Source organism: Pezoporus flaviventris, unplaced genomic scaffold (assembly GCF_033815535.1).
Source record: "Pezoporus flaviventris isolate CSIRO_AGI_PZ_B2104156 unplaced genomic scaffold, CSIRO_AGI_Pfla_v1 ptg000025l, whole genome shotgun sequence".
In the NCBI taxonomy this organism is placed as follows: Eukaryota; Metazoa; Chordata; class Aves; order Psittaciformes; family Psittacidae; genus Pezoporus; species Pezoporus flaviventris.
Genome location: NW_026892573.1, coordinates 15133594 through 15277772, shown reverse-complemented (window position 1 = coordinate 15277772; position 144179 = coordinate 15133594). Strand labels below are relative to the sequence as shown.

At 43.1% G+C, this 144179-nt stretch overlaps 3 protein-coding genes and 2 non-coding genes across 6 annotated transcripts; 4 read left to right on the top strand and 1 right to left on the bottom strand.

Annotated features, from left to right (window-relative positions):
* Nucleotides 1-53838: 53838 nt before the first annotated feature.
* On the bottom strand, nucleotides 53839-95721 carry USP12 (ubiquitin specific peptidase 12). The gene is made up of 9 exons (XM_061457603.1): nucleotides 95512-95721; nucleotides 81036-81116; nucleotides 74625-74838; nucleotides 69758-69984; nucleotides 64410-64486; nucleotides 64135-64218; nucleotides 61767-61964; nucleotides 59922-60000; nucleotides 53839-56690 (listed from the first exon to the last, which is right to left on the bottom strand). Exons 1-9 carry the CDS (start codon nucleotides 95557-95559, stop codon nucleotides 56589-56591), a joined length of 1110 nt encoding a protein of 369 aa, XP_061313587.1. The 5' UTR covers nucleotides 95560-95721; the 3' UTR covers nucleotides 53839-56588.
* Nucleotides 95722-111220: 15499 nt separating this feature from the next.
* RPL21 (ribosomal protein L21) lies at nucleotides 111221-116092 on the top strand. 2 transcript variants are annotated; one of them, XM_061457597.1, is made up of 6 exons: nucleotides 111221-111283; nucleotides 112391-112469; nucleotides 113034-113095; nucleotides 114229-114341; nucleotides 114972-115122; nucleotides 115955-116092. In XM_061457597.1, exons 2-6 carry the CDS (start codon nucleotides 112403-112405, stop codon nucleotides 116042-116044), a joined length of 483 nt encoding a protein of 160 aa, XP_061313581.1. In that variant the 5' UTR covers nucleotides 111221-111283; nucleotides 112391-112402; the 3' UTR covers nucleotides 116045-116092. The 2 variants fall into 2 exon arrangements, with proteins under 2 accessions (XP_061313581.1, XP_061313580.1); XM_061457596.1 differs by having other exon boundaries at nucleotides 111244-111317.
* Nucleotides 113932-114006, top strand: LOC133271787 (small nucleolar RNA SNORD102). Its single transcript, XR_009744256.1, has one exon. It is a non-coding gene; the product is annotated as a small nucleolar RNA SNORD102 (small nucleolar RNA).
* Nucleotides 114401-114533, top strand: LOC133271796 (small nucleolar RNA SNORA27). The gene has a single exon (XR_009744266.1). It is a non-coding gene; the product is annotated as a small nucleolar RNA SNORA27 (small nucleolar RNA).
* A 5333-nt stretch (nucleotides 116093-121425) lies between the features above and the next one.
* Nucleotides 121426-122937, top strand: RASL11A (RAS like family 11 member A). The gene is made up of 4 exons (XM_061457595.1): nucleotides 121426-121587; nucleotides 121677-121733; nucleotides 121806-121885; nucleotides 122047-122937. Exons 1-4 carry the CDS (start codon nucleotides 121467-121469, stop codon nucleotides 122497-122499), a joined length of 711 nt encoding a protein of 236 aa, XP_061313579.1. The 5' UTR covers nucleotides 121426-121466; the 3' UTR covers nucleotides 122500-122937.
* The last annotated feature ends 21242 nt before the right edge of the window (nucleotides 122938-144179 follow it).

The window sequence follows — 144179 nt, the reverse complement described above, 5'->3', positions numbered from 1 at the left end:
GTCTGTCTCCTTAATTGTACCATTAACTTATGATGCTTTATTTTTCCAGGTATCTTATTTCTGAGAATGCCAAAATAATCCTCTTTTTACAGAAAAAAAAAAAAAAGCCCCAAACAATCTCAACCTTAAAGTTTCTTTTTGACATTTGTTTTTTATTTCCATGCAGATCAGTTCTGTGAAGATTCTTAGAATTTACTCCTGTAAGTAAATGAAACAAACCACATCATTTTATTTGCAGTTTGTTATATCTGATTCTTGCATTTGGGAGTCTAGAAATACCTGCTTCTGGAGGATGGCACAGTTCCTGCAAGAACTGAAATGCATCAGTAGTACATCATCAGTACACCCTGGGCTTCTCAATTGCCCTGGCATTTTGGCTACCAGTTACAGAGGGCGTTGAACTCCCTTTTGCTAACTCTCGTGTGCAGGTTTAGCAAAACACTTGGGATTACTTCAGAGAAGGCTGAGCAGAATTTGGTGTGCAGAGAATTTTCTGAGCATGGAGCAGTTATGCACGATGATCCAACCCATTTGCATCTCTTTAATTTGTGCCCTACACAATACTGCTTGCTATCAGTGCTGTCTTGTCTGGACACTTTTGCTCTCCATTTAAGGTCATCCTTATCCTAATGTTGCATTTTAGTCCACTTCCCCTTTGAAAAAGTAATAGAGCAAAGTATATGAGAGAACTTCTAAGAGAGCTTTTGCTACATCTAGTGGCAGAGTCTTTGAAGTGCCTCAAAAAAAAAAAAGCAGTTTAGCAAAAAGCCAATCTCTGTTTAAAACTCTCTTTATAACGAAGCCTGATGTGCTTCCATATTGCTGTCTGTTTACCTTTGTTACTAATTGAAAAGCTCTAGTATTATTGCCTGGAATGTTTTTTTCTCAATTCTGGCTGCCATCTGAGACAGTACTGGTCTGGACTAGCTGAGAATTTGATTCAGACTGAATTATTACTGAGAGAAAAGATAGATTGGGGTGCGGAGTGCAACCCCAGCTGTCATCCTTCCCAGTGCAGTGCATGTATCATCCAGAAGTAGGAAGAATTCACCCAAATTGCAATGGTGTGTCCCTTGAGAGGGAAATCAGGAAGAACATAAGCATGTCTGCATGCTTACAGTGAGGATGTTTGTTCAGGAGGTAGGTGCCTGGATTCCTGTTGTCTCCTTCCTCTTTGTAAGGCAAAGTGAGGAGCACACAGGTGGGGGACTGAGAACCATCTCGGACTTGCTGGGGGAGTGAAGATATAGGGTCAAATCCCTTGAGGTTGGGATGTGCATTGGTCCTAGCCAGATGATTGCAGGGGAGAAGCTGTAATAACGGCAGCTACTCTTTATCAGCATCAGAGTTGTGTCTTTTGAGGGACCATCCAACTTGCTCATAGCCAGCAGAAAAGCTTTGCTAATTCCAGTGGGAACTGGATGTATCCTTGACAGAAAAATACATCCTCCTGATACCCATCTGGATGGGGGTGACCAGGCTTGGTTTTTTCTGCCCACATAACAATGAGACCTGTGAACAAGGAAGCTGGGATCATGATGGAAATATTGACAGAATAATGCAAACCAGAGCTGATTGCAAACCTACTAAAAAGATCAGCACTGATGTTTGAAGAGCTGTTGATCCAGATTTTAGAATCTGGATCAAAATTACATGGCTTTTGAGGTGGAGCGGTTGTATAAAGAAGTGACATCAAACCTTATTAACCTGCTTTTTCTGGAGAAGGAATAGTGCCTTACATTGGGCACCAGGTCTTTATGGTGGGAAAGGAGGACCTTAATTTGGGTGGCCCAGTTGCAGTTCCAATGCAGCATCTTCTTTGGGCTTTGCAGGCTGGAGCACCTCACCCTTGTCAGGGGAAAAGCCAGGGGAGACAGAAAGGCCCAAAGGAAGGCAAGGAAGGAGGGATAGTTTTGCAAATGGAGGATAAGGCAGCACTGAACATGGAGTTGGAGGTGGAGACAGTTTTCCCTTTGGGCACCATGGTCTGGGTGTCCCAGTGGTGAATGGTCCCCATACGCGGCAGAGAAGTGGTTGCTCTTTGCTGGAAAGAGGCTCCCTTCATAGCTATGGAAAGAAACAGGCACATTTAGAGTGCAGCATCCTGCAGAAGGGCAAAAAATAGGTCACTGCCCCTGAAGGGAGCCCTGAGTGGCAACTCAGCCACTGTCAGTGATTGAAGACTGGCGAGAAGACTTCCACCCCTCTGTGTTGCAGTGAAGGGATGCTCCTGTTCTGTGAGCAGTATCCAGCTGCAAAAGCCAAGTTTAAAGACATGATGGTGAACCTGGCAGTGGATATTGCAGTGTAAGTTTGAAAGGTGTACACAGAATGACAGAAGGAAAACCTAAGACCTCAGAGGACAGTTTAGCCTGAAGTATCAGAAACAAGCTAAGACAGAAAGAAATATACGGGATGCACACCATCCACACCTTTGGACTTCTACAGTAGCGTATGCAAGGACGTTTGAAAATGCTCAAGGAGGATGAGTTGTGCATTAGCTGGGAGATGGTACAGATGAGGAGACATTTCCATCTCAGGGTGTTACTTCTCTTGTGAAATATCAGGGAAATAAGAAACAATTTCAACTTTAACAGTTCATGCTTGAACTATTGTTTCAGATAAAAATAACCCTTGATGGAAGGAATATCCATCCTTGTTATTTACCACAGGAGCAGAAAAAGATGTGTAACTTTCTTGAGCTACAGGGTATGATTTGAGTTGATAAGGTTTCTAGTATCACAAATTATTTGTATGTGACAAGCTTGATCTGTTCCCATAATATATGGTGAGAATCACTTCATGGCTCTCCGAGCTATTCGATCAGCCCCATGCTGGGCAGCCTTTCTGATGCCTGGAGTTCTCTGCAGTGCAGAGATTGACCAGAGATAACAAGCTGTCAAAATACTCTGAGGAGCATTTCAATTTATTTTAGAAGCAAACATAAAGGAGCTCAGTAGCTTTCACAAGGAAAAAAATGGTTGAAAGGAAAACAAACAAAACGAGGAGTTTAAAAGCATGCTTTTTCCCCATTTATTTTGAGCCTGCTTCTTTCAGGTACATAAAAATTGGCACAGGCTGCTTTTTTTTAAATGATGGTTTGTGCTTCATTTCTATGCATGAAATGCAAGGAGCAGCCGTGTCTCCTTTGGAAACAGGACCTACTTTTGCTTCCTAAAAAATATCACTCTATTTCATGTCTCTCTGCCCTCTGCTATGGCTGATGGCCACAAGTGGAACAAGACAACTCTTTTCTCAAGTCTCTGATTAGCACAGAAGGTTAAACATGTCTGGCTTACAAAGGCTTCCCAGCTTCTTCCCCGAGTGGCTTCCCCACCCTCTTGCAATTATCACTGTCTGTTCATCACTGCTGGCCAGGCAGGAGCTCCAGCCTGGAGCAGCAGGCAGCACTTCTCACCACGGCGTGCTCCAAACCTCAAAGCAAGCCTGGACAACCTGGAGGTGAAAACACAGCTGGCAGAGCAGGAAGAAAAGAGAAATTTCAGGGCAAGGATAAACCCTTTCATTCGTTTGCTCCTGCACTCACAAGTAGCACATTCTTGGCTGGCTGGGCACCAGGGCTCTTGTTCTAGCCAAGGGATTTACCAGGTATTCAGGGCACGATTATGAAACCCCTTGTTCTTGCTCAAAACTTTGTTCATTTGTTTCAGTGGCCATTTGAATATAATTCAGAACTTTATCAGAAGGGCATAGGCATAAGAAAAATGGAAATAATAGTTTGTGGAGTGAGATAGAGCTGTGTGGCAGGAGATAGAGCTACTCAGGTTTCCTTTCTAAAGATTAGGAAATTACCAGTAAAAAAATAAGAGAATTGGAAGTTATGCACTTTTCAGTTACATTATGTCCTGTAAAAGGTAAAACACTGCTTTTTCTTAAGGTGCAGAGAAGGGATAATATCTATTCATTGCATTTCTGTCTTCAGTGCTTTTTGCTAGGTATAAATTCTTCTGTTATTTAAGACATAATAGAGAATATGAACATAATCTATTTTTAAATTAAAGTACACACTTAGGTAGTTTTTAAATTCCCTTTGACCATTAAGCTGCCTTCAACCTCTGATATCTAACAGGACCACCTCAGACCCAATACATCCAATCCACTTCTGGTCCAGCTGTACCATCCTAGGGAGAGACTGAGATCTGTTCAGACAGTCTGAATTACGGCATTTCTTAACTTCTGAGCTTACGGCATTGCTTAACACTGAGCATTACAACCTTAGCTGTCATTCCAGCATAAACTTTCTTACATGCAGCATGAGGTATTTTTCATGAATCTGACCCTTCCCCAAAGACATCTGTAAGACTAACCACTATATAGAGTAATAAACCACACACAGGGACTACTCAGTGGAAGTCCAGGAGGAGCTGGGCTCAGATCCAGAACAGGCATTTCCCAAGGTCCATGTGCTCTTTGCATCCACAAGGCAGAGCACCACTTTGTGTCTCAGCCAGCTGCATTTTTACTTACTGGGTTTGTGTGTAGCAGTGGAGCCACATGGCCCATCTGCCCATCTTCCGGGCAGTGTCATCATCCGGAGACACTGTCCTGGATGCAGAGTATGAATGAACATTATTGATAGTTGTAAGGAAATTAGAAGGAACTGGTATCTCTAGGGAACAGGTTAGAAAGAAATCTCTCTCTGCTCCTGTTTAAACTGCATAACCCATATGGTTAATTTGCCTTTTTTAATAAGAAGGAATTTCTTTCGGAATTAGATTTGCCAATGTTTTCGCCTTACTAACAACGTTACTTATCTCAGAGCTCAGGTTATTATTAGCAATTTTATATTCTGCAGTTGGTAGCTTTCTTGACTGTTGTTATTATTATTAGCATTTTTATTTCAAAATCCTTCAATATAGTCTGAGACGCAGGGAGAGGCGTCTGGCATTCCCTTTTACCCCTTGAGGGAGGTTCTGGATTGCTCATTCACTCTTTAATTGCTATTTTATGGCTGTATATTTCTAGATGGCTTCTTATAGACCTATTCCCATATCAAGAAGTCATTCTTATAGACAATCCAGACACAGTGAACTGGCACAAGCCAGGTCTGCTTGAAGGTTTATTACTGTGATTAGGAGATGGAGAAATAGCACAGGCGTTTATATATATGCAAAACTTTAATAGTTAAATGGGCTTTTCCCAGAGCAGTAGCACTAAGAAAGGCCGGTTTCCCTGAGGAAGCTCCTTCGCAGCTACCTTAGATGCCCTCCAAGCTCCCAAGTCGAGTGTCCACATTGCAGCTTTCTTTACATCCTGCCCAGGCAGCAGTGGCAGCGGCGGCAGGCACTGGGGACGCTGTGTAACTTTTCTGCAGATGCCCTCCTGCGGGATGCTGCCTTGGCTGGTGGACGCTGCTCTCCAGAGGGAAAAGGATTACACTGGCATTTGCCTCCCTGCATGCATCAGCATGTCTTTCCAGTTCACAGTCACTGGCCATCACACAGACTGTGAGATTTACACTTCTGAGGTCTCTGTATCACTATCAAGTTTGATTCAAATAAGCTGAAGGTATTGAATGGCTGTATGGAGGTCACGACCCACTCCATTGTCTCAGCTCTGGGTTCCCCCACCAGCAAAGAGCAACAAAGAGGCACCAGATTTCCACCCTATGTCTTAGCCAGCTTCCTTGCCAAGTACCAGAACTGCTTGATCCAGTGATCGTCTTTCAGAGGGCTGCAATTCAATAAAGTGACTCCTGGATGAAATGCAGGCATTTCCACCAAGCTCTTCCTCCCTGTAATTTGACTTTTTCTCCAGCCTGATTGCATGCCTGGGAACAAAGAGGAATTTGTCAGCATGAAGGAATGTCTTACAGAGTTAGTGCTCGGATCACAAAAAGGGCCAGTTAATGGAATAAAGGTCTGCCGTGCCAGTTTGTTACTAATTGTTTCTCAAGGTACCAGTCTGAATCAACACCTAAAGTTTTCAGACGGCATTCCACGTCTTTTAAATCCATCTGTTCTCTGTGCTCCAGGAATTGTTTCTGTGGTTTGAGATTCCATTTTTCCCACAACAGCAGATTTGTTTCCTTCTGGTGTGGGGCTTCTCCCTTCCAAGCTTCCTTTCTGACAGGGAAACAAATATCAGAAGGAATGCTGATGGTTTGTCTTCAATGTCCAGACCACTGACAATGAGCCAAACACTCTCCACCCATTTCCTGTTGCTTTTCAGTTCCTTTAATTTTTACCCCTTCTCCTGGATTGGCCTTTGCTGGTCCCACTAGCTCCAAAGAGTCAATGAGCAATGAAGCTGTGTGGCAGCCCTGAAGCATTTCAGCAAGACTGTGAAGCAGTTTCAGGACTGAAACAGCAGCAGCTGCTTCAGATCAGGAGCTGTGTTAGCTGAGGAAGAGGAGGGATTATTTTGTGCCTTCAGAGGAGCTCCAGCAGTTTGATTTTCCAGTCTAAGACTGTTTAGAGCTGATACAACAACTAAAGCCCACCTTCACAGCAGCTTTATCCATCAACACAGTGTCCAGGCTGTGATCCTGTAGAAATATTTCTTAGCCTCATAGAAATACCATCAGGGAAAATCTATGTCTGAGAGATGTATTTGGCATCAATGAACTGAACTGATTGTGTTGATATATGGAGCTTAAGCATTTGTCCAGAAGGGTGATTGTAGCTTTATTTGGTGGCTATATATAAAACCCCACTTACATGATATTTTGAATGCGTGGTTATCATGGTTTAACCCCAGCCAGCAACTAAGCACCACTTGCTCACTCCTCCACAGTGGGATGGAGGAGAGTATCAGAAGGGTAAAAGTGAGAAAATTCATGGGCTGAGATAAAGACATATGAAAGCAAAGCAAACCAAGGAATTCATTCACCATTTCCCATTTGGCAGCACCCTCTGGATATTGTGTTCATCCATCCCCAGGAGAGTAGGGCTCCATCATATGTAATGGTAACTTGGGAAACCATCACTCCTGACGTCCCTCCTTTACTTCTTCCCCAAGTAATTAATCCCTGAATTATCAGCACTGCTTCCAGCACAAATCCAAAACACAGCCCCATACCAGCTACTATGAAGAAAATTAACCCAGACCCAGCCAAAACCAGCACAATGGTTAAATATGAAGGGTGGAATGTTAAACGGAATTATTATTTTTTAAATTATATAGTGGAAAGTTTTTTTTTTTTCAATAACAAAACAAAAAGGTTACTTCATGACACAATGTATATTTTATGAAATGACAGCAAATGCTAGGAAAAAAGGTAGAGCTTGATATACCAACCACAGTAGTTAAGGAATGCTCAGAAATGAGTATGAAAGGTACAGGATCTAGAAGGTGTGATGGAGTCTAAAAGTGATTTGTTGAACCTCTGCCCTGGGTGATGCTCCCAGGTTCTCTGTCAGCTGCTTCCTGACAGGTACATTCAGGCAGACAGGATTTCCTGTCTCAGTCTTCTGCCTGGATTGAGCACCAAGAAGGATCCATCCCCTTGGCCCTTATGTAGCTGCCCCTGCATGGGAATCAGTGCGAGAGGAGATGCAGGCTTCCGCATGCTCATGGTGGCACCATCCCTTTGCCTCCAAGTGTTTCCAAGGCATTTGTTCGCAACCAGCAGATATGGGGCAGGACTTACAGAGACCCACGCTCTTGGGGAAGGGGGGCTGGAGGGCTGGTGGGCCTCCACATGTCGGCTGAGACCCTGGAGATCACCTGATCCCTCACAGCAGCTCAGAGGACAGGTCACCTGGAGATACTTGCCCACATGAACCTCCTGGCTGACTCCCTGTACTGGCCTGGCTGGGATGTAGTTAATTTTTCTCCATGGCAGCCTCTGTGTGTTTTGCTGTGCTGTGTTTTGGATTCGTGAGTAAACCAATGCTGACAACACACCAGTGTTCTGGCTGTTGCTGAGCAGCTCTTGCACCACATGGAGCTCTTCTCTTTATCCCAGTCACCGCACCAGCAAGCAGGCTGAAGGTTGGCAGGAAGCTGGGAGGTGGCACAAGCAGAAGAGCTGAGCCAGACTGACCAAAGGGTGATGTCTTGCCATACAACATAGAGTGCTACAGGAAAAGCCCCAGGAATAGAGGAGGAAGGGGGGACATTCGTGGTCATGGCATATGTCTCTCCAAGTAACTTTTCTGTGTACTGAGGCCCCATCTTCCAGGAGGTGGCAAAACATTTGCTGCTGAAAAGGTAAAGTGAACCAATTCCTCTTTTCACTTTGCTTGAGGGTGCAGTTTTTGTTTCACCTCTTAAACTGCATTTATCTCGATCCACGAGTCTTCTTGCCTTCCTCCTGTCTTCTCCCCATCACACAGGAGAAGGAAGAGTGCGCAGATGTGTAGGTGCTCTGCTGCTGGCTGGAGTCAACCCTCCACAACCCCACTCCATCCTTGGTCACAATTTGAGTTAGAACGGTCAGGAATTGAGTTTCACAAAAGTAATGTGTGTTAATATCAGGCTCCAGCTGAATCCCTTCTTAGCAACATGGTATCAAGAGCCAAATTTGGGAAATAGGTAATCTCTGCTTCATTTTGCCTGAATTAGGAACTTTTTCTTGGCAGATCTCCTTGAGGGAAACAGAACAGAAGACACTGAAGTTGAACTGCTACAGGGTTTTGTTGGTCTTTTTTCTTCTTTCCTTTAGAGTTATGTTTTCAGAATAAAAGATTTGCTGCTGACCACCAGAGCTCTTCTCCTCATCTGAACTGGCCATTCCCAGCTGCTCCAATGCTGCAGGACACAGGGCACTAAGGAAGGCACCTGAGGTCCGCATGCTGCAGCAATGACAGGGTTTCCATCCACTGCACCACAATATGCCATTGCCCAGGCAGGGGACCAGCCATGCATGAACCTATATAGTACAAGCACCCTCGGATATTGTGTTCACGTCTAATGTCCACAGCTCAAGAAAATGCTGAGTAACCCATGTACTCAGAGAAAATGCCACAAGAAGTAAGCGATCACAGCAAGAAAACATAAACAGTTACTTCCTAAAGCTATGTGGAATGCATTAGATAGAAAGCAGAAGATGATCTAACATCTAAACAGACACCTAAAATCTGTCCAATGAATCATAACTCAGAGTGCCTATTTCTTGCCTTTGGCTATAAACAGTATCAGACAAATCCCTCAGAGATGGATGCCATATTGCAATTCCCTAAATTCAGGTGAGATCTCTGACCAACGGAATGAAGAGCATCACTCAAAGGGGTCCAGGCAGGTTATCAGCATCTGGATGACTTTCCTCATAACCTGTGTTCACCCTATGTTTGCTCACATTTTACTGAGCAGCTGTATGGTCTCTTGAGCTCCAGTAATCTGGCAGAGAATGGCTTTCTCTCTTCATTTTAACCCACTCAATTCATCACGAGCTTTGTTATCAGAGAAAATATGGAAATGCAGAAAGAGGTAGAAGAAAAAGAGCTCATCTAAAGACACAGGAAAGAGACGATGTAAAGTAGAAGCCAAAGGGGGAAAAGTAGAAAGGGCCTAGCCTAAAATCAAATGGGTGAGAAAAAGACATGTCTAGAAAGTTCAATTAATTCTGTCTAGAAAGAGAATAAATGAAAAATGAAACAAAGAGCGGAACTAGCATGAGAGAGAGAGAAGGATGATGAAAAGGAAGGTGCTGGGTAGAAAGAAGACCAGTAAATTAACTGAGATGCAGCAATAGATACTGCAGAGGAATCCTTTCAGCAGGCTCCATTAAAGTTTCATAGTGAAGGCTCAGTGGGATTTTCAATATTTTAAAAGTGTTTCTGAAGGCAGCCAAGGGGAGATGCACTGCTGACTCTTGAAGGACTAACACACTGGATTTTGTTATGTCTTCAAATAGCATGGGACAGTGTCTAACTCTTGGTTGCTTTAACAGAGCAATCATTTCTTGCTCTGCTCCCGCCTCTCATTTAAATATCAGTGTCTGGGGTGTTTTACATCCTCTGCTTTTCTCTCTGGTGATCACAGTCGAAGATAAGACTGGTGCAGGAGGGTTGAAGGCAGAAGCTGGGGATCATGGGGCTGCTGAAAGGCCGCTGGTTCACCACCCCACAGTGCCGGAGTAAGGCCCTCACAGCCTGCACAGAGAGACATGGTCAAGGCAAAGGGTTTCATGTGTGCAGATGGAAATGTTGGATGCCACCCCGGTGACTGGTATGTGATGGCTTCAACTGCCCTGGCATGGGACATGAAGTCCCCCAGCAGGGATAGTTTGTCCTTTCTTGAAGTCCTGTCTGATGAGGGGGAGTGAAAGCCCAAAGGGAAACTAACTCACAAGTGCAAAAGCCCATACAGGCAGGGCATCCCACTTTTGCCAGGTGTGGGTCTGAGAAAGGAGTATATGTATGCTTTGAAGCTGGGAAGAGGAGCAGCAGCAAGGCAGAAGGGCAGCTCACTGTGTTGAGAAGCATCCCGGCTCCAGAAACAAAGCCTAGCTCCTTGCTCCTGGTTTGGCAGCAGCTATCAAGCTCTTTCCCTCTTCTTGTTCTCAAAGTACCAGTCCAGCAAAATAACTACTCGAAAGCCACGAAATAACGTGACTCGGTCTTATGGCACACTCTTCTTTCTTATCTCAACTTTTAAGGGCTCGCAAGGTGCTGCGCGCACCCTCCGCGCGCAGCCCCCCGGCACGTTTCAGGACAGAGCACGCTTTCAGGGGTGGTAACAGTAAAAATCCCAAGTGAGAAAGGTGCCAGCACTCCCCTGGCCGGGAATTTCCGGTGCCGGCGATGTGGCTGGAGCAGAGCTCCGGCGGGTGGCAGCATCGCCCCGCGCTCCGGAGAGGCGGAGCTGGTGGCAGAGCTGGCTGCTGGCGTTAGTGCTCCCTCCGTTGTCAAGGGTTTCACTTTATAACACTTGCGTTTCTTCTGTGCCATCCTCAGCATCAGTAACTTTAAAGTTTTCTAGAAATAGCGTTGTATGTGTCATGGTCCTTGTCTGAACAGTACAAATCTTATCAGCCTCACATCACAGAGTCTGCTGCATTGCAAAGCATTCAGTGCAAGGATCAGACTCCAAAAGCTTTTATGTTGGCACATTATACATATTTACAGTAAAAGCATTCGGCCCAAGGTTAAGACATCTGCATACAATTACCTGAAAGGATGTTGTGGTGAGCTGGATGTTGGTTTCTTCTCCCAAGTAACAAGTGATAGGACAAGAAGAAACAACTTCAAGCTGCAACAGGGGAGGTTTAGGTCGGATATTAGGAAAAATTTTCTCACCAAAAGGATTGTCAGGCATTAGAACAAGCTATTCAGGGAAGTCGTGGAATCACCATCCTAGGGTGTATTTAAAAGAAATGCAGATGTGGTGCTCAGGTTTAGTGGCGGTCTTGGCAGTGCTGGGTTAACAGTTGGAATTGATGATCTTAAAGGTCTTTTCCAACTGAAACAATCCTATGAGTCTATGATTTAGGAACTCGCCTGCACACAAGGTGTGTAACACATCTGTCATCAACAGAGACCTTGTCGATGCAGTCCACTGAGCTCAGCTAGTGATTCAGAGGCCTAGCCTGGATCTCTGGGGTTGGCAGCATTACACTCCTGACTACAGCACTGCCTTTAAGGGGAGCTCAAAGGCTGGGTTTGCATGTAGGCAGGCTGCTAAATTTAATAGCTACTTGAGGACACGGTTATCTCATCTTTTCACATCCAAGCAGGGCAGAGATGTGACACAGCCAGTGCCACCAGGCTGGCATCAAGTCAAAGGTGGGCACTACCAAGCCAGTTTCTCAATATATTTAGGAAATAAGTGGTTATTTGATTTCAGCCCCAAACTCCACCTGCCTCCTGCCTGTAGCAGATATTGTTAGTGGCAGATGCCAAGGCAAGACTAAGGACAGACCTGTGATATATAAGACCTTCCTTACCCAGCCATTGCTGTATTTCCTGCTCAGGGGCTTTCCCTTTGCTTGTCTGTTTGTTATGCCCTTTAGCAGATTGCCATGCTCTCCTCCAGCACTCTTTCTCCTCTGAGGCTGTCCTCATGGGGCTGCGGCACATTTGGCTCATGGGCAACGCAAACAAAGGGGCATCTGGGTGATCCCCTGCTACAGAACTCGGCACAGACATGATGAAACCTTGGCCAAAGTCTGATAGCTTCAGTTCCCAAATGACTAATGCTGCTTAAAAGCAGAATCCAAGATAGAATAACACAAAATTATTTGTCTTCTGCCTCAACAGCAGGGCAGGGCTATCTTTTCTGTCTGATAAACTGAATGGTTTTGACCTGGATTATAACCTCTGGTCTGAATTGAGAGATAAGCACCATCATATCAGCCTTGTGCCAAGGCTCAGAAGCAACTCGTGGCAGCAGTGTTGCAATGTTTCACCAGGCCGATGGGCCTGATAAGGCTTCAGGACCTCAACTGATGAGCACTCCACTTGGTGTTTGGAGGGGCCCCGGGGCATGGGACACTATCAACTTTAATGAAGCCACATTGCCAATGGCAGGAATAAAGCTAATTCCAGTTTACAGCCACAACAGTGGATTTAATTATCAATTTACCAAGCTTTAAGTGAGCTGTAAGACTAATCTAAATTTAAACTGCACTACAGGGTCGCAGTCTCTTTACAAGCTTCCTCAGCAGACAACAGTGTCAAATTAGGGCTATATCAATAGATAAAGGGGAAAAAAGTAAAGCCCTTGATGGTCATAGATTTCCGAGCTGATATCTTTATACTCTGCTATAAAAGACTATCACCCTTCATTTAAAGAAAGTGAAAATTGTTGACATCTCTTTCAAATGCTAATCATTAGGAAGCAAATTGAACTAAATATAATTAGAATCAAATAATGTGCACCTTTTATTGAGGAGTAACAACACTCGATATCTTCTGTTATTTATACTTCCAGATAATCGTAGAATCACAGAAAGATTTGGGTTGGAAAGGACCTTAAGATCATCCAGTTCCAACCCCCCTGCCACAGGCAGGGACACCTCACACTAGACCAGGTTGGTCAAAGCCCTGTCCAACCTGGCCTTGGATACTGCCAGGGATGGGGCAGACACAGCTTCCTTGGGCAACCAGCTTTAGGCCCTGTTCCTGAGTCATTACTTTGGGACCAGGTGTCGGAGCCCCTCCAGCTGCTGCAAGACTGGGCCTCTGAGCATCGCTGATGCCATTGATGCCCAGTGCTGTGGCTGGGTGCTCAGTTCATAGCAGTGTTTGAGAAATGCAGAGCTTTGCTTGAGCCCAGATGATTTCAGGGCAGCGGGGGCTCTACTCGTGCTGCCTGCAGCCAGGGCAGCCTCACCCCTGGGTGCAGCGGTGGCAGACCTTTGTGCACCATAAAGGGGTGGACTTTGACAAAGCCCTACCCTTGGACTTAAGCGCCTACTCCTGCTGACCTGCTTCAGAGGACTTCTGAGGTCATGGTGCTGTGAAACGAGCCAGGCACAGGGCTCTGCTGGAGGGTCCGCTGGGCTTTGGGGGACAGCTCTGAGCAGCAAGAGCCCTGTAAGGACACCCAGCTCCTGGCTTGGAAAAGCCCAGTCCCTGGCTTGGGAAAGTCCATCTCCTGTCCTGCTGACCTGCCTTGCCTGATGTCCTTTCCCTCCCTGCTCCAGGCAGCCAGACCCAGGGACTTCCTGCATGAGTGACAACCCTGACAGGCAGCAAAAGGACAGAGCTGCCCACACCATGCCTGGAACCCCTGCACAGTTATCCTTGTGTTTTGCTCACATAGGTTTCTCTTTCCTGGTAGTTTCTTTACTGGACAGGAATGTCACAGTATGTCACACATCTAGCTATTGAATCACAGAATCAGACCGGTTTGGGTTGGAAGGGACCTTAAAGATCATCTCATTCCAACCCCCTGCCGTGGGCAGGGACAACTTCCACTAGACCAGGTTGCTCAAAACCCCACAGTACAAGCTGTATGTCTACCTGGACAGTCAGATGAGAGAGTTAGGTTCCTCTGGGAGGTTATTAAATCTGGTCCCTGGTGAACAGTCTTCAGGAGATGCCTGTCTATCTCCCCTGCTTGCTCAGAGAGCTCAGATGATCAGCTTAACGCTAAACACCTACATTTTGCAAGACTGAAGTTAGCCATCTAAGTGAGATGGACCCTCATGGAGAGGAAAGCACTACCTGGAGGCATCAGCTACACAGGTCCTAGAAAAAAACTATCTATAGCCCCATTTATACATACATTAGTATGAAAATATAACTAAGCCTAGGACACAGCATACCCAAACTAAACTATGTGTTTCTTCCCACCGTCACTTTATCCCAGACCACTGCTACCTGTTGTACTTTCTCTATAACTTCCCCACCTTTGCAGAGCTTAGGGACCTGCTCTCAGCCACCCTGGCTGCTGATCTCCAGGGTTGGCACAGGAAAGGGATGCTGGAACTGCCATGGACCTTTGCAAAGGGGCAAGCTTCGCTCACCACCAGTATTTGAAAGAACTGAGTTTGGAGGAAACTCTGTTTTCTTCCTCACAGTTACGTGGGAGCTGGAAAGGTAAGCACAGCCCTGGCTGGAGGAACGGCCTCTGGGTGAACCCAGTGTTCAGCATCGATTTGCAATGCTGAGAAGTGCTTCTTATCTTTTGGACTTTCAAACCATGGAGTTTAAAGAAATACAGGAGTGAAATCATAGCTGGTGGTTAAAGCACTAAATTTAGGCTTCACTGTAACTTAAACACCAGATTATGAACTCCAAAATATTTTTTACATAAACCTTCCCACTATAAACAGTGAGCTAAAGTACCCAATTTGTTCCATTGACTTCAGCCAAGTGCAGCATAATTCTCATTATGCATTAGTCTTAGGGGACAGCCTCAAACCTTGAATTAACCAAAAACATACAAGTAGAGTGAATGGCTAACTGATACCCTTTGTTAGGAGAAGCCACTTGACTTCAGTCAGCATTCAGATTCTTTGGGGTTTGTTAGTTTGGGGTTTAGGGGGTTGTTGGGGATTTTGTTTGGTTTTGGGAGGTTTTTTAGTCGGTTAGTTTTGGGCCTTCCAGAAAGACCCATAGAATTCCAGTCATGTGGGACCCACCACCCAAGGTGAAGTGCCTGGATGGAAATCTAGCTTTGAAGGGATTCAGTACTGGGTCGCAGGCAAACATCCTAGGTAAAGCAACGCGGATAAAGCCCTGCTGAGCCAGCTGGCCTTGGGGAAGGCAGACAGCATGGTTATCTGAACACCACTTATCTGAAGTCTCCTGGTGTTTTAAGGTGGGATTATGGTGTCCACCTCACACAGAGAGAGGGGACTCTGTGTGCCGCAACCAACCTAATGTGCATGACCCAGTGTCCACAGTTACAACCTGGGAAGGCAAGCAGCCCTCCTCTGGAGAGCAGAGTTGTTTAGAAATGAAAAGCCCATACAATTCAGGCTCATATTCAGGCATAAAGGGGAGAAGCACACAGAGGAACGAAAGACTGAATAATTTTGGGGAGCTGAGATACAGTGGTGAGGCTGTAACTCCAGTTACTACATTGGGATCTCTTACACAGTGTTGTTTGGCTACAGGTTCCCCTTACACACTGCTCACATCCTGCCCATGTCCAGCTCAGTCCCAGTCCTCGTTTGGAAACCAGAAGTGGACAAAATTCAGCCATCCCTGCCTAAAAATTCAGGAAAAATAAAATATATGTCCCTGATGGCTTGAGCTGGAGCTCCCCGTGTTTCCAAAGCAGCAGTGTACCTCCACTCACAGGCCTTGTGGTCTCTCGTGTTGTAACATAGAGTTGAACTGAAAAACCCAAAACCAAACACAAAAGAACACTGAAGAATTATTCCTAATTCCTTTGCACTTCACAAAGCAAAAATAAAAAAATCTAATAAAACCTTTTCACACAAGCAGCAGTGAAAGACGCACATAATATATTTACAATTGAATTTAGAAATCACCTCGTGAATGAAATGTGTGTCTGGGTTCTGTGAAAGTCAAGAAGGCAGAAAAGATAATGCCAGTGAGGGGAGAGCAGATTTATACAGTGTCTGCTGGTTGCCTTTCATTTTCTGAACAGCAGGAGGAGATTAATGATATTGTCACAACATTAATGATGCTGTAAAATCATAAGGACAAAGAGAGCCAGGATTTGATAAAAGTGAGATTTACAGCTGCATCAGTCAATTTAATTATCTTTTACTAGGCTTAAACTAAGCAGTAAGACTAATCTCCGTTTAACATGTTTTACAGGGTCTGCAGGCGCTTTACAATCCTCCTCCATTCAGAAGTGTCAAATTATGGCAATATTGATAAAAGAGCGGTGTAAATGGTTGTCTAGTCAATCCCCGAACCAGTTAATATCTTTCTTTACTACATTGTAAAAGCCTATTACTCTCAAGTTTTGGAGTGAAATTTGTGGACAGTTATCTGAGTTGATAATGTTTAGAAAACAAGTTTGGAGAAGATAAAGACCCACATCCACCTGCCTGTGCTCACTATAAAAGGCAGCGCTGCCTACCTCCATGCTGGCTCTGCTGCCTGCCTTCCCACCCTGCCAGACCCCAGACACTGCTGATTTCCCATTGTCTCTCCCTTGGGAATGCGCTCTTACACCTCACAGAGAAGACTCAATGTCAGGGCTTGGCATGTATTTTAGCATGGGGTGCTCTGCAGCCCACGATGATGGACCCCATGTTCCATGGGGAGCAATGGTTCACCCCAGTATCCCTTTTCAACCACCTCTGGGGTTGAGGGGGGGCAGAATGTTACCTATACTTCCCACAGCAGCAAACAAGCAGGGGGGTTAAGTAATTAGAAGCCAAATGATTATCTAAATTAAGGTTTCACGATCAACATCACCTGGAGATGAGCTGTGAGCAACATGAAGTGTTTCAAACAAGGTGTTTTGCTTCTTTTTAGATTTTTCAGACCCTTCCTTGGCTAATAGCTGCTCCTTCCCCACATCCTGTTTCTTGATGGTTTAGTACTGGATCTGTTGTAAAACAGAGTATTTGCTCTTATTACCTCCTTCAAACCCACATGTTGTGGTTAAATATGTTAATTTTCCATGTGCTGTGTTTAAAAGCCAAGTCCCTTGGGTACTTCAGGTCATTAGGCTTGATTTTTGTCTCTCCATCACTTTGTGGAGTTACTCATACTTCCACAAAAAGGGCTTAAAGCCCTTTTCTCTTCCCTGGAAAAGAAAAGAGCCATGCTTCTTTCTGACAATTACCCAGAAAGTTTACAGCAAAAAGCACTAGCAGAAGCCAATTCTTCTGACTTCTAGCTATGTTTGAAACACACTGCAGCCCTGCCTTACAGCTTGCTTTCTGTAGCTTGGTAACACATCTAATACCCTAAATCATGGCAGGTGTTTCTGACAGCACTGAGTGGCTCCTCTTGGACAACAGCTCCCAGCCTGAGAGTCAGTGCTCCTGGTGCGGGAGGTGAGGGTGGACATGCCTAGGAGAGAGATCTTCTTCTGTAGGACAAGTACTACCTCAAGCCCTGGCTTCAGGGACCTTCCTGGGGGTTGGACAGGTAGAAAATCAGGCCTGTTGAAATCAGACACATTGTGTATAACAGGCTTGGCTGACACCTCTGATGCAGCCCATGTTCCCAGCCACTGGAACCACTGGGCTCAGCTGGTGGGATGCTACTGGTAAACAGATCCCAGATCCCCAGCTCCTTGACCACAGAGGGAGTGAGATGGAGCTCAGCAACAGCTGGAGGAAGTCTTTGTGCAGCAAAGCTTTATAGAATTGGGAAGTTGGTAATACATGGTGGTTTCCATCAACCTGACCCCCCAAGACCAACAACCCCCTCAGAGCTCCTCTGTCCAGGGTCTTTTGGAATATGGGTTTTCAGTTAAAGTGATGGCTTACCCTAAATTGACAATGGTCTCAAACTTTACTGACTATTCCAAGGAATCTCCACTAAGCCTAGGGGGAGCGGTGTAGAAATAGGTAGGAGTTCTGTCCAAACAATGTCTTCAGGATTGAGCCTCTGCCAATAAGTCCTGCAATGTGCTTGTCCATGCAGGAAATGAGGAAAAAGTCAGTTCAGGATTCTTGTCCATCCAATCTTATCGGGGTGGTAAATCTGGTCTTTGATCATTCGTCAACAGCACACAAAGTCACAGGCAGCGGCCACCACCCTGCTCAGCGATGCAGTCATCAGGGCCTCATAAAACATTTATGAAACATGTCATAAACTGTCCCGATAAGGAGCAGGACATCGGGTTTCAGGAGTCAGCAGCTTCTTGGGGAAGACCTTCCCTCTAACTCCAAGGGTCCTTTGTTTGAATAGCAAACACAAGCCAGTGATTGCACCCTGCCATAAAAGCTGGGAGCAGGGAATTTTTACTAACCCTGCCGCCTGCTGAATGTGTGTGGCAGGTCTTCACCGTTTGCCTTTCCCACTTGCAGTCCTGGGGTAGGAGGGACAACAGGGGTGGAGGAGAGGAACTGAATAAAATTATGACTGAAGAATAAAACTTTAACTGAAGAAGGAAAGAGAAAGTTACCTCCAAACAGATGGTGGGTCTGCTTCTACAACTAGGAAGAAATGAAAGTCTGAGCTGAAAAACGTTTGGTCCTTTTATTTCTAGTCTGGATGAATTTATGAGATCCTCTGGGTTTGGTTCTGTGGTTAAGCATGGAATGGGAAATAATGAAAACCATCTCCTGTTCCCACCTTCCCCAGTTACCGCAGCCATGACTCCGGACATGTCACAGTCTCTGCCTCTTCCTTACTTTCTTTATAAGGAAATCAAATTGAGCTGCCTTGCCCACTCTCTGTGCATGTGTTTTCTCACACATTTATTTCCAGAACACTATGTCCCTAACAGAAATCAAGGTGCCTCCAGTGCCCACCCTGAAACACCAAAACCTTAGGAGTATGATTATGCTCCAGTGCTGTGCAGTGACTTCTCACTTCAGCAGCATGGAGCACATCTCAGAAACACAGTGTCCACATTAACACTATGATCTTGAGCCAGAAGTTAAGCAGTTGTACCATACAGAGGACCATGTTAATCACTTGTTGGGATAATTCTTGTTCTTTGGAGCAATTCTAGCCTAGGAGATGCAGCTGGAAAATGAAACTGCTGCTAGCATCAGATGTGTATGTGTTGCAGCCTTGTTTCTTATAAGTAGTTTAAATCATGCAAACTACACCACACAATAACAAGATTTATTTACAGCTCCATATTTATTTTATTGTGTAATCTCCAAGAGATAAGCAGCTATGATCTTCTAATTGGTATTATTCTATTATTTACTAATCAGACTAATTAGAAGCTTGGTGGTACTATCGCATCTTCTCTACCTGTTAGTTCAGCCCTGTTTCAGGTCACTAAAGTCACTAATAATAACAATTGTTCAGTACTAGCAAGAACTTGGTGTAGGAAGAATTCCAAAAAAGAGAGAGAGATACAAAGATACCTTAATTGGGTATGTGTTATCAGTTGCTTATAGTAATAAAGCACTAATTCAATCTTTGTATATAACCACAAAACAACTGTAATAAATTTCAGATTCGGTAATAAAGCGCTACAATATATCTGGATTGGGTGATAAAATAACAGTTACTTTTAGAGATACATCAAAAATACAAAATTCTCCTTATCCTAAGTATTTATTTGCATGCCACCTCTTGCATAAAAGTTCTAGGGGTACCAGAGAGCTGTCTGTGTTTTGCCGTCAACAAAGGTGACTGAATGAAATGACTAAATTTTGTTGGCTAGCCTGTGCCTCAGGCCATTTAGGTGACAGAAGAATCTCTGCTTGCTTCAGTCAGATGCAATTAATCAGTTGATTGATCAACCAGTGACACTTGGTAGCACATCTTAATTGTACGAACTTGCTCTGTCTCTGTCTCAGGTTATGTTATTCTACAGGAAAAAAAAAATAAGAAAGGTCTTTTAAATGCTAGCACATTATCTAACACCAGTCAGAGGGATACAGGCAATGCACTTACTCTGTCGGATGGTAGTTTACAGAAACAACCATGATGGCATTTTGCACATATTGGTGCAAAGTCAGTGCCCAGCATGCTGCATGGGTGGCCTTCAAGTGAAGCCTTAGTGCTCTGCAGGTGACCCTATGTGATGAAATTGCAGTTCCAGGGCTTGCTCTTAAATTTGAAAGTAGAGTTTGAATCAATTAAGTGACAAGAAGGACAAGAACCTCCAGCTCCAACCAGGGAATTCCACTAGAGGGCTACAGGATGTGGGACCCCAACGTTGTGTTAAATTATCAGCGTGAAAAATCCTGTGTACTTTAGCAATAAGACATGCACAAAGAACAAGATGTCTGGAAAACTTGATTTAAATAGGTACAAGTTCTGGACCACACATGCCTGCAACATATCTTTGGACCACAGGAGGAAGGGACATGCTGAGGCTGTGGTGCTGCATTGGAGGCACTGGCTGGAGCTCTGCATCCTGCACCAGGAACAAGAGCCATGTTCCTGAGACTGCACAGTGATGGCATGAGTGCTTTCTGTGCCATGATGAGGCAGTTTTGGAAAATGAAAGTGATGTGTGACTAAGCATTTATATAGGCCCTATAAATCAGAAGACTGGAGACTCTGCTATCTGTTCTGCATTTCTTTTTGGCTCTTCTCCTCCCTCCCTGTTCCAGTGAAACTGCTGCCAAAGTTAACCCTTATGCTTTCCTCTACTCCTTTGTTTAGACCAGTTCAATAAGGACATAGTTTCTGGCTTTCAGGAAGACCCCCAAAAGACAACACACAGAAAAGTGAATGGCTGTCAAGCGCCCTTGATGCACACTAACATTCTCTCATGAAGAAGCTCCATCTTCAAGATGTAAAGAGGGCTCCAGTGACAGCTGAGGAAAGGTTTTATACCCTTTGTGTCCCCACTGAACACGATACCTTTCCTTAGACATCAGAGAAGCCACATAGCAGAGAGCTGATGGAAGTGAGCTATGCTCTTGCATACATGAAACAGCTCTCAATTTCCCTAAATTGTTCTTCCTTGGGCACACGGTGCCTTCCTATCTTATTGACTGCAGTAAAATAAGCCTTTACTGAACATGTATATTTTACACCTTAAGGATGACTGCTTGTGATGTAGTTGGTAAAATGGAGTGGAACTACAAGTGAATTATGTTCATTATCCCTAATGAGTAAAATTTTCTTACTGCAAACTCCTGAGTAACGCTGAAAAAATGATAGATAAATGCAACTAAAGTGATTCAGCCCCCAAAATTTCAAAGGTTTTGGGGAATATGTACCCAGACAGCTGGCTGTAACTGATGAAAAGGCTTTTGTCAATAGTGCTCAGTTTTCTTTGTACCAGTTAGTTCCAAGTGATTTCATCCTGCACAGAACTGTTATTTCTTCAGAGCATTGGGATTTGAACTGGTGAGACAGCAGGGGAGGCTCAGAATTGTACTGCTGTTCACACGCACACAAAAATCAATAGAGCCCTTTTCTGGTCTCATGAAAAAGTCACCCCTTTCCATGATTTGAAGAGAGAAGGGTTACAGTAGATAACGTCCTGATTGCAGCACACAACTTTCTGCAAGGGCTCAGCCTCTTGGAACCAAGCAAGCCCCTCTGGTCAGCTCTGGCCCCACAGAAGTGTGAACCTGAGCAGACTGGATCAGATACTATGCACACCCTGTGCTCTATGGAAGCTGCTACAGGAGTTTGATTAGCTAGAGCAGAAAGCAAGTCCTTCTGGTCCAGCTGACAGGCCTGGCAGGAGCTGCTACTGGGATTGCTGTCTGTCACTACAAGCTCATGCTGCCCATAACTCTGTGCCTTATGTAGGTGGCACATGAGGCAGTGGACCAGAAAATCTGGCTGTATGGAGATGTGCCAAAATGTGCTGAAACTTTATTGGAGTGATGGTGGGAAATAAACACTCATTTCCTAACACCTTCTTGATAAATGCAAAAGAATAAATCTCTTTGCCTGAACAGTTCTGTTGCTAGTCAGAGTTGAGGGAACATGCTCTTCAGAAGAGCATGCTAGAGATTGGTATCTCTGCTTCCTTCTTTTGACCACATGGAGATGCCTTCTATGTATCATGGCTTGTGCTCTTTGTTATAACTGGTGCAGATTTTCACGAGATTCTGGTACTGTTAAGTATCTGTTTTCTTTATTTATGTCCTCTTGGGAATGAGTACCAAAAAAGGAGATTCCCTGAGGGACTGCATGGTCATGCACTTATTGTAGAGTCACAGACCCACAGGATGGTTTGGGTTGGAAAGGACCTTTAAAGATTATCTAGTCACAGGCACCTTACCCAGCAAGACTACTGGGTTTAAACTCCCAATTTCACTTTACAGATTATTTATTGTCTCACTTCCATGGGATTTGAAGCAGATGTCTACCCTGAGAGCCATCCACCAGAAACGATGTACAGAAGCCAGCAAGATTCTGGCTGATCAAAAACATTGGCAAAATGGTTCCGATACTTCTTTGTTTGAAATTATTTAGGAAAGCAGGTATAGGACAGTACCCAAATTCTTGAATGAATTCACAATTGAATGAACTTCAACAAGAAGTTCATTCAATCTTGCTGAAGTTTCCAAGAAAGCTTCCAGAGTCATGAAAAAGGAGTAAGAAAATAAATGGACTTAAAGAAGAGTAGGAGAAGCCTTTTCTGTACACATGCATCTTCAAGACTTAAGGCTGAGATTTCATGTGTTTGGCACAGTTCACTGAAGGCAGAGGCTGTCCTTGCACCGTCCCGTTTCACCCCACTGCTCTTCAATCCTGAATCAAGGTTCTTGCAGCCACAGTTTCCACTTGATCTCACTATAACCCAAGGAAAATTCACCTGGCTGCTTCCTCCTCACCCCGGTCCCTTGTGCTGCCTGCTCCCCCTTGGCTGTGGAAGCAGAAGCTGCTCTGTTTTCCCAAGAGGCCAAGAAGGACAATCGGGCAACCCTGCAAAGCTCGGTATCACTGAGCTCTGAACCACGGCCAGCTGGCTGGCTGTCAGCAAGCAATCCAAACATGGGCCAAGGCTGTGCTGGCTGCAATAAACCCTTCAGGACTGCAAAACAGGTCAGAGATCTCAAAGAATACAGCTCTGCTTTGATAATGATTAACAGGATGGTGACAAAAGTCCCTGAGGCTTTGGCTGGCTCTCTGTGTGTGCATGCACACATGCATATGCCAATGGGAAAGTTTATCTGTCCCAAGCCCAGAAAACCCTTTGCAGGGCAAAGCCTGTTTCCTGGTAGGCTATTCGCTGAACCCAGTCTATGGCACAGCGTTCCCGATTTTCTGCGTGTTGGCAGAGAATTCACTTTGTGATTAAAACCAAGAGCAAAAACAAGCATGAGGGTTCACATTAGCATTTCTCTGACTTCTGTAATGAGCAAATGTGCAAGACCAGATTCCAGTCTCTGGTTCACGGATTTGAATCTGAAATTGGAGACAAACTGGAGTTTTCTTGATTTTGGATCCCCTGACTGCCAGTAGAATCTGCAAATTGGACCTGAACTGATAAAATATAATCTTGAGTGTTGTGTTGCATGTCAGTGCATATCATAACACCAAGTAGTGATCTGTTAAATTGTTATTCCCAAAGCCAAATAATTTTCCAGTTACTTGTAGATCCCATGCAATTTTTTTCCTTGTTCTTAATTTCTGGTTGTTATGTTTTAGAATCATAAATTCTAGGAATTTTCCCATGTTTTACAAAGCTCACTATCATAACTTTTGGGAAATGGGTGTTTAAAGCAAATCTAACTATACTATGTGAGATCATTACTCTTGGCATATAAATGCTTGTGGGTCTGTGTGTATCTATGTGCACATAGTGGATGTGTAATGGTATGTAAATGTGTTCTGTTGTTAGATGGACAACAGGTATTAGAAAGAATAACACTCATTATGAGATCTGAATCATTAGAAGTACCTACTTTCACTCTCCCTGTGCTCCCTTATATTTAAAAAATGGTCCAGAATGTGAAACACTGTGGATGGATGATGGAGACAGAATCCCTTCGGACCCTTTTTGGTTTCCCTCTGGTGAAGGGGTCAGCAAATAGACCCATATGAACACAGCTTTTGTTCAAGACAAGCTCTCTTCTGGATGATCATAATCAGTTTGACTACTTCTTACAGTTAAAATTGCCCAAGCATGGTCCCAGACAAACTACACCAGAGACCTGCTGCCAGCTCTGGACAAGCACAAGGCTCCACTCTGCACTGCTGAGGCGCCTAAAGCAGGCAGGAGGCAGCAAGCCCTGCAATGGGCCAAGGAGCTCTGCAAGGATTGCCAAATCAGGTCCCTTGTAATCAATGGCCATTTCCTTCCTTTGTCAGGATCTTGACTGGCAATCTGATGTTTGCATGAGTTTCCTCTATCCCAAGCCAGTGTCAATAGAAAAGCAAATGGATAATAAATAAATGGAGACCACAGAAATCCTAGGTAAAAGCAGATAACATTCCTTGACCTTCCCGCTCATAAAGGTGCATTACTTCCTCCTCTACAATGAAGATTAGCTGTTATATAGTATTTACATTGGTTTATATGGCTACATCCTCAAAGCATTTATTCAGCTAGGTAAGGCTCTGCCAAAACCAAGGTGTGGGTTTTCAGAGGCAGTGGGAGCTGTGGCCTCCTGTTAGCATGGCCAGTTCAGGCTCCTGCTGTGCTCATGTGCTCATGAGGAAGGCTGGAAGACTGCAATGAAATAAATGCCCAGCTCTTAGACAGTGATTACTAGGCTGGATGAATTCAGCCCCATGAAAGACCATGCTACATTTAACTTAGGCAAAGCAAAGGCAGCTGAACCTAATTTCAGCATCAGAATATTATTGTGTCCATTGTTTAAGTCTTCCTTTGTATGCATATGAAAGAGGAAGACAACAGCTGAAGAAGCAGTCACTGGAATTAGGACTCCATCTTTCCAAGTGCTTACACCAGTTGACAAAAAGCAACACTTCCAGAAACAATGTTGTAACACTGGAAGGAAAAGCAGGACTTCCAAATGAACATAATGCAGCCTTTCCATTTGTTCTGCACTCACCTGTAGCAAAAATGTCAGGAAATTTCTTTATTCTGGAGAAATAAACACCATAACAGTTCCCCTTTTAAACGAGCATTCTACTAGGGAGTTGATATGGGTTTTTTTAACTCTGCTTACTGGTTTATCTCTGATGAGATAAACAGCTTAATTTGCTTTATGATATTACTTAGATTAATTAGCTGGTGTTTACATGGACTAAAGTATTCAGAGCACTATAAATGTTCATGATTTTTGTAGAAGTCATTGCATGCAACTCAGAGCACCTTTGAAGTGTTTGGTATGAAAGATTAAAATGTTCTGGACTCCATTCTTTCCTTTGCTGAGGCTCAGACAGATGTTTCCAACACTCTTCACCTACCTCTTAATATCATCCAAGAATCATATGGGAAAAATGCAGTGCTGCCTCGGACAGACTCAGTCCCGTGTTCACCCATCCCACATCTCTCCCCTGGCAATCCAGGAAGGTCTGAGAAGCTGAAGGCCCTATTGAATTGTTCCTTTCCGTTAATTGCTGATTTCTTCTTTGTGATTAACATATTTATTGATGATAACACCTGGCAGTGACGGCCCAAAATAAAAATGGCTTTGGGATTTTCCTGAAAGCAATGGTTTAAACCTTGCAGTACCTGATTATAGGGAGCTATGAGCACAGCTGCTTCCTTCCTTCCATAGCAGTGCTTGTGTTTTCCCTTGCTGCCTGTATTTTACATATTTCAGCCTCTTCATTTGCTTCTTAGCAACACATTTTCAAGGCAACAGTGCCTACACTTTTGTCATTAAGCCTGAATATTCATTGCATAAAGACGCAACCACACTGATTTCAATTTAGCTGATCTCTGTGTCATGGTAAGGGGAGCAGCCGAGGAGGAAGTAGCAGCATGCTGAGGTGACAGAAGAGAGCGAGGCTGGTGGCCAAGGACCAGAAACAGTGTCCCTGGCCTGTCTGAGTCCTGCCTGGCACATGTTACGGTGAACTGTTCCTCTGCCTTACTTAAAGTCAGTCTGCCGGGGCTCTGGGGCAGGGCTTGCCTGGCCACATGAGGGTCCAGCTCTGAGCCAGGGCTCCTGCGGCTCTTCCTGCAGTGCGTGGGGAGCAGCAGTCCTACCTGACATACAGCTGGGCTCTGCCCAAAGCACTCACATCTGCAACAGGGCAGAAAAATCACTCCCTAAGAAACCCCTTTTCAAATGCTTTGATAACCTAGAACTGTAATTTGCACTCTTCTTCCTTCTTACATACACTGACTACCTGCATGACAGGAAATAGAGAACTCTCCTGGCAAGATGGAGATGTGGACTGAAATGTGTTTGTGCAGGGGCTGGACTCACAGCTCTGCCATCCTCAAGGTGTGTGCTACCTGGGCAGGCAAAATCAGGGAAGATATTAGAGGAAAGTGCTCTGATGGCTCAGACCTTGGCTCATTAATCCCTGGTGTCACCAGCACATGGGGTCTGCAAAGCCACCCTGAACAACAGACGCCTTTTCTAGCTCTGGGAGAGAAAGTGCTGTGATTTGAGCATAAAAGTGCCAGGTTCTATATTTATGTGTTTCAGAAACAGCTATTATAGTCACTCCTCAAAAAAACATGCTAAAAAATCTAGGAGGACTCTGTGTTAGGATCCAGGCTGTCACATCATGCAAACAGTGAGACCAGACTCCACACACCTGGAGACTTTTCCTTGTGTAACCCAGACCCTGCTGGGAATTTAAGGCAGACACTTACACGATGCACTCACCTATAGCTGTGAGCACATGCTCTTTACACACACCTGGACATTGCAGAGTGACTTAGCCCTTTGACACAGGTTGACCTCAAGTGCTTGGTTCAAGGGAACCCTTTGTCACTCTAAGGATGTGTCCAACCCCTCCCACATTTAAAACACTTTTCTCTGGGAATTCAGCAGGAATTCCAGTGTTCAGTACAGAGATTTTGTGTTTCTTATGGGTTATTTCAGGCTGTGGCAGGATGCTGTGTCCTCGTAGGGATGAGAATTTGCTCATTCTCTGGTCCTGCAGATATTCCTTCCTTCCTTCCTTCCCCACTCTGGTCTTCGCTATGGCCTGTCTGCTCTGAATCCACTCTCTCATACACAAGGATGTGTTTTGTGTGCCCCTCAGTGTTGTGGGGTTCATACACCTCCAAAGATTTCCCTTGGGCTTAATGAATAGTACACATTGGCCTTACTTAACATTTACACAGCATTATGGACAGGTGACAGGGGATATTGCTTTATGACTAGAAAGATACGAAGAAAGCTGACAAAGGTGATCAAAGGTACAGAAAGGCTTCTGTGCATGGAAAAAACACGTAAAGATAGCATCTGAGCCCAAAACCCAGACAGGAAGATATGCTAGTGGGTTATAAATTACAAATGACATGGAGAAGATGAATGAGGAACCACCTGTCAGCATTTTTTATTAGAACAGCTCAGGCAACTCACACAAAACCAGCAGGCAACAATATCAAGGAAAACAAAATGCATTTTATTTTTATACAGTGTAGAATTTGTATTGTTGCACAGTGTTTAAATCTGTGATGCTGCCTTTGAGAATACATTACGGGTATCAGAGAAGTGTGCACAGGTTCACATATGTTTTGGACACCCTCAGGGAGGTGAAATCTACTGAGGTGTCATAAGTGCAAAGGCCCCAGAGGCCCCCAAGCTGTAGATTACTGCATGATGAATACATGTTTTTGAGGCATCTCATGTACTTGCTTGGTCCTTCTGCTTTTCCTTGAGCCACTTCTGTGGTTTTCTCCATTGGAGATGGGCATCAACGCAACCTTAACAAGCCTAAACAGCCTCTTTCTCTCTTCAGCCATCACCTGGGGACAGGGTGCTGGGCTGGCTTGGTATGGCCATGCCTATGTTCTCACCATCATCCTTATGCAATCACTGCAGTGACTGGCGGTGCTCTTCTAAACATTTTGAGAGCTGCTCAGGAGCTGGGTCTGGTAACTCCCATTGTACTCCAGCTGCTGGATTTGCACACAGCTAATCGCAGATAATCACACAGTTGAACATGGGACCGAGCTGCACCCTTGCAGCTGCTCCCCATTGAGGCACTGCTCCTTGAAGCCAGGGATGCTGAGGACTGGGAGGAGAAACGGAGCCCTCTCACATCCTCACCACAGGCAAAGGAAGGGTGAATTTCTGACCATGCAAGTTAGTTTTGCCTTTTCATCACCTGTTTCCTCATCCACATTTGGTTTCAAAACAGCCATACACAGCGACACACATGGCAGAGGTGGCATCCAGAAATAGGCAGATTTTAGGAGCAGATGATCAGTGTCTGGTGGGCAAGATAAAACTGCTCTAGTTCTTCCCAATTAAGTCAGCAGCACCAAGCTGAATGCTGTTTCCTTTCTTTCCCATTTCCCCTGAAAGCTAATACTCTGCAACAGCAGTAAAATGTCCACAACCGCATTATTATTTTGCCCTTGCAGCAATGTCTGAGCACAAAGCTCCCAGTCATTGAAGCCACTTGAGTTTGGCCTCTGGTACTGGCTCTTCAGTCCCCCTGTTTAATATAAATGATCAGATGTAATCACTGCAGTGCCCCAGCAGCCCCAACACAGCTCTCACCACAGCTGCCAGGCAAACCATGGCAAAGCAGTCCAGCAAAAAGAGGACGGATGCTCCCCTAAAAAAGGAGAGCTTGTGTGACAGCAGGGACCACGGAGGCTCACTGCCCCATGGAGAACAGGGCAGGAGGGATGAGAGACATGGGGAGAAGGATGAAAGGCATGGGGAGAAGGAGGTGAGACCTGCTGTGTGCCAAGCGGGTGACCAAAAGAGATGAGGCTGGAGCACAGATTGCCATGGCAACACAGTTTGGGGAGGCCTCAGTTTGGCTGCAGCTGGTCCCACTGGCGTTACATGGTGCCTCAGCTCGAATGCTGAGCACACCGGCTGGACTGCACAGGGCAAGGAAGTGCTAAGCTGGGCACAGCCCAGACCTTGTTATACTCTGAAGGAGTATAACAGCCTGTTAGCCTTTGACTGTGGCATGGGACACAGCCCAGGCCATAAAGCTATTCTTATGCATTCCCTTGGCACCATGTGAACACTCAGGAGCAGACATAGTGATGGAGCTGGGTTTGCTTCATTTAGGATTCAGCTGCTGTTTTCAATACCCAGCAGCCCACCCATGCTGGCCAACAGAGCCATCAGCATCATTACCTCACTGCAGGGTGAGACTTGCCATTTGGCAGTTCCTTTTGATCAATGTGCTGCTTTTGACCCTGGCTGAGGTGGGGTTCACCAGCAAAGAGGGAAAAGTGGTGGTAAGGTGGATTCGGAGCTGCTTCAGGAGCTGCACTCAACTCTGGGCCGACCACAGCCTGCCCACCTACAGACCTGCCTTGTGGCTGACTCCAGCATCGAAGGTGATAACACCTGATTCCAGCTCTGCTTTGGCCTGGAGGGTTCATCAGAGCTCTCACTTGTGCTGGTTCCTTGGTGTCTGAGAAGCCAAGCGCTCAGCTACAGCTGTTTGCTCAGTGCAGTTTCTGGGAAGGGTCCTTGTCCCCATCTGGCTGTGTACTTTGGTGACATTTGGACAGACAGAATTGTCTTTGAAAGCTCTGTCCCGCTGCCAGGTGAGGCTGAATTCAGCCAATGCTTAGCACTCAGCATGGAGAGACACTGCCAGCTCAACCTCTCTCTTTGCTCAAACCAAGCAAAGCCAAGAAGTAGTTACCAACAATTCACTTGCCATCTTGGAGGGTGTGTGAAGAGAAGCATAACATGGGTCTGCTCTCATTAGGTATCATTTTGTGAGGTCATTGATAGGACAAGGTGAAATGCTTTTAAACCAAAAGAGGGTAGATTCGGGCTGGATATAAGGAAGAAGTTGTTCCCTGTGAGGGTGATGAGACAATGGCACAGGTTGCCCAGAGAAGCTGTGGCTGCCCTGTCCCTGCAGTGTTCAAGGCCAGGCTGGACGGGGCTTGGAGCAACCTGGTCTAGTGGAAGGTGCCCCTGCCCATGGCAGGGGGCTGGAACTGGATGAGCTTTAAGGTCTCTTCCAACTCAAACCATGCTGTGATCCTCTGGCTCCAGGATCATGTGGATAACAAAGTAAAGGGCATCCTGATAAAACTGGCCCAGGTCAGCAAAACAGAAGTGCTCAGGAAGAAGGGACTAGGATGTTGCATGATCTGAAGTACAGAAACAGCCTGAAAGAAGGAAAATTAAATTAATGCAAAATAATATGCAAAGTTTTATATTCTTGAGGAAGAAAACTGAGAGTGATACGGCAAGAGTCTTCAGGTCATTACACAAGGTATAGTGACAATATTCTCTATCTCTACCAACAACAAGACTAAAGTAACCTGGCTTCTGTAAAATACATGGGACACAGGCACATTTCCCAGGCTCTAGAGCCCGCTGCCATGTCACAGCTCCTGTTTGTAATGGGATCCAAGTGCACATTCCCTTCATTTCCCAAGATGCTGGTTTTGGAAGGATGGCCAGGCGCATGGGACAGGGATGAAGATGTCACATACACCAGCAGCTCCTGTGGAGAAGGTACTGGCCTCACTGCAAGCACCCAGCCTGGTGTGCAGCAAGGCTCTGCTGCAGAGCAATCTGCTTTTGAAATGAAGACTTTATTTCTCAGGGCACTGGTAACTGCAGGGAAATTGTACAATCCGTATGTAGCCCATAATAGGCCAATTGGAGGCCTTTGAAAACCAGGCTAGACAAAATCCGGTCAGAAGGTATCCAGATATTCTATCTGATATCTGAACGAGAAAAAGCTGTAATCCTCACACATTTTCTTTTTCAGAAAGGAGCGTTCTATTTATCAACACACACAAAAAATATACCCAACCCCACTACTTTCAACTTGCCTTTGACTTCAGGAAATCATGATCATGCTGGGAACTTCTCTGTTAATTCTATCACTGCTTGGAAACCAAATACCCTGGGGCCTTAAAAATGCCATCATCAGACAGGCTAAATAGGTAAACAGATATTCACGAACCAGAAAGCTGGCAGGATGCATCGGGTAGAAAAGTCTTTGAAAGAGAGTCTCTATAATAAAAGACAATTATAACAACATGTGACCATAGCAACAGTGAAGTGAGATGCAGAATGGAAGAGGTAAATATTCCCTTTAGCAGATGGATGACTCTCCTGTCTTCCATTGAAATTATGCGCTGAAAGGCTAACATCAAAGATTTGTTCAGAGAATTGTTATCTCTGAACCCTGTGCACACACACAGCTCCCCTGGGCCTCAGAAAAGCCTTTTCTTCATTTTACAATGTGAATGCTCTTTCACGGGAATGCATTTGGATGCGATTGTAGAAAGCAAGCCTGGGAAATCTAAAGAACAGTAACAGTGAGGACCCCCCCTGCCTCCTCTCCTTTGGCAGCGATGCTGAGTCTCCTGCCATCCTCAAGGAGATCCCTGCCATTCACTCCTTCAAGCACCTGCAGCAGCTTGGCCCCTAAACCTCTGCTTACCATCTCCAAGCTGGTGTTAAAGAGTGAGGTTACAGACACAGGGAAAGGGAATTCTTTGAAAAATAAATAACACAGCTGCCTGTTTTGCTCTGTGCTGCATTTGTTCCTTTTGGAATGACAGAGGGCACAGGAGTTTCTTCCTTCTGAGAATGACTCTTGGTCCACCATGGCCACATAAGCAGAGAAAAAATGTCCCACTGGCAGAATGAGGTGCTGCAGGCCTTTGATTTCAGTATTTACTCTTCCTTTTCGATTCCCTGCATGAAGTATTTCCAGGTGACCCTGTGTGGGTCAATAAATCATATATTATCCCTGATGAAAAAAACCCAGCTATGTCAAAGGCGCCTTTCAGTCTGAGCCTGGCTGCAGTTTATCTCTTACCTTCAACTGGCAGTTTAGAAACATTACGACAATCAGATAACCAGAAATGAATAAGCACTTTGATGGTTCAATATCTCACTCCACAAGTGACAATAAAAAGCTCATAACTTTTCCAATGGCACATTTATATGTGCAGCAGGCAGGGGAGGCAGCATAGCAGAGGCTGCTGGCCCAGGGGAGGTGGCATGCATGGGGGTTACACATCTACTGCTTAAAGGAGAGCCCTCAAATGCAGTCCTCCATAAAGTGCTTAGCTTCAGCCCATACCTCAACAGCCTATTCTTTTATTCCCTTGGGACCTCATTAGGTTGCAGAAAAAATAGGACTCCCTTGTTGCTAACGTTCTGCAGGTATTAAAATAGGGGTGGTGTACAGGACAAGGCTCTAATCCACAATCTGTGAGCCCTTCCTCGTGTCCCAGGCTTGTCCCTCCAACTTCCCATGAGACCTACAGTTCTGTAAAAGGAAATGCATGGCTGTTTCTAATGGAATGGGAGGGGATGAGTTGTGGTAGGCTACCATCACCCTTGGTATAAGCAAGAGAGCAGGAGATCTGCAACAGCTCTGGCAGTGGTGGGTTTAATTTGCCTCTGTGTGCAGATGTGCTGCATACAGACAGCAAGGAGAGGTTGAAATCTCACTGCTCCCCAGGAACCATGTGTTGGGATTGCACAGGAAGTGGCTTTGGCCAAATTTCTCGCTGACAGAACTTCATCTACACCTGAGGACCCTTTTGGGCGCTTTATTGCTAATTCCTTGTTTACCCTCCTCTGAGATACTTGCACTGAAGGAAACACTGTGCATGTTCTGTGAGCAAACATATTGCTCTGCAAGGGTTTTCAAGGCTTCCAACCCTGTCCTGGCTCCAGCTGTAGCAGCTGAACCCAGGACAAACCCTTTCCAGGCTCAAGGGGTAGGAGGGGTTGGTAACTGGTTGAACAGCAATGGTCCCAGATTCTGCAGACCCAGATCTCCCCTTGCTAAGCAATGGCACTAGGGTGGACCCAAGGCCAAGCCACATTTCTCTCCAGGCTGATGGGCAGAGCTGACAAGCTGGGGTGTATGACACACGTGTGTGTCACACCAGCTGCTGTTACAACACGGGCTCTTAGTGATGACATTTGAAGTGTTCTTGGGGCTGTATGTTACTGCGTATTTCAAGTCCCCCATTTATCTGCAGGAGAATTTACTGAGTGTGACTGGGATAGAGCTAATTTTCTTCACCGTACCTGGTATGGGGCTGTGGTTTAGGTTTGTGCTGGAAACAGTGCTGATAATTCAGAGATGTTTTAGGTACTGCTGAGCAGTGCACACAGAGCCAAGGCCTTTTCTTCTCCTCACATCACCCCACCAGTGAGTGAGCTGGGGGTACACAAGGAGCTGGGCGGGGACACAGCCAGGACAGCTGATCCCAACTGACCAAAGGGATATCCCAGACTATATGGTGTCATGCTCAGGAAGAGAACTGGGGCGGGGGGGAGGTTGGCAGTGGTCTAACGATGCTGGGGGACTGGCTGAGCATCAGACATTTGGTGGTGGGCATCACTTTTCTTTTGCATCACTTGGTTGTGTTTTTTTTTTTTGGGGGGGGTGTTATTTTCTTCTTTGTTATTTGTTGTTTGTTGGTTGATTGATTGATTGATTGATTGATTGATTGATTGATTTTTAAACCACAACCCCAAAGCGTGCCTGGAGGGGTTCACCCGCGCTTTGGGGACTGGGACTGTACCAGAGCCGCTCCCAACAGCGAGGCAAGGAGGAGGGGCAGAGCAGGAGCCGCCCTGGCCCACCAGGTGGCGCTGTGGCACTGCAGCGCTCTCCCTTCCCGTGGCGGGGTAAGGGGGATCCATCCACCTCTTCCCCCTTCCTCCCCCCTCCAGAGATGTTGTATCTATCTGCTTCATCGCCTTATCTGCAGCTAAAGCTGAGCCCCCCCTGTTAAGGAGTGGGTACAGGACTTCTAGGGGACCCCCTGCTTTTCTTTTCCAGCTGGTTAGTGGGGTGGGATGTGGCTGTGGTCATCCACTGCTTGAATCAGAGCAGCCAAGGTGCTGTGGAAGGACTGGGGTGTCCAGGACATGATGGTTATAAGCAGTTTAGTGTCTCTGTTGGGGGGCAGGTTCTGTGCCATGGCTTGATGTGTCGGAACACACCAGGAAGGGGCACGCTGCAAGTGGAGACCAATGCCATGATGGAACCGAAGTCCATGTGAGCTGGGTGGCGCAAGGCCAGGGATAGTCAGGAGATGTCTGCAGAGGTCTCTGTATCCTTTGGGCTCACAGCCAGCATGTTGCAAGGCACCAGCATAGAGGTGTCCTGAAGCAGGGTGAAGGAATAGAGAGTGAAGTGTTGATGGAGAAAGTGAAGTGATTTTAGATGATGCTGGAGGGAAGGGGACATATGGGAAGAGGCAAGCCTGTAAGGCTGAGCAATGAAGTTGGGGAGAGTGAGGATGGGCTCAAACTTAAACCAGGGAGATTTAGGTTAGATATAAGTAAGAAATTCTTTCCTGTGAGGGTGGTGAGGCACTGGCACAGGGTGCCACAGAGAAGTTGTGGCTGCCCCATCCATGGCAGTGCTCAAGGCCAGGTTGGATGGGGCTTGGAGCAACCTGGTCTAGTAGAAGGTGTCCCTGCCCACGGCAGGGGATGGACCTGGGTGGCTTTAAGGTTCCTTCTAACCCAAACCATTCTGCGATTCTATAATGCTTGACTGGGAGGATGTGCACATAACTGGCCCAGTGGAACAAGGACACAGACACACGCATGCATACACCAGCTGATTTGACAATGAAGGTGAGGAAAGCCAACACCAGGTTTTGTGGAAAAGGAGAAGGGGGAGGAAGACAGGGAAGAGGAAGAAGGAAAATGTGACTAAAAGGGGAGGGCAGAAAATGTTTCCCAAAAGCCAGGGTTGGTACCAAAGTGAGGTGGGCATGGGAAAGCTTCAGGGAGAGCTGGGATGTTTGAAGTGGGGTTTCCTAGGGAATGGAGAGGAGGTGAGCGGCTGCTGTTTGTAGATCTGCCCCAAAACTGCTTTATGCTCCATGATGCTCCTTTGGCAAAGCAAAGTGCCAGGTGCCTGGTTTTGTGTGTAAGGGTTGAGACACTCTCCTATTACCCTGGGCATAGGTCCTCGTGCTGCCATCTAGGCTGCACCAGCACAAAACGAGACCAACACAACTTCAGTTGGGGGTACTGGTGAGGCCCATTTTTCATTCTTGGGAACTTGGAGCCTTTTCCTGACGATTGTAAGACCTTGTTGAAGAGAAGGCTCAGAGATGTTACAATCTGTCCTTCTGCCAGTGCCGAATTATTCTTGAAGCGCATTCTGATAGATTTATTTAGTTGTATTTTATATGGCAATTAAAACAAAATCATTGCTAATCCATTTTCCAGAAAGCTCTGTGGATAAACAGCTTAAGTTCTAATTTTGCAGCTCTCACAAGCATTCATCATCCTCATGGAGATGATTCGAGCTTAAGTTTCATCAAAGCAAGAACAAAAGCAGTAGGCCCAATAATTCTCAGTTTGGACTTTCAATATTGGCCATACACTGCTGTTGTTTAAGTTCAGTCTGGTGCAATAAGTCCAGCTAACATACAGTAATATCTGTAAAAACATTGAGTGTTACAAATGCAAGCAACAGGAGACTGAGCAATAAAAAAAATCAATCATACTCTGACTCTCAGCCTGGAGCTTCTTTGGGGAATCACCTATTAGCATAGAGATTGCCCTTTGCATAGTACATGATGTATCCGGGGCTTTGAAAAGCCTGAGAATAAATCGATTTAAACTTGAATAAGCTGAGTCTGATAATCAGAGTTTGAAGAGTGCTGTGAGAAGTGTGAGCCTGGGACAGAGCCTTCCTGGATGAGCAGACCCAAGCTGTCTTCCTTGATGACCAGAATCACGTATGGAAAGGATGAGGATTTTGTCAGCTGTGACAGCAGGGGACGTGCTTGAGCCCTCTGCTCCTGGAGCCACTCAGGTGTGCTGATTAAAGCGTGGGGTTATTCAAATGAGCAATAAAACAAGTGAGGCACTGGAATGGATTGCCCAGGGAAGCTGTGAATGCTCCATCCCTGGCGGTGTTCAAGGCCAGGTTGGACAGAGCCTTGGGTGATATGGTTTAGTGTGAGGTGTCCCTGCCCACGGCATGGGGGTTGGAACTGGACAATCTTAAGGTCCTTTCCAATCTAAACCGTTCTGTGATTCCCACTCACTGAGGAATGGAGAGGGGGTTCTCATGGGTGGTGGCGTTTCCCAGGTGCTGTCAGTGTTCTCAATGGTATCCTCTCTGTCATCACAGAGGGTTTGTAGGGCAGCAGTGTGTACAGCTCCCTCCCTCCTTCCCTCGCTCTCCAGAGCATGCACTGATTCCCCTCTGCTGAACCCCAGATGCCTCACACAAGCTTTCATCAGGGACATGGCAGCTGACTGCATGGCTTTTTGGCTAACAGGCTTCTGCAGAACCCACAGGGGATATCCATGAGCCAGTGCTTTTGCACCCCAATTGCTAACCCCACACCATCTCCACCAGCAGAGATGTTGCTGGTTGCAGAGGAATGTGGAGAATTGCCAGTGCTGGGTCCTGTTCCAGGTTTCAAGAAAGGAGTGTGCTGCACTGGTTACAGGCTGTTCTTCATCTGCTTATACCCTCCAAGCTAGCTTGACCCCTTCTGCCCTTGCAGTCTCCAGTCTGGCTGTCTCCTGTTGCCCTCCTCCTCCCCCCCATACTTTTTATCCTTGGATGAACTTATTTCTGTCTGGCATTTGAACAAAGACACTTCCTTCCCCTCCTTGCTTCTCTCTGCCAACGGGAGACGTATTAAAGCAGAGGGTTGAGAGGTTTTCTGGCCTCTTGTCCGTGTCACTCAGGAGCTGAAATAAACTAATTGCTGAGGAAGTCCTGCTCTAGCGCTGACCTGTGGATGAAGCCGGGGCCATTGTCCTCTAGACATGGCCTTGTTTGTAGAATGGGCAATGCACCAGCGACGCGCCAGGGCAGAGCAGCCTCAGCACCGGCATGGGACATCCACAGGGATGCTGAACTGGGAGGAGGCTGTGGGAAACACATGAGATCTGAGAAAGCAGAGGGTGATACATTTTGAAAGCATTGATGGTTTGTGGTGGTGTTTTGAGCCCAGAATGTCACTGTCATGTCCTGCAATGGACAGAACAGTCATCCGCAAAACACTTCCGCCTCATTTAGTTCTCGGAAACAGCTGAAACACCACGTCCTGTTACTAATAGCAAGCTCAAGGCAGGCCACCCACATGGGAAAACTCAGTTCAAATGGTGCCTACTTGGTAAACTTGTGAAGCCATCAAAATCACAGTCATGGCGTAAATGAGAGCCTGAGCTACACGTGGAGCAGTTTGAAGTGATAGCTGCAAGTCTGTTGGATAGGCTAATGCCATCATGCTCCCTTCGCCCCTGACATCCTGAGCAATGAGTCAGTAATAGCAGTGATTTCAATGCAAAAATTGAACAACCTTTTATTAAGTCATCCAAAAAAGCACATTTTCCAAGGCTGAATCACCCAACATGACTGTCCCTCTGACTAACGAGGTGCTCTTGCTACAGTCCCTGCCACAGCATCCCTGCTCTGCTGATCCTCTATTGCCTTGCTCATTACTGCTTTATCCTTTGCTGGCTTTCATGTGTAACAGCCACTGAAGCAAGGCTGAAGGAAAGATGTGTCTGCATTCATAACCAACCATGGTGAATTCTGTGGTGGCTCTTATCAGTTGGTTTAGATACATTTTCTGGATGGGACTGAGGAAGAAATAACAGAGAAAAAATAAACCTAGAGCAAGCCTATGTCTGGATACTTTTCCAAGCTAGAACGCAGCACTGTCAGTGACTTCCCCAAGGAGACAGAGCAGAGAAGCATTGCTCTATCTGCACCAGTGTGGTTTACTTATCTTCCTCCTGCTTATTCAAGAAGAGACATTCCCCACCTCAGGACAGTCCTTTTAGGGAATGCTGAACCTTTCCACACTGTACAAAAATTTCTTGAAATGAAGGTTTTATTTATGTCTAAAATCACCAGCTTTAACTCTGTGCTGACTTTTCCTGGATAGGTGTTAGTTCCAGGTGGAATTGTAACCGCTTGAGCCAAAATTGCTCCACTCCATTGCAAACATGGAATAAGGGGAATTATCGTGGTTCTCAGCACTGGTGGCTTCAGAGGAATGTTTGCATCTCCGAGGCTGCTGGTCCATGTGACTGGCACGTTCAGAGTGCTTGTGATGCTTTTGAACCCTGCACAGCTTTGGCCGGCTTCTAGACCTCAGTTTGCTCTTGTACTGCAGAGTGGCCTTTTTTTTCCCTGAGTCCACTATGGTCAGACACATTCCTCTGCACAGCTTCATCCCCTCACAGTCTCCACCCTGCATGGCTGGATGCAGTGCTGGAGTGCTGGAGAAAGCAGTGCTGGTGGGGTAAGATGGGCAGGGACACGAGGTACAGCGGTGCCTGATGGCTGTGGGACGCTGAGAAGGAATGAGGAGCAGTGGGCGGAACAGGGGCTGACAGGAGCTGTTGGCATAAGCAGCCCTCAGGGTAATGGCTGCTGGCTTCCCAGGAATCTGAATGTCCTTTTACCCAAGTGTGTTCTGTACATGCTGGTTCTGCATAGCGTATTTCCCCAGATGATCTCTTCAGTTATTTCCTGAGTGTGGTGGGCTGAGTGCCCACTACCAGGACCAGCATCTGAAGGGGTAAGATGTGCTTTCAACTAATTGCCTGTGTGCTCAGGTTTGCTCTTCATTTCCCAGCTCCTTGAGCAGTGGCCTCATCAGGAGGGCATAAGTACTTGCTGGAGCTTTCAAGGAAAGGATACAGAGAGAGAGCTGCCATTATTATCGTCCATAGAGAACAATCCATTTTAAATAACATCATTAAAGACCCTAATTACTAATTACACTTCATTAGTGGTGGATATGAGTTTTCTGAAGAAGCAGCATATGGAAAGTTATTGCTTATACTGAATCCACAGCATGGAGCATGACTATGAATATTATGTTAGCAGGTGAAATACATGACTGAAGGGTGTCAGAAGCTACTGAAAGTGTGGTCCTTTCTGAAAACAGACAATCTCCTTGTTCTTTTTCTCCACCTTTTCTCCCCTGCAGTGGAAGCATCAGTAGCAATGAAGGATACAGGCACTGGGGCTGCCTGAAGTGGCAGTAGATCTTGATTGGTGCAAAACAGATGGCTGGTTAGCAAGTGTGCTAAATAAGCCCAGCATCTCATAAATAAATCTCTGTCCTTCTCTCATTTAATAGCATTTCCCATGCAAGATAGAAGTGTGCATCTTCTGCTGTGCCATCACAGGTGCTCCCACTTGTTTGCTGAAGGTCACAGAGCTGCTGAAAGGCTGCATCTCACACTCTTCACAGGAGCCGTCTGTTTACCTGCAGGAAGGCTCCTGTGTGGATCTGCATTCCCCTACTGCTTGTACGTCCCTTACCTGCTCCCTATGGGCTGACTCGGTGGGGCAACTGGTAGCAGCAGCATGGGCAGAAGAATGGCTCTGGGTCCCAGGACCTGCAAGAGCTTAGTGTGGGGTTTTCCCTTGCCTGAGGGGATGAGGAAGGAGGTGATGTGGGACAGAGATGCTCCCTACCAAGAGCCCCTGGAAAGCCCAACTGCTGCCCACTGAAGGACATTCTCCATCCCACCCCCCTCACATATGTGGCCCACCATCTCCCCCACATTCCTCCCTCCCAGCTGCCTGCACAGATCTGAATCTGCCTGCACAGCTTTGAGCCAGCTCTGGCATTTCCAAAGATGCTGAGAAACCATTTCTTACTGAATACATGTGCTTATGAGAGCAGAACCATTACCTGGGTCCCCGAGAGCCAGGAGACACTGGCACAGTTGAAAGTCCACTGGGTTGTGAGTGATGTACTTCACACCTCCAAAGAATGTGGCTCTGGGCTTATTTCTGAACCCAGGAAGCTCAAAGGAGTGTTTTCTACAGAATCATATTGTTGAAACAGCTACACACACCCCCACCCTGGTCTTTGCTGATTCTCTCTTATTCTGCTGGTGAAAATCATTGCTGAAAATACAGTTTAAAAAACCCAAAACAGAGGAATAGAAGAAAAGCTACCCATGACATCAGCAAAACAGATACTAACAGACAGATATCAAAGGGGTGCCTTCAGTTACACACTTGAAACACTACTGACGTCAGTCAGAGGCACATTTTAGCCTCCTGTGCTTTGCATTTAGGAAGCTGAAGTACATTACATATAATTGGTTCCACCTACATACAATTTATGGAGGAGAAAAGCAACAAGATGCAGGTTTTCACCACGACTGTAGGCACAAGGCATATTCCTGACACCCCAGCAGCTTTCCTGCAGAGCAGCCTCTGCTCAGATGAGCAACCACAGAGCACTGCTGCTAAGGGCTGCCAAGACTCCCAGCCACTACCTCCTGTCCTTCCCCATCTGAACCACAAACACGGACTGACTTAGGTATGTGCACAGGAGGAACCATGGTCCCATACCACATACAGTGAATGATGAGGGGGACACAGCTCTTTAGCAGGGCCTGCAGTGACAGGACAAGGGGCAAGGGTTTTAAACTGAAAGAGATTTCAGTATAGACTGGACATAATGAAGGACTTTCTTATGATGACTGGTGAGGCACTGGCACAGGTTGCCCAGAGAAGCTGTGGATGCTCCATCTGCCTCCCCTGCCTGACCTTCCTGAAAAGCCTGTATCCTTCCATTTCAGCACTCCGGTCATAGGAGCCATGTCACTACATCTCCACGATGCCAGTAAGATCACAGCCCTGCAGGTGTGCTCACATCTCTAGCTCTTCTTGTTTATTCCCCATGCTGTATGTATAGAGGCATTGAAGTTGGCCCCCAATGAAACTGACTTAGTGGCTGGAGTGGCTGGAATTCCTTTGTGTTGCTCTTCAGGTGCTCTCCAGATGATCTATGATCCTTGTCCAAGCTCTGGGTATCTACTGCTGGCACTGGCATCAGACTTACAGGAGTGGGATGGTTTGAGGTTCCCCTCCCCCAGCAGCTTTAGTTTAAGGCCCTTTTCACCAGCTTGGCAAGCCTGACACAGTTGCCTCATTTTGTCTCTTCCCTCTTCCCACTTGCTGTTTTCCCCAAGCAGAAGAGCCCGCAGGGCCTCTTCAGCCTCCCAACAGCAAGAGCCTTCCTTGATAGGAGATGCAGGGCTGAGTGGGGGTACCCCACAGAGTACCTGGGCTGAGCTGACAGGCCCTCGTGTTTGCATGCTGTTTCTCCAAGTTAATCCACGATCCCCACCAAAAATAACCACGGAGGCTCATGACTGAGCCATCAGCTCTCATGGCACCCACGCCAGCAGAGCCAGCTTTTCCTTCCCCTCACACTCCCCTCCCAAGCAGCTGCACAGGGGTGAGCACTCCTCCACCCCTCACATGCTTCAGGGTGGCACAAGAAGAAGAGTAGGAGAACAAAGGGCAACCCTGAATTAGTCACTGAGTTGGGTGAACCCTTTGCTCTGTAGGGGTCTCATAGAACAGATAATCTTGGGTTTACGCAGATCTACATAGGAAAGTCTGTGTGTGATATACTGGGGGTCTGATTCCTGGTGCGCAACCAGAGCTCCTGACCTTTGGAAACCCTATCTTTTATCTTTCGATTGTATCTAAAGGGAAACTGGCCTATATCAGAGGCCAGCAGGCAGAAGAGGGACAAAGGAAGTTACATTTGTGCTCAATCTGACCTTCTAAACCAAAGTGCCCAATGTGAGCAGTGTAATATCTTCACCTCCTACAGACGTGGATTTAAAAGAACAGTTTTAAAAACCTTCCTGTAGGTCTTGCTGAATCTTTTACTTGGCTGTGCCTTAAAATAATTGTGCTGCTTTAGCTAACCCAAACCGGGTCTGGCTGTGTCTACAGGGAAATTCCAGCTGATCCTCTGTCCTGTCTGTCAGGGAACATGAACACCCTCATCCACATCAGAGACTGGCTACTGAGCCATGGGCAGCTGGGGCTCTGTAGAGCCATAGGGAGGTAGAATCATAGAATAGTTAGGGTTGCAAAGGACCTTAAGATCGTCTAGTTCCAACCCCTGCCATGGGCAGGGACACCTCACACTAAACCATGTCACCCAAGGCTCTGTCCAACCTGGTCTTGAACACTGCCAGGGATGGAGCATTCACAACTTCCTTGAGCAATCCATTCCAGTGCCTCACCACCCTCACAGTAAAGAACTTCTTCCTTATATCTAGCTTAATAGACGCCTAAGAGGGGGCCGTCATGAATCAGCTGCCCAGCACTGAGCTCCTCAGGGCTCCCACAGCTGCAGGCGGCACATCCTGCTCTCCCATACACACACTCATTGCCACACAGCTATGTCTGGGTGCCTCTCATTCTTCAATTACAATTCCCACATAACACACCTGAAGTAAGGACATTTCATGTTTAGTGGGAATAACTCACAGAAAAGTCTGGTAAGTGACCAAGGCACTTGCAGTGCTAACTTCCAGCATCTGTTCCTTCTTATCACTCTTCCCCCACTGGAATGAAATACACTGAGCAGGGACTCAGGCATAGACTGAGCAGGGAAAAGACACTCGGAGCCCTGCCCTCTGAGCATGGAACACCATTACTGGGAGAAACCCTCTCCTTGGTACTTCCCTGCAGTCACTGACTTCCTAAAAGTATGTCCCAGAAGAACAAGTTACATTGCTCAGATTTAAAGGGGGAAGAGTCTGGTTTAGTGATGGACTTGGCAGTGCTGCATTAATAGTTACACTCAGTGACCTCAAGGGTCTTTTCCAATCTAAACGATTCTATCAAGTATAAAAATGAATCGCCAAATAACAGGAAACTTTAAAATCTAAAACCAAGGCTTTCTGTCTGGGAGGATATTTCCAATGTTTGCGTATTTGTTCTCAGCTGGGATAGAGAGGAAATAAAGGTCAAATATCAGAATCTCCTGCAAGCTACTAACACTTATTTTGCCCAGCAAAACCACTACCACCACAACCAAAAGGCTGTTAAAGACAGGACCAACGTCCAACGTCTTCATCCTACCTACAAACGAGAAAGCGTTGTGTGCTTGTCTCAGGTTGAATTAACACCAGGCAATTAGCACATCCCTCCAGTGATGCTGCAGAGGCACCAGCTGGAGGGATAAATTACAGCTCGGGAGCTGATTTCCCAGACAAGCCATGGCAGGCACAGCACAGCCTGGGGCTGGAGCCCAGCCAGGCGAGGAAGCGGCGCTGCTGCCATCGGCTGTGGGGAAATAACAAGTGCAGTTTTCAGTAAGTGTTGATAAAGAAGAGAGCAATATGTTGTCATGTTCCAGCGTAATTGGAATGAGTCCTCCCGGCTTTGCCAGGGACTGTTCTGAGATGTGGAACAGCTTAAAGTGGATGGGGTTTTTTGCCATAACTTTAGGTGATTATAGCCTAGTGTAACTTTATTTATTCATCAAGGGGGATTCACCAGGGATGAATACCGGGTTTCGAATTATCACTGGAGAGAATGGTGCTGACAACTGCGCAGGTTTTTAGTACTTAATTAGCAGCATGCTGGGACCACACCTCCTCTCATTACTCCCCATTGCAGCTTCATGCCGCTTCGTGATGTATTGGTGCAGTGTTTATAAACCCCCTTCCCTAAGAGCTGTTTTCTGAGGTGGTGTGTGCTGCTGCCAGGCTGTTCACCTCCTTTGGCAAGGAAAAGGGAGGTGGGGATGATGGGGAGCCGTGCCAGGGAGACACTGCAGCTCTAGGCTAAGGCAAGAGCAGCGGTACCCCATGAGCAACCTCCACTTGGGAAGAGACTGGGAAAACTCTATCCCCAGCGCATCAAACTGCAGTGCTGTTCAGATGGATGCGACTCGCCCTCCATCAGGAGCACAGGGTCCATGCTGCATCTGCTCATTACTTGTCAACAGAAACCCAGGAATTCACAGTGCTGGTTGCATGCTCTTTGTTAGGCAGAAAGCGGTCCTCTTAGCAAGCTTGGTTTGTTACCGCAGAAGAGATGAGACAAGCCTGTTGTTAACCCCAGCAGCAGCAAGACAGCTGTATACGACAGAGCTGCTGTAACACACAGTTTGCTCTACTACTGTGCTTCCTCCTTGCCTTACACATCTGCTGGGTTTCATAGGTGATGCTGTTTGGGCAAGCCCTGTGAAGCTGGCCATCATGGCAGGGCAGCCAGTGTGCTGAACCCCACAGATGCCCCCTTAGGACCCCCCAGTCCTCCACCACCATGGCTTAATTATAGCAGCAGAAACACCGACGTGCCTGCTATGCAGGGCAGACCATTAAAATGGCAGTGCATTACACGGATCTGAGAATGAGGAATCCTGTGGCAGATGGAAATCCCCACCACCACCAAAGGACGAAAAACAGAGAACTGATTTCATCTCAAAATAAAAAATGCAGTTTCCATCACTGTCTCGGGGAATACAAGTGTAAATCTGAGCTCAGCAGTAATGAATATCTCCTACTTGAGTGTCTAATACCCTCCAGAGGTAATGATTGCTGTGATTGAACTTCCACAGCATGTAGGGCACCAGCCCCACTGGACTCATCCTTTATAAACAGGTAATAATAACCCGGTCTTCCCTACAGTTTCAGGGTAACACAGTAACTCTCTGGGAAATAGAAATGGATGAGAGCAGTGCAAACTTAAAATTAGAAAATGAGAAGAATTATGATGTTATTAGCAGCAGACACAGTCCATCAGGTGATCTTACAGGTGAGTTTCAAGGATAATTTTGCTTAGAAAGCAAACAACGAAGTCATGTCGCCAGTGCTTTTAGTTTACAAATTACTAGACTTTATGCAGAGCCCTCCTATTATGCATAAATGGAGATGAAGGAAAAGGTACTGTGACTTTGTTAAGAAAATTAAGCTGACATGGTTGTCCAAGACAGAGTGCAGATAACAGCGGGGAGCAGACCACTGACAAGAAGGAACTAAAAAACACAGCATTTGTATAATACAACAAAAACACTGCAGAGGAGAGGGTTTCCAGGCTGAAAACAGAGTAAGTGGTAGTACCCTCTCTGTCAGGCAGCATTGCTCAGGCCCTGGCACAGAGTAACCCCATGTTACATGGATCACCTTGAGTCTGTGAATGGGCAGGTGTGAGAATTGAGGGTTAGGTGGGAAACTATCTCCTCCAGCCTGGGCAATCAGAAGCTCACTCCAAGGTCACCTGTTTTCTTCAGAAAGTCTGTGAAGACCACTGGCTATCTCGTATAGAATCTCAGAATCTATCCCCTGCGTGAAGTTGGGAGCAATTACTTCTTGTTGGCTGCTTCTGTGTCCTAGATTTGGTTAGGGTAGAGTTAATTTTCTCCCTATTAACTAGTACACGACTTATTTCTTTTCATGCCAAACTGGTTGGAAGCCACCATCACATCTCTTGCTCTTATCTCAAATGCCCTTAATTTCTTTTTCATAGTCAAAGTTTCCAGTCCCTCTCAATACTGATAAATTATCAGCACAAGAAAAAGCCTCTACTTCTATATTTGTGTTGTCGTAAAACCTCATGAGTACTCCATTCCACCTGGTGGGATCTCCTGCCACTGAACAGTTCACAAGTTATGCTCAATCTGGGCTCCCCATAAACCTGTCTGATGAGCTGGCAGGCAAGCAACTGATGGCTCTCTTAACTCGGCAAGCTGTTTCACCCCAAATTGGTGAATTACATTACCATGAAACATTTCAGTTTTCATAAATCATTAATCTTTGCTGGAAAATTCCTACCCAGTTGGAGCTCTGAAGACACAAATGCACAAATACATCAGGAGCTGACCCTCTCCAGAAAGCGCTGTACCCCACTAGTGGAGTTTACCCTGGCCCTTTTGGGTTTGGTGAGCTCCATTCTGTTGACTCTAATCAAAGGGAGAAGGATGGGATTTGAGACATTTGAGGTGCAGTCCATTAACGCTCTGAAGATTGGGAATAGCACAGTGGAGCTGAGCCAGTCAGTATCTTACAGTAAGCTAGCACAGGGCTCAGAGTGCTGGGTGTTATGTTTATTGTGACAAGTGCTGCTTGGTAGCTGGCCCACTGCATGCTCAACAAGCTGGAAGTGCTTCAAAGCCCCCTCCTGCAATCCCATTGTTTGCCCAAGCAAATTGCTGGATTTCATTTTTGTCATGGAAAGGGAAACATGTTTCAACAGAGTTAGATTCCCTTTTCTCACAAAGCTGTCGTGGCAGCCCTGCTTTTAAAAGTGTGTATATCACTGACATGAATGCAATTACTTTTCCTCATAACAGCACCCTAAACCAAAAAATCCCTAATACACTACCAGTCATCAGTGAAATTCCTGATGGCAATCAAATACTGAGCACACTTTGTATGTGGTGGTGCCTTGGGAGGACTTGGTGTAACAAGTGTTTGAGTTCTACAGCGGTGTGATGTCTGTCCTCCTGCAAGATGGGCAGAGCCATACCTGGAGCCCAGGTAATGGCATTCCAGCAGGAACGCCAGCTCTTTCAAGCCAGCATTGCTTGGGAGCATCCCAGGGTGAACCTTCAGTTGCCTCTTCATGAAATCATGCATTTATAGAATCATAGAACAGCTAGGGTTGGAAAGGATCTTAAGATCATCTAGTTCCAACCCCCTGCCCTTTGGGTAAGTCTGTTCCATACCCAGTGTTTCAGTTCACCTTGCTCTTGAGTGACAGGGGGCAACACTGATCAGAGTTTGTGTGAAATCAAGTACACATATGGTGTGCTGTGGCCAGGATTCCTCGCTGCTCACCAGTGCTAATCCAGCAACAGGAACACCAGATCAATGTTTTTTCTCAGAGCTCTTTGAGAGGAGCACAAGAGGCATCAGGGAAAGGCGAATACTTACATCCAGCAACCAAAACATGATTTACAAAACAAAACACCCAAGCCCTGCTGTCAGCCAGCCATTCTGCAGCTCAGAATTGCACTTCATTAATCAACATGCTCAGCAACGTTTATTTCAGCACTTAGTGAAAGACATACAGAGTCTCACAGAACTACATGTATATATTTGTACAGATTTGTAATTTAGCTTATTACATGTCACAGAAGGGGTTTTCTTTTCAAAGAGCATGTATGGTTATCAAAACCAAAACTCGTAAGATCAAGAGGGTAAGAAAACAGCATAAGGACAGTTCTTCAACTATTATTAATTCCATTTTTAAGATTCAAAATTCTATATGCAATAACATATGAACTGGATTGAACTAATCATAACCATGTTTGGCTGCATTCCTCAACTCAGTTTTAGTTTGAATTCATTTGTTTGAATTTGCAGAGCCATTCCAGTTTACTGTGAATGCTTTCTGCAAGCCCCAAATGGCATCTGAAGGAGACTAGATTGAATTCTAGTGAAAGATTTGCGCGAGTAACTGAGTACAGTAAAGTTATGAGCAAAGACTGTTTTCAAAAGACTATTTAAAGAACAGAGACCTTCTCTCTCACATTTAGTATGCAAAAGCCCTGCTGTTGATGTCAGTATTTCTGTATGAATAGCATTAATCATCCATAAACACAAATCTGTGCTCACATAGGTGAATACGCTGTTTTATCATGCCACACCTCAAACATTCCTAATTCTGTAATGACTGCTGTTACTAGCTCCAGTGATTTTAAGAAAATTAGGATTTAGAAATGCAAAAATTTCTTTTTAGTATATGGAATTGCAAATTTTCATAACCCATGAGGTGGATTTGCTACCTTACGTGAAACTACTGAAAACTTGTATTAATAAGTCAGGCCAACACTGGCAACTCTGCACTGGGCTTCTGCATTTTAATGCCCTTCCCAAAGACATGGAGATTATGTAGCTCCATTTCAAGGGACTTGTACTGTTAACACTGAAAAAGTACTCCAAAGACAAGTAGAATTGTAAGTCACTTTGAGATGATGAGCGTCAGGCACTTGCGTCTCAAAAGTTTTTGTTTTTAAATGCATAGCCTGTTTTCCAGTATAAAAGGAGGAGTCTGAAAGCACCCATATTTAGACACGGCAGGAGAAGCATTTGGCTGCCTGCATTCAGCTTGCGTTTGCACGAGTATGTCAAAATGTTTTTTAATTCCTCCTCATGCTTTAGGAGAAGCATTCAAGAACTGACAGGTTTGTTGAAAACCCCCCTCACTTTGGCCATTAGCAAGAGTCAGTGCTTTACACATAATTACGGAGACATCCACAACAGACCAATCTGCCAAATAAATGGAACGCTAATGTGACAGCTGACTTCTAATCTCCACATCTTCCTTACTATGATTTAAAAATCACAGCAACAGTGGGACACCAGCACTGACACAAGGAGACTTAGAGCTTTAATTCACCAGACTTAATCAGCTGTAAGAAGTGTTCCAGTAAATTATTAATCACAAAACATCAAACTAATTTTCTATGAAAAACCATCTCGGCTCAAAATTCATGTGAATCTTGCTTACAGAATGGGAAAAATGCCTCATTACTTTTTATTTCACCAGAAAAGGCATGTCATCTGCATCAAATCAGCATCTCCAAGACAGTGCTCTAGGAGAGACGTTGCTTTTTGAGGGTCCATACGCTTTTGCGGAGCACTTGAAAGGTTTGTACTAGCAGATATTCAAGACCACAAACTTTCAGCACCCCTTGCTTCCACAGGGATCTACGGCTTTTGCGCTATACTATCCCTGATCCTTATTGACAGAGGTACTTGAAATATCTTATTCCCATTAAATTTAACGACTAACTGGATTTTTGTGATCTCCCCGCATGCTGACCATCTTACCCAGCCCGGAGGGAAATGGACACAAAATGCAGTGCTGCTCTTAGTACTTACGTAAATAGCCATGAGATATCAGGACGTGCTTGCTCTCTGTGCCCTGCTGGCAATGGCAACTGGAGTCAGAGCACAGTTTAAGGAGATAATCTTCATGAGCAGATGACAAATGCTCCTCAGAAACCACCAAACTGAGCAAGTTAGAACAAGGATTACTTGAACTTAAAGAACATCGAGGACATGTGTAAGTCCTAGAAGCTGCTGTACCTGTTGCACACAAGTGGAAATGCAGGCAGCCGGTTATGTAGCCTTCTACCCAGGCTAACCTCAGATTTTGCAAGGAATGTTTTATAAGATGGCTATTTTATGTGCACTTCTTGTAGGTGGCTGCAACACCAGACTACAGCAGCATAAGTGGCAGGCAGGCTGGGGTGCTCCTGGAAAGATTTATGGAAGCTCTCTGAATCACAGAGGTTTTCCAGAAGGGAAACACGAAGTGGGACTGGATTGTCCTGGACTTTGGAGAGGGATGCTCTGCATCCTCATAAATCAAATATTTCTGGTTCTTTTGGGACACATGGCAGCTGTAGTTTCACATTATTCCTTCTCGATTTCCAAATTTAGAAGCTGATATTTGTGCAGTTAAAGACAAATATTCATGTGCTTTAACTATTATCACAGGTAGGTTCTTTACAGAAGTCTTCCTTTGAATGCACAGCAGTGTCTTCTGACGTACATAGATGTACCTGACATACAGCACCAACACCAGGAGATGCCATTTCTTGGACAGACAGGCTCACAGTGTAGGCTGACAATGTGTATAATTCAGACTGTCCCATCAGCCTGCACAAAGCAGCTTTTTCTACTGTACTTTTTCTCCTTCCATTCTAGTAGGATGGTCATTGTTTAAAAGATTTCAAGGCTCTGGGGCTTTTTGCATCTCACCCTAATCCTTATTATTTGGCTTTCAGTATGCTAGTATTTTTTAAAGCTACTAAATTTGTCCAAAAGCAGCTTTTCACTGCTTTATGTTAACAATTACCATTAGTCACTGAAGCACGAAATTATCATGCATTGTACTTTTTAAAATGCCCAACTAATTTTTGAACCTTTTTTTCCCCAGAATATTCATTGTCTTGCTAACAATCCCATAATGGAGGAAGACAAACAACAGTTTAGGAACTACAGTCACTTTTGTCTCCTCCTGTGAATTCTCTATTTTTCTATACGCAATATAGAGAAAAAAAGAAGCTAATTGGTGTTGCAATATATTGATGGAACACACCTCTTGCTCTCAACTTGCAATCCCTTCCCCTAACACTCTGCAATTCAGAAAGTTACCAGAATTTTACTCCAAATAGCATGAGTGAATACTTGGCTAAAACAATCATATAAACATATCTTCTAAATGGTCTCCCCTTTATCCAAAAAAAGATGAATGAAAAGGAACAGTGGCCAATCAAAAGATGAATGAAAAGGAACAGTGGCCAATCTTGGAGCCTTGCATAGGCACAGCATGTACCGTCCTGCTGAACATAGCTTTTCTCTAGATACTCATTGAAGGTTCTTTGTGGATGCTCTGTGAAGTTTGGGATCTGCTAGAATACACTGGTACTAGCAAATATAGTGGTACCTCCCTCAGTATCTGCTCCTAAGGAGTTTTAATGTAACCTGCTGCTCATCCTGATAGATCGCTCTGCAATATTGCCATGCCCCTAACACTGAACTATAACTCAATAATAATCTGAGGGATATCTTCTATAAAGCAAATGTTCCCTTTTTCAAATATTTCTGGTTCTGTAACAATCTGAGAAATGCCGAATGCCTTTCAGTATCTCCTTTCAAACGAGGAAGAAAGGGGTACCCTAATTGTATTTGTTCAGTCATAGAATCGTAGAATATGATTCTGTAATTCAGTCCCATGACTCCAGACATTTTGTTTAATATTGAAGAACACTTTCACCAGAGAGGCATGAGGATTAGAAGGCAAAAAGATCCAGATACTTTCAGTGCAAAAATCTCAAGCACTGATCTCATCTCTGGAATACAACTCAGTAATTTAGCAAACACTGCCAGTTGCTGCGCGCATCAGCAATCTTCCTTGACTTGAAAGATGTGGAGACAAGGCTGACGTGACATAACATTAAGATAATCAGCTTCTAGAAACACAAATAAATGTGCATACATGAAAGTATGTAACTCGAGCTGAATGTTGTTAGTACATCTCATGAGAGCCGATTAAAGCAGCCATTACAATAAAGCAACATTTAGTGAAAGAGGTGAAATAACGTAATGATCACACTCAATGCAGTTGATGTATATCAACTTGTGTTACAATGTGATGACATTCAAATGCTGAACAGTCAATACTTGACAGCAGTGGGATTTCTAGGCCTGCATGGGTATTGAATCACTTAATAATGCAGCACGCTAGTAAACTATTTTGAGATTTTTTTTCTAAAATCAGTAACAGAAAATACAAAAATGAACTCTAGTGAGCAGGCGAAAACGCTTTGTAATGGGACTATTAAAAGATTATATTCCATTTGATCCACATATACGCATAAACTGTTTCTGGAGGAGCACTCATTAATACAATCACATCAACCTAACAAATTTGCGTACGGATGGAAATTTCTCATACAAACTTAAACAGCAAATTAAACACGCACACGCACAGAGGCATGACCTTTCAATAAGCAACAAAAGCTGAGAATGACAGGATATTTTGAGCACACGCTAAATTCTCCAAACAGCAGAAATCTGCATTACCAGTAGTATTTTGTCTCGTTGGGAAATGCTGGTTTTACATCGACTGTGTTAGTAAATAATTGTAAAGCTCCTTCTACCTGTTCTCTGACAGATCCTGCTGTGCATTTTCTCTCCTGGATTACTGAGCCTGCAGAACACAGATCAAGGACACGGCTGATGATCCTTCTGTAATTAAAGCTCCCTAGTGCTGCCAACACGAGTTCTATACAAAGCACAAGGTAGAAAGTACCTTGCCCTTTTCTGAGCCCTTACAATCTCTTACGCAGGCAGCAATCACTAGCCACTAGAGAGAAAGAAAGAATATAATTTATTTTTACTTTGGGGAAGAAACTGGAAGATATTACTCAGTTTACTTCAAAACTAGTGATGTCTGCAAACAATCCTCCTTATATATTCGACACATTTCCCCAAAGGGATTCATCAACCATAACAGCAGATACTTATGTTCAGCCTAAAAGCTCACTAAAATCAAAATGGTAAGAGACAGAGAATTTTGCAGACATGTTTTAATAGAGACTGAAGAAAGTTGCCTCACCACTCTGCTGTTAAAGCTGGCCACGACAGATTTCAGAGAAGTCTGCATTTAAAAGATGAAGCTTGTGTTTGTTGGCATGGTAGCTGACTTGCATAGCTCATTTATAACAATCAATCAGTAGCAAAGCTGCTGAAAAATGAACAACCCTTGAATACGCATTATGTAGAATATTAATTTCAGTACTAACTGAGTACTTGGAGGCTCGCATGTAAAGAGACTAATGTATTATACATCTCACACTATTATGCTGTGAGAGGTTAGAGGACTTTGAAGCATTGCAAGACAGACACCATAAACTGCATATTGCATTACTGGGAGGGAGAATAAAGACTGAATTTACAAGACACACAAATTTAAGATTAACCCAGACAAATGTCAGGAGCGGAAAGTGGACACGTTACACTGTAAAGCCACTCTTTGAAAGCAACAAACTGTATCTGGATTATTTAAACTTTTAGCAAAAATGTCATAAAAGTATCTGCAATGGAATACTGCAGCCCACAGATTATCAACATGTACTGAAATCTCACAGATTACTTTACAGATAAAGGTAACTGAAGAGATGCACATACTGCTGGTTTAACCTATGAATATAGCTGCAAATAACTGCTCTCAGGCAAATCACACAAACCACCACCCAGCCCTTTTTTGGCATCCTCAGTTGTTGATGCATTTTCAAGACCTTCTGCAAGCTCCCACTCTCATTCAGCCCAAGATGAATTCTGTCACTGAACAAAGTCCAGCAGTTAAACAGAAAAAAAAGATGTCACTTCTTCATGTGTGTAAGTAGACAAAGCTTTGTGTGCAAGAATTCATCCCTGTTTTTTAGTAATCAGTGTTGTGCAGGTAATAGCATGCAAAGGTGACTACTATGAATTTTTAATGAACAAAGGAAGCAATGAGGAAAATTACAAGGATCTGTTCATGACATTAACTGCACACAGTTCAGATCTTTCTGGCAAGGCAATTGGAAATTTCTGTAGAAAAGGTAAGGAAAAAAGCTAAGTAAGTTCAGGTAAATGAAGACTGAAGATGTCACATATCAAAATTTCCTTTAGTTACAAGTATGAGTTTAATAGTAAGACTATATACGATTATCTTAAACCTACACCTGAGAGACCAGACCAAATAGCACAAGGTAAAGTTCTATTACTAACGGAATTATGAAAGAAACTAGAGGCCTCAAATACTTCAAGTTTTAAACTTAACAAATACCACCACAAAAAATATAACCAAGCAATACAGACTTTCAACTGTGTGTGATCCAAATAGAGCATATGCAACTGCTTGTGGAAATCCCTAGACAGAGACAAGGGGAACAAGCCAGGATGTCCTGTCGGCTTTGAAGCTGTTGCTCTAGAAGGATACAGATCTTGGGTGAATCTTACGTTACACCTACCAGTCCTGTGCAAATGTCGATGGGCATGGCAGACAATTTGAAACAGCATCAAATCCCTATGTGCTAACACCTGACTGTCACCTAAGGACTAACTTCTTAAAACACAACTAGATTAACCATTCCTACAAGTATCTGAACTAAAGGCCATTATTTGCAGGCAGTAAAAAGATGTGGTTATTACAGCTGTGAATATAGCAGGGCATGAACTGTTTGTAAAACTGTACAAACAGTAGCATATACTCCAAGTGAAGAATGACTTGATACCAAATCCTACATCGATGTTGTAACCAGCTGCATCTTCTTCTGCTGATGCTGGACTCCGTTCTTCAGTCAGTCTTTCTGGTATGCTGGTGCTGTAACAAATCCTGTTTTTCTTTCCTTCTGCTTTCCCTCCTACAAAGTGGTGAACCCTCAAGTAACTCAGATGCATATTTAATAGCAAGGTACAGATTTTTTTTTGAGGAAATGGAAGAAAGCAGTATTTCAGAACACTCCCTTCTCCACCTCAGAAACCAGCAACTTACTTAAAAACTAATTCTAGAGAAGTACACCACCAAAACCATGGCTGCCACTGAACTATTTTCTTCACAACACATCTAGTAAGATATATAATGCAGTGTATTTAAACACACTTCTCCTTCCATGGCTCATGGCAGTTAGCTTAATACAGGAAATTCCAGATACTTTTAAGGTTTGAAAACACTGAAAAGCACACATGGCAGCTGGCTGACCATTCAGGATCCACAAAGGATACAGTACTTACCTTTAGAGAACATACTTTATTTAATAGAAGGTTTTTGCTCCAATATACAAAATAAGGGACTGTAGTCCCAATTAACATTTACATAGTTACACAGCAAATAATTTCCACCATTTACAACAACTGATGACTTTCCCAGGCTCCCTCCTGTATTACAGCCAAGAAAAAAAAGCCCATAACGTTTTACATACCCATCAGTTATATTTTGCACTTTTCTGTCTTTTCAGTGTTTTAAGTTGCAGCTTCTGATACCAGTTTAATTAAGAATTTACAATCATTTCAACTGCACTAAAATAAAAATGAAATATATAATTTGGAATACTACCTCAAAGCCCCTATGCAAAATAAAAGTCAGTATCTTATAAAAATACACAGCAGGAGTAAAACCAGTGAAACAACAAAAATGTTTTCAATTTTTTTAGGGCATAAACTATTTAGCGACTAATCTCAGCTTTTTACTACACTAAAAAAAAACCCAACAAACCAAAATCCAAACAGAAAAAAAAGAAAAAAAAAAAAAAAAAAGACAAAACCCCAGATATTGAATTAGCAAAAAGTAATGTGACAGTTCTTCTACAATACTGTACCTTTAGTATGCAAAGGACTTCATCCTTCTAACATGCACCATTATCCAACTGATTCACCCCTTAACCTTTTTGCCACTGAAAGCTGAAAAAAGGACTTCAAATTACTTGAATCCCTTTAGAAAAATCCAGTCATATTTTCTGCATCTCACATAATATTTGAAGCTGTTCTTTACAATGCTGGTAGTTTAATCATGATACACAATTTTCTATAAAAGAATTCCAGCCAAACCAAGCTTTAGAAAGCTTTAGAAACTTTGCATTTAACAAAAGCGATTTCTTACAGTATGACAGTTGCTAAATAGCCCAATTTATTTAGTGACCCTGTTAAAGATTTGTTCAACTGAGTGAATAGGTGGTCATTTCCTGAGCTAAAAGATACAGGTAAGTAAATAGTCAGTTATAGCAGCAGATAGGAGACATTCTTTTTAAAAGTTGTAACAGTATCAATAAAATAACATTAGAAAATGACAATAATGTAAAAATCACTAGCTGAAGAGGGAGTGACAAGGACATCCAAGACCTGATTGCCATAATCTGGAATGCACATCCCATGACTTTCCAGAAATTACATTCAGCTACTGTCAGGCAACATCCTGGTAAGTGGAAGAATGTCAAATCACAGTAGTTCACAGATCAGGTGTTTTGTCAAAATTTAATTCTTAATGCTATTTCATAAACGTAAAGCAAGACAAACTGCCTAGTTTCAGAAATTTTGACTCTAAGGGATTTAAGAATTATTACTTTTAGAGGAATGTGGTATCTTCAGTCTCACGAAATTCCAAACTTATTTCTTCTTACTACTCAGACATCATTTATACTTGAGACCTTGAGTGGCTTTTGAGAGTCACCCATGACGCTAGGAAGAGAAAAAGATCCATTTTTAGGAACGGGAATAATATTCTTGAAATGGTTTATCTAAATCATTCTAATTTGTATGAACCATTAACAACCTATAACAAACTATAAAGACCAGTATACCACCACTGCACCATCATTTTCTTATGATATGCATTTTTGAAGGCTTCTAATAGTTTGATCACCTTTTTTTCACCCATTAATGGAAAGAGGATATTCTAATTTATTAAAGTACCTCACTTAGATACCAGTTCCTCCAGAAGGAAATCTCTCTTCTGTGTTATTCATTTTTTGACAGATATCATAAGCACTATTTTTAGAATTTATATTGGCTCTTGCTTAACATTTAAACATAATTAGTTTTAATTCAAATTAATATATAAAATTTCCAATACTTGTTAGAATAAAGGACAATACACAAGATCCTAAGTTACAATAATTTATAAATAAAAATAAACTATTACAAACCAAATCTTTCCCCATACGGAGATTAAAAGCCATAATCTTGACTGATTGTTCCCGGTCATACATTATAAATAACGTAAGCTTCTTCAGAGAAGCAAAACATACTTGCCTCCCTGACACCAGTTTAAATCTTCAGTTAAACGACTACCATCAAGAAGGCAATTGTGTTGGGCCCAGATATATCTTCTCGCTTACACGTTATCCCCTGAACCTCATTCTTTTAAACTTAAGCACGGGAATCTAAGTTCACAAAGAGTCCTTTACCTTTTACACACAAAGTCTGTATAAAATACAGATTTCTAATGCTCCTATTGCACCAACCTGGCAGTGCAGTTAGAACCTGATTCAAACTCCACTGAAGTCCATGAAAGGTTCTCCAGTGACCTTAATGGGTTTTGAATTAGGACCACAGATATAGTATTAACTAACAGAAAGCTCCTGCAAGAGTGGCTGGTATCTCTCTTTTTGCTTATGGGATGCAGTGGAGATGGGTAGTAAGCATGATACCTGAGCAAATAAAATTAAAATGATACAAAGGTCTCAATAATCCCAAACTCTTTGCTTAGTTGTGTGCAAACTGTGCCACTGCCCCTGGAGCTCCCTCCTTTCCTTTTTCTCAGTGCTTCCTCCATTCCAAGATAGAGATGTGAGACATGAAAATCTCTCTTCACTACAGTTTCCCCTCAATCCCGAGACTGATAGAAGAGGATGTAACCGGACTCGGAGTTCTTTGAGATGTCTGATGTCAACCCGTAGAATTCTTCAATAGCTTGTGCATCAATTTTCTGTGTGTAAAAAAAAAATAAAGTAAGAATATCTTGCATAGCATATACATGACATGAAGTTCCACCTAAAAACTACTATCAAAACAAAAATAACTCACATAATTACATAAAATAATAAAATCCAAATAATTCTTCAAGTTGTTATGCTTTGGTTTCCCATCTATCATCAACTGCAAAGAAGCCAGCAGCTATAGATATTTTTATATATGCATTTTTAAGTATTAAGTGAACCTACTGTAAGTGCAATCTTATGTGCACTGCTTGCTCAAATTTCACAAGAAAAAGTTATAAAGACAACAATATCCTATTAAGACATTTATCAATATGAAAAATGTAAGTAAAAACTATAATTTCTAACTCTGAGCAGCATGGGCCAATCCAGTGCAGAGGAGAATGAAGGCAGAATGATTGCTTGCGATCCTCTTAGCCTAGAAAGCCTCCTATAATCAAAATCTGGGGGAAAAGATGCAAAACTTCGGTTGAGAAGGTGAAGAGTATTGTCTGCTTTTCACAGTTAACATTTTCAGCTACAAAAGGAACCAAAACTGAAAGCATGCTCTCTTGCCACATTTTAAATCAAAGGCAATTAGGCTACTAACAGCCAAAAGACAGAAAGATAATTTTTCCTTCACTTAGGAAGATTTTATTTCAACTCATTCCCATTACTTGGAATAAGATTGTTTTAGATTTAAGACCAAAAAAATTATTTACTTTCTCTTTAGAAGGGCTAACAGGAAAAAATACATTGCTGCCAAGTTACTGCTTTGGCACTGGAAAAGATTGTCCCTGATGCTTGTGAAATGATGCGCCATTTACTACAGCTCTCTTTTTCCAGGAGAAAAGTGAAATTCTGACCCTATCAAGACATTTCACTTTACTGTCTACCTTGCTAAGACACAGGGGCAATCCTTTTACTTTCCCAACAGTTCTGTGTATTTCCATGTCTGACATTTCCTGCATGAAAAAACATCCATAATGTGGCTTGGAGAGAACTCTTCAATACTCGACTTGCCTGCCAATTAACAATGCAAGTCCAATACCTGTCTCACCCATTTTTCTTCTTTTCAATCACACAGATTTTTGCGCACTGTAAGGAAAATATAAACTATTCATTTTATAAATTGGATTAATTCAAATAAAGGCAGGAAAAGGACAGCAAAATCATACTTCATGCATAAGCAGAGACAAGGGGAACAAAAGGAAGACAACGGAACAAGCAAAAACCGTGAGATGATATAATACAGGCAAACCAGCAGTTCCTGCTCTTGCTCTGAATAAAGAATAAAATGTTCCAAGAAATTAGTTAAAAACCATTTTTGTTTTGTTTTGTTTTTTTTAAATGAGAGTAATTCCTGGAAGCACAGCTAATACTGGCAAAAATACCAACAGAAGCAAAAGGCTCATGTTTCAGTGATTAACTCGAAAATTTTAGGGTCAAATTTCAAAAATCTGAAGTTTTTACCTATTTTGAGTTTTGTTACACCTTCATCTGAAACAATTCAGGATACCTGGTAAAACAGACGACTATATTGATCTGTTGCATTAAATCATAAGCTCCTAGACAATATGAACAAATGGCTTGTTCCAATGAACTGCCCTTGGAAAAGAACTGCAGTAAAAGCAATTTATCTGCATAAAATCATAGAATAGTTAGGGTCGGAAAGGACCTTAAGGTCATCTAGTTCCAACCCCCCTGCCATGGGCAGGGACACCTCACACAACCATCTCACCCAAGGCTCTGTCCGACCCGGCCTTGAACACCGCCAGGGATGGAACATTCACAACCTCCCTGGGAAATCCATTCCAGTGCCTCACCACCCTCACAGGAAAAAAATTCTTCCTTATATCAATCTAAACTTCTCCTGTTTAAGTTTTAACCCATTACTCCTTGTCTTATCACTACAGTCGCTAATGAAGAGTCCGTCCCAGCATCCCTATAGGCCCCCTTCAGGGACTGGAAGGCTGCTATGAGGTCTCCACGCAGCCTTCTCTTCTCCAGGCTGAACAGCCCCAACTTCCTCAGCCTGTCTTCATACAGGAAGTGCTCCAGTCCCCTGATCATCCTCATGGCCCTTCTCTGGACTTGTTCCAACAGTTCCATGTCCTTTTTATGTTGAGGACACCAGAACTGCACACAATACTCCAGGTGAGGTCTCACGAGAGCAGAGTAGAGGGGCAGGATCACCTCCTTCGACCTGCTGGTCACACTCCTTTTGATGCAGCCCAGGATACGGTTGGCTTTCTGGGCTGCGAGCGCACACTGAAGCCGGCTCATGTTCATTTTCTCATCAACCAACACCCCCAAGTCCTTCTCCACAGGGCTGCTCTGAATCTCTTCTCTGCCCAACCTGTAGCTGTGCCTGGGATTGCTCCGACCCAGGTGTAGGACCTTGCACTTGGCATGGTTAAACTTCACAAGGCTGGCATCAGCCCACCTCACAGGGTGTCGAGGTCCCTCTGGATGGCATTCCTTCCCTCCAGGGTATCAACCGAACCACACAGCTTGGTGTCATCGGCAAACTTGCTGAGGGCGCACTCAATCCCACTGTCCATGTCAGCGACAAAGATGTTGAACAAGACCGGTCCCAACACCGATCCCTGAGGGACACCACTCGTTACTGGTTTCCAACTGGACATTGAGCCACTGACCACAACTCTTTGTGTGCGGCCATCCAGCCAGTTCTTTATCCACCGACTGGTCCATCCAGCAAATTGATGTCTCTCCAATTTAGAGACAAGGATGTTGTGTGGGACAGTGTCGAATGCTTTGCACAAGTCCAGGTAGATGACATCAACTGCTCTACCTGTGTCTATCGGTTCTGTAGCCCCATCATAGGAGGCCACCAAATTGGTCAGGCAGGATTTCCCCTTAGTAAAGCCATGCTGGCTGTCACCAAGCACCTCGTGGTTTTTCATGTATCTTTATTTGCCTTGTATCCTGGCCACAGGAATGTTTTGTCAAACAAAGGTGAAAGACAATGGCCATAAACAAGGAAGCATCTTCTAAGTATAAAAAACAAAATGCAATTCAAAGTATTCAAAGTATTGTACAGTCAAATTGCAAGGAACAGCTCTGCACTCAGCTAGTGCTTGTTTAGACTCGATTGAACCCTCCCCATTAGCATATCAGTCATTTCACTTTAATTAATCATGTACACGGGTGGGGGAGGGAGTGTGAGCACACGCTCTGGTCACTATTAGAAAAAAAGGCCACGGTTACACAAAGCTTACCTCAACAATATCATCATCAAAAAGCAACCAGAAATCATGACTCTTCACAATTGCAATGTAATGTCCTCTGTTAGGGCCACTGTGGAATAAAATTAGGAAAGAACACAGACAGTAACACATAAGTATGTAGGAATATATTTCACTACATTTTTTTCTTGGAGAAAAGTGATATTTAGCAGTAATTAAAATGGTTACCACTAAAATTTCTGCTTTTCCTTTTTTCCCCCTCCACTTACATCATCTTCATAATAAGGTCCTACTCATCTCTACATTTAATATTGTGTTAAAAGAAGGATTATACTTTCAAATGAGGAATAAACAGCACAGGCATTGAAAATATAAATGAAGAAACAGAGAAATGAAACTAAAAAACAAATCCCAACCTACACTTCTGATCTTCAGAAAGAAGCTGCAGAGCTGCTGTTGTTCATCTACAGTCTCTATCAGAAACCTTTCTATCTGACCCACTGTAAACAAAAACTGAATTAAACTGACAGTTTAGAAGTCCCAAGAATCCTCACAGCAACAAGAAGGGCTCACAATTAAACTAAAACTGTTATAATTCACAGCTTTTCAGCTTATGGCAGACAAGAAATTTCTTCACAATTATGACAGAAAAAAACCCAACTCTAATGGTGTCCTTTTTCTAATCAGGTTTCAAGTAAGGAAATAACACACTTTCCAAAATAGCTGAACCTTACAACTCAAAATGGAGGACTACTTAAAGCAGTTTTGGAACTGCCTCAACTGGCTAACAGCACTCAATACAAATTTTATGTCTAGATCAGGGAGGGAAGGTTGCCACCTGTGAGGGACATGTCTCTGTACCAAATTGCATAACTCAATGAAAACAAGGTTTGTATTGTGCCACGGCTCTAAGAATGCAGTCCCAAAACTGCAGATTGAATGAGGGAGAGAGAAATGGTCAGAATTTGACAGAATGGTCAGATATGGACAGATTTTCCCTATAATCCAAAACAAAAGCATTCACGAAAACTATGGCACAAAGGTTTATTTCCAAAACTGTCCTGGCCAACTTGAGTTGTAGTCATCTTAGGTCTACTGTAATCCTAGGTCTATCTAGGGAGGAGTGGAGGCGTGAGTGAGAACACTGATGGACTGGAGCAAACCGCCCAAAGAGGCAGTGAATCAGCAATCCCAGCCACAAGACTGAGCACAGTGCAACCTAATATCAAAGTTAGTCCCGCTTTGAGCTTCACAACATAAAATTATTCTGTGATTCTAGTTGTTAAACCATCACTTTCATCTTCGGGGCTTATATCTACTCAATAAGCAGTTTGTAGAGCAGCCCTTTTTAAGACTTGAAGCCACAAGAACATTTGTTGAACATAGCAAAATCAAATACAACTCTAACAGTCATATTCCAAAAGCAAGGAAACAAAAGCAATCAACAAAATTATTAATATATGGATATATTTCAGAAAATGCTGCTCAAGCCTTCAAAAGAAAACACCCTAAAGGAAAAGGTTTGTAAAGGAATCTGTTCCATAACACCTTCCTTCCTAAGAAACTTTTTTAAAGTGATCTTTTAATGGTATTACAGCAATACGATACTGCGAATTTTGTGGGGGGTTTTAAAAGTAGTTAAGTTCACACAAAGATCTGTGATGTGAAATACACCATTATCACTTTTTACTATCACAGCAACAAAGCTATATGCTGTCAGGATTGGTACCACCTACCCACAATGTTTTTTTTCCTAAGAAACTTTTCATTTAAGATGTCTTTAATGCTATTAGAGTTGTGTGGCAGTGGATGCTTTGTTCTGATTTTTAAACATACTTACACTACACAAAAATGCCTGCATAAAATAAGAGTTATTACCTTCCACAATGAACTACCACAGCAACAAGGTCATACATTCTGTCAGGATTGGTGGCATCTCCTGAGGTGTTAAACAAACGAAGCTCTAAAGGAAAAACTACTCTATAAGAGAGTTTTGTGTATCGATGCAGCTGATCCATGTATTTAAATCTCTTCAAATGGAGAGCTAGAATCATAGGCAGCTTTTTTACTTTCATCCTGAAAAATAAATCAAAAAACAAACCAAAATCCAACAGTATTTCCAATATCCATCCAAAACATTCAGTTGATATCAACAAACAGGAAACCTGTCTTACTGAAGTCTTAAAATAGTTCTGCAAGCATTAAAAGAAGCTCAACTATTCAGCTGTTTACAAGTATGTCCTGTGTTGCTAAAGGTGGATTTTAACAATTGAGAATTGCAAATGCATTTAGAACAATAAGCTATAACAGCCATGATGAACCCATATAGTAATTTAGACATAAAGACCATATAGCACAGAATTTCATTTTTAAATGTACCTACCTACAGCTTTTCTGAGTTCCCAAAGGCAAAACCTAGATCCCACTCAGCATACAGTGGAGGTATTGCAATAAAGTTGTTCCAGGTACCCTGTTTCAGGCCAATTACTCAGTAAACCAGCCGAGTCAAACATGCTTTTTAAAGTAAGCACTGTTACGCCACTTTGTTACATATATATTACTCCAAGTTTTCATATCAAGCCATTCATTTAGCATCCCCAAGGGTTATAAAAAGCACACTGTCACGCATCATACCTCCTTCTACCCAAACAAGATAATGCTGTGCTCTAGAATAGCAATTTGGTACAAATATTGCAGCATTATTTTATGCCAGTCAAAGCCAGATTACCTAGTTTTACTGAGAGCACATGGGCCCCTTTCCCTAGCTGGAGGTATTGAGATCTTGCACCAGTGCCTACAAATCCTCCTCAGCCAACCACAGCTGCCTGGTAGCAAACAGACTTCCACTCTCTGGGCAATGAATCTGCCCACACTAAAAGAGCGGCCAAGCTGGAGTGCTCTGCTTCTCAGCACAGCTGATTACCTTAGATCAACACTGTGATGAATTTCAGCCCTGAAAACTAGCTCAGCAACCTCAACAACACAGCCCAGATTTCAGACTTGTCTACTGAGACCGTATTTTCAGAGTATCAGGAATTATGTCTGTACATTTCTCAGAAGAGAGGGGCCTGGGGACAAACTCCTTGAAAATTCACCTTCCTTCCCTTTTTCTCATTAAACTCAGACTGACCCTAACCTGTAGGAAAACCCTGCTAGACTCAAATTTTCTCCATGGCCTGCAAATGAACTAGGAAATGGAAAAAGCAGGAAAAGGGCAGAAAGATGATAGAAGGAACTATTTTTCAGAAGGGTTACAATTTATTGTATTACTGAGATATAGATATAATTTCTGCTCTATTTCTTTTTTCAAAATTATGTCCTCTTCTTGTAATGTAGCTGTGAGAATAGCTCTCTCACTGGTGAAGGGATCCGGTACACCAGTTTTGCTAACTGAGTAGACACTATCACAGATAAGCTCCCTGTTAATAGGGACCAAAGAAAATCATGACTGTAGTGAAACTGAACTTAAGCCCCATATGAAGAGCACAAACGATAAAAGCTGTGTTTTGCCAATATGGCAGTGCCTACAGTACAGGTTTACATCAACACAGCTTATATTGGCCAGGAATCACATTACCTCCTCCCACACAGTAAAAGAGCGCAGACAACAGAAAAAACAACAGGACAGACCTGGCTTCACAACCCTCTAATACACACCAATTAGTAAGCTTAGGCAATGTGTGAAGGCAGCCTTTGCAGATGAGATATGCCAAAGCCATGTGCTGAATCTATGGTTAAACCAAATAACCAGAATCAGTGGTACAACCAGTAGAGCATGTCAGCGTTCCCACCCCTTCAACCAAATACCTTCCCAGATAATAAATACCAGACAGTACACAAAATCAGAGGTTTTTCAAAGGTGCAAGCAAGACTAAAAGGATTATTAGGCAGACAAGAACTGGTTTTAAATATAATGAATTTCAGGCTTCTACAGAGCTCCTGATGCTTTTCAAGAGCACTGTGAAGCAGAAGTTTAGCACAACTAACTGTGAACTTTCAAGAAACTGGAAACTCACTTAACAAAAAAAATTACAAGCCTCATTCTGATTGAATCAGAAAAAAAAGTTCTATCAAACTGATTCTTACAGCAATTGGAAACTAAGTTATTCTTAAGTGGAGGAAGAGTGAGAAAAACTAAGGGAAAAAGAACATTCTCCCCCTGCCTCATACACAGACACACAAGGAAATCAAGAGTATTTTCATGAAATGCACAGGTTATTTTTTGTCCTCCTGGAATCCAATGTACCTTTTATGTGCTTCTTGCTTACTGCGACATTCTTCACAGTAGTATTTGTATTCACTGCACAGAGTTTCTGTGTTGCTGAAACCCCTGAATGAAAAAAAAAAAAAAAGAAATGCTACGGATACGATTTTGTTTTCTGAAATATACATAAAAAGATGTACTATAATTTTATAGTATTAAGTCTACATAAGCTAGAATTGTGAGCTTTTAGTTTTACTTTCTGCTTTTTCGGTTAAAGATAAAAGACAAACTATGAAGATTCAGATTTTTGTGTCTACCTTAAACAGTGAGTGATTGAAGTACTCTGCTCCACATCAACTGAAAGGTCTAAGAAGTCTTCATCTTTGCTGCTTATCTGCATGAGAAAAGAACCAACAGATTATAGTTAAACCAAGTTATATGAATTTATCTCTGTTTCTCAGTACCATTTTCTATGGACAGAATGCCTCTCTTACTTTATAACAGCCTTTTAAAAACTGTTTTAAGTGGCCTTTCTATTTCAGAGATTTGCTAGATCTGTTTCTTATTTTTTTCAGAAAGATGGAAGTGTGCATGTGTCTGTGAGGGCACGTAATGCCAGCTGTCATTATGTTGTGACTGCAGCTCAACAATATTAATGCCAAGTTCCTTGTACACCTCACCCTTTTCAAAAGAACACAATCATCTTCCATTTAGCGCTTTCACCACTGTTCTTCTCCTGTGATTCCCTCCCACTGAGGGCTGTGTATTTGCATGTCATAGTGTCCTTAATAAACAGCACAAATACTTTGAAGCCTCTTCCTGGTTAGAGTCACACTATTAAATGAGCAGCAGATAGCAAATTAGTTAGTAAACGAGAGCCTGGGACTTAGATCTGATAGGGATAGAATAGTACAGAGCCATTTCTTACAAAAAGAAATTCCTAGAAGGAGAGAATATATTCCATTACCAATCCTGAAAAACAGTGACGGATGAAATCCACAGCTGCCCTGAAAACCAGCTATGTTATCAAAAGGTTTAGGAAACAGCAGTCTGCAGCCTTAACTTTTGTCTGCTAGTGTTTCCTCTCTAGAGATACTCAATGTCACTGTTGAAAATGTTCTCTCCCTTTTATTACTCCTAGGTACAAAAGTAAATGCTTTTAGAAAAGATGCCTGGCTGCAGTTTGTTGATTGAAAGCAGGAAAAGTTAAACAGCTACCAGAGAACTATTGTAAACTGACCTTCAAAACATATGAGATCTGTTCCCTTTCAACTCAGAATAAAAAGAGATTTGGGAATTTTTTCTTCATATATCTTATCAAGAGACAACAAACACACAGTTCCTAAGGACAACATATATGGGGGAAAAAAATGGATACAGATAGTCAACTATTTTTGAGAATTAATGCCACACAACAAATCAAAACCTTCTGAAATTAAGTTAAAGCTTTTGGAATTATCAAACTTAAATTCATAACACTAAGAACTCTGGTGGAAGTCATCTTAGCCTAGGGATTAAGAATGGCTCAGGAAAAAAACACATCAGTTCCAGAAAATACTCTGCTGCAGTCTTCAGTTAGGACAGCTGGAATTAAGGACTCGTGATCAGTGTTATTCAGACATGCAATTAGAGAATTCTTCCTCTCTTGGTCTAATAAAAAAAAAATTCCATGGAACGACAAAGATTTCACTGGCAGCTTTATCTCACACAGAAGCTGTAAGTGCAGGGAGGAGATGGAGAAGATGAAAGGGATGCCTTGTGCTTGGTTAAAGAGAGATCGGTGCTGAAACCAGAAGTTCACAAAAGGAATTTTTCCATTCTTACAGATAATGCAGCCTTAAAGAACCTCTCTCAGATTAGATGGTCCATTGTGCACTTAGGATCATGAAGAACCATTAAAGGCTGTATTGAAAGGACAAGTGGATTTTTTCCATCTATGTTGATAATTTAGAAATTGCTAGTCTTAAAAATAAAGAGGTTTTGAACATTAGTATTTGAACAGTACTTATTTTTTTTAGCATTAACTCAGTTTTAATTAAACAAAAAAGTCACCCTCCACTCTGAGCAGCCTGCTTGTCCCCCTGCTTCTGCAGAGGTTTTGTTTCAAATAAACACCACTAAGGTTCTTAGACTAAAGTCACCAATGCTATATATATATATATATATATATCTTTTAATTATATAGAGAATGAAGAAAAGATGGACATGTTCAGAAGACCTCATTACTTGCAGAATCAAGCCTTGATGTGTTCAAACAGCCATTTGAGCGCTCCTAACAGGAATATCTGAATAATTGTGAAGAATTTGGGTGCTCCAGTATCCTGGCTAAAGGGGATGGTATGTTCTCACATCAAGGACATAATTGCACTCAAACAGCTCAGCTGTAGTACTCTGACAACCAATGTCACGAAGAACAGAAAACTCAGAAGGCTACAATTCCTGGAATTTTTATCTCTTTCAGTCTGGAATTTCACTAGCAATGTGAATCAGCTTACTGACAAAAAAGGTTTTGCAACTGTAGGCTCCCCTGTGTGCAAAACCAGAAACTATTTTTAAATGAAGCTGAAACAAAAGACATGACTTATCTTGGTTTTATTGAAAAAAAAAAAAAAAAGAGAAAAAAGTAGGGCATAGTTAACATTTCTATAGTATCTATAGTACTCCCAGAAGAGAGACTACTGAGATTTGCCTTATTGCCTTCTCTCAGTCCAAAGTAGAATTGAGCCAGAACTTTATGCCCTATAGAGTCATTTGAACACAAGAGCAAGACCATCAGCTGTAGAAAAACATTATTGATACATTTGGTGCTTTTGACCCAACACAATTTCCTATTTTTCTCTGTAGAAGTATTACCCACATTTATCTGTTACGGATTTAACCTCAATGTGGTCAATTATATTATTTTTTGTTTACTGTTATGATTCCCTTAAACTGTGTAGATAAATCTGTAAAACCAAATAACTTCTGGATCATTTTTATCAATTAGCCACAAAAATTTGTACCATTCACTTCATCATACTACCTCTATCCAGGAAGGGAGAAATCATCATAACACAAAATCACATTAAAGGCGTGTACAGACAACTTGCAGTCCATGTTGTAACATTTACTTTACGGTGTGGCTTGACCCACGACACAAATCTTCGTTAAAGAATCATATCTATGTTCCTTGTATTCACTGTCCATACTTAAACTGAGGATAAATCTTTAATCAGTTAATTTTTTTATCACAAGGATGGGCTGAGACTGTGTGTCCTGGAAAGAAGCTCTTTTCTACAGTCAGGACTACTCAAATTAGAACAAAATCTTGCCATGGTGATTTTAGGAACACGGAGAAGGTTTGGCCAGTTAGAAGATACTCATTCTCACTTAGAGCAAAGATATATTATGCTTTGCATTTAAGTATGTGTTAAATTCCAAATTTAAAAAACCCTAAGGTTATTGTCTTATCATTAAAAAGCACAAATTCATCCACCGTTTCTGTGTAATCTTCCGCATGAGCTGCATTCAAGTACTCCTGACACTTAAATTATATGTCTTAACACAGAATGAGTCTAAATGCCAACAGCTTCCAATAAACATTAAAACAATATCACTATATTTGAAAGTAAGATAATATTCACAGCAACAGAACTTATTTAATGTGTCTAAATCTAAGTACTCATTTTCAGGTCACTGTGTTTTAATTAGAAACAAGCTGATACACTGAATAGACAGAAGCTGATAAAATAGTTTGTAGATAATTAGAAATCAAAATTACTATTATTGGAAGACAAAGGCCCTAATACACTAAAACCTCATGTGCATTACAACACTGAATTTAATATTCAACCGTCCAAGGAGGCACAGTGGCAAACAGACATGGTGTATCCTGTTCAGCAATAGCTAACAGAAAAATAGAATTGACTCATCTTAGTAAAACTCAAAATTATGATAGGCCTGGTAACTAATAAAGTATGCAAAGAGCATATCAGCATTAAAAACCTGTATTAAGGACTATTATCTAGATCAAAATCCTGACAGCAGTAACTTACGATGCCATAATAAGGAAAGGTAATGATGTCAGTCATGTTAACAGACTAAGCTAAATTCATGTTTCAAGAAGAAAAACAAAATCAGTTAAAAAACTAAAAGAGAAGCAATTGACAGTTTCCATGAGATAGTTATTAGAGAGGTGAAACCCACCAGGAAAGAAAATATGGTAGCCAGAAATCATCACCTGAATTAAGCAAAATACCATGATCTGCTAAGGTCTGTAGATACATTATATATGACATTAGGAAGCTATTTTCTTTGAAATAAAAGACAGGTGAGTATTTCTAGAAGATGGAGAAAATCCCATGTGAAACATACAGATTTAATTTGATTAATTCTTTCTTTCCAAGGTCATGCTGAAATACATTCATTACCTAACTTAAGCAAAACAGGTATGAAGTCATGCAAAATAACAGTAATTTAGGTTTTCTTTATATCTAACGAATAGATCATAACAGAATTACTGTGATTTTCAAGCTGTACTGCTTTTTCTCTTTCTCAAGCTGCTAAAATTCAATTATGATTTTTTTCTGAAATATATGCTTTTTCTTATTATAGATCTATTTCCAGAGAAAATTTTATATAGCTTGCTCAAATGAGTAGTTTATTTCTCAGGGTCTAATATCAGAATTCCTGTGAAAAGACATATAAAAAAGCATTATTTCTCCTGCACATTGTTATGTTCTTTGAGAATCCCAGTCTCAGTGCTAAAAGCCAACCACAGATTCTTGATTTCAATGGCTTTAAATTTAAAACCAGAAATTGGTGGAAGCTGAATCACAATACTTATTACCACTAAGCATGACATTAGGTCATCATGACATTAAATTTGAGAACTCCGCATCCCCAAGTAGCAGGCTTCATTGCTCTTAGGGATACATCAATTTAGCATTCTCTAAATTTTGAAATTCACAGAATCATAAAATCTTAGCTGGTTTGGGTTGGAAAGGACCTTAAAGACCACCTTGTTGCAACTCCCCTGCCATGGGCAGGGACACCTCCTCTAGACTAGGTTGCTCAAAGCCCAGTCCAACCTGGCCTTGAACACTGCCAGAGATGGAGCATCTACAGCCTCTCTGGACAACCTGCTTGTGTCTCACCACCCTCATGGTAAAGAATTTCTTCCTAATACCTAATCTAAATCTCCCATCTTTCATTTTAAAACCATTCCCCCTTGTGCTGTCACTGTAAAAAGTCTCACTCCAGATTTCTCGGAGGCCCCCTTTAAGTATTGAAAGGCTAAAGATGATCTCTGATCTCTGATCATCTTCATGGCCTCCTCTGGACTCGCTCAAGCAGGTCTATGGCCCTCTTGAGTTGGGGTCCCAGAGCTGAAGGCAGTACTGCAGGTGGGGTCTCACAAGAGTAGAGTAGAGGGGAAGCCGACTATGATCACACTGACAAAAATTCATGTAAGCATTTTCCTAATATCAACATAACCCTTTTCCTACAATTCACAGATGAGTTGCTGAAATTTTCTCAGTAACAAAGAAAAAATGCAAATGTTCATATGAACATAAGATTTCTAAAGAAAAAAACTAGGACGTTAGTCTGTTGAGATAAATGAATAAGGAAACATGAAGTTCTGAAACAAAGAAGAATTCATTTTATGAATTACATACAGACTTACAGTTTCACACGTAAGACATCTGGTTTCATTAGTTAATGTTCCCTGAAAGATTTCATGAACCCAGGTTGGGTCTGGCGGGCTGTTATTTTCATTGTCGATGTTGCCATTAGGTAGGCGACCATTTTGTTTCTCTTGTTTTCTTTCCTCTTGCAAGATATCCGCAATTGTATTTAATAGATAGTTTAAGAACTCATGTGCATCCTGCTGCATGTAGTTATCAAAAAGCTCTACAACATAAAATGACAGAAGAGTTTTTATTTGATTGGTTAGTGCCACACTACAAAAATATTTTTAAGAGAAGTCAAATTTCAAAACCAGTCTTTATTTCTTGAATTGTTCATGATAATACAACACCAATACAAAATGCATACTTCATAAACTAAGCCAAAAACATAGGGGATGGGAAGAGGGGAGGGCATGTCAGCTTACATTCCCAGAAATCTCTCACCTGATGGGAATTAACAGAGGAGTGAGCCATTCTGCAAGCAAACTAGGGCATGATTCAGCTACTTAAACACAGGTGTACATACAGTGCCATCTGAAATTTTATAGCGCCTCCCATGCAGCCTCCACATGCCAGTCCATGATGATTTCACTCTCCTATAGGGGCTATGATATCTCTGCCAAGCTTAGGTCGATGTCTTGGATAACATAGGGCATATCAAATGGCATTAGACACTGACACTTTCCATAAATTAACTGAGAACTTATGACAGGAAATGTTTCCTCATCTACATGAAGCTTCAATGTCTGTATGAGAGGCATAAGGCTCTCAACAGACAGATATGAGCAACCTCACCTTCAAAAGCCCTGGCCCTCATGGGGGTCTTCAATCACCCCCAATCCCTGCTGGAGGGATAACACAGCGGGGCATAAGCAATCCAGAACATTCCTGGAGTGAGTTGAGGACAACTTCCTTCTTCAAGTGACAGAGGAGCCAATGAGGTGCTATGCTGGACCTTGTTCTCACCAACTAGGAGAGGCTGCGGGGAACATGAAGCTCAGGGGCAGCTTTGCCTGCAGTGACCAAGAAATGGTGGAGTTCAACATCCTTAGGGTGGTGAGAAAGGTGCACAGCAAGATCATTACCCTGGACTTCAGGAGAGCAGACTCTGGCCTCTTCAGGGTCTACTTGGTAGAGTACCATGTGATAAAGCCTTGGAGGGAAGAACAGCCCAAGAAAGCTGGTTAATATTCAAGGATCCCCTCCTCCAAGCTCAGAAGCAATGCATCCCGACAAAAAGGAAGTCCAAAACCACCAGGAGGCCTGCATGGATGAAAAAGGAGCTCCTGGAGAAACTCCAGCACTAAGAGGAAACCTACAGAGGCTGGAAGCAAGGACAGCTAGCCTGGGAGGAACACACAGAAATTGTCTGAGCAACCAGGGATCAGGTTAGAAAAGCCAAAGCCCTGACAGAAATAAACCTGACCAGGGACACCAAGGGCAACAAGAGAAGCTTCTACAGGTATGCTGATGATAAAAGGAAGAATGGGGAAAATGTGGGCCCTCTCAGTAAGGAAACAGGAAACCTGTTACCCAGGATATGGGGAAGACTAAGCTACTTAGTGACTTTCTTGCCTTGGTCTTCACCAGCAAGTGCTCCAGCCACACCGCCCAAGTAGCAGAAGGTAAACATAGGGACTGGGAGATTTAAGAACCACTCACAGCAAGTCAGATTCAAGAACATGTAAGGAACCAGAAGGTGAAGGTAATGAGGCACTGGAACAGGTTTTCCGGAGAAGTTGTGAATGCCCCACCCCTGGAAGTGTTCAAGGCCAGATGGGGCTTTCAGCAACCTGGTCTAGTGTAAGGTTTCCCTGCCCGTGGCAGCAGGGCTGGAACTAGACGATCCTTAAGGTCCCTTCCAACCCAAACCAGTATAAGATCCTATGATATGTGCTATCACAGGAAGAACATGAAAAATAAATGCTCAAAATGTTGCTTTATTTATTTTCACTTTCAGGGTTTTAAGCCTACTGCTCTGTCATAAGCACAGTGTCATAAATACTAGCAATGAAAGTAAGAGTAAGACTAAAAATGTAGAGATACTGCTACTTTTAAACAAGTATTTTCTTTCTCGAAGCCTTTTAAGTAAGGTAGTACTTGCAGAAGCCAAATTAGCTTAAAGTTCCAGCCCCAGCAAACAGTTTTCAAATAAGGACTTCTAGAAATACATAGATTTGCCTTTCAAGATGTTAAGTATTGCTTCTAGATATTGGTATATGTGACACCTTTATTACTGATGGACCTGCTGGATAGATAATAATGTATTCACCATGCTTTATGTTTCATGTCCTCACTCTGTCAGCATTTCTAAAGATAATAATTTTAGGATTAATTCAGTGGAAGGGGAATAGTTTCACATACTTGCAATGTATAGCAATGATACAGATTAAAGCATAAAGTTGAACTATTTCTCACAAGTCTTCTCTCTGGCTTATGTTCAAATTGGTACACTGTTTATTGCAGTCCCCTGGGATATCAACCTGAGAAATTCCATGCTGCTACAAATCCTCACATAAGGAACGGGGCTAAGAAAACCATAAAGGCATTGAACCAGATTTAGTAACAGTTACTACTTCTCTCTGACCAGGAATTGTTACAAGGAAATTCACTTGCCAATTTAAAAAGCATTCTATATCACTAGCTAATATCATGTAAGTCTTTCACTGTGCAATTACTTCAGCTAATTATAACATGCAATTTGCTTACAGTCCAAGAGTATACTATGAAACTGGCCTTCGGTGGAGGGATAATTCCCAAGACTGGAAAGATGAAAAGATACTCAGTGAAGCTGAAGTTTTAACGTGCACACAGGAATTACCTGGAAGCTTTATTATCAATCACTTGATGGCATCCAGGAGTAAACTTCAAAAAGAAAAAAATCCCTATTTATGAACAAAGTAGAGAGAACTTGATGCTAATCTAGATAATCTGGAGAGGTTAAGTAGTGGGAAAGGCCAGCCAAGAGTGCAAATCAAGAAGTTTATTTAATTAACTAATACACTACTCTTGAGAGTACGAATAAGTTTCACTCTGAATCTATCCAACTGTAAGGTCTTTATTTAATCAAGTAAATCAAGGCAGAACAAGAGCTACAAGTCTCTCGAGGTTAAACACTTCAGAGGTTCTTCACAGCACTGCGTCACAGATCTCTCAGGTCTATGTGCCCAGTCAGTAAATTAGCAGTAAGCACAACAGAATGAAAGGTACACACTGTTCACTTTACGATTAAAGAAATTTAAGCAAACGTTACAGTATACCTTCAGCTGACTTCAACCCAGCAGCTGCTTCCAGCCAGTTAAGCTTTAAGGTCATTAATACATGTATGCTGTATTCAGACATTGAAAATAAAAATGGAACAGCAGCACTGTAATCTGGAATACATTATGCTCTCAGTCATCACCCTGGTATAGCCAGGTAACAACTGAAACAGAACCTACAACCGGTGTTGCATTCCTGATTCATTAATTATCTCTTCTTTAAAGCTCAAAATTATATACCTTTACAATAATCACTTCATAGCATATATGATGTCCATGTAAATCACTGCCTGACAGTTTACCCATTTATCTGTAGAAAAGTTGAGAGTATTATCATTAAAAGAAAACCAAAAAGCCAACAAGAGCTGAACTTTCTCATCTGATTTCTCTAAGAGTTTCCAGTTGCCTTCTCCCACTTAGAATGATGTAATTAAGCATAAAAAAGAGCAGTTTTTGGAAAGAACTTAATGACTCCCGTGGCTGACTTTCTGCATTCCATTTGAACCATTCTCCACGTCTGCTGTATTTAGTCAACATTTGTTGATACAATGAACTATTTCTGTAAATGCATCAACATGCAGGCATATTTCTCAAGTATACTTACCAAAGAACTGAATGACAGTTTCTATTCTCCATAGGAAAGAGACTGTACATTATCTGAGAGCCTTTTTTAAACAATATTATTACAACTTATGGTGTGCATTTACTGGAGGGGTTACTTCGAATTAGGAACGTCATCACAATATTTTATTTCTTGTTTTTACTACAGAGGTGGTCATCATAGCATTTAAATACTTTTTTGTTCTGCATAAATAGTCTTGCAGAGATTACAACAGGATGAACATACAGGTGTGTTAAATATGGTATCTTATGCAGTTTATTCAAACCCAGTATTTCTTTTCTGGAAAGGTTTTATGTTATATCTTTATATAACTGTATGCAAATTGAGTACTAGATTACAAGGCTTCATTTATATTTTAACACTGATTTTCTAAAACATTCTGACCAATTAGCCCTGCAGATAAGAAACCAGAAATGTTTAAAATATCTGGAAATCTCTGGTGGTTCAGGATATTAATTACACTTAAAAAAATAAGACAAAACTACTCTGTGATTTTAAAATTCATTAATCCTTCAAAAAGTAGCTCAAGCTATGTCCTGCATAAATTCTAAATGAATTTTTAAAATTATGGGGTTTTAAGATAGATTCTTGCAGGAAAAAGTCTTACTGTCCTTCCCACACACTCAGTTTGGGAGACTGATTCCTGCATCCAAAGGGTGATGTTTGTTTAAACACAGAGCAAAAGTTGTGCAGTGAATTTTGATTATAAAAAGACAATTTATAGAGAGGCAAAATTAGCAAGCAATTTCCTAAGCAACCCCTGACAATACACTCAGTGCTACGTGAAGTGAGACAGACAAGGGGTCTTTCTCTAAACAGCTCCAGGGTTACACCCTTATTCTAGGGAGACCTCTTTATTATACTGTAGCGCTACGAACACTTTCCATGTGTAACAAATATATAGGTATCCCACTATGTCAGCTTCAGAATTAAATCATAATAGCTATGGTTATTACACAAGAAAAAAAGAAAAGAAGTTACCATTTTCTTTTCGTAATCTTGTTATAAATTTCTTGGGAGGTATTACTCCAACTTTCTTCTTCTGGGTTGCAATACTGTGGAACAGATCAGCTAAGCATGTAAGGAGATTCTCTTTTTTTCTTGGTTGACTCTTGTATGCTAAGACTTTGTCTCGAAATGGTCGACAAAAATAAAGTGCCTGAAGAACTGAATTACAGTAGCAGGTATTCCCAAACTATAAAATGAGAAAGAGATCTATTAGCTTGCATTATATTACTGTAGAGAAGTAAAATTCAACTCAAAGCATAGGAGAATGCGTAAGCAGGGACAAATCTTCTGCAAGTTGTTTCTTCTTGACTTTAAAATAGTAAAGCATATTTCTGTTCTGCAAAGGATTAACAAGTACACTGTACATAAGTTCAAGAATAACCTAGGTCAATTTGAACAATGCTATCTAATTTTGTCTCACTTGTAAATTTAACTTACTAGTAATACTTTGCATTTACTTGGGTCAAAATGTTCAACAAATACCATCAATTTCACAGTGCCCAAAATATACCCAGGTAAAAATAACTATACATCTACTTAAGTCAGACACAACAGTAAAGAACAGGCACAGCATGACCTTGTACTGTGAAGAAATTCAGCTTTTACTGTGAATAAATTGAAAGCTTCTAAGACACTTCAGAAATCGGCTTCTCCATATCTTATTAGTTGTGATCAAAGTCAGAAATAATGCTTTAACTTGTTCCTCAGGTTTCAGTGACACTCATTTTAGGGTGACAGGGCACGTAATGATAGAACAAGGGGGAATGGCTTTAAGCTGAAAGAGGGTAGATTTAATTAGATATTAGGAAGAAGTTCTTTATTGTGAGGGTGGTGAGACACTGGCACAGGTTGCCCAGAGAAGCTGTGGCTGCCTCATCCATGGCAGTGTTCAAGGCCAGGCTGGCTGGGGCTTTGAGCAACCTGGTCTAGGAGAAGGTGTCCCTGTCCATGGCAGGGGGTTTGGAACCAGATAATCTTTACAGTCCCTTCCAACCCAAACCAGTCTATGATTCTATGATACGATTCTACAACAGGATTGGAATTCAGGAGTTTTCTTGAAACAGTGCAACATGGCCTCTTCAGGATTCAAAGCTGTGGCACTATCAGTAGTTTCAAAGCAAGACTGAAAGTTAAAAAATGCACAAATTGGACATGCACATTTTGAAGGAGGCAAGCTACTGAATTGCCAGGGGGCAAGCAGAGCAAGAAAAACATCCATAACCTGCTTTGTACCAGGATGCTCCAGATGTCCCTCTTCCCCAGACTCCTTCCACCTCATTGACACTGCCTCCAGCTCACCCCAACACTGTGAACCTCCCCACCACCTCTGCAAAGGCATCGTGCCTTGCCGGTGGATACAGCCACTCTCATTTTATGCTGCCCTCCTCCAGTGAAACCTATTATCTAACACTGAAAGTGTGAGAAAAATCTTTAAGGTCCTCAGCAAGTAATCCAACCTTTCAGCTGCAGTCACTCAACCTGCAAATTGAAGCACATACCTACCACACACATTCTGTAAAATGTGAAAACAGTGTTCATATTCACGTTTTCTGTGAAGATAGCAGCATATATGGGTAACAAATTCTAAGACTATATTGTGATGGGGAGACTGTCATATAGCAAAAAGAGTGCACTGAGAGATATTTTAAGAACAGCTTCTTTCAACAAAAAGAACTGAAAGATTTTACATCCTAGCAATAACAGGTAAGTAAGTGGTTTTTGTTCTCTCCTGAATAAGACAATGACAAACAAGAGCACTACGCAATTTCATCACAAAACTGGGAAGTACATTGTTTTCTATTATTTTAAATTACTGAAATATTAAGAACTACTTTCTAAATACCCAAGACATGTCCAAAGAATAAGTAAGAAGTGTATTCAAATATATATATATATATATATATATATTTAGAAGTCTTAAGAGCTCCATATCAAAAAGTGAGGAAATTAACACCCATTATTTTTATTTATTTAAGCTAGGGAAAATGCTTCTATTAGCTTCTTTGTCCAAATCTGCTCTCAAGGAGGCAAACGAACTTAAGAGGAAAACCAGTTATTTTTCCTTAAAGGAAGCAGATGAAATTACACAGTACCTTATGTCAAAACATTTAGTATTGTAAGCTCACTGTTTATAAGGTTATAATTAGAAATAGCCACAGAGAACTACATTAAAATGTTAAGAAAGTTCTTAAAATTAAATCAAATGGGAAAAGTGTTAAAATTTCTACAGCAAGTGTCAAAAGATGAAAAGGCAGCAAATTAGAAATTCCATAATATTCCCATTTTAAAAAGGAATAGTCTGATGATAAATTAATTAGAATGGTGCACAGGCAGTGAAAGACAACGAAAATATGAGAACTCAAAACAATGAACAAAATTCAGATTAATTTAAGATGAATGTATGCTAATCTATGTGCCTGTAGGTAGGAAATTAAAGCAAGCAGAGAAAGGTTTTCTTCGACCTAATCCAGAAAGACAGTAGGCAATAGAAGATTGTTATAAAACAAACTCCTGAAAAAAAGATTAATTAGTTCACATTTGGTTTATATCTAAAGCATCGGGCTTCATTGCTTCAAAACTTCAAATACTTGAAAGAAAAGCTTCCAATTGTTAAAAATTATAATGGTACCTGTACTAAACAAGGGGGGAAAGGCAGGGAGGTTTCTAGATTAAGCAAACAGGGAATTTGTTACATGGATAAATACTGGTCTTACCACCATTATTACTTTACTTCCCGTCACTGACTTCAATAGAAAAGTAGATCCCGCGTTTAGGGAACACCCAAGATTTTGCAGTCTCCCCATCCTCCCACTACTCACTGAACTTTGCTTTCCAATTCTGCTTATTCAACACTCAACACTTCAACCCTCTTAACAAGGCCAACAGACCTCTTCCATCTCCCCTCATGGCCTCAGAAGCACAACACTTGTAAGAAGATTGGCAAGTGCTGTATAACAAAATGCTTGTCAAGTCTGCCTCAGAGTAACAGTGGCAAACTGTAAGAAAGGCCATCATTGTAATGTGTGGGATACTGAAACTCCTCAACCTCATTCAGGGAAACGTAATTGAGACTATACACAGCAGAGTCATTTAATCCATGTTTTCAACTGGTTTATTGTTTGCCTCTCTGTTTCTGTGAGACCTTCTTAAAATGTGCATATCTAAGAAACGTACAAAATACACATTCGCTCTTTTTTTCAGTCCATATTACTCTTCTATTCCAAATTCTGAGAAATCAGACTTTCCTTTCACAAAAATACTGCATTCTGGACATTTCATACACACACCCTTTTTTTTTCTAAAAAAAAAAAAAAAGAAAACAAAGAAAACCCCAAAAAAAACCAAACCTGTGTGGAAATATAAAAAGAGACAATCAGAAAAGCTGCAGCAAAAACACCACACACTCACTAAGGCTTGTAGCCTTATAGTTTAATCTTCTGATGCAACATACAACCACAAAGAACCCTGGTTGTTGAACACCGCAGAGCTATAAAAATGAACACAAGATCTACAAGAACTCAGATCTGCTGAGAACACTGAGCAGCACTTGGGCTCCTCCCAGCTCTGATGTGTTGACAGATCTGATGACTTTTATCGCTGCAATGGGCCATGCCAGTAAATCAGCTTTCTCCAAAACATGCAATCCATTGCAAGAGACTGGATAACCAAACTTCCTGCTCTATAATGGAATCATAGAATAGTTAGGGCTGGAAAGGACCTTAAGATCATCAAGTTCCAACCCCTCTGCTATGGGCTGGGATGCCTCACACTAAACCATGTCACCCAAGACTCCATCCAGCCTAGCCTTGAACACTGTCAGGGATGGAGCATTTATCACTTCTTTGGGTAACCTATTCCAGTGCCTCACCACCCTCAGAGTAAGTCTGGTAAACTGTTTAGGAGCCACCAGATTAGTTCTTAAGAGATTAAAAATGTCCATTATCTCATACCCTTTGGATAAAATAATCCACTTAATTTGTGAAACACATAGATTTTAATAGTTTGCATTACTGCACCACAGGGGGAAAGAATGATATGCAGACTTGGTGTTCCTGGTTGTCCATGTGACGGAACATCATACTACTAACATTTTCCTCTCATCACATTTAAAACATTTCCTACTGATTTAGTGAATGATATTGTTCTTCGAAGTCTAAACTAAATTTTCCATTTTGAGCTTTCATTGACAGAACAAAAATCCCATCTGGTCTTACATCTGCTTCCCGTAATTGCCCTTTCTTAATTCTTCTCCTACCTCTCTAATTGTTCTTTCAGCACATCCTCTGAATAATCCTTAGATGACAACACAAAGCTGGAGAGGAGATAAGACAGTGCTTCTACCTTCTCTTCTTTACACAACCTCTGAATAAACACCACATTTACCAGCGACAGATCTCTATTTCAGAACTGCCATCTTTATCTAAAATCCTGACCTGCATTCTGGACGTCTCAAATGGCTAGCTATTACAGAGGTAGAATAGAGCTACACATTACCTCAGTTTTCCACATTATCTCAGTTTTTTCCATTACTCTGGACAAAGCACAAACAAAATCAATAAACAAATTAGAAAAAATCAGCAATAAATGTTAATGAACCTCTAAGAGGTTCACTTCTTGTAACTGCTAAAAAACAATTAGAGAAATCAATGAAGGCAAAACCAGTGATTTCTACCACTTCTCAAACTAATAGTACTTTAAATTTGTTACCTAATGATCTATTATTTCTTTTAATTATTACTAGCTGTCATTCTTTCTGAATGGCTATTCACCATAGTTTGCTAATGAAAAGGTCACTACCTTTCTTTTTCCTGATAGATTTAAATTCTGAAAGCTTTTTATATATTTATATATATTATTATTTTTATACATTTTTATTTATATTATATATTTATATATACTTCTTTCTGTAAACATACTGTGTTAGTAAACACAATAAGTAGAACAGATCTGAAAACCATCCAAGCAACAATATGACTGAATTTCCTTTGCTAACCACTATAGCAAAAAACACAGCACCAGGGTGCCACAGATGTAATGGAATCCCATTTTACTATCTGTTACAATTCAAAGACTTCTGGTCTATAAAACTTTATTGTTTGGAGCTAAAATAAGCATATTCCTGTATTACAGAGAAAGTTAACAGCACTCCAAGGTATCTTAGCTGCCTGCCTCTTATATGTATGGCCGAGAGCAATGACTTAAAGACAGATGACCTCTGAAATTTCCTACTCCCTCTGGACTACAGAAAGGCAAGATTTCTTTATATTCATTATATATTAGGAAGATTGTCCTTTATTGAAACTTTTCTTAAGGGTACAAAGTATGTAAAACTTCAAGATTAGGTGTACAATGCAATTTTACTGTTAAGTCTTAAATCCTTTCTAGATTTGGACAAGAAATTAAGAAAACATATGATCTGTCAACGGAATAACAGAATTGAGAAGATACTGATAATATCGTAACAGATAATAGCAGATAAGGACAGTTTTGATGGAAAGCCTAAGCTCTGCTACAGAGCAAGTATTAACAGTTAAGCTACTGTATTTCCTCTTTTCAGAGAAACGATGTGTCAGTTTGAAGGTATTTCAACTTTCATGAGAAAGTTAAAATTAGCAGTAATTTAAGTAATGGCATTTGAGGTTCATGTAAGTCAGCTTATCAGTTAGAATGTAGACTTCAAAGTGACTACTCAGATTGCACTCTTGAACCATGTCAGTGCTAAGGACCTAGAGGTAGAAACCTATGTTACAGTAGCAGGACGGCATTAGAAGTAATGAGTTTCATTAAGAAAAGCAAGATGATAGCTCTTGTTAAATCAAGTTAGATGAAATACACACTTTCTGAAGCCCCCCCAAAGAAAATCATTTAATATTTTGTGTCAGAATAACGCAATTTCTAACAAGATACACTTTTCATTGGTAATAACAGAAATTAAAATTTAAATCATTCCTTAAAACTAATGATTGAATCAAACAATTCAGTATGTTTCTTCTACCACTGCTTTCCTCTTTGGGCTCAGTATTTTTTGTAAATTTTAACACAAATAGCAGACGTGAACATATCATCAACAGCCTTTCACAGATTTTTTTCTGTTATTTATTCACTTAGACTGGCATACTATGAACAAGCTTTTGTTAAGACTTAGACATTTTAATAGCAAGAAAATTATTTTTAAGAGTAATCTACATTTTACATTAGTAAAATGAGATTAAGCATTAAATACACAGTCCAACAAATACAGTAAATATTGAAACATTTCAATAAATATGTATATTCAACTACTGTATCTTTCAGTGCTTTAATTCATCATTCAGTCACAATCTTGTAATCGAACAAATCCTCTGGCGGCATTTTAAAGCAATGAAGTTATGGTCTGAAACTTACATTAACCAAACCAAAATAGTGCTCATTGACTGGAAATTGTTCCGGACCAATCTCTTTCTCCAAAGCTGAGGCATTGGCGCCCTAGAAAAACCAAAAGCCACAAAATATCAGTGTTGCAACTATGTACACAGTGAATTTAAGTAGTTGAGAAAGGGAAGAAGTTTTTTTGGCAAAGATAAATGACCAAAACAAACCAATCCCCCAAAAAACAGCCCCCTAAAAAACCTGGTTACTACTATGGGCCTTGCTAACACCAAACCAGTATCTTCAGATCTCAGACCATAAGACTTTGGTTTACTGAGTTTACTTGCACTGAAAGTCTCTCTAGTCAGGAGGGAGAAAAACAGAAATAAATGAGACTAAATACTAAAAATGGATGAAACACCTTTCTGTCTCTACCCTGGAGGTGGGAGAGAAAGTGGAGCTTGTGACCCAGCTCAACAATCACACATGGCAAATTAACTGAACTTGTTTAGTTAATGCAAAGACAAGTTCATAGGCACAATAACATTAGGCATGAATGCAGAAAATTCAGTCCTCTAAGTTCTCTGTTGATTTGCACTGTCAGGACATTTAGATTGTCTACAAAACCACTTCCCACAGGTCTTAAAGTAGACAGCAAGTCTTCTGTGCCGTAACATAATGCTTCGTTACTTATAATAAAGAGCCTAACATTCTTCCACCACAAGAAAACTATTTCAACATAATCCAAATTACCTCAGAGATACGTGTTTCCAAATATGTTCTGTTCAAAAACATCCCGAGTAAGTTTTATCATTTTCATGTATTTTCATGCAATTATACTGGTTTGATGTTATGTATTTATTATTTTCAGACAGGAGTTTCTTTAGTAAGAACTGCATTAATATAGTATTGCAAAGCAGGTGATACAAGGCCAAATGGCAAGCTCTTCTTCACATGTAATTTTCATAATGCATAGCACATTTCAGAAAAAGTTAAAAAATGCAGCTTGGTCATAGGAAGCAGAGAGACTGGTCTGTTACACCTACACCGAAAACATAAACTGTTCAAAGGGCTTTGTTAAATACCTTGAACTTTGTAAAATTAAAAGACAACGTAGTACAGCTGCTGTTGGTGTGCATTACGAATGCTGCAGCCTTTGCACAACAAATCTGCTGGGTCTGGTCCTCAAAAAGAACTCGGAGAAAGTAACTTTGGTTACTCTATAGTTCCAACCAATAACTGTTGACTGAACTGGTGCAATAAACATTGGGTTTCAAAGGAATAAGTGGGTTTTGTTGTTTGGTTATTTTGGGGTTGGTTTTTTTGTTTTTTTTTATTTATTTAAAGACAGAAAAACCTCTACCCTGGAAAACTGAGAGAACTAAAACCCCCTAGCTTTTTATGAGCTCTTACACTGACTGGTTTTAGATAAAAGCAAATATATCCAACTCTAAATCACTTTCGTTGCATATAACATCACTGATATGTGTATATATATATATATATATATATATACATACACACTATCAAACGAATGCATAAGCATGACTATTCCAGTATTCCAGTCTAAAGTCAGGCCTAAGTGAAGCTAAAATGGCACTGTGAAATACGAATTCCCTCTTCTAAACAAGATAACAAGGTTTTATTGAAGGACAAAGTCAATAAAGCAAAAGCAACAGCGCTGGGCACATGACCGTAGCCAGAGGCGCACAGTATACAGCAAAGAATCTTAAAACCAGATACGACTCCTTCCTGACAAGTTCCTTCTTTACACCAAAGACATAGTAAATAGCCCTGCGCATTACAACAGTAAAACTATAAATCAAAATCACAACTGCCTTAAAAATTACATGCAGGATTTCACAGGTTAATTACAGATAGGGGGAAGGGTGTAGACTTAAAATTAGGAATGTATAAAAATGTATAAAATAAAATTGAAACTCTGTTTTGTGGTATCTGCCATGATGTGATTTTGGTATTACAGAATCTAAGAGTGGTTACACAGTCTAGCTTAGTAGTTCTGAAACACATGGCCAAAGGCCCATTTGGAGGTAGCAACTTTAGCTAGAATAGAGCAAAAAAAGAGTGTAATTCCACACTTGAGAGAGTACAGTTCTGCTCCATTCACATCACGGCCCCAGCTGCTGACACGTCATGTCATGGCATGGTCAGCTGTATCCCCTGCAATTATCCAGTACAATAAAGCCTCTCCTTTACCAGGGACTTAGCTGCAGGGTTTACTACCTTAGAAGCTGTTCTCAGATGGTGATGTTGGTGCTAAGGGGTAGAAACCCTCATTTAAGATTAAAGCTCTCCAGGATTTCTGAATATTTAGTTTTGCATCCTTACTGAAATACACCCATGAGCTTTGGCTGGGTGGGTATTATTTGCAAATAAACTAGGCAAAAAAGGAACTGCGGAGGCCTTTTTCTCCTATTGTTAAAATCTCTACTTCTTTAAAAATAAATACATTCAAAAGTAGGCTTTTAGGAAATTCTCTCTCTTTTCGAAGCTAGGGTGGAGCAGCTACTTTATTCTATCTTTGGAAGGAAGAATATTATGGTATAAACTTTGATGTTTCTGTTTTGTACAAACCTGAACTCTGTGTTTAGTTTTGTAGCACCCTGACTTGGCAACAAGATAGACATGCTGAGATGCTCCCATATTGTTATGGTTTTCTGATTCTTCAAGGCTGTTTCATTCAAGGCTTAGACTTTCACATGATTTCAAAGCAGGGCATTGCCTATGTTTGAATGCAGCTGTTTATGAATGTTTTATTACTACAAACCAGTGTGGATGTTTTACACCAATATAAAAACCTTCAAGCTACTCAGACTTCCCTCTACAGCTCTCTTTTGGTCTGTCATAAAAGATGTTATTCCTCCCTCCAAAGAATCATTCATACAGCGCACAGCATGTTGGTTGCAGAGGGCGAAAACACAGTATGCAGCAGGGGCTTGAAAGCGTATGCTAAAATGCATGTTCACATCTGACCCATAAAAAACATTTGACGATTCTAGCTATCCCTCACTGCAAAACATTTCACATTCATTATTACCATACACGCTACCAGTCCCAGCTGACTCTTCTATTCTGTGAATACAAATGCAGAGGGGAAGCACTGTCACACCACCAACTAGTGTGGTATCCTACCATCTTCTGATCAAGAGGACAGCAGGGGTTTAAAGCAGGAGTGGAGTCTACCTCTTTCCATCAGCCTGGATAGAATTACTTGGCTTGGGATCTAGCCTTGGGAAATTTCAGCTTGTGATGCATGCTGCAGAATACAGAATTTCTTCCTCTGCCACTTAACTGGGATGTATGAATATCCCAAAACAAACCACTCTTTTTTGGGGGGTCTCGCTGAACAACCCATACAATAGGTGCTCAGCTCCCACACAGCAACTTGGCTTTGACATTGCGCAGAGCACAGAAAGAGCATCATCAGCTTTGGTTAGTACATCCACCTCCAGTTTCTCCTACCCTTTTGAGCAGAAGCACGCAAGGCATTACCAGAAGTAGGAAGGAACAGAGGCACAAAGTCCAAAAGAGCTAATATTGCTTACTAGGTTTTGCATCAGATTAGTATAAAACTATACATCACCAAACACTGCCCTGCATTACACACCTTCTAGCACAGACATAATTATAAAGGCATACAGAACACCTATTTGTCATACTGAATGCAATATAGCTTTACAAAGTGGAAAGTTTATCAGCTAAGGCATATATACAAAAACACAATATGAAATGAAGATTTGCGTAACTTTCCTTTGTTACCAAAAATGATCCTGGAAACAATGTTAAAGTACCAATGATTATAAACGAGTGCTCTCACACATAATGAAAGTTAGGTGTAAAGCTGACCTTTACTTCACTGTACCCTTTATCCTGTGCTTAACTTCAAACTGATACGAGATAAACAATAAGTAATCTTAGTTTAACTACATTCAAATCAGTTGAACATGTACTGTTGATCTCCACCACCAAGTTAGAGAAAAAGGCGCTACTAACGAAGAGGTAAGAGTCCGTGTTTACTGTTGAAGGCCCTTAATTAAGTTTCTCAACTTTTATTTTCAAAAGAGCTTGGGTTTTCTATAAATAACTACATGTAGCATTAACCAAATGAGTGTTTTATTTCAGTTTAATGGAATCAAAGCTCAGAAAATACAGTGGGAGAGGACAGTGTAGTATCTTTTAATTAAGTACAGTTGAATTTTCCTGATTTTCAAGTTTTACAGATACTGATTCTCACAAAGTTCTAAAATAAACTAAACCCCCGATATTGTACATTTAAAGGGAAAAAGGGAAAAATGAAAAGTGCAGACATATGATGGGCATTTTTATTTGTTTAGTTTTTCACTTGCTAAAGCAGTAATATCCTTAAATGCCATTTCCACTTTACTAGTGCCTTTTCTCACTACCATACAAGTCACACTGTTGTGGTGCTACATGTCAAACTAGTATCCCTGAGACACACTAACAGCTAACATATGGATAAGCTAACAGAAGCCAAACTGTAAAGCAAATCAGTTGGTGCTTATGATCTGACATACAGGCTTTGGGTTTCAGAAGGGTTTTGCCAGATTAGTTCTAGGCTGGCTGGTGACTGAACACCCAGCTGCAGCTGAACTACATTGCCTGATTTGGTTTTCTCCACAAGCAATCTGATTTGTGCATGTGAAGACCACTCCAAGATGCAGGCTGTTTGGGAGAATTGCTTCAGAATTGCACAGACCTTCATCTGAACTAAAACACTAACAAAAAAGCATCTGGCACTTTTCTAAAAAGAACCAAAGAAAAAAAAGCCAACCTGTATAAAAAAATACTGTCTAAAAACATGCCAGCCAGCAGGCAAACAATTGCAGTTTATCATCCCACCTAGCTGGCAGCAATTCTCTTACAAAGACTATATTCATAATGAGCCAAATGTGCTTTGAAGATTACACTGGTGTTAGTCTTCTTAGGCTGGGCTAGAGGGGTTGATCCATCCCTCTCTAGAATAAGTATCGGTTGGTAACTTGGTGGCTCATCTTTGCAGTAGTTTGCTCTAACAGCTTTATCCTCCAGCTTTATTGAGTTGTAAATTTCCCAAGTAAAACAAAACATTTCACTTTGAAATTATTTACCTTGAAACTTAGATTTATTGCAAAAATTCTGAAGATACATTTTTCCCTTCACATGCGCATTATGCTAGATCCTTCCCTACAACGGTCTCCACCTCCCTCAAGAAGCAAGGAAAAATAAAGATAAAAGGTGACTCACATAACTAAACCATGTTGCATAGGAATATATAAGTCCAATTTTTTTAAACATTACCTTATGTACAGGTAAGTGAACAATCACAAAAATTAATGCTACAAAACAGAACTTTTATTCTTCCTATGACAGAAAGGTTGAGGGCTGCCTTGGTTGCAGCGACCACGAGATGGTGGAATTCAGGATCTTGTGTGGTAGGACCAGTAGAATAGCAAGTAGAATTGCAACCCTGGACTTTAGCAGGGCAAACTTTGGCCTTTTCAAGCAATTGCTAGGGGAAATCCCATGGGCAAGGCTGTTTGAAGGTAAAGGGGCCCAAGATAGTTGGTTGGCATTCAAGGATTGCTTTTTCCGAGCTCAAGATCGGAGCACCCCGACACATAGGAAGTCAAGGAAGAGGGCCAAGAGACCTGCGTGGCTAAATAGGGAATTGCTGGGTGTGCTCAAGTGGAAGAGGAGAGTTTACAGGTCATGGAAGGAGGGGCTGGCCACTTGGGAGGAATATAAGGCTGCTGCTAGAGGATGTAGGAAGGCAGCTAGGATGACTAAGGCCTCCTTAGAATTAAACCTGGCGAGAAGGGTCAAGGACAGCAGAAAGAGCTTTTTCAAATACATGGCAGACAAAACTAACACCAGAGGCAATGTAGGCCCACTGATGAACGGGATGGGTGCCCTGGTGACAGAAGATAAAGAGATGGCAGAGTTACTGAATGCCTTCTTTGTCTCTGTCTACTCTGCTGCAGGCAGTCCTGAAGAGCCCTGTACCCCTGAGACCTTAGATGAAGTCAGGTCAACGGAGCGGTTTGCCTTAGTCGATGAGGAATGGGTTAGAGACCAGTTGAGCAATCTGGACATCCATAAATCCATGAGTCCAGATGGGATGCACCCGTGGGTGCTGAGGGAACTGGCGGAAGTCATTGCTAGACCACTCTCCATCATCTTTACCAAGTCTTGGGAAACGGGAGAGGTGCCTGAGGACTGGAGGAAAGCAAATGTCACTCCAGTCTTCAAAAAGGGCAAGGAGGAGGACCCGGGTAACTATAGACCGGTCAGCCTCACCTCCATCCCTGGGAAAGTGATGGAACACCTTATCCTTGGTGCCATCTTAAGGCATATCAAGGATAAGAGGGTTACGAGGGGCAGTCAACATGGCTTCACCAAGGGGAAATCATGTTTGACCAATCTCTTAGCCTTTTATGAGGACATAACACGGTGGATGGATGATGGCAGAGCGGTGGATGTGGTCTACCTTGACCTCAGCAAAGCATTTGACACAGTCTCCCACAGCATCCTCACAGCTAAATTGAGGAAGTATGGTCTGGATGATCAGGTAGTGAGGTGGACTGTGAACTGGCTGAAGGAGAGAAGCCAGAGAGTTGTAGTCTATGGGGCTGAGTCTAGTTGGAGGCCTGTAACTAGTGGAGTGCCTCAAGGGTCAGTACTGGGACCGGTATTATTTAATATATTCATCAATGATTTAGATGAGGGAATTGAGTGTACTATCAGCAAGTTTACTGATGACACTAAGCTGGGAAGAGTGGCTGACACGCCAGAAGGCTGTGCTGCCATCCAGCGAGACCTGGACAGGCTGGAGAGTTGGGCAGGGAATAACTTGATGAAATATAACAAGGGAAAGTGTAGAGTCCTGCATCTGGGCAGGAACAACCCCAGGTTCCAGTATAGGTTGGGGAACAACCTGTTAAGAGAGCAGTGTAGGGGAGAGGGACCTGGGGGTCCTAGTGGACGACAGGATGACCATGAGCCAACACTGTGCCCTTGGGGCCAAGAAGGCCAATGGCATCCTGGGGTGTATTTAGAAGGGGGGTGGTTAGTAGGTCGAGAGAGGTCCTCCTTCCCCTCTACTCTGCCCTGGTGAGACCCCATCTGGAATACTGTGTCCAGTTCTGGGCCCCTCAGTTCAAGAAGGACAGGGAGCTGCTGGAGAGAGTCCAGCGCAGGGCAACTAAGATGATTAAGGGAGTGGAGCATCTCCCTTATGAGGAAAGACTGAGGGAGCTGGGTCTCTATAGTTTGGAGAGGAGGAGACTGAGGGGTGACCTTATTAGTGTATATAAATATATGAAGGGGGAGTGTCACGAGGATGGAGCCAGGCTCTACTCAGTGGCAAACAATGATAGGACAAGGGGTAATGGGTACAAACTGGAACACAAGAGGTTCCACTTAAACTTGAGAAGAAACTTCTTCTCAGTGAGGGTGACGGAACACTGGAACAGGCTGTCCAGGGAGGTTGTGGAGTCTCCTTCCCTGGAGACATTCAGAACCTGCCTGGACACATTCCTGTGTAACATTATCTCGGTGTTCCTGCTCCGGCAGGGGGATTGGACTAGATGATCTTTCGAGGTCCCTTCCAATCTCTAGCATACTGTGATACTGTGAATGGCATTAGAACTAAAAGGGAAACTTGGTAACCAGGAATAGCAATGTTTTCCTGAGCAAGAATAAAACACTGCAAGCACAAAATTAATCAGTTATAATAAAAAAACCCCTTCAATGTAGAAACGCTCATTTACTAGTGCTTTTGCCTTTTTTTTTTTGCCATGTATTAGAAAAATCTTCCTTGCCTGTGCTACTGGTGAAGGTATCCAGAATTTCATAGCCTACACTAATACACTGTGACTGATAGAATCTGTTAAAAAATACATATTTCCACTCTTCCAGTTATGTTTTAACAGAATGTGTGAATACATACTTTTCCACATATTTATATGAATTGTGATTAAGCGCAAACAGAACAGCTACATTATATCAGTTTATATATGTTGTTTCAACTGCAGCCAAAATGGAAATATATTTCTTTTGATACTGTTTCCAGCCCAGGAAGCAGAAATTACATATACTGAGTGGGATTCAATAATCCTCATTGTTCACTTATTTGCAAAAGAACATGTGTTTGTTATACACAACTTGTTAAAGTAACTATGAAATATTTGGATAATTTCAGTTCATATTTTTAAAATACTTCAGAAAATAACACTATTTGTAACTAATTAATTTAAGACACAGTCGTATATATTCTAATCATGCGCAGCTAAGACAAAAGGGGTTTTATTGAGTACAAAGCAAAAACATCTCTACCTGGGCAAGGAAAATGTTATCATAGCACAAAATCGCCTTCTCTTCATATTTGGTGCATCTACCAAACCCATCTTTTTGAGCCCCACTGAACATACACAACACATTTTCCTTCATAGCAACTATGCACAGTCATCCTTCCTTCTGCTTTTAATACTGAAGTCAAAGATAAATTACTCTAACCTATGAAGCTGACATAGAGAGAATTAGGGCTCTGGGTTTGGCTCTTCCATGGAATGGATATTCCAAACATAAAAAGATGCAGTGATCCTTCTACAGTTCAGTACTATCCCCAATACAGAATAAAATCACATTCCTAAAAACTAAAATACTGGCAACAAGGTAAGTCGTATTTATACTGTGTAATTCCAGAAAATTCCTGGGTTGATGCTGTTTATAATATTAGGTGCCTTTGCTTCAATTTCCTCCAATCAGATGGATTTTCCGTAGCATCAGAGCAACACATCTCATAACAACACTCATTAAGTGAGGTCCCAAAAGATCAAAACTACCATCTTCAAAGACTTTTAGTTAAAGGTTGAATTACACTAGCAGACAAGACAGGAGTCTGTGAGATGTATTTAAAGAAGATCTGATCTTAGAAATCTTTTACTGCCTAAAAAGTACAGTTAATTATAAGCATTATATTAATCTTTTGGAAAAATCAGACTCAACTAATCACCCAAAATGTGGGAGAGGGTAGGGAACAACACATTTGCTCAACTGCTTTCGTTGATAAACTGCACACTGTGATGTGTCTCACATGCTTTTTTAACCCACATAATTCCTGTTTCATAAAAACAAGTATGTTGCTTTTATAATTTCCCATTTCTGTGGAATTATAAAAAGGATTTGAGTTGATGAAAACCAGCAAAAAATCTTTTCCAGTTCTGGTCTACTTATGTTAATACACCATTCTGGTTCTACACCACAAAAATATCTAGTTGGGTTTTTGTCTCCTCAACTGAAAGATCAGATACACTGAACAAATTATTTGTTAAAAGCATTTAACTTTAGGAAATTTGCTAAGCTAGAAAAACAGAAGCTACCCCCCATACAGGGCCTTTATATACCTCTTTCCTTCACAAATTTGAAAGAGAAAAGTAGGCAATATCAATTAAAAGGCAAACATCCTTTTACCACATCTTATAGAGTCATTCCTAGTTTTAATGCAAATTAGCTGTTTCAGTAGTTTAAAAAATAAAGACAAAGAGTATTAAATAACCAATCTAGATATTCAAGCTTTGTATTCCCTACAACACAGCTAAAAATTCTGTCGGCAAGACCAGAGCCCAAGTCTGTATTTCGTTGTTTCTTTGTGCTTAGAACTTGCAAGATGAGTATATGTGTACAAGCAGGTAAAAAAGAAAAGGGAACATTTATATAATTGACATTTTCCAATATAAGTAATATGCCAACTAAATAATTATCGGTGCTGGTATAAATATTGCTTTACAGCTATACAACTTCAGGAGTTTTTCTCTGTGTCTCATATTTGACATTTGCTTTATATTAATTCAGAGTCAAAATCAGTTTCATGTAAGTTTAAACCAAATTTGTCTAAATTAATTAGTATACTAAGCAGTGTCACAGACACAGTATTTTAAAGAGCAAATATATGGACTCATCTTTCATCACCATACTGTAGCATGTTACATCTAGAAAAATTATGACAACTTGAATCTTAGGGTCATATTTATCATGAAAGACTCTCCTGATAACTCCCAACAGATGAGTGAACCTCCCTACTGTGGTTTAAGCTGTTACCCAACAAATACTTCTCCAAAATGTAATGTGCTTGCAACAGAATCACCACATCAGAACACGTGCCTGAACACTCCAGTCTGTGTCTCAAGGCGGATTCAGGTCATGATGCCAGAAAGAAATACAGTGGCTGAGACACAGCACATGTTCCTTCTTGCCAACCCTGCTACATGAGCAAGTCAGTTGGATGAAGGAATACCATAACACTATCTTCTCTGTGTTACTTTAGTCCTCTCCTCCCCTGCTTTCTTTTCTGTCACCAATTCATTTTGAAGGTATGTTTTCCCACAACTTTTCTTTCTTTGCTGTAATTTTCAATTCTCACTTTTTCTAGCACAAGTCTTCTGTACACTTTCCTGTTGAATCTATTAACCTTATCATCAATTAATGTTTAAGTATTGTAATTTGCGCTTCAGAAGAGACGGTGCAATTAGAGGGAACAGGAGTGAGTACATCATAGCCATTTCTGGCTCACTGCAGACTCTGGCAAACATCAATTTACATTAAGTGCGGATTTCACAATCAGGTTTGAAAAACCTATTGTAAACACATAATTCCTTAAGCAGTAATGAAGTCCATGTATGTTTACCTATCTCACAGTTAGTTATTAAATTTTCCTACAGTTCAATGTTTTTATAAAGCCTCTCTGCTGTGACATCCAAGGTAGGTGCACTGCAGCCTTCTCTCAACTGGGCACTTCAGGGTCTATTTCCTCTAAGCTGCTTTCCTCTCCCTCTGCCACTCCAAATGTGCTTGTTTGAACTCGAGTACCTCCAAGACCTCTAAATCGTCATCAAATGTGACTGAAACAGTAAAAGGGTACTGGTGACAGTACCCTTAGACAGGAGACAGGCAGGAAAAGGACAATAGACAGCCATTCAGAGTGGCTCCACAAGTCCCACTCCTTTCAGAAACAAAAATTTGGGTTATAAGATATGCACAGACTTCTCATGCAGAACACACTGTCACATCATACAGTCTAGCTAAAAACTATGTATGTCATGTCAATGTTGGGGAGCTGAGTGAATCACTGAAGACATTCAGTGACACTGGTCCTGTAAATAAGATGCTAAACTGGCAGATAGAGAAGGGAACAAATACCTGAAACATGAAGAAAAGATTTTCATGTCTAATGCAACAGCTTCTAGATTAGCATCATTTTTAAATTTCATTAAACTTTTTCAGGCTGTGGTAACATAAGGAACCAGTTTCTAGAACACTGAAAACCAAATACTACTCCCATTACAAGTTCCTTCTGCATGTCTTAGACTGACATCTCTGTAGCTTTTTGTAGCTTTTAAGCTACAAAAGGTAATTTCTATCTCCTCTCTGCTTCAGCCACTATAAGATTTAATACTTTTCAACTGCTAGCAATTTTTTGTTAGATAACAGAAGCAAAAGTCAGAAGTATTAGATTCAATCTACGTTTTATGGTGAGCATAGCACGGGTCACATCTTCATGGCAGTTAGCATGGGTTACTTTACCACTTCTCAGCCATGCATAAAAACCCCATATAATTTAGTCAGGTAAGACTCTGGCTGCAGTTTAATGCACGGATGAGGGTAAAAGACCAAGTTCTACTTCTACTGCAAAGACATTAAAAAAAAAATAAAGGCCCCACACTATTAACCTTATCCACCTGCAACAAGAACACTGGCTAAACCACTCGAGGGCAAAGGAATTTTCCAGTGCTCTTCCACAATCTCCAGCCTTGTAATCGAGACAACAGCACAAGGAACCATGTGAGTGGTGACGCAGAGCAAAGGAAGCTCAAAGGGAATACAGCACTAGGAGACGGTATGACAGGAAGAGCTCTGCCATCACTGGTATGAATGCTGGAGTATAGATGAATGAACTAATGAAGCATAGAAAACACTTTGTAGGCAGAATGTGCTCCTGTAAGATCATCTCAAAAGCCACTGTGGCTAACAAACTAAAATTACTGGATATCGCTGTTCACTATACCCACACAATCCGCCAGTACCATAAAATGTCATTTATTACTTTCTAATATTCAGATCTTGAACAAGAATAAGATGCATAAAAGACAAGTGAGTCAGCAGAAATGAAACTTAAATTTGGGTACAAAAATGGAAGTCGTGAAACACAGGACTGCAATGGAAGGGCTTCTTCAACACAGTTCCAGACTGCTCTGTTACAGACTGTAAGTGTACGTGTGTGTTAGGTTTGTGTAGGCACAAACCGCCTCTGACAAAAATTGCCTATTACTGGTTTTGTACTAAGCAAACACAAGAAGAGAAGCAGCAGCCTGAAAGTTCTTGTAAGAGACATGGGGAAGGGCAAGACAAACTTGCAAGAATTTTTAAGAAGTTGGCAGTTTAGCAAACAGTGTGTTGACACAAAGAAGAACTGCTGGGAAAAAAATAGTATTACTCAGCAATTATATTCCTTTTTGGTTTTGCAAAACATATGCTTAAACATGAGTATATGACTCTTGTTAGAATTAAATAGATTTGTCTGACCATAACCACACTGGTCTAAACAATTCCACAGTAAGTACCAAGTGCTTCTCCACACTATCTTTACGGAAATATTTTTAAGCACAATCTCACACTACCTATTAAGTGTGAAAGAACTTTTAAAGCAGGTATCCTATACCAGCTGTCCCGCCTCACAGTACTATTCAAGATCACGCATCAGAAATGCACAGGAAAAACCTTATGCCTGGAATTTATCCATCTCGGTGCACATGATTACGATTGGACAGATAATGCCCAATTGCCATCAGAATTTCAGCATCATGGATATAGACACTTTAGTTAATCAGAAGATTTTTAGTTGAAACTAATCGATTCGGGACTGACCTAAATGGCACTGATATAATGTAATTTCTAATAAGCATACATACAGAATAACCTTAAACTAGCTGCTTGGCCAGACCACAAATACAACTTCTGTGCTGTCCAGAAGCAGAAAAGTTTAGGCCTCTTCTTTCAGTGGGCCTAATCTAGGGCCAGCACTGGATTTATACTGACACAATAGCTAGTGGTCAGCTGCAAGTGAAAATATGTTAGTTAGAATGGCAATAAAACAAGATGGTCCCAGGTCAAGGGTCAACCACACTGACACCTCAACAGTATAACCTAAAATCTAACTACTTCAGAGAATGAAAACTCCTAAAGTCTATGTCCTACGACATCTGGCCACATAAAGGTGCTGGTATACAGCTGATTAATTCAAGAAGTCAGACTTTCCAAGTCCAGACAAAAGGAAGTGATCTCCCATATCACAGAAAACTACTGCTCCAGCAGACCAACACCCCACCTGAGCAATCTCACCGCACGGACTTACAGATGCTCATACAAAGTTCGCATGAGCCACCTCTGAAACTCCTGTTTAAAGCCTCTTTGCAGCAAGATTTATGAAAACCATAAATCAGTTTCCAGTAATATAAAACGTGAGCATTCCCAACTGTTTGACGTTACAAGACATTATAATCCCAATTCAGCAAATTAAAAAACTAGATGACAGAGTGCATCTAGTTTTTTTCCCCTCAAGTATCTCTTCCCCTCCCTCACAGAAACAGATTTGAGAACAAGAACTTTCACTTGGCCATGGAATAGGTAGAAAACAGCACAAATGCAAGATCCTCAGCTATGAATCATCAATACATCTCTTCCATGACGAGTAACAGTAACTTCTATTGACTAAGGGCTATTTCCTTCCTTAAATTCAGCATCCCTCCACCAGTGAATCCACCCCTCTTTAAAAAACCCCGAGAGAACCTTATCACACCTGCTTACGGCTCTAATTTCAAGCGAGAGTGTAATGAAAGCGCGATCAGCGGAGGATCGCTCCTATCAGGACGCGGATCGAAGCGAACAAGTCCAATTACAGCCAGCGCGTGGAGCGCGCGCGGCTGAGCAGATCACGCAAGGTGCGAGCACTTTTCCGGGTAACCCGCCCGCTCACAGGCACTGCTCCACCGCAGGAGTGAGGTACGCAGGGAGAAGGGACAGTTACCGAGTGCACAGGGACAAGGAGGCACCCTACGCTAAGAGCGACACACCTGCAACAAGCCACCCGAACTCAAGGCAATGCCCCGGCTCCCGGCACACTTCGGGGAGGAGCTGCGCTCAGCAACCCCGCACTCCTCCCTGTCCCGTTCACAGACAGGACTGCCCCCGGCGCCCAGCCCAACCCGATCCCATCAGCGTCTGCACCAAGGTTGAGCCTCCCAAAGCCGATTAACCCCGCTCCGCTTCCCATCCCCACCCACGGCCACAGCCGCCTCCCCGCTGCTCCGTCCCAGCGCTCCGCTCCGCACCACCCAGCCGCCCACCGGGGCGCTGCGCAAACCCAGCCTCCACACCGCCCTTTCCACCCGCGAGCAGCCGGGAGCGAGCTGCCCCGGCCCCTCACTCACTCCCTCACCATGGTACAGATGGAGGCGATTTTGGAGACTGTCATTAGGATTTCCATCCGCCCAGCGCCATCTTCCGCCCAATCACAGCGCCGAGCCGAACGGAGCCGGGCTGTGCCGGGCGGGAGTAGGAGGGGAAGGGAAGGGAAAGCGAAGGCAGAGCGACGGGGGCCGGGTAGCGCCCGCCCCGGGGCGCGTGCGGCCCCAGCGGCCCCAACGTCCGGGCGCGCGTGCACCGGCCGGCGCCACTGAGGCTCGCTCCGCTCCCCTCCGCCCCGCTCCGCTCCGCTCCCCTCCGCCCCGCACCACGCCCCGCACCACGCCCCGCCCCGCAGCGCAGCCCCGCCTCAAGCCGCGCCCGAGCCCCGCCGGGTCACCGGTCGCCTCCCGCCCGCCCCTCCAGCCGCGGCACCGCCCCGGGGCTGGCCACGCCTCCTCGGCGTCTCCCCCGGCGCCGAGCGCGCCCCAACAGGCATGCGCGGAGCCGAGGGGGCGGGGTGGGGGCGCGCCGTGAGCCGTTAGAACGGGCGGGGGCGGTTCGCTGGCTGCCTCAGGCGGAGTCCTGCGCCCCAACATGGCAAGGGGAGGCGGAATGGTTGCCCTCCGCCATCAGTCCTTCCCCTTCCCCCTCCCCCTTACTAACTCCTGTGGCCTACAGCTGAGGTCTAACAGGTGGGTGCTGGGTGAGGGCATTGGAAGAGGGAGGGAGCGGGGCCTGGTTTTGGTGGGTGCTACTCAACGCAAGTGCTGAGCCGCTTCTAGGGAAGGAGTTCCCTTGTGGCCTGGAGAGGTGAGGAGAGTGCACAGGTTTAACTCGCAACTGAAGAATAAGGCAAATTCAGAAGTAGAAAACTTTTACTTACTAATAATGGCAGGCTCACCTTAGACTTCATGCATCTGAAGAGCTGTTGTCTTCTCAAAGCCCTGAGGTGCCTCCCAGCAGAAGGGGCACATGAAGATGCACACAGCACCTGTGAGTTCTTTATCTCAGTTCCTCTCCAGATGACCAACTGTTTGGTTTCTGTGGGCTGGGATTTGCATACCCTAGTCTCAGACATCTTGGATAATAAAGCTGATCTGTAGAGTTGTCATTTGTATCAGTCACTAGAAGTGTCTGTTTGGGAAGGAGGTGAATCATCCAGATAATGCCTATTTGTGCAGACCAACAGAAATCTGGGTGAGTCGTTCTAGATGTTCCTACCTGCATTAAAAAAAAGCATAAAGCTAGCTAAGATACATCCCCCCTGCCTCTTTTCATATATGGGATATATTTAGCAGATGAAAATGCATTATTAGTAAGAATAATGTTAATGCACATAAGGCCTTGGATCATAAATGCATCCTTTGACTGTAAAAAAAGATAATGTGTGTAATGTCAAATCATGATACTTTCTATCATCTTCAGAAGTAAACAATTTTTAGCAACTAAACTAATTGAAATAGTTACTTCAGCTGAAACATAAAGAACATGACTTCAGGAGTCTTATAACTGAACTCTATTGCAACCTGAAGTATCCTCAAGCAGTTCCTTTACATAATATCTGTGGTCTAGAAGTGTGTATATCAAAAGTATAGTATTTCAGAAAACAAATGCCTCTTGGATGACTACATTCAGAAGCTGTTGCCACAGAAACCATGGGGGAGGACAGCATCAGGGAAATGAGAATAGAAACAAAAGAACTGGATTGGACACTTTACGTGCAAAAAAAGCAGGAATGGGTATTTGGCCAGCAAAAAGTGTCACACCTTCAGATATCCAGCGGTTCATGTACTGAAATACAATGCTGCCAAATACGTCTGCAGCACCATTCCTTACAGTATTAAGTAAACATGCCACTCCTGTATGATCCAGAGTGGACAAAGTTGACAGGAAATGACACCAGGAAAATATGACAGCATGTTGTCTCCCCAAAGCAAAAACACAAAAAGCAATTGCACTACTGCAGAAGCTTACACTGTTATCTGGGAGATAATTCAGTTTGGAACCAATTATGTGGCATCAAGTGGAACCGCGCAGGCCATAGACAACAGCAGGAACCTTGAAAGGCACTCGAAAGTCAGAGATTGCCTTCCAGTTTCTTCCTGCCCACAGATTAGAGAAGGAAGGCAAAATATACTTGGTGTGAAGTGCTCTTTCTGTCTGTAGTTCCAAGAGAAAAATCAGGTATTGTGGGGTATCAGACACATTTCAAAGATAGTGGGGGATGTAGGGCTATGCTGGCCTCTGTCTGCCAGGTGTGGGTTAATCATGGCTGGAGACTAAGCAGAGCAGCTGGAAGATGCTAAATTAGTAACCTAGAGTGAGGCTGATTTTTTCCTGCAGTGCCATGTAAACGGAGGTGCTGTGTTAGCAGCAAACTGAACTATCACCATACAGAACAAGGGGAAACGCAGAATCATTTTCAATACTATTGACTGTAAAACCAAGGTAAAATATCAGCAAACGAGTAAGAGAATTGGAAATTACACTTAATTGTCATCATTAAGACCCTTATGGTGATTGGAATGATTCACAATTAAGTATGCCAGGTATTTGACGAGCTAAAAAAAAACTGGGTGGGTAGGCCGGGATTGTGCATGTGTTTGTGTATGCTTGAGGAGGCAGAGCTTTGAAAACAGTGACTGCAATGCATATAGATCAGCATGGTAACTAACCCTGTCTGAGAAACCATGTCTGTGAGATCTTGTGTCACTGGGGAGAGACAAGATCCACCTAACAAAACGCAAAAAGAGCATCTCTGCCTGCTGGCCAGCCAACCTGGTGAGAACTTTAACTAGGAGCAAGGAAGTCTCTTGATCACAGACCCCAGGTTTTGAGTGAGTTTCAGCCTGCCTGACATCTGCTACAACACAGCACATTGGAATGCAACCAGTCAAGAAGATTTTGAAAAACACCATGGATAACTTCTTGATACTGGCTGAGCCAACCAGGGGTGATTCACAGCTGGATCTGTTCTTCACCAACAAGGAAGAACTGGGGGATGTAATCGATGGCTTGGCTATCAGAGCCTGGCCTGAAGTGAGTGAAGAATGGAGTTCATGATCCTGTGGGGGCAGAAGGAGAGCAGCAGAATACAGAACTTGGTTTTAGGGGAACAGACCAGTTTATTCAGGAAACTGGTAGGTGGTATCCACTGAACAGCAGCTCCAAAGGGTATAGTTGCTCAGGAAAGCTGGCAGGAGAGCACAAGCATCTTAATACAGAGAAAAAGAAATAGATGTATTAGTATTTTCAGCAATGACAAAGCAAAACTCATGTATTGTGAAGAGAAAGAGTGGTTAAATGGGAAATTAATTGCAAGCTGGGGTTATCAAAAGATCTGCATTGTTTAGTAAATTAATCCCTTTCAGATACAGTGTATTTTAATATAGGCATCAGTGGAGTTACTTAAAAATAGAATGAGCAGATCATGTCTGCAGAGATGGGGGTGACAGCAAAAATTAATTCCAGTCTAGTGCTACAATATGAGCAAATAATGGAATCCTTGACTACGTAACCACTGATGTGGCAAGTAGAAAGAGAAATTATTTTCCTTCTACATGTGGCATTGGGGAGATTCTTGTGGTAATACTGCTCTAGCCTCTAGTGCCCTTGTTGTCGACAGAATGTCAAGAAGTTATTTGAGGCTAGAGAAGATTCTTTGCATAGGAAGACTTAAAGTGCACAATCTCTTTGGCTTTTCAAAAAGAGAACTGGAAGGCGGCTACAGTGATTTCTAATCTTTCACAGTAAGAGGCATAACGAGAAAAATGCCTATAAACTGAAATCAGACAAATTCAAATTAGAAATTCTGCACAACTTTTCACAGTGGAAGACATAAATGGTTGGAATATGCCTCCATGAGAAATGGATCAGCCTGTATTTCCTGAGGACTTTGGTTAAAGAATAGATGCTTTTCTCTTAGAAGTATGTTAGTTGAACAGACAGAATTAACTCCCTGCCCTGAAAGTCTCTTAAGAGTTGTGTAGTTGTTATTGCACAGTATTCAAATTACCGTAACACCTAGAAACACAAATCAAGAGTCCAAAGCACTTCACCTCTGTCGTGGTTTAAACCCAGTCAGGCAACTCGTTCACTCACCTCCCCCCCCTTCTTCCCTCCCCCTGCTCCCAGAGGGACGGAGAGGAGAATCAAAAGAATTCAACTCCCATGGGTCCTCCTCCAACCCTGCAGACTACCAGCCCTTCCGGGTAACTCTCAGTTACATCCTGGGCATGACGTGCTCTGGTATGGAATACCTCTTTGGTCAGTTTGGGTCAGGTGTCCTGTCTCTGCTTCCTCCTGGCTTCCCCTCTTCCCTGGCAGAGCATGAGGCTCACAAAGTCCTTGGCCAAACCAAAACATCATTGTTATCAGCTCTGTTCCCAAGCCAAAAGTCAAAACACTGCACTGCACCAGCTACCAAGACGGAGAAAAATAACTGCTACTGCTGAACCCAGGACAACCTCCTTAGCCACTACATAAGACTTCAGGAGAAAACCCTATTCTATCTTCTGAAGAACTTATGCTCCAAATGTACAGAGGTATTAAGAGACAAAGAGGAGCAAAAAGGAAAATACAGTAAGTGTAAACTGCTGCTGCTCACCCTGTGCCTCTCCTTGTTTCATAATCTTGTGGTTTGGCAGGCACCCAGTTTACTCTAGGGTGTGTGGGTAGGCTGGCTTTAGAAATTGAAGAGTAGGCATGGTACAGGTGTGTTTGTGCCTGTATCATCTATCTGTGACTACAGATGGTTTTGCTGAGTCTGGAGCATGTCAGGTTTTTATTAACATTGCTTGATAACAGAATGGGTCCCGTGAATCTGTTTACCCCTCCACTAACCAGTCAAACTACCCACTGGTTGGACTATTGCTGCTGGATCTGAATGCAGGCATATCACATCTGGTTGGATTAGTATAGAGCATGACTGCAAGATCATAGGACCACAGGGTAATTCGAGTTGGACAGGACCTCTGGATGTCTCTAGTCCCACCTTCTGCTCATAGCAGAGTCAGGTCTGAGGTCAGAACAAGTTGCTTTCTGTGTATTTATCTTTTTACTTGTTCTGGAAATTCTTAAATTTGGATCTAGACATAAAATATCAGGGGATGGAGGAGTGGGGGGTTGGGGAAGGAGAGGGGGGGTATTGGTTCTTGCAAGAAAACTGTCTGAATTCCCCATCTATTTTTATTGATACATAACCCAGTGAAGGTCATCCACCATTCTCACAATAGATTAACCAGCCTAGCTATGGATATGCACTTTACTTTGTGGGCAGCAGGTGTTGCAGGATTTGTGCTATGCAGTAATATATAGTAAGACATAAAAGAAATTTTCCTGAACTTGTATTTCATAATTCCAAGGAAACCTGAAGCTGCATCAGACTATACAAAACTGGAATCTTAACACATTTGTGGGGAACAGAAGAGACAAACAGAAAATATAGCTGGAAATTCATGTTATATTAAACTATCTGTACTGATTCACAGATAGTTAAACATCGGTATTAGTAGGTTAATCTCTGTAAATTATGCTGAGGATACGTTTTCAGAAGAGTCGTACATGCTGTCTGGGTGCTGTGACAGGGGGGTGATGGTGGACTAACTGGATATGGGAGGATCTCAGCAAGTAGTTAAATGAGTTGTACACTTTATTCATGGGTTCAAAAGAAAAAATTCAGTCTTAATTGTAATCATAAGCAAGGCATTAATAAATTATCATCAAACTATAAAACTTAAACTTATGATACTGTAACTGTACAATAGTTGAATTCAGCTGTACAATAGTTGAATATTATTTCATTCCCTAGCACATTTCATCAGTAAATCTGACACTCAAGAGGTGTGAGAAATAATCATTATTAGACAAAATCTGTAAACAGAATAAATTGGGTGAGAGTTCTCTGACAGGGTAGAATTTACACATAATGACTTTTCCCTTACACTCATTTCAGAAGACCAAAGCTTTCTTCAGCAAGGGTGTTGGGTTTTGTTGGTTTGTGCCTTTTTTTTTTTAAGCAGAGGGTAGTATTTGTTTCTTGCAGAGTTCACACACAGGGATATTCTGATATTTTCATTTTCACAGCTCAGCTGATACCAGGCATCTTGCCATACATATATAGCTAGCAAAAACCAAACCTGTTATTACACAAAGGATTACAAGCATCTGAAAAGTTAAAAGAGAAAACACAAAATTTAATGCTACTAAACTGAATACAAATATCTACCAACAGCACTTACTATATACATCAGCTGAGATGTCCAGTGAGACCGTAAAGAATAAGAATTGTGCTGAATTAGGGATTGTGTTAAACATGAATTGCGTTGAAAATAACAGTAGAATGCTAAACAGTTATCCCTGTGTGAGTCTCTAGACTCCTAAAAGCAGGTGGAATTCTAACTTAAAATAAAGTTACAGTTCTTAGGAAAAGAGTCCATTTATTAAAAAGGTAATAACTCTTTTGAAAGATATCATTTTATACTACAAAAGAAATGAGTACAGTTTGGGTCTCAGTTATCTCAATATTAAAGGACATGAGCTAGGTATGAGAATAGTAACTGCATGCTTTTTGACATTGTTCTGAACAGAATCTTTTGGAGAAAGAGGGCCACAGGTACATTTAGAAATAAGTTTTTTTTAATATTGAAATAAATACTTTCAATAGTAGAAAGTTTTCTTTAAAAATTAATGGCTTTGATCCTTGACACAGGCACAAGCAAAACCATCATCTCAGTAATTCTGGTTTCTCCTTAGTATGAAAAACTCAGGAGTCAGTGACAGTGCTCTAACACTGACTTGGAAAATCCATTACTAGAGGTGAGAAGTGCAAGGCACTCAGTCTCTGTGTTCTTTACCAGAATACCATCAAAGCTTCCCACTGCAGTCAGCAAGACAGTACTTTTTGTGATCTATGCAGCAGTTCTCCAGAAGTAAAATTGGCTGTCATGTAATAACAACACTGACGCACAATATGACAACAGGCAGCCTCCAGGTGAAGAGCCTTTGTATCATTACAGTCTCCCCCACTAATCAGTTTCCTACAGTACCAAGATATAAAGGAAGCTGAGGAGGAATATGTAAAACAACAGGCAGATACCTACACAGTGGAAAAAATTATCAGTAAGGGGTATAAAAAACACTGGAAACAGCTTTGTGGAGATAACATTATTGCTAAAGAGCATTTACTGTTAATAGCCTCTGCTTTTCATGACACTAACGGGTGGCTAATTATTTTTGTTTTAATTGAAACATATGTCACAGCCGTATTCTGTGCTTCCACTGATCTAAAGCTATTGTTCAAGTGCATGTTGCAATCTGTTCTCAAACAATGCTCACTTTGTCAGCAATACAGAAGTATAAAGCTTTTGATTTCTTATCTTGGAAGATTTATACCCTGAAAAATGCACAGTTACCCTCTGTACTTGCAGATGGTCAGTTAAATACTCCCATCTGGTTATACTTCTTTTTCTCTGGTTATACTTAGTTTTTTCTTAAAAAACAAAACAAAACAAAAACCAACAAAAAAACAGAAAGACCCAACAAACCCCAAAACAGACAACAAACAACAGGGTACTGCATAAGCAGCACTAGTAATAAAGCTCAGTTACATACAGATTTGTGCCTGTGTCTCTATACTGCAGGAACCCAGGCATCACCTCTTTGTCCCATGTGGCCTCATTTCCTCCTTCCATGTCCCCTACGATTTCATTTCCTCTTCTTCCTCTGCGACACATCTTATTGCCATTTGCCTGTGTTTGTTCTTCTCTGTTTTGCCCCCTCACCTACACAGCCTCCCTCCCTCAGACAAGCTGTGGTTGCCTTGGAGCAGCACATACGCTAATTAGCTCACATTTTGCATTATTTTGCATATTCCATGAAGGATTCCCCAGCATTTCACAAATATTAATGAACTGATAACTGAAAATAACCCTGCTCCATAAATAAGTGCTATTATTTCTATTAAACATATGGGAAAGTTGGTTTAGTTTACCCTTGGTTGGTCATAGCTTGGTCAAGCTTATCCTTTGTTCTCCATTTTGCTTCTCCTTGACTGACCATTAATTTGTTCTTTTGTGGCTGTAGTGATTGTTCAGAGCAGCTGTTGTTGTCTCACTGACAATGGTTGTCAGAACGTAGCCAACTCTCTCATTGCAAGCCTTGTGACATTTTATAGTTCCTTTGCAACCACAATTCCAGGGTTCAGGTGATGAGGATTACTTCAAAAATTCACCTTTTGCTTATTATAACAAGTTTATGGCTCAATAAGGTAGAAAACTGAAAAACACGATGGCAGGACTGAAAATGTTCAAAACAGGGTGAAAATAAAAGCACACTTCTTTTTTTGTTTTGTTTTTTTAATACAACTGTTTTAAAGCATCTGTACCTCAGGTTCATCATTTAAGATACTTGTATGTGTAAGACTACAGGAGCTACAGACTTCTCATTTTGGAAAGCTGGCTGGCCTGCAAAAAGCACATTACTCAGTGAAGGCTGACATTTTCTGACCACAAACTCAAACTCTGCTAAAGCACTGGGGAAAGAATATATAATTTGACTTATAATCACATGTAAAGTGCTTTGGTGCAGGGAACAGTGTGCTTTTTCCTCTTGTGGTTTCTGTATTTGATTCTTCTTTCCTTTTCTTTCACAAAGAGGCCATGGAGGCAGGACAGGATTTCCTTTTAGCATCCAGAAGATCTGCAGAACTTGAGTAAGACAATAATGTTTACTGAAAGGTTGTTACAATCTGCTCAGTACTTGAGTTTGCAATAACTCTGGTTACTTCATGCATTATTAAAAAGATCATTTTGTAGCAGTATTAAAATCATAAACATTCTACTTTGTCCTTATGTATTCACACAGAAAAACAAATTCAATTTGGCATAGATTGGAGATAAATTTAAATTTGCGCTTACTGGAATTCAGCTAACACTAAGTAGAAAACATTCCTTGAAATAAAACTAGCAATATTTTATATAGCCCTTTCCTTTCAGCAAGGTTCTTTGCCATTTCATAAGCAATTAAAAACAATTATGTTAATGGCTCTGATTAGAATAATTAATAAGAAATGCAAATGGCTACCTCAGATGCCTATACAGTAATACAGTGCCATGGAGTGTTTTATAGAGTAGAGAATGATTCCACCCACATTTTTACTTTATGTTGCTGCATCCATCAGGCATGCTGTCTTTTTAAACTACAGCACCTGATGCTAAGAAGTTGGAATCATAGATTCAAGACCATCTCTGGTGCCTATGGGGGTCTTTAATCCTGCTCAAAGTAGGTTCAGCTAGATCAGGTTGCCATGTTGAGCTTTAAATAGCTCCAAGGATGTGAATTCCACATTCTCTCTGAGCAGCCCAATTGAAGTTTTGACCACTTCTACATTAGAAACATTTTTATTATTTTGAGTCAGAAATTTACCATGTTCTAACTTCTGTCCATTGCTTCTTGTCCTTCTACTGTGCACCCAAGAGGTGTGTGCCTCCGTCTTCTCCTCACCCTCCCATGAAACAGTGGAAGAGAGATTTCCTTCTCTGCCAGTCAAGCAAACCCAACTCTTCCAGCTTCTTATATGTCCCTGTGCTTCAGTCCTGTGACCACATTGGTGGCTCTAAACTGGGCGTGCTTCAGTATATTAATGTCTTCTATGTCCTGAGGAGCCCAGATCAGGATTTATACTCCGGGTATAGTCTCACAAGTGCCAAATGGAGAAGAATAATCCCTTGCCCTGCTGGCTAACCTCTTGCTAATGCAGTCCTGGATGTAGCTGACTTTGCAGCAAGAGCGTATTGCTCTCATCCACCAGCACCCTCAGGTCCTTTTCAGCAAAGCCCTTTCCTGTACAGCCAGCCCTCAGCCTGTCCTGTTGTGTGGAGTTATTCCAACCCAAGTGTAGGACTTTGTGCTTGCTTGTACCAAACTTCAGGGTTTCCGCAGCCCATTTCTCCAGCCTGTCCCAGTCCCTTTCAGTAGCAGCCCTGCCCTCCAAGGATTTGACCACTCCCAACAATTAGGTGCCATCTGCAAACTCACCTGAGAATTAGCACCAAAAAGCCATTTTGTAATATAGTTTCAGTGAGATTTCATCAGTTCAAACTCAGTGTGCCATTACAATAAATTGTTCTTATATGCGATACTTTAGATCAGGTATCACATTTCAGCAGCAAAGTTTAAATTGGGATCTACTTAAAACTGAATTACTTTGCCCTCCAAAATTAAGCCTGTCTTGAAAGACTAATTGGCACAGGTTAAGCTTCTGTTAAAATTATACTTTGTAGTGAATAAAATAGTCACACACTAGAAATCAGATGAGGAAAAGGTCAACTAAATCTGCCAGCCTGCAGCTTTTCTTACAGTGTATTTGTTTTGGTTTGGCCAGTCTATTTTAAAGTGATTAAAGGCCAATTTTCTGTCCTGTTTATTCCTTATGGGCAAAAGTTCCTCGAAGACACTTCAAGTTTTACCTGAGCAAAATCATCAATGTGTGAGAACTGACCTTGTGCCAACAAAATCACTGAGGCCTGCCTCTGCTGACTGTTTAAGATTAAATGTTGTCTCTTAGTTCCCAGCTAGCAGGTTAAGGACAAGCACTGAAACATCTATAGCCAGCAAAAAAACAAACAAACAAACAAAATATCAACCCCAGGAGCTTTATGTTTTGTGGATTGTGATAATTTCAGTAATAACAGGAAGCATCTCAGAAATAATGGGTGCACATTAAGTAAGCTAACTGGGACTGTTGCGTACAAATCTGGTCACTGATACTCAAGAGAGATTTGTGGGAATGAGAGCAAATGCACAGAGCATGCCATGTGTCTGGAGGCTCCAAGAGCCTGGATTATTTAGTTTAGTACAATGAAGGTGTAAAAGGGTATTCTTCTGTGTAAACAATCACAGAAAAATGGCAAGCATTGTTGTTCTTCCAGCTAAAAGTACATGTAAGACCAGACATGAACAAATAAAGAGAAAATAGCAGTATGTTCTTAATCATTAAGCCAGGTGTTTCTTCAGCTGTAGTGAACAGCTCCCAAGAGGGCCAGCAAAGAGCTTAATGGGGATTGTGAAAAAACAGATTTTTAAAAATATAGTTTACTGCTAATTCTATATTTGTATTCAATACGTTATCAGAAGAAAAGCCCCACAAAAATCCCCATCTTATGCAGCTTCTCGCAGCAGCTCAGTTCTGCCATGAAAAAGGAGCGAAAGGTATCTGTAATTGTCAGCTATGTCAGCCAACGTGGCTAATCGCATGCAGTGAAAACAGCTAAATAAACAGCAAGCTGATGGTGACAATTTGAGGAGTTGCTTGTACCTAGCTTGATGGGTTGGACTTGGGGGAGGTTACACAGGGACAGGTGACCTCAAAACAGTGGTACCACGAGGAATCTGAGAAAATGATGCATTGAGGAAACCAGCTTCCTGAGAAGCCACTCCATTAGTAAGGTAGGAAAGGGATGTTAACTGCTTTTAAAATGAAGTTTGATAAATTGATCGTATTATTTGGTACCCATGAGAAGCTGGTCAGTTACACAACAGAGTACTTGGAAGATCCTGATGACTTCTGCATGGTCAGTAATGCTGTATTCACTGATGTACATACACAAGTAGAATGCCATGTTACTCAAATAAGCAGCTGAATGACAGAACTTGTTCATATATCAGATTTTCTGTGGCAGTCAAGATAATGATGTAAAAAAAAGGCCATTTGTTTGGCTTTGGTATCAATCTACCTGCATCTAGTAACATTTTGAATTAATATATATGTAACCTCGGTGTAACAAAAACTTTCCCCCATGTGTGACATGGTGGGCCCCATCACAATTCTTGGTCTATGCAGTTTTTGCCTTTGTATTTCTCTCAAAGACGTGTTGTGTCTTTGAGAAAGGAATTTCCCATTCCTCTCTCCATGGAATGCCTCACTGGCAATACAGCTCAGTACAGCCACTTGTAGAGGCACCTCTGCAATTCCACAGCAGACACATTGAAGGAGTCTGTCTGTACAGCCAGTTTTGGAAGGTGAATTGCTGCTTAGACTCAACTTTTATTGATTTTAATTCCCATGAAACTAGGCTCAGGCTTATATTTACAGAGTGGGTTTTGTGGATGAGGAGCTGGGCAACCAGAAATAAAATGTTGTTAGAGACAGAATCATCAGGGAGCTAAAGAGTTCATGAAAGGGAGCAGAAGCATGACTTTGAGATGCCACATAACTCAATTCCTTTGGAAACAGGAAAGAGCAGAACAAAAGGGTCAACTCAAGAGGTGACACAGATGACTTTGGTCAGTAACTTTCTGATCAAAAGTGCGACGGGGCAGCCAATTAACTTCACAATCTTGATTTTCAATTTAGACTCCTTGTTTTGCAGTGTTATCACAAGAGGAACTGCAGATTTCAATTCTCTTTATTTAACACCTATTCTCAGTTATTTCTGTTAAAATTTTGCTCCAGTCCTAATTAGCTATATTTTATTGTGCAATGAATGCATCATGTGAGACACAGGAGATCTACACCCTACTGAAGGGGAATATTTTTAATTTTTCACCTCAGGACCCTTTACAAACTCTCATTAATTTAAATTCCTTCCACACCACTGCTGAATAACCTAACACAAATGGAATGTCACACTCCAGATCTCTCTGTGTATCACTTGGTCCTCTGAGTGTAGGAGCGAGCCAGATCCCACTGTGCATTAAAATTTCAGTGAAGGATTCCTGACAACCCCATGTGCAGAATCATCATAGCACGTTTATTCTTTGGAGAGAGCTGTTGGCCAGATGCTGCAGAGAAGTGTCAGAAAAAAAATGGGGCTCTCCCAGAGAAGATACCAGAATCCTGACTGTGGGAGCCTGGGGACAGGAAATGTTTGGGGTTTATTTATTTTTTTGGCATGGTACTTTCCACTCTGAAAAACAAAGTGATGTTTATCTAGTCCCCACTCCTCTGACTTCTAATTAGCCCTCCCTTTCAAACTCCTTTCCCCAGCAACTTTGAATTGGCTCGCACTGAAGCTGCTTTCCCTGTCTTGCTCTACCTCCAAGCCAGAGAGAGTGGGAGGAAAACACAGTCTACCATGGTGTAGTAGATTTACAGAGCACATTAATGGGTGGAGCACCTACCTGGGACCTTCATGGGGTTTTAGATCTTCATGTTAAGATGGGCGTTGCCACTCACATTCACCCCAGTCTTGAGGATGTGTTTCTGAAACAGAACCAGATACGGTATTTTCTCTACAGCCTAAGAGAAACTGGAATCTGGATCTTACAACTGCAGTTTGATGAACAAAGGAAGAGCAGTTTAGCCAGGGTTTCTGAGGGGATGAGGCCGGGCAGTAAGGAGAGCACCTTAAGTCTGGAATGTAGAGCTGCAGGTCTCCCCCATGTCTGCTTGGCTGCTAGCTCCAGTTTCCAGGCAAGAACTCACCCCACAGCTCGTGCAGCTTTATCTGTTGGAGACAGCCATTATTAAGAAATCCTTTTGTGAGCAACATACAAAGGCTCTGCAGCCTTTAAGTGCTCAGGAGGCCACGGTTTGGGGAAAGTGTGTATGAAATGTTGGTAGATAGGACAAACAGGTGGACTTCTGGCTCAGACCCAGACAGCATGCCCAGTGCCAACAAACGTTGAAACATGATTGTTTCTTCGAAATATGGAGCTGAACAAGGATCCCAGAAAATGCTAATCAAGGTCAATTTTATGAATAAAAACATTACTGAAATTTTGAATATGCCCATCATGCAATTATTCAGGAAAAAAAATGTAGCAAATCCTGAATGTCTTCTTTGGCCCCAAGTAAAGGAGAGTTAAGTTCACAGTTACTGCTCCCTCACAAATTGCACCTATATGCTCTATATATGGACAGGAGTTTTAACGTGGAGTTTCTTGCCCTCTCCTTCCTGCTCCATGTGGAGATATGCCCTCTATGTCAGCCCTTGGCAAGAGTAAGGTGTTCAGCTCACTGAAAATGCCTATCTCCCTTTATTCAATAATGCCTTTTAGTATTTGGCTTCCTGTCTTTACTTTGCTTGATATCCTCCCTGACATCTCTCTGTCTGTTGCCAGTGTTCTGTTCCCTGCTTAAGAGCAGCTCACGATCATAACTATCTTCATGCTTGGAGATGTTTCATGGTTCCTAGGCTGAATGCGTATTAAATGATACAGATTTTCAATGTGTAGATATCAGGTGCTGCAAATTTAGAATTTTCATGGAAAATACATGCTGGAATACATACATGTTTTTTCTAAATTTAACACTACTCCAAGAGGTCTCATGTGGAGACAGGGCCTCTGTCTGTCATAACATGCCCTGCCAGCTAGCTTTGCAGCCAGAACCTGATAGTGTATTTAGTCCTCCATATCCATTCTTCCAATACATAAATATTAAACTAGCTTTAAAATGATAGAAAGGGCTTAAGTTTTGCAAGACAACATTAGAATAACTGTGAAGTTAGTCAGAAGATCAAATATGTTTTTATATGCAGCTTTAAGTAATCATCCCTCCCCTAAATTAAATAACTGCTGCTTTCACTCAAAACAGAAATTCCTGTAGCAGGGTAATTTCTTGCCGAGACAAGTTTTGAACTGTCCTTGCGTGTTTAGCTCAGGGGAAGGAGGTCCTCTTTTGACTCATTCCCTGCAATCAGCTTCCCATGATGATCCTGTCTGCTCGAATATTGACAATGCACAAACACAGTGAGTCACGCCAGCAGCTCTGGAAGCTGCTCACCAGCCTGCTCCATCTTCAGGCACCACACAGCTGATGCAACCTGTGGCTGTACAAAGGCTCTTTGTTGAGAATCCATGCCTAATTTATCTTTGTGGAACATCTGCCACACCAATTGGAGATTATGGCATTATAATAAGAAGAAACCCCATAATAATAAACCCTAAACCTGAGCAGCCTTTTGGCTTCTGCTGTTGGCTTGCTTCTACCATGCTTTCCTGTCCAGGACTACGTGGTCTCCAGTCAGGCAGCTGTAACAGACACACAGCAGCAAAAGGCTCTCACAGACCTACAGACAGCTTTGGGTTGAACACTGCCAGGGATGAGGCATCCACAACTCTGGACAGCCTGTGCCAGTGTCTCATCACCCTCAAAGCAGAGAACTTTTTCCTTACACCTAATCTAAGTCTACATTATTTCAGTTTGAAGCTATTCCTCCTTGTCCTATCACTACCTGCCCTTGTAAAAAGTCCCTCTCCAGCTTTCTTTCAGCCCCATTAGGCGCTGGAAGCTGTTCTAAGGTCTCCCCAGAGCCTTCTTTTCTCCAGGCTGAACAAGCCAAAATCTCTCAGCCGGTCAGCATAAGAGAGGTGCTCCAGCCCTCTGATCGTTTTCATGGCCTCCTCTGGACTCTTTAATGTGGGCTTCTTTAATGTTGTGGGCTCAGTATAGTTAAAATGACCAAACGTAATTCCTTATGGACAGCAGGCCAGCCACCCCAACACAGCACTCGCTCCTTGGGATCCCTGACAGTCAACGCTTCCCTGCCACCCCGCTGCCGGCCTCCCTTAGCCCCGTCTCACGGCCATGACAAAACCGGTATCTGTCCCTGCTCCAGCGAACGGGTCAAAGCTCAGCCTGACAGACCCGTCTTTATCCAGCAGCATCTGCGCCCCACAGCTGCCTGCAGCGGGCGCACCGCAGGCAGGCGGGCAGGCAGGCAAGCGGGCAGGCGGGCGGGCGCCTCCCGGAGTTTCTCTCAGGCGCGGCTCGGGCAGCCCCGCCAAGGCCCCGCTGTTAAGTGCGGCCGCGGCGCCGCCTCTTTCTTTCCGTCCCGGGACGCCATTTTGCAGGACGCGAGGTGAGGTTCGCTGAGCACCGGTTGTGGGCCGCAGGTGCTTCTGCCGGCTCCGGGAGGGCGGCCGGACTCTGTCACTCTGCGCTGGTGGCGGGGCCGAGTGGCCGCTGGCTCTGGCTGGGGCGGCGAGCCCTTGCTGTGGTAGGAGCCTGAGGGAGGGAGGGCGCCGCGGCCTGTAGGACGCGGGTAGGGGTGTCGGGCCGGGAGACTGTTGAGGGATGGAGGAGCCGCTGGGGCCAGCGGCGGGGCGGTTTGTGGCTCCGCCGGGCCGGTGGCACACATGGCGGCGGGCCCGATCAGCCCGGCCTTGCATATCCTGGGCGGCTGTGGCAGCCTCCCGAGGTAGGCCCCGAAATGGGGAGCAGCGGGGCTTGGCTTTCGCTGACGGGCCTGGTGGTTGGCGTCTGGCCTGCTTACGCATGTGCGCGTCTCGTAAATCACAGAATCTTAGACTGGTTTGGGTTGAAGAAGACTTTAAAATCAGCTAGTTCCAACCCCCTTGCCACGGGCAGGAGTCATGTCTTGTGGATGCTATGTGAGGAGAGGCTGAGGCAACTAGATTTAGTCCACCAGGAACAGAGGTGCTTTTGGAGGCGCAGTAGGGACGTGTGGCAGGAGCCACATGTGTCACAGGCATGGTGGTTGACAGGGGCGTGAGGCAGAAGCATGAGACAAATGGCTTGAGGTAAAATGAGAAGCTCACACTGGGTATAAGGGGAAAGTTTTAAATTATGAGAAAGGCCTCCAAACAGGCTGCCCGGAGGGGAAGCTGTGCAGTAGTTTTTCCATCCTTGAATTGTTCCAAGACCTGACTGGACAAAGCCCTGCACAGCTTGCCCTGGTCATAGTAGACCTTGTTTTAAGTAGAAGGTTGAGCTAGGTAGCTTGCTAACATCCATTCTAACCTGAGTTACCCTGTGGTCCTTTTTTAAAAATACTGCTTTCTGTAGATTTCTAAGCTAATGGCACTGCTTGAATAGACCTAGCAATTTGGAAGTGGTGATTATGAATAAGCTTGAAGTCTTGATTTTTCTGAAGTGTCTGAAAATGCTGTCAGTCGGATTTTTAGTCAACTCCTGGTTTTAAATAATTTGCATTCATTTTTTACAGTAATAAGCCAAAATGACGAACACAAAGGGAAAGAGGAGGGGGACACGTTACATGTTCTCAAGGCCATTTCGCAAACATGGTGAGTATATCTTACAGTAAGAACACTGCCTGTTGGATGTTAACAGTCCCTAGGTAGCATTTGTAAAACAGTGGCTTGTGGCAAAGGATTTCTGACAATTTGGGCTAAAAACAGCTGCATGATACACAAATAAACTGTCAGCTTTTGCAGCTTATGCATTGGATTCTGATTGCTTGACAGTAACAACACTGATTCTGTCAGTGCTTGAGAATTAATTTGAAGGTGAAGAAAATACTTCAAGAGTTACAAAATGTACAGTTTTTGCTTCTTAGCAATGTGCAGTGAGAACAGCTGCGTTCACAGCAAAGTGGTAAATAGTTTAATGCCTTTCCAGCTTCTGCATTGGGGGTGAGAGTAAAGCTGTACTTTTTTCCTGAGTTAGTTGGTGGTTTTTTTTTAATTAAAAGTATGTGAAGAAGTAATTACTATTTTAAAAAATGGTTTTATTTCTCAGTGTTAGGTTTTTGAAATTGAATTTATATCTGAAATATTGTCTCCCACCCATTTTTGTGTGTGTGTGAAACTGGGGGCTTCATAAGTATCCAAATCTCTGTCTTTTAACAGGAGTTGTCCCTCTGGCTACCTATATGCGCATCTACAAGAAGGGTGATATAGTTGATATCAAGGTACTTTCTATAATTATAGGTAGTTAAAAGCTAAAGTAGTGTAATTCTTTTCAGTCACCAGTTTCTTGAGGTGGTCTTTTCTGTTGTTGTTACTTGGGTCATATACAAGTACTTGCTACTCACTTTTGAAGCAGTACTGGGATATCAGTGCTACTGAGCCAGAAGTCAGTGTCACGCTGGTTTATGTAGGGTTTTATTTTTATATATATATATGTGTGTATATATATATATATATATATATATATATATATATATAAACATTTGGCTGTGCTTTGTTACTCCCATGTGCAGCTGAAAACCATGAGTGAAAGGTACCATGTCTAATACTGGGATTGCTGTAGGGTGCCTACTACTGCTACTTTGAAAGGAACCCCTCCATCGTTTTAGTAGATTTTCTGTTTTGCCTGACTTGTAGCTGCTACTCAGAAGAGTCGTTATGGTGGTGTAGGTGATAATTACATCTTGTGACCCTGTGTCACTGTAGGACTATACTTAAAATAAAAATGTACAGGGATTGTCATTGCAAAGCTGTATTAAAACTAGAAACTAAGAAATAAATGTAAGGATACATCATATATATTGATACAGGAGAAGAATTAAGGAGCATTTTCCATCACTTGATATTTTCTATAACTTGTCCTTTAAAATCCACTGTACTTTCAAAATTAAGCTGTAGTGAATCTGAAAGTCTTTCACCAGAGATTCCTACTTCGTTGAATCCTTTTGTTTCATTTGAAATGCAGAGTTTTAACCATCACACAGGAGATGGTGTGTAATTTGCTTGCTTTTTGTTTGGGAACTGCACTGTTCAAAATTAATACTTCTCGATACACTGGAGCTTGATGATGATTGTCTCATGTGATTGCTTGCTGAAAGCAAAGTGATCAGTCATTTCACCGACACTGAAAGCAACCAGAATTTTCACAGCGGAGTTTGGTAGTCTTCAGATACAAATGCATGGCTATAAATTCTAATGTACAGATAAAATGTGAGTATTTTAAATGAATTTCAAGTAATTTGAAATCTGTACTTTAGATAACTTATGAAAGAAAAGTCACTGATGGTGCTTTTTGTTTTTTTTCCCCTTCCCCAAGTTAAAGTTTACACTTTATTCTTGTTTTACCTCTTAACAGGGTATGGGTACTGTTCAAAAAGGTATGCCCCACAAGTGTTACCACGGCAAGACTGGAAGGGTATATAATGTTACTCAGCACGCTGTGGGCATTATTGTTAACAAGCAGGTCAAGTAAGTACTGAAATTCCACTTCCTGAAACTTAGTGTTTAGGAAAGTTAATCTGTAATTGCACCCTCCTTTCACTTTGCCAGTTAGACAGCTATTGTCTTGATTGGTCATTCAAGGTGGGTAAAGTGTATATCCTTTCTATAACCCAAGTAAATGATGCTCATTTGACTTGGATCCTGTCAGAGGAAACAGTTTTTATTGAGCAGCACATAAAGTGATATTACCTAACGGGGCTTTTCAGCCAAATCTCACATTGGTACTGAAGCCCTTTTAAGTCTTAGCTTGTAGGTCTGCTCACGGGATTTTTGAACAGCTTGAACAGAAAAGGAAAGGTTGTTTTTTCCAGGAGTAACACAGTTCTTTGTGTGCTACAAAGTTAAAATTCACACAACACAATTGTTTTCCACAATCTTAATCTAAAATTGTCAGCACATTATTATATATTAATAAGCTTTCAGTTACCAAAGTTATGTATGGTTTGCATCTGCAGCAGTATATTTTAAGTGATTGTTCTTTAAAGAAAAATTATCTGTGATTTTGCTTATGGAGTTACTCCTCTAAGGGCCATAAAACTAGCTTTGAAGTGGCCTTTTTTTCAAGTCCAGTAAATTAAAACTGATTTCCTTTCTTAGGGGAAAGATTCTTGCCAAGAGAATCAATGTGCGCATTGAGCATATTAAACATTCCAAGAGCAGAGACAGCTTTCTGCAGCGTGTGAAGGAGAATGAAAGGAAGAAAAAGGAAGCAAAAGAAAAAGGCATTTGGGTTCAACTGAAACGCCAGGTAATATTTTTATTGTAGTTGACACATGGTTCATTCAGTTCACAGAAAGCCCCCAAACAGCTAAAACCAAACCAGCTGAGTAAAATGTTGTGTTCTTCCAAAATATTCATGCTACACTGTTTCTGAGCTCTTTCTGTGTCTTTCAAAGACAAATCCTCCCGCCAAAAAACACCTATTCTGAAAACCCCATGTCTGTGGCAGATTGTGTGGAAGTGTCTGTTGCTCCCTCCCTCACTTCCTGCAAAAGGACTGTGAACCCAAGTTATTTTTGGTGGTTTTTCTTTCAGAGTAGAGTGGCAGCATGCAGTGTGTCTGCCTCTGAGCTGTCTGATACGTTTGGTACCTGAACAGACCTGTGGTGTTCCTGGGTGGAGATGGCAGCCTTGGCTGCAAACAAAGGGACAGGTGCTTCCTGTTCTGCTGCTGACCTGCAGCAGAAGCTTTGGCTGATTTCTAGGATCAGTGTCAACTTTGGTTTAGTTGACTTTAGCTGCAACAATTTTTGTTGTAACCCTGAATTAATAGCTGACTTCAGAGAGTGAGATAACAGTTGTTGCTTCTGGAACTGCAGGATACATCATTTCTTGTTAATTTAGATTAGTAAATTGCAGAGGGTAAAGTGTAGGAATTTTGCATTCAGCAAAGTCAAGCACAGTTCCTAGCAGATAAATTTTTGCTGCTGTTCTTTGAATCAAAGTGCAAAGAAACTATTAACGGTAAAATTGCTGTAATGTCAATAAAAGAAGGTGCTCGGTGGTTGTCAAAATTAATTTTCTGTAAGGTTGCTTTTGAGTTTTAGTGCCATGAGTTTGGTTTTTTTCTTTCTTTACAGCCTGCTCCCCCAAGAGAAGCACACTTCGTGAGAACTAATGGCAAGGACCCAGAGCTGCTGGAGCCAATTCCCTATGAATTCATGGCATAAGGCACATTTAAAAGAAGTAAATTAAAGATCTGGTTTTGGACAAGTGTATGTCATTGTGGCTGATTCCTCCAGGGCTGTTTTTTTGTTGTTTTTTTTTTTTAACAGGTGCTTTAGAAGCCTGTTGTTTTACTGAAGTTTGTTTATTCAACTTGCCTTACATTGTGCTTGGTCATTTACATCATCTGCAGCTTTTGCATATCAGTTTAGTCATTCATAGACACCATAAATCCTGGGAACACTGAAACTAGCTAAAGCTTAGTGATGATCATGAGGCTATATGAGGGAATGGAATATTTCACCACTAAACGAAGGACATGTGCAAAGAATTATACAGTGTCACTTGAAGGTTGTTTTTTTTTTTGTGGGAAAAGGGATAACAAGCTTCAGATTCCATTGGTAGAAGCTTTTGGTTGAGGGGCCTCAGATTAATACCAAAGAATTGTGGAAACAGTTTTTGAAAGCAGCCTCTTAAGAAATGACTGCAGGCAGATTTTGGTGCTCTGCCATTCGAACCTGTGAAAAAAGGGGTTTTAGAATACCCCAGGCCAATAAGCATTCTTATGAAGTAATAGCGGTTTAAAAATAAGGCTTTAATTCCAAAACTGCCAGCCTTTGTGATTTGATTTTTATCATTTTAATTGGCTGTCATAGCTGAACATTGTATTTTGTATGTTTATTTCGTGTCTGTTGAATCTAAACTTTTCCATGGATGTTCTAACTCGTTCCTCTCATCCCACTGATCTGTTGATACGTCCTTCACAAAACCCAGCATTTAAGTGGAAGAAGTCTTCAGCTGACTACTAACTAACCAGTGCTATTTTTGTGAGCATTGTTTGAAACTGTGAGGAGGGCTAAAGAAAGTGCTGAGGGTAATCTGCTTGGTTAGCTTTGAAAGTGCATAAACTCAAGTTTAACTGTGTTGCAGATATGGATAAGTAATACTTTACCTTTTTAAGTGTGGTGTAAGGCATTGCTTAGCTGCCAGTAATGTCTACATGTAGAGTACCATTAGAGAAGCTAGTGACTTCAAGCCATTTGTAGGTATTGACTGTTAAAAATTGTTGAATAGGTAGTTGCAGGACAGCTAATAAGTTTGGGAAAGAATGAGGTTTGCTTTTGCCCTTAATTCTGAGGTGCCTACGTGTCAAACTGTACAGGTTGTTTATAGATAAAGGGATTAATGGCTGCTTGCTCTTACCTACCATTTGATTGTGAGTGTTCCTATTCTCACGGAATGCAGTTTTTGGACGTTGAATTCATTGTGTGGCTTGGCCTGGTATTTAAGGGTGGCAGGCTTTAGGTACTGAATGCTCAAAGCCCCAGTGAGCAGATGCTACATTTGAAATTTCTCCAGGCTTCCATCTCAGAAGGTAGAACAGGCTGTCTTGTTGGAATGACTTTGGAAATGCCTTGAAGAAGATGGAACAAAGCTTCTCCATTAGCAGACTGATGGGTGATGCTTATAGTGTCTTTTGACACCATATGTATTGGACATAGAGTGTACCACCATCTCCTGAAGGAAGGTTGATGAATCTTAACTTCCATTGTTACAGTTTATGCACTTAGCTTTTATGACCAGGCGGGGTTTTGTTGGAGCAGCTAAATCTGTATGCTGAGCCTTAGACCTTTATCATCTTCTTTGGCTTGCCAGTTTCCACAGCAATTTAAAATCCCTATTTGGCTCACAAAATAAGCATCATTTTCCATTGGGAAAGGAGGACTTAAGTGGGAGGCTTCATTGGGTACAGTCTTCAGTGATGGTGTTTTTACATTTTCTTCACATGCTTGTGTAAGTTATTTCATTCCATGTTTGGTTTGTACTTAACTGTCAGGATTGCAGTGAATTAGCCGTAGCATCGTGATGGGATGGTTACCAGTAACTGTAAGTGGTAGGGAGTAATAAACTTCTGAATTTGGAATAGTAAGCCTAGGCAGCGTGCTGGGATCTCATTTAAGAGCTGTGCTTCTGGAGAAGCTGTGCATGACAACAGCTCTCAATCCATTTACTGTCACTGTTTTTAAAGTCACTATGCCGACAGTAGATACTGTTCGGAAGTTGTGTGTGGGCTGGGAGGAGAACAAGGGAATGCATTCCTTGGTCAGGATTCCCAGAAATGACTGAAAATGAAGCTGGTTTGAACAGGAAGAGGGTAGCCTTTCGAGCGGAGGCGAGTGTTTGAAAGCAGGACAAGTTAGCTACAGCTTAACCTGTCTTGGGTTTATAGACACTGCCTGTTAGTTGCCCTCAGTGCAGTGGTAGTTTTCCTGGTTGTCTCAAGTTTGCAGCAGCACAACCCAGGTATTTACCAGTCTTAGTACCTGCTATTGAAGTTTGCTTCCCGTGTTCAGCACAGTTGCGACAAAAGGTAGAGATCTGTGAGTTGAGAAAAGTTGTGGAAGAACTGCCTGTCAGGACACTTGAATCATGAAACTAGTGTCTAAATTGAAAATTGTCTTTCTTGGTAGAATAGTTTTAATTGTGTGCAGAGCTTGCAGAAGATTTGGGAGGGGAGTGAGTGATTTTGGCAGTTCAGCCTCTGCCCCCTTGGGTGGAGGAAGCACGTTTTCTTAGAGTGTTTGGAGTTGCAGGTTCCTCTCTCCTTTGGCTTGCTCTGGAAGGGGTTATACACACTTAAACCCATTAGCTGTAACTGGTTGTCCACACCCCTGTTCTGAGGCTGTGCCTGGAAAGCAAAACCTTGCAGTGAGCCTGCCAGCTACAGAGAGGGTGTTTTCACACTGTGACAGTTTAATTTTGTTTCATTCCATGATACTTCGAATTGTGGAGAACTCTTGTGAAATGTGCAAAGCTGTAGGTTTCCCATGTAACTGGACACACCTTGAGCTGCTAGGGATCAATTCAAAAGTCAGTTTTGCTGAAGTTCAGTATTAATGTTGCCTGTCTTCCAGTCCTCTTCTGGTACAGAGGCTTCATTATCCCAGAGCTGGTGCACAGCTTGTCCCTATACAACATGTGAAAGGATAAAGTGCTTATGGATTAGCACAAGCTGTTATGTTTCAGTGTAGTGCTTTGTCTCTGTTCCTCAGAGCTCAGTTACGAGGTGGGGGCTGAGCTTTCGGCTCCTAACCAGGTTTTACTGCCTTGGACTTTGCAGCTGGTTCCCTGCCAAAGACCCTGCCAAGTATCTCCTGTTGTCTCTTGGAGAAGAAGCAAGGAAGCTTTCTGAGCTGTCAGCTTCATCTGGGTTAGCCTGTCACTGGCACCAAGACCTGAGGCTCCCTGAGGGCTGTGCAGGCAGTTAGTCTTAATGCTGTGCCTGGCCAGGGGGGTTAGTGAAAGGGCAGAAAGGACTGGGGAGGAGGAATCATGCCTGTGCAGAGGGGCTGCAGGCTGAGGACCCCAGGAGGAAGCAGTTGAAGTGTGCATGCCTGAGCAGGGTGGGGGATGTTCAGACACCTTCAGCCCCATTCCTTGAGGGAGAAGGCAGGTAAGCAGCTGTAAGAGGATATACAAACTACTGCTTTTGTAATCTTCTGTTGTGGGTATCAGATAGGGTAGACTGTCTTGAGGACAGCTAATCTGAGCCCCTATTGCTTCAACCTACTGAGCTGCTCCTGCTGCACCAAAGTTAAGTGGTAATGGAGAGACAGCCCATTGATCCCTGGAAATCACTTCCTTTGCAGGGTGTCCTACCTGTTTCCATGCTGTCATCTCTGTGCTTGACCATCACTGTTTGCTCTCTCAGCAGCAGGTGAGGCAGCATGCTCAGAAGCGGGGAGCCCCTTCAGTTCTGGGGTTGGTGATTGTTTAATACTGCTGCACTCACAACTCAGCACCTGGGAAGCAGCTGCCTGGGACAGACTCATTTTGGTGGCATTCTTCCAAGAGCAAGTTAAATGTACTCCAATAGCTCCTTTGTAAAGAAATGTATAAAACCAGTCTGTGTTGGCACAGTGAGCAAGGCCAAAGCAAGATTCCATGGCAATGGGAGCAGATGACAACAGCACCAACCTCTGGAAGCCGAAAGCTTTTAGGGATAAAAGAGAAATCTTGTTTACAAAAATAGAAGGGCTTGTTGGCGTGATGGGAAGTAGAAATTCCAGAGGCAATCAATTTTTCAGATTTAAAGCGGCCTTGATGTTACCTGCAGGAAGCAGGGAGCAGCTCCTCCCCATCCTTGTCCCCATCGCATCAAGGGTTCTTCTCTCAGGACCACATTCACTGTTAGAGCAGGGCTGGCAGCATTCCTTGTGCATTTTCATGTCACTGGAGGGACTGGAGTGAGGATGTCTGAGGAAGCACACAGCAGGTCAGTACCTGGACTCTCACGGTTGTAGGGAGAAAGTAAGAGGGAGGACAAGAGGGAAGTGAGGAAAACCATGACTTGTCACTGCATGAATCTTCAGGAGCTGTGCTGAAGGGGAGGGGTAGGTGATTGTGTACAGCCCCAGTGCACAGCTCTGCTGAGGTTCAGCTCAGCTGCCTGTGGGTATCTGGGACCAGTGCTGCCCTGGGCATCAGCCCTGCAGCTCCCACGGTGGCTCCATCCCTGTGTGGTTACAGGCTGTGAAGCCACAGACCCATCCGGCTCCTTTCAAGTGCCAGTCTGCTACCCTCCTGCTGTCTTGTGTTACATATCTGCCTGATAAAGCAGCCCCTGAATGGATTATTTGGTAAACAGTTAACACACTTGTAAAGCAGCAGCGTGCCGCAGAAGCGGTTTTGCAGGAGCCAGGGCAACAGTTTGCGGAGATGGAAGCATCCACGCTGCTGCTGGCAGGTTTGAGGCTCGTGGTGGAGCACCTCTCTTTGAAACTTTATTCTACTTTAAAAACCTGAAGGGCCTAATCCAGACCTTGGGGCCCTGTGGACCGCTCTGGTTTCAGGACTGGCTGTTGCTTGATCCAGAGTCTGGGATTTCAACGCTGGCTATGGAGGGATGTGTCCAGGTGTGGGAAACAGAATAATCTGGAGTATAAGAACAAATCACTTCCTCTAAGTCCTGACTCACATCCCCCGCTGCAGGGAGGGCGCAAGAACCCGCAGCCTGTTGCGGTGGTGGAGGTGCACCCTCCCCAGCACGCGAGACTGGTGCTGCCTCCCGCCTGCCCGGAAGGAGGGCGGTGCTCGGCGGGATGCTGCGGTGCCCGCCACAAACCGGGGTGCAGGTAGCACGGCCGGACCGGGCTGTCCCCGCCCTGGGGGACAGGGGACGTGTGGGGAGGAAGGGGCGGCGGTGCCGCAGGGTGGACAGCGAGCGGGGGTACAGCTGGGGAGGGCTGCGGGGGGTGGGAGGTGCGGCTTGGGGCGGTACCGCCGAGGGGCGGACCCGCGTACGGCGCTGCCGCCGGAGCCTTTAAGAGCCGCCGGCGGCCGCCCGCGCTGGGCGCTGTCTGACGGGGTGAGCAGAGAGGGACAGAGTGGAACCGCGCCGAGCGGAGCCGCCGGGCCGCCCCTCCCATGCGCCTGCCGAGCATGTCCCAGCCCTTCCTGCTGGCGCCTATCGCTGAGTGCGCGCCGGGGCTGCCCGGCCCCCAGGTCCGCCTGGCAGTACTGGGTGCCCGCGGAGTTGGCAAGAGCGGTGAGTGCCGGGGGCTGCCCGTCCGTGCCCCCTCTCCCTTCCCGTGCCCGCCCATCCGTCCCGCCTAACACGGCCGCTCTGTGTTTCAGCGATGATCGTGCGGTTCCTGACGAAGCGCTTCATCGGGGACTACGAGCCCAACACAGGTGAGGCGGCGGCGGGCGGCGGGTGCGGGGTCCCGGTGCCGCGGGTGGTGCCTGACGCTCTGTGTTCCCCAGGCAGCCTCTACTCCCGGCTGGTCCGTCTGGGGGGTGACCACGTTGCCGTGCAGATCCAGGACACGCCGGGGTGCATCCAGGTACGAGCTGCTTTTCTCTGCCACCTGAAGGCTCAGCTTTTGAGCTCCAGTTTCCTCCAAGGCCAGGCTTCCCTTTAGACCTGTTTAATGGTGCCGCCTATGATGGAGGCTTTATGCTTTCACTGCCTGATATCAAATTTGTGCTGTCTGTTGTACCGCAGGTGCAGGAGGACTGTGTGCAGGTGCTGGACGCCCTGTCCCGGTGCGTGAAATGGGCAGAGGGCTTCCTCCTGGTCTACTCCATCACAGACTACAGCAGCTACCAGGTAGTCCGGCCGCTCTACCAGCACATACGCAAGGTCCACCCAGACGCCAGGACCCCCATTATTATCGTGGGGAACAAAGCTGACCTCCTCCACGCCCGGCAAGTGCAGGCAAAGGAGGGACTACAGCTGGCGAATGAACTGGGCAGCCTGTTCTTGGAGATCTCCACAAGTGACGACTCCCAGGGCGTCTGTGATGTGTTCCAGTACCTGTGCAAGGAGCTCAGCAAACTGCAGCATGCTGGCAGCACAGACAGGAGGCGGGTGTCCATCATCCCTCGGCCCAAATCTCCCAATATGCAAGATATAAAGAGACGTTTCAAACAGGCTTTATCTTCCAAAGTCAAATAAACCGCTGTGATGAGATCCTGTGTGATCCAATAGACCTTATTTTTGTAAACTAGTTAATAAAAATCTTTATTTTTGTACTAACACCAGCAGTATGGAAGTAAGTATGTCAAAGCTTGCGATTTCGTTGCCATTCTCTCTTGTTTGACTGGTTGGGTTATTTTTACAATAAGAAAAAAAGCTGCATAGCAACTAAATAGAGGTAGTTGGAGAAGGGGATTTTTGCCAGGAGGGTTTGATTCCATTTCTGTTTTGGGCTGGGGTTTCCTGCTTGACACTGCTCAAATGACTTTTTGGGGGCCTCAGTTTCCTGTTTCCAGAATGGGAGTGATAATGATGTAACACTCTGCTGCCTTTATAGAATGTTTGAAAGCCTTTGATGGAAAGCTTCATATGGAGAAAGGAAAAAAAAGCTCTATTAAACATGAAAACAAAACTGTCTGAGAGTTCTGATTATCATGGGATCACTTTTCTCCTTCAAAACTGCTGTTTTACCTGCACCCATAACCGCCTGAATGGTAATAAGCTGTTGGGAATGAGCTCCGATTTCTGATGTGTTTTGGAGTAATCAATGCCACAGAATTAATCTCTTGAGCCCTCAGTATTTAACAGAAGGGTTGAGTTCCTCCTACAGGTTACCACAGGACAAAGTGCTGAGCAATTCGCAGCAGAGGAGGGTGTGGGATGGCTGTTGCTTTCTCTGGAGATGTGTGGTAGGAAGGACAGATGTGTAGGCTCCCTTAACAGAAAATAGCTACTTTTAAAAGGAATAGCATCTCTGTGTTCCTCAGATCAATTTTGTAGCCATTAGAAACAGGTCAGATGTTTTACTCTCATTTTACAGAATCTCTAAACCATACTAGAATGATTTTATAAACTGTTTGCTGAGTGTTTGAGCATGGCATGTGGGGTTTGCACTTCAAATATGCCTCTGAAGTATGTGCACAGTGTTGGTAAGAAAATAAAGCTGTGCTTCATGCTGGGTAGAAAGTGTGGAGTAATCTGTACTGGAGGAACCTCGCTGTTCCCGTTCAAGCACAGCTCCAGTAGGGTTTTACTTTGGTCTTAAGCTGTGAGATTAAAAAATGATCATTTTCTTCTTTCCTTTTGCTGGGAAAGACAGGTAGCTGCTGTGTAAATCCCCGTGCTGCAGGTATGCTGCTGTGCCTTGCAGTTAGAGGGGTGTTTCTGATCCCTGGGGTTTGAAGCTTTCTGGAACAGCTCCATTCTTCATCTGCAGATGAAAGTCTCCCTGGTGGTGATAAGTGAGGGAAGAGTGACGGAGCAAATTACGGATGATGCTCTGTGAGGAAGCATCAGAGGCCTCTGTTAGTATTGGGTAGGGGTGTAGGATGCTAGCAGGACTGTTCCCCATCCAGGGCCACATGCACAACATGAGTCGGGCACATGAGATACCTGTGTACCTCCTTTATGAAAGCCTTTGCTGCCCTACCAAAGGGAATGGGAAAGCTGAAGGGAGGCAGTTCCAGACCTGCAGGAACCGAAACTGGGACCGAAACTTTTATTCACGGAAGTGCCAAAACACGGTGATGGCAGGGACAAACAAATGACTGCTTAAAACACATTTTAAATAGTTCTTTGCTGTGAGAAATGCTCTGCCAGGCCCAGGATTCTGGGCAGGGAGAGGGGATTGGTGGGAATGAGCACGAACTTGAACTCACCACACTGGTCATAAATTCACAGGGAAATCTGAATGGGAACTGAAAAATCAGAAGTGGGATATTTATGCAGCATTTCACTGTCCTGAAGTCATGGATAACGAGAAATTGCTGCTGTGATAGGGTTTTGGTTGCTTTTTAAACTGTAGTCTTTGTCTTCGGAAATAATAAATCTCAATTCCTTACTCATGTATTCAGTACAGAATTTCACCAAGCAAGCTGCTGAAGTTATCTAGGTCATACATGGGCACAAAATATGCTAAAAGGACAGGTAATGTGCACTGGACCTGTCTGCATCTCCCCATGGTCCTTAAAGGCCAGGTGAAAGACAGCATTAGGCACCAACCTCTGGCAAAGCAGGAGCTCAGGGCCCTACTGTGGTAGAGGGGAAGAGGTTGAGCAGGAGCAAGAGGATACGGTCATTTGCCCCATCTCTGCTATGAGGAGAACGTAAAGAGATGCCCCTTATTATGTAGGCACCCACATTTAGGTGGAGGTACAAATCTTTCCGTTCCCTCCCCACACTTCCCATGCTGTTGGGCTGGTTTGGCTACATGTGGAAGCAGGATGAGGCCTCTTGGGGATGTAATGAGGAATCTTGCTGTCTAAAGGATGCCTATGGCAGGGAGGGAGGGTTGTTCTGACCTGCTTCCAGTCTAAGGCAGCAGCTGAGCTGAGTCATTCTGGATAACACTTGGGTACAGGTACGTAAATCTAAGCTGTCTGTCAGAATTTGACCCAGTAGCACAGACTTACCTTACCCAGAAGTTTTCAGCCCCCAAAACCCTGAGCTGATGGGCAAAGAACAGGAGGAGCCTGCTGGCTCCCAGCTCATTTTGCCCAAGCACCTTCTTCAGTCCTGGGTGAGCAGACAAAGAGAAGCACACCGAGGTAGGAAGGGAAAAGCATCTCTCCAGTGCTAGCAGAGGAGCTCCAAAGCCTTGTTTCTCTTCGGCCATGGCCACTCATACCCTCCCTATTGTATCCTTGCCACCACCACTCTCTAAGTCCTTCACCCAGAGGCAAGGGTGGCTTCAGAAAGATAAGTAGGGCACAGCCTGGGTTTTCTCCTTTATCAGAGGAAAATATGTGTCTGCCTCCTTCCTCCCACCACCTCTGCCATGAAACAGAATGGCAGCAATTTCCCCTGACAAGATGGGTGAGTGGGTTCTCAGAAGCAGGGACATGTGTGGCATCACACACTATTGTGGCTGCTCCTACATCTGCATCACCCCCCTGTTGGGCTATTTTGTCTAGCTATCTCTGCTGAGATCATCCAGTAGTGCTTTAAGACTTCATGAATTTTAAAGTAGCAGCTGCCATCAACTTGTTCTGCTCTTCACTTCAGGAGCAGCAGATCCCTTGACAGAGATAGGGATGTTTTCTTCAAAAGGCGCTTCAGATGTCTTGCTTTCTGCCCTGCTTGAGCAGCCTGGACCTAGGCTGCTTCCTTGCTGCCTCTTGGCCTGGACTTGGCTATCAGCATGATGTGTGATGTAGGTCCATGCTGTATTTGTGTGGTTTGTTTGGATGAAGGACCTTGGATAAGACAGACCATGGACAAGAAGGACTGCATTCACACCATGGGCAAGAGCTTCAGACAGTTCCAGCTGTGGTTCCAGCTTCAGACAGGGAGCAAAAGTGGTGGAGGCTTGGATGGACAGACAACTGGAAACAAATCTGCATCTCATGCCTGGACCTTCTATAAAGCAGTTTTAGTCTTGGCAGTCTTGAATAGCTTCTGGTGAAGCTGCTGTGTATTTAGGAAGGTCTGGATAGTCTCAGAATAATTCCTTTAGGAAAAGCTGACCTTCTGCAGCAGCTGTTGCACTTGGTGTGTGACCACTGGTCATTCATACCAGTAAGACAGCAGGATCTCTTCAGTTGCTCCTGAAGTCAGGATCCAAAGCCAGTCGTCCTCCTAGAAGCAGTATCTCCAGGGATGATGCTGTCTCTGCATCACATGCTGTCCTGGGTTCAGCAGTAGCAGTCATGTTTTTTCCTGCTACATGACTGCTACTGCTGAACCCAGGACACATGCAATCCTCCAAAGAGCTGTCTTCCTGAGGAACCTTCAGAGCGATGCCCCTGAAAACCTTATTGTGAGTTAGAGCGTGGCTCACCAAAACAGTATCTCAGCTTGGATGCTGAGTAACTAGTCACAATTCAGACATTCAGCAAAACCCCACTGATTCTCAGACTTGCTCTTCCACCACCCCCCTCTTCCCACCTGTCTGAAAAGAAGGAGAAAGCAATGCCTTTTTATTGGAAATGCTTCTGAGATAGTTGGTTTATGAAGTTTTCCTACTACATTCATTGCTGATTCTCCTGACTGAAAGAAGCATAAATACGTATCGTGACTTACTATGCCTGATTATGTATACTGTGGAATATAACCAGTTATATGCTACCTTCCCACACTACCAAAAGAAAAATCAGGGTATAGAAAATGAGCATCCATTTCACTGGCCTGTGATACTTGATTTACAACTGAAAAGCTGTGTAGTAAAGTTTGCATAAGGATTATACGCTCCATAGACGTTACAGCTGCCATTTTCAAAAATGCACTTGGTTGTTGCTATCTGTGTTTTCCTTTCTTGCCTGAAAATAACCACCCACAGGAGAAATCCTTGCTCAGAGGCCCTTGTGATGTGAACTGCCGTGTATAGGGGGCTGCGTTTGCCCCATGCCTCGTCCTTCGGGCTTTGCTGGATCAGTGCTTGGGCAAAGGCATCTGCCCATGTGCCCGGGCTCGCAGGTCACGGTTCAGCAGACTGTATTTTGCTGTTGATCTGTGCACAACATCGCTATTAAAACGTATCTGTCCAGGAAATTGCGCAAGTGTATTTGTCAATCTGCGTTACTGGGAAGCGGTAATTAATTCTTAAAGCTGGGATATTTTTCTTCTAAGGTATTTGGCTCTGTCCCCATCACTAAAAACATCCTCTCCTCAGGTTTCAAACGGGCCTTGTAAACATTTCATAGTAATTCCCCACCTCGGGACCGTAAGCCAATATCAGCAAATATTGTTTCTGGGAGCAGCTCTGGGAAGAGGGGACTGAACCCCCCCTTTCTGGGTCACCGAGGTGAATCACATACTCAGGTCCTGCAGCTGATACTTCCTTCCATCCTGCAAACAAACCCCAGGGAAGGCAAAGCGATGCGCCTGTTGTCTGGGGCTCGCAGCCTGACCCTCCCAGGACCCTTTAAGAACACAACCATCCTCAGCAAGCCAACCTCCCACTGCTGCAGTTTCTTTTGATATTAAGAAGTCCAAAGGCCTCTTTAACCCTTGGAGACAGAACTAGCAGAACCCTGAGGAGTGCAGATATCATGGAGAAACCACAGTGACAGCAGCATGGCGTTGGCAGCCCCTTAGGATCTGAAGCAGCTAAAGAGGTGTTACCTACCTGCAGTGCAACAGCAGCCAATAAATACGGATGCTATTAGGCTGATTTGGGTGAAAATAAATGGGTTGCACTGAGCTACTGGGTAGGAAAAGGCCTGGCTGTCACCCACCGTGCCCAGCGCCAGGGAGGGGGCAGCTGCCCCCAGGAGTTAGCCCTGGATCCTGCCCAGTGCCCTCACCAGAACTGAGGCATCTCATCAGCCCCTGAGCAAAGCGTCCTCTACAGCACATGAGGGGCAGGAGGCACATCAACCATTTTGCTCCTCTGCAGGGAAGAACCACCCCACATGAAGCCCTCACCTCAGGCAGCCCCCCCCAACCCCCCCACCGCCGGTCTGTGCACCCCAGCAATGAGGGGACAAGTCCATGGCCCAGATTTACAGTATTCTGCCATTCATCACCATCCTCAAGCAGCCAAATCTCCTCTACCTGCACCTAAAGTGAGTCGGGAAAAAGCTGACCCAGGCTTTTGACACAAAGTAAGCACTCCATCAGTACAGTCAGGGGGGACATTTGAGGATTTTATATCACAACTATGGGTTTTTTACATTTCTTTCACCCCTTCATGTCTCAGGCAGCATATAGGGAGCTTTGTTTGGTTTATTGCATTCCCCAAGGTGTCCAGTATCCCACTTGAGTGGGATGTCCCTGCAGATTAAGGGTGCTTAAAACACAGCATTGGTCACAAGGGAATTTTCTATCTGTCCAAGTGCTGCCTGTTAAAAGACCTCCTAATGGACCATTTTGTGGCTGTTGCACAACAAGGCTTTGTCTGTTATTTACAAAGTGCAGATGAGCTACATCACCTGCTCTGTAATAGGGGATCCCCATCCCCTGGCCACCCACAGTGCAGAAAGAAGCTGTATCATGTTAAGGAGACCCTCAAGAAAGCACTGGTGCTTCTGGAGTGAGCACAAGCAGGTGGGTTTGATACCATTTTCCTTTCAACAGCAAGTGATTTGCTATTAAAAAAGGTATATAAAATGTCATATCTGGAGGTTTGTGTAGTTTTCAAGCACATAGCAAATGGATGCAGATGGAGCGTGATTTCTGGAGTCCCTTTAGTGTTTAAATAAGAAGATATAAATGTAAGAGGTAGTCTGAGTTGCCTATCTCATGCCAATCATCTTGGCATAGAAGAGAACCTACCTAGAATGAAGGGCTATAGATAGGAGCAAGAGTTCTGTGCTAATTCAGGCTCGTACCTTGATGATCAAATATGCATCTGATTGTTGAGGTGACTGCTAATTTTAGCTCTGGTTTTGAATAATGGAATAGTGTTATTAGTCTGATGTAAAACTGTCCATATTTGTTATGCAAAATTGCCCTCTCAGTAGTGAAACAGCCTACTTTGATTCTGCCTAGCTAGTAAAGCACAGTGCATGATAAATATGCATGCAATTAGTCTAATTTGAGTGAACAAAGAGGTAGTGCCTAATATAGCTGAAATTCCAAGAACTGACACATCAGGTGCAATGAACTGTTTTTCCTGGCTTTTGGTTGTTTTAGGGATTTCTGAGGAAGCTTGCTTAGAAGATATTATAGTCCATTTGTCTTTGTTAATGAGACGTTCACATAAGAAGCTGATAAAATATAAGCAAGATCTGAAGCAGAACTGAGTTATTTTCATGTGCGAAATGAGGTCTCTGACTGCCTGCTAATTGTCCCTAGATTAGCCAGGTCTACAATAAATAGCATTTAGTCCTGGGTATCTTCTGGGCCTTCTGCAATATTCAGACATCCTAATGACAATTTTTTATCTTTTTTTTGTTTCCTGCAGTTCAAAATATCCAAAATTACTTGAGAACTGAGTTTGAGCCCACAAAATTTGTGTTGTTTTAACAAACCTCTCCTAAGACACTCCCTTGCCAGACTACCCAAACCCATGTCCCTCAGCATCTCCTTGCAGATCATGCTCTCTAGGCCACGGACCATCTTGACAGCATTCCAATGGACTTCCTCCAGTTTCTCAATGATCTCTTGAAATGGGGGTCCCAACATGGGAAAATACTTCTGGGACAATCTTACCAATAGTGGGTAGAAAGGGAATGGTAACTACCCTCTCACTGCCAGTCACACTGCTCCTAACACATTCCCAGTACATGGTTTGCCCTATTTGCGCTGAATTCTCACTGAAGCCCAGGTCCTTTCCTGCATGGCTCTTTTGTAGGCAGTAGGATGCCATCCTGCACCAAAGCATAGGGTTTGCACTGCTCCTGTTGAACTCTGTGGGGTTTCTATTGACACAGGTCCCAAGTTTCTCAAGGCCCCTCTGGACTGAAGCTCTGCCAGCTCTGCCAAATGGAGATGGATGTCATTGCTTCTAATCTATTACCGTCCACAGATGTGCTGAAAGTGCCCTCTGTGCCATCAACCTGGTGACTGATGAAAATACTGAACAATATCGGCTCCATGTCATTCCCTGTGGTCCTCTGTTCATGACTGGCTGCCAGATGGCCAATCATAACACTGATTACTGTTCTTTGACTTAATGGTCAGCTAATTTTCTGTCCATACAACTCATACTCAGTTCATACAACTCATGTTTTGCATGAAAATGTTGAAGGAGACTTAAGTTGTCTGAGCTGTCCCCAGTCACTGTGAGTTTCTGATGATGGACTGCAGCCACAGTCACATCAACGCTCTCATCTGCTCACCTGGATCTGAATACTGACAGCTTCTCTAGGTAGACCTTCATTTGTTGCTCCTCCCATCGGTTTTTCACCTGCTTCCCAAATCATGCTGGACATGTGAGGGTGCGGGAGTAAGCTTTGCCAATGAAAACCTATGCAAAAAAAGGCATTAAATGCTTTGGTCTTTTGCTTATCATCTGTCAGTGGGTTGTCCCCCACATTCATTGATGGACCCACAATTTCTCCATGTTTCCTTTTGCTGCTGACATAGTGTAGCATCCTTCATGTTTCTCTTTGTCCCCAGTCAAAACTAAGCTCCAGCTGGGTTTTGTCCTTTCTGATTTCACCCCAGAGTGAATCAACAATGCTTGCATGCTCCATTTGCTTGCTTGCCCAAGTTTCCAGTTGTGGTTATCTCTTATTTAGCATGCCAGTTGAGAAGATATTTGCTTAGACAAACTCCTGATCTTTCTGCACTAGGGGATGGTTTGCTCCTGAGCTGTCGTTTTCAGATCCCCTGGGCCAGAGTTACTCTTCTCTGGAATCCCAGGCCTTCAGTTGGTCTTAGGTTAGCAGGTCACAGACATTCCTCCCTGGTATCCCACCTCCAGACTGCACTCCCCATCTGTCTGCACTTTGCACCCATGACACTAACTCAGATCTCATATAATTTCTGAGAACCACAGGCTTAGTGCTGGGGAGCCCTCCTTCCCTCAGGCATTCTCCATGCCAGCTGTACAGAAGACAGCGAATAATGGATTTAAGCTGCAGCACAGGGATTTAGGCCAGAAATTTGGAAATAATTTCTGAGGGTCTGGACAGTTAGTTCTGGAAGAGGAGCACAGCGATCTCATAAAACCTCAGCCTTCAGGATTTGTAAGAGCAGTCTAGGTGTATATATAGAAAAGAAGAAAGAAGAGGGCAGTGGGGTTATGCCAGTATAAATTTGGTATAATTGTCATAATTTCCACTGTCAATAGAATCATGGAATGGATTGGGTTGGAAAGGACCTTAAGATCATCTAGTTCCACCCCCCCTACCATGGGCAGGGACACCTCACACTAGACCATGTACAGTGACTCCTCTTTTCTCTCCCCATGTTGAAAAGCAACAGAGCTGTGGTCTGTGCTCCTGTGGCCAGGACACTTTCTGCATCTCCAGTTCAGCAGTGTACCACGGAAACACTGAGCCACCATCAGTCACTATGAGATGTGGGATGCGGGGCTCTGCGCTTGCTGGAGAGGAAAGCCCTGGGGCACGGGATGCAGCTCAGCTGCCCAAGGCAGGCTCCAAGGGCTGCTATCCCCATGAGGGGACGAGCTGCCCCCACCAGTGCTGAGCACCTTCCTCTTCCCCAGAAGCTTCAGACAAGCCTGGGCTGAAGATCTTCACTTTATCGTGTTCTAACCCCGTTCACCCTTCCCCAGCCCTCCTGCAGGTCAGGTTTACCCCGCAGGAGCCACAGTTAAGGACACTCACAGCCATCCCAAGTCACAAATCAGTATCTCTGCCCCCATTATCTAAGGCCAGGTAAAAGCAAACCCAACCCCAAAACTCCACATTTCCTAATGAAACCAAACTATTCCTCAGGGAGCTTGTGCAATCTGCAGGTCCACAGCTCTTCAAAAGTGGTTTATAAAAATATTAACCCATGGGTGTTCGCTGCTTTGGTTTCGTTCCCTATAAACACTGAGGATTGTAGTGACAGGACAAGGGGTAACGGGTTAAAACTTCAACAGGGGAAGTTTAGATTGGATATAAGGAGGAAATTCTTTCCTGTGAGGGTGGTGAGGCACTGGAATGGGTTGCCCAGGGAGGTTGTGAATGCTCCATCCCTGGCAGTGTTCAAGACCAGGTTAAACGAGGCCTTGGGTGAGATGGTTTAGTGTGAGGTGTCCCTGCCCATGGCAGGGGGGTTGGAACTTGATGATCTTAAGGTTCTTTCCAACCCTAACTATTCTATGATTCTATGATTTGCTGCAAAATTGAGAGCAAGGTGAGATCTAGTTTGCGAATTGTATTTTGCACACTGGCAAAAGTGAGAGAAAGGTTAATGTTCTTTTGCAGGGTAAGCATTGTATGTATAGCAGCATGTGCTCAAGCAAGGAAATCATGGACCCTACGACACAAATGCTGCAACAGTATATAGCATTTAAATAAATTTAAAATGTGGAAACTTCAGGAGGTCTGCAGCTTGTCAATAACCAATATTTGTCCTAGGGACACTTTGGAACAGCAAATTCCTTTATGAAAGATTTCCCAAATGCAATGGAAATTTGGAAGACTTATGTTTCTTATATATCTTATATTTCTTGTATTTCTTATATATCTTATATTTCTTACACATATATCTTGTATTTCTTATATTTCTTATATATCTTATATATCTTATATTTCTTATATATTTCCTTTCTGCTCTTTATCATGAATTCTGTATGATCTCTCCACGAGCAGAGACTGAGAGAAGATTTGTTACTGACGAGCACTGAGTGTTTCTTATGCCTGAATAAAGACACATTTGCGTAGCCATTGCTGCTGTACCCCAGAAAATGCAGCTTTCCTCACTAGAAATAAAAAGCAAGCCAGACGTCTTTCATTATTAATTTTTCTAAGTTATTTCTAATGTTATATACTTCTGCATTCACAGTGCAAGTCCCATGGTGTGACTTTTACTTAAACCCCTCGGCTCCTGGAGATGAATCTCTCCTGTCGTTCCAGGCAAATTCCTAGTTTTCACACATGAAAAGAAAAGTGATGGGCTATGATCTAATGCAACCCAAAGGCTCAGAAAATGAGAGGGCATCCTGAGCTCCAAAGCTTATTTTTCAAATTGCATGATTTTTAAGTCAACCTACCGATGTGGAGACAGAAGGAGGAAGGAGGGAGGAGGGAGGAGGGAGGACAGCTTGCAGGGATTTTTTTCCCTTCTCCACCTTTTCTGTATGTCCAGGGAATGGCCATGAAAACCATGGGAGTGACCTGGGGAAAGCAGTGCCAGAAGTCATTGGCTCATGGGAACCTGGGAGCTGTGGCTCTTGAGAGGACAGGGGCTGGCTGAGCGTTTTGAAAGGAAGCTCTGGTGACCGCACATCATCTCCTTGCTGTCCTGCTGCCCTTTTCTTCCTGCTGGATTGTTGAACCATGGATTCAGAGAAAACGTTGCTCACCAGGGTACTAGGGCAGCTTTGTTTAATCTTCCCGGGGCTGTGCTCGGGGGCTTGAGCGAGTTGTTACTGGCAACAGCTCTAATTTGAACCAGGCCCTTGTTGCTATCAGTCGACACTGGGCAGAGGGTCATGCTCTGCTGGGAGAGCCAAGCTGAGAAAGGAAACCTGCAGGAAGCAGAAACCTTGGGTACACAAGCCTTAGCTGGGGCTGCTGCCTCCTGTTTGTGCCAGGAGGGTGGGCAGCACCCCTCCAGCCCAGGCAGGGATAGGAGCCTTGTCCGTCCATCATTCCCAGCCGTGAGCTGCCGGGGTCGTGCGGTGCTTGCTTGCTGCAAATGTTGGTGTGTTTCGGGGTTATTTTGTCCAGAGAAGGACATGAACAGAGGAGCTGATGGGTCAGCAAGTAATTGGGTTTGTCTCTGCTGCAGTGTCCTAAATGGGTGATGGATGATCCAGCCAGGTGGGAAACAGGTGCTGCCATGCTCTGCTGTCACACCTCCGGCTCTCTTTCTAAGGGAAGAGGTCTCAAGGGCAAGGCCTCCAGGAGCCTTCTGGAAGGGAGAATTGTTTGCACACGTCCAGGGGATATCGTCCACATCTGCTCCATTGGGACACCGAGGCTTGGAAAGCACCAGGTTTATTCAGAGCCTTGCACTCTGCCCCTGCACAGCTCCAGTACAGTCTCAAAGTGCTGCCTGACATCTATTTTTCCCTTCAGAAGCTTCAGTTGTGTCAGACAATCTCCAACACCAGGTTTCTGACTCCTGTGTGCTTGAACCCTCCTCCAGAGCCACCTCTTATATGTAGCTGCTGCGTGGTTTGGCAGGGCTGGTCTTAAATGCCTGTGGAGGCTATACTTGCCTCATTCTGTCAGTCAGACACGGTAGCTCGTGCTCCTGGGTTGCTCAGGAATTCCCACTGGTCAGATGAGGAGAGAGGGCAATTTGGCAGTTTGATTTCCCACACATTGCTCTGAAGACACCAGTCAAGTCACAGCGGGCTTGTGTCTTTTGAGAAAGGTGCTTGGAGATTTCTGCAGCGTGGCTGCTGATGCTGGGGGAGACAGTGACACAAACCGGGAAGTGCTGCCATGGGCTACTCCACCATCGCTTCCTTGTGGAGGTGAACACTCCATATTCTCCAACCTCATTTCCTAACTCATCTGCCCACTGTAACCTACCTGCAAGGATGTTATGTTTGATGATGGCATTAGGAGAAACTTCTCCAGTTCTCAAGCTTCCCTCTGCTGTGCTCCACTGGCTAAGCTGCTGCCAAGAGCAAGTGGTGATGATGACACAAGTGACCACAGATGTAGTGGGGTGTGTGCTGGTCCCCCGTGCTCTCCACCCCATGCACTGTGTCCCTACGCAAGCATTGGGTAAGATGTTTGGCACAAATGTTTTCTGCTTGCAGCCATGAAGCAGAGTCTTGATGACTTCATTTGCAAAGCAGCTGCAGATAAACAGAGCATTTTAGAATCATAGAATCACAGAATAGTTAGGGTTGGAAAGGACCTTAAGATCATCAACTTCCAACCCCCCTGACATGGGCAGGGACACCTCACACTAAACCATATCACCCAAGGCCTTGTCCAACCTGGCCTTGAACACCACCAGGGATGGAGCATTCACAACCTCCCTGGGCAATCCATTCCAGTGCCTCATCACCCTAACAGGAAAGAACTTCCTTCTTATATCCAACCTAAACTTCCCCTGTTTAAGTTTGAACCCGTTACCCCTTGTCCTATCACATTTTCTGTCTTTCATTTCCAAAATCGGGGCTACTTGTTGTTTTCCACCTATCAGACCCAAGCGTACCCCACACCAACACTGCGCTCAGTGCTAGGGAAGCCAAGGGTGCTTAAGGCACTGAGGTGCAATCAGCGCTTGCATAGCTGTGCCATGCTCCTTGCCTGGTTGTTAATGCAGGTAATGACACAAGGCATATGCCGATACACCCAGAGGCTGCAAGAGAATCTGGCTTCTTTCCTTCCTCCTCGTAAGATACATGAGCAACTGGTTGAACTGGACTGTCAAACCTGCTTCAGTCTACTTGTTTGCAAAGCAAAACCTCCCAAACCTCCACACAACCCACGGGAAAAATAATTTAGAGGAATGGGTCAAGGGGCCCTCAAGGGGTACTTTTCAAAGCTTTTGAAGGTAACATCAACGTCAGAGACTTTGATGCTCCTAAGTGGATGTTTTACCTTCAGCATACAGCAACTTTGGTATTTGAGCTGCTAAATCAGAGCTAAGTACTTTACAAAATGGTAGTGAATTGGTTCTGTTGCTCCAGATCGTTCAGCTTGCCTGTCTGCTTCGTGAGCAGCCAGACCATAAGCTGTGATGCCAAACCTTCCTGGGTGCAATGCCTTTAATCCCTAAAATACCTGCTATGCTTAGCAGAGAGAAGGCTGAAAGAATTGGGGTTTTTCAGCTTGGAGAAGGGAAGACTCTGGCGAGACATTTTCGCATCCTTTCAGTACTTTAAAGGGGCCTATAAAATGTGGAGAGACTTTTTAGCTGGGCTTTTTGTGACAGGATGAGGGGTGATGGTTTTAAATTAAATGAAGGGAGATTCAGGCTGGATGTGAGGAAAACATTTTTTTACAATGAGGGTGTTGAAACACTGGCACAGGTTGCCCAGAGAGGTGATAGAAGCCACAACCCTGGCAACATTCAAAGCCAGACTGGATGTGGTTCCGGGCAACCTGATCTAGTTGAAGATGTCCCTGCTCATTGCAGGGGGGTTGGACCTTTGAAAGTCCCTTCCAGCCCAAACTGTTCTATGATTCTATATTCTGATGGTGTGGCATCATTCCCGAAAATTTTCTCCATAGTAAGAGAAGAATTACATCTTAGAGCACAAAATCTCACCACTTCTCAAAATGGTTTGAGGGGTAAGGCATTAGTTTACTGACTGTGGTATCTGACCTTTACAAAGCACAGAAGGTCTTACTGGAGGCAGGATCCACTGTGAAGACCTAAGTGCCAGAATGAAGGTTTTATTACAAATATATCCCCACTTCTTCTGTAAACATTTATTTTTGTATAGACATAGATTTCACTTTGCTTTTAATGTGCTTTCTCATTTTTTATTCCTTTCAGATTACTCCCACATACAGTCTAATAGCTATGCTGTGTCTTACTGCAGTCACTGGCTGCCTGCATCATGAGCATCTCTGTTGTGTTCACAGCCATGTGTAGAAGTGACTGAAAAGTCAGGGGTTGATACAAAGAGAATGTCAGAGGACGGATACATAGGTCATTTCTTTTTCTTTTTTTCTTTAGTGAAAACTGCCTTTATTTTTCAGGCAGTTTCCTTTATGTGAGTACAAATAAAAACAATTTCACTGATTACATTTAAGAACGAGACCCAAGAAAAATAACCTTTAAGTATAAACCTGGTTTTATGCTACTGCTCATTTCACAAAGGCTGATGAGTAGAGTGCTCTTTCTGGCAACCTGAGGGGGAGAGGGATTACATATCCCACACCAAGATGATAGAAAAATGCTTAAATTGTTTAGCTTGGGTTTTTTTTTTGTGAAGAACTAAATCTCCATCGATTTTTCTGGAGACCAAAGCTGAACATTTGTAACTAGAAAGAATAGCCCCAGGGAGAGCAGGAAAAAAGGCATGACACTTTACGTTGATTTAGCCATTACATTCTACTGGACAAACAGAATATAGCAAGAAGAGACATTATGCATTGTTGTTCCCAAAGGTGGCCTTGATATTTGCAAGTACTCACACACAATTACAGCTGTAAGTACAGTAGCAAGTGATAGAACTTTGTCCCTCCCTCTTTACCTTTAAATCATAGAAGGACACACAGTGCTTCTTAGTCATCCAAAGGATGCCACAGAGGTGGGTAAAGAATCACTATGTTCCTTTTTATAGGGGAGGCAGTAAAACAATGGAGAGAAAAAAACCTAAGCAGATACAAAGAAGGAGGCTTTTATGTGTACATGAGAGATGCTTCTCTGGGTCTTACCAGCTGCTTGCAGCTGAACTTTCTAGAATCCTCTAACTCCCACTTTGGGGGGAAGACACTCAAAGTACTGCCTGAGGCACCAAAGAAGAGTTGGGGTTTGTCATTTCCAGCTTGACATTTTGGACAGTTGAGCATGACCAAATCAACCAGCTGCTGAAGACTGTCTCCTGAACAGAAGGAAACGTTACATGAAGACTGCTTAAGGTCCATCCAGTGATGTTAGAAAAAAGTTGCCATCAACAGATTCTCATCTCATATTTTCTTAAAAGTGGAGAAGGGATGGATTCAAATTGCCTTTGACTTGATAAAAATACACTCAGGGGTCAGGGATGGGAAAGTCTTTTTTCTTAAAAGTGGAGAAGGGATGAATTCAAATTGCCTTTGACTTGATAAAAATACACTCAGGGGTCAGGGATGGGAAAGGCTGCACACATCTCCTTAAAAAGCAATACATTTGCTTTTAGCCCAGAAAACCTGGCAAGTCCTATTTAGGACTGAATCACTGCTTCTCAAACTTTTATGCACATAACTTCACCTCTAATTTGTACTTCTTGATTAATTTGTGGACTCTCAAACCTCTGCTACTTCCAAGATCATAAGCAACTTTAGATCCTACTTCACATGATCATGAACCCCTTTTTGGATCTGGAAGTCTAAGAATATGCTTATGGGTTAAGGATAGACCTGCTACCCAGGTAGTGAATATGCAAAGCCTGCAAGGCTTGGTCGTCCATCTAGTTGTCCATCTAGTCGGGGACTAGACTAGTATTTCTGGAAACTAAACACTGTTGGAGACAGACCCCAGGCTCAATGCCACATTGCTCTGGGTGTTCACACTGCTCAGGACAAGTCCTTCTGTAGGAGATTTCTCTTGGAAAAAAGATAGTTGAAGAGATCCAAGCTGGAGCCAGGGAGTGAGCTCAGAGTGCGGACAACTGCATGGGTGATCCAGTGCTTGAATTCTCTTCCAGTAGTGTAGGTTCATCCTTTAAGACTTGATGGATGGATGGATGGACAGATAGACAATCTGTTTGATGCGTTAATTGCCTGAACTGCTGTGTTCCCTAAATTGCGTTCTGTCCTTGGCAAATCTTTAAAATAGAGCACCAGAAAAACTGAGCTACAGCTGTCAGAAATATAGCATAAAAAGGGGAGGGCTAAGACAATGTCAAGTCATGGTCATGTTAGTCACAGCTGCCTTTGAGGTTGAAAGGGATGTCACCATATGCACAGTATGAATATAGCAATGCCTGAATCTAGTCTCCAGTACTTTCTGTCCTGTGGGCAAGTCCCACCAAATTCTATTTGCCTCTGTAAAATCATTAATTGCTGTCCATGGCAGTATCATCTCATGCATCCAATGTTTGGCTACCAGTACTTTGGCAGGTGTTTCCCCATGACACACCTGCATTGCACACTCACCTCCCTCTCTTTTCCAGACACCCTTCCAGACTGTACCTTTGCTAGAACAGATTCTGCTTTATTTTGGGGACATCTGTGGGGTGAGCATCAGGACCTAGAGTATCACCTCACCTTTGCTCAAGGACTGTATTTAGTCTCAGGCCCTTTCCCATTGTCCCTGCCAAATCTCCACTGCAGGCCTGTGCCTGGCAGTGTCCAGTGCTGAGTCCTTGCTCTTGCACTGCTGACAGTGAGTGCAGCATCTTCAACCTGTTTTTGCAAATCTGTGGAACAAAGAAGCAACCTAGGCTTTGTCTCCACAATGGTGCCCTTCAATTAACCACACAGGATCCAGTGTCACCTTAGCTTGTGTAATTGCCTAAAGGTATAGCTGTAGGGCTGCATGCTACCGAGCTGAGGATCCTCTGCCACAGTCATGGAATCCTGTCTTTGTTGGACTGCTGCATGACAACAGCTTCATTCAGTCTGTAGTGCTGCTGTTCTCTTCCAAGTGGCTCTTATGTTTCCTCTCCCTTACTGTGCCACTGCAAGATCTTTATTGGGGGGAGCTAAAATAAAACTGATTCATTGTTTGCTAACAACTCCAGCATTTGTGAGGCAGCTGCGCACTTACTCTCATAAAATAAAGAATTCCCATCACTGTGGGCCTGGCTTGGCCCTCTCCGGAGCCAGTAGGCCTTTGTTCTCATGTGAATTAAGCCTCAGATGATGAGACTGGTATCAGCAAATACAAAAAGAACAAGTCCAGTTTCAGAGGTATTGTCTGTGATAGACAGAAGCACAGTTGCTTCAGCACTGGGTATTGGTCATTCTGGTCAGTGGGGTTGATCTTGATGTTCACAGCCATGGGTTGCCCTCCCAGAAATGATGATATTAATTAGCACACGTTTTCCCTGCTGGAAACCAGCCCAGGTGAGCCACAATGAGGTTCATGAACAACCAATTGTACCTGATAGGTTATGAGACTGTAGTAAATTTATCACTACAGCCCTGCTGAAAGGAGTATTGGGCTGGTGATGACAAAGCCAGAGGGATTGTCCAGTCTAATTCTGCAATCAAAGTGCATGGCATAACTTTAACTGCAGCTGATGGTTTTGGGGTTGGTTTCCCCTCCTGACAGTGTCACCAGCTGTGACATTCCTATGCCAAGCTATCAATCCTGCTTTGGGCAGTGATCTCCTGAATTTCCAGGCTGGCTTCCCAGGCTCCTCAATGTCCATAAATTCCATGTGAATGGTCTTTGTACATGTATAGTGGATCTGCTGCCTCCCTGATACTGGGGAGCAAGTGTGTCAGTGTTGGCATATTGAATGATCTGAGAGGAGACCCTGGCAGTCTTATCTGCAATTGTTTTGAATAATCTAGTAAAGCTGACCACATCTGGGGAAGAACATCTAGATTTCCATGAAGTTTTCAATTATTTCATCAATCCTGCTTTACTGATTGCATTGCTTTAACCAACTTGGCCTGGTTCATGAGCAGCATGTGGTTTTGGATAGGTCTGTAGTGTATAAGGAATGCTGTGTGTTTCATAGCTTCCCTCTTGGGCTGTGTCCTCCAGCCACTATGACCAGACCTGCACCAGTTCGTGCACAGCACCTAAGGGAATGGCCCAGTGACTCCTGGACAAGGAACGTGGCAAGGTTTTGCTTTAGCTTCCCTGGTGCATCTCTGCCAGCATGAGGCTTTTTGTGCTGTAATTCAGCGTAATCGCCATAAATATCTGCTCAGGTATAAAACAATCATCTACCTCATGAAAGGCCTCTGTGTAAACTGCCCGTGTTTGTGTGGGAGTGTTTTCTTCTCCGCTGGCAAAGAGTCCTTATAAGGAACAGTAAGAGCGAAGATTCTGTTAAGGAAAACTGTTTATTGAAGGTTTACTATTTCCCAGGTTTTGCTGTGGAATGGTTTACGCAAAGCTGTGAGTCACAGGCTCAAGCTCCGCGTCTGAAATTGCTGTCAGAGTGAATGAATTTTGTGCATGACAAAGAGATCAGTACTCTGCATACATTACAGTCAGTTCATAATTACTTAAAATCACATGGCAAATTATAATTAGGACAAGAGCTGTTAAAATCAAGAACAAAAGAAGGCCAGAACCTGAAGCTATTTACTGCTATGCTTCTTCTCCTTGAAGGCTTATGAAAGATGTCCTAAGACCTAACCAGAAAGCACCATAAAAATCATCAGTGCCCCTTCTAACTGCTGCAGTGTCAGTGAGTTTGGCAGAAATGTCTGTGAAGTGCAACATTTACTTGTGGTACATGTCACAGGGACCTAGGCATAAAGACCCAATATTGACAGGTCTTGACAACAATAACTTCATTACCTGTCCTGGATGGTCAAGCCTACCTAGCAAATTAAGATGACCTGTGTCTGTGGCTGTTCTGTCTCCTCTGTATACAGGCTGTGCAATATCTATTAAAATAGACCTTCCTCTAAAGGGGTCTCTCTGGAAACAAGGAGAGTTATGAAAGTTGAAAGATGCCTCAGGAAAGTACATGTCACTCTTGAAGGAGGTGACTATCCATCAGCCCCACAGACCAGAGGAAGACTGAGGCCACAGCTAAGTGACTACAAAAACAGAACAGAATGAAATCTTGAAAAGAGACGTTTCAGTGACAGGGGCTAAAACCAACCACCCAACACCCTGCCAACCCTGACAGTGCAGACAGTGGTCGATCCCTAGTCAATGGGTTAATGCAGTGGTGGTGTAAGAATGAACTCAGCCTACACAAGCCTCAGTCACCCACAGGGAGCTCTTGCCATGGCCCCTTGTTTTGTTGGTGGTGCAGAGACACAGTCCTGTCCTTCAAGGTGCTTGGTGTCCCAGGACATGGTGGGAGATGGCAGATCTCTTGGCAAGGTGAGGAGTTGAGGGAGACACTGGGACAGCCTCGAACACAGGCGAGGAGATTGAAGCCATCAGAAAAAAGACAGTTTTAAGGGGAACTTCACTGCAAGCTGTGGCTGTTGCCTGTGGGTATTTGTGCTTTTTCTATGCACAGTGAGCAGGGTGTGAAGCAGTGCCTGTGTGAAGGGTGGACTGTGGGGCAGCATGCTGCCAGCAGGCAAGCTCCCCCAGCCCCATGGGGGTGAGAAACTATCTGAAGATAGCTCTGTGCAGGAGAAGGATGCTGACTCCAAAGTGCGTAGGCATAACTGAATCAAAGAAGTGAACTCACTCAGTTTACAGCAACTGGTGCAGATCATTATTTAACTGAATCAGAGCAGAGCATATGCTTCCTACCCATGAATCCAGATGAAACTGATTAATTCCTGGGAGATTTTATTATGAAGAGATTATATTCATTCTTCATTTGAGGTTTTGTTTGAGGGTGTTTTATGGCAGGGTCAGTGTTTGTGCCGAGCCTGCTTTCTCACCTGTCCAGTTATCCCCAACACTATGTGCACTTTGTCACAAGCACGTGCCTCAGAGCTGCTGTTCTGGTGATGTCAGCCCAGGGAGTGAGATCATGGGCTAACCCCTGCCCAAGAAGGGCACCATTGCCCATCCTGCTGCTGGTATATGCAGCAGTGGAAGACCCATTGTTCTGCATCTGAGAAATGCCAAGATTCTGGCAACCCAGCTTCAATTTTGTTCGTAACCACAACTTCCACCACAAACATACACCAAAAGAGGGCTAACACTTACTCTTCACAGATGAGACTCTTCATACCAGCAGGCAGTTGCTGCTGCCAGGAAAGCATGAGTCTCCTAGCTGGGAGGCTGCTGAAGTCCCTCAGACAGTGAAGTTTTCTCCCTTCTAATGACTCCTGGATGACACAGCAACCCCTCTTACCTGCTAGCCTGCAGTTTATGTGAGAATTGCATTAAGGTCTCTCTAATGTGTGCTAAAACTAGATTAACCTGAGGAAGGACCCTTGCTTCTCTTCCTGAGGCTCTGACCAGGAAGACTCTCCATATACTGGATCACAACATCTTTTTGCTCTCAGCAAGCCAAGGCAGGCAAAGCTCCTACAAGGTTTATCCTTCCTTCTACCATGCCAGTAGCAAGGGAAGAGGAATCACTAAATCTTCTCTGCGTGAGGCTGATCCCCTTCTTCTTTTAGAACTAAGAATACTCCTCAGATGTTTTGGTGGAGAATTTAATAACCTTCCTGAATAGCACAGGAGCTCCAGGGCCTGGAGGCATCATAACTAATACTAGCAATCAAGCATGTTGTCATGCCCAGATTTAGCTTCCTGGTTAGCCACACAAGAACTGGAAAAAAGAAACTTTGGTAGGGTCAGTGCCTTTACATCAATAGCAAACCCAGACAATGCAGGATCCAGACTGACGCTCTTTCAAGAGGCATGTGCAAGTCACTGCAACTGTTCCCAGGTTCTGAAGTGGAGTGATGCTGAGAGGTCAAGGTGCCTACGCTCTGACACAGCTCAGAAGCACTGAGGGTGTGCAGTGTGCACCATCTTGGCAGATACAGCTGATGTGATGACTATGGAGACAATGCTAGTTAGTAAGAAATATACGTGCTGTCAATCACCAGTGAAAAGCCAGATGTGTGAGCTTACATTTGTAGCTAGATGGCTGATCAAGTGACAAATCCTTCATCTGCAGGAACAAGAAAGTTTGGCATACCGCTGCTTTACATGGCAAGGAAGAAGTATGATGCATCTCAGTTAATTGGCTCAGTGCAGGATAAGGCCAAGGGAGCAATGGACCTGAGATCAAACCCATTAAGCACAAAAAAAGTTTAGATTCCAGGTGCTTTGAATTTGTGCATTTGTAAATAATTAAGATGATACTTCAGGGGTTTTGATGGTGCTTTTTATTTCCACAGCTAAATATAAAACAATCTGTCTCTCAGCTAAGCCTTTGCATGCTCTGCAAAACCTTCAAGAACCCTATGCAAAGGCTAAAGAAAGTAAGTCTTCCGGGACAGCTCACAAGCTAAGTGGTGGGCACAGATGTGAGCAGCTGGGTACCAACCCGTCCTTCTGACATGAAGGTGATCTGCGGGTCTGAAGGTAGTTTAAGGTCACACATCCTGAAGAATCTCTGTCAGGGTAGTTGTTCATTGCTGGGATCACATGGTTACCATTTAAGACCAGAAAAGGTTTTTCCATCTTGGTCTTATAAAAAGTCCTTATGTGTGTTTCTCAAGCATTTCTTGCAAGCCAGATTTGATGCCTCACATTACATTAGAGCTCCTGTGCTTCTTTCTTCTCTTCTTTTCCTCAGGTCTAAAACAAGATTAATTTCCAGTGAGGTGTGATAATTCTGTAAGAGGGAAATTGTAGTCGAGGGCAGCTTTAACCCAAGACTCGGGCTCTGTTCATCTAATGGAGAGATAATCAGCTAAGCAGACACAGGCAATGAGTTTTATCATGCTTTCTGTTACAGGCAGGTCCTTGAG

Coding starts and splice junctions, on each gene's coding strand:
- USP12 (XM_061457603.1), bottom strand. CDS start 95,559: ATGGAAATCCTAATGACAGTCTCCAAAATCGCCTCCATCTGTACCATG. Junction 64,487..69,757: donor GATGTCTTACGTGTGAAACT/GTAAGTCTGTAT, acceptor TTTCTCATGCAG/ATAAGCAGCAAAGATGAAGA. Junction 60,001..61,766: donor GTGGTAGTTCATTGTGGAAG/GTAATAACTCTT, acceptor TTTATTCCACAG/TGGCCCTAACAGAGGACATT.
- RPL21 (XM_061457597.1), top strand. CDS start 112,403: ATGACGAACACAAAGGGAAAGAGGAGGGGGACACGTTACATGTTCTCA. Junction 112,470..113,033: donor AAGGCCATTTCGCAAACATG/GTGAGTATATCT, acceptor GTCTTTTAACAG/GAGTTGTCCCTCTGGCTACC. Junction 113,096..114,228: donor GTGATATAGTTGATATCAAG/GTACTTTCTATA, acceptor ACCTCTTAACAG/GGTATGGGTACTGTTCAAAA.
- RASL11A (XM_061457595.1), top strand. CDS start 121,467: ATGCGCCTGCCGAGCATGTCCCAGCCCTTCCTGCTGGCGCCTATCGCT. Junction 121,734..121,805: donor GGACTACGAGCCCAACACAG/GTGAGGCGGCGG, acceptor TGTGTTCCCCAG/GCAGCCTCTACTCCCGGCTG. Junction 121,886..122,046: donor ACACGCCGGGGTGCATCCAG/GTACGAGCTGCT, acceptor GTTGTACCGCAG/GTGCAGGAGGACTGTGTGCA.